The sequence below is a fragment of the Lissotriton helveticus genome, chromosome 5_1, assembly GCF_964261635.1.
Source record: "Lissotriton helveticus chromosome 5_1, aLisHel1.1, whole genome shotgun sequence".
NCBI lineage: Eukaryota > Metazoa > Chordata > Amphibia > Caudata > Salamandridae > Lissotriton > Lissotriton helveticus.
Window position 1 is genome coordinate 2,004,277,367 of NC_136065.1, and position 121,896 is coordinate 2,004,399,262.

General features: G+C 47.6%; 1 long non-coding RNA gene across 4 annotated transcripts; it reads left to right on the top strand.

The window, feature by feature from the left end:
• Nucleotides 1–11,005: 11,005 nt before the first annotated feature.
• LOC144753944 (uncharacterized) lies at nt 11,006–121,241 on the top strand. Of its 4 annotated transcripts, XR_013594607.1 has the most exons (5): nt 11,006–11,312; nt 16,326–16,408; nt 73,068–73,163; nt 118,967–119,077; nt 119,602–121,241. It is a non-coding gene; the product is annotated as an uncharacterized LOC144753944 (long non-coding RNA). The 4 variants fall into 4 exon arrangements; XR_013594606.1 differs by lacking the exon at nt 118,967–119,077; XR_013594609.1 differs by lacking the exon at nt 16,326–16,408.
• Nucleotides 121,242–121,896: the final 655 nt, after the last annotated feature.

Genomic DNA, 121,896 nt, shown 5'->3' on the forward strand with positions numbered 1-121,896 from the left:
GCCAGAACCCGGGAGCATCTGCCGCGCTGACTACGGACAGAGAGGCGCACAGAGAAGACCGACTGCGGTACCCGGGGCAAATGAGCGGCCACTAGTATCCTGGCAGTCGCAGCGGACTACAAGCAGCGGACCCCGGTGTTGACAAGTAAGCCTCCTCTGGTGGCGAAGGACGGCGACGAGCGCCTTGGGTCGGGCCCCTGAAGCGGCCATCTTGGGGTTGCAGCAGCCAGGGGGCGGCGGGGATACCAGAGCCCTGACTTAACCCCTCACCAAGTGGCGACGTCAGCCTACCTGCCCCCACAGCCATTGATAAATAAACCCTGGCCCTATTTGACTGAGGTTGAGGGCCCCACAGCGGAGCACTGCGTACAGTGAGCTGAGGTGACCTCGGAGGAAGGACGCAAGGGGCAGATACTGCGAGTCACGACCGGCGTGCAGGGCCCGGGCCTCCAACTGCTCTATCTAGCTCGGACCATGACCAGAGGTGGGAGTGGCGGCGGAACCTCGAAACAGGGGACTATAGACAAATTTACTGGCCCAAGTGGACACTCCGGGGCCTCAAGTGCCAGCCAAGCCCAGGGGCCGGACAAGGCAGCTCTCCTGGCGGCAATCACCCAATCCAGGGACAGGCTGGATGCCAAAATAGGGGCCGTTGGAGCCCATGTTACCCTGCTGCGCCAAGACCTGCGAAATGCGGTGGACGCATTACTGAAGCGGAAGCCCGGATCACCGGAGTGGAAGACGATATGGTGATTTTAAAGAGGAAGGTGACACTCATGGAAGGTATACAAAAGGGCCTGGCGCTCCGGGCCGAGGACGCCGAAGGAAGGGCTCGGCACAACAATCTGCGCTTTGTCGGCCTTCTGGAGGACTGCGAAAAGGGCAACATGGAAGCCTTTCTCACTGAATGGCTAGAGGGCTGGCTCCCACCAGAGTCCCTCTCCCGCTGCTTTGTTATCGAATGGGCCCACAGAGCACTAACTCAAAAGCCACCGGTTGGTGAGCGCCCGCGGCCGGTCATAGCCAGACTGCTCAATTATCACGACCGGGATACGATCCTGAAGCAAGCCCGATTGAAAGAGCCTCTCATGTGGGATAACCAGCGGATCTTGATATTCCCAGACTATACGAAACAGGTGCAGCAACAGCGGCAATCCTTCACGGCGGCTAAAGCCCGCCTGCGAACTCTCAAGATTCAATATGCCCTGCTTTATCCAGCGCGTCTACTAATGGTCTATCAGTCCCGCACTCTATTCTTCAACTCCCCTGAAGAGGTGTTCACCTGGACAGACGAGACGGTGCGAGTCCGACCACGTACTCCGCCAGCCCGAGACTCAGACTCATCCTCCTCGGCAGTGCCGCCGCGGACGCCCCGGCGCTCGCGCCGCAGGAGTAACTGGAGATCTCGCTCGTCGAAACGCTCCCCGGCTGGGAAGGGGACCACGGAAGTAACCAACCCTCCAGACTCTCTGAAAGTGGATCCGTGAAGGATGAAGGGACTCCTGAGGCGGAAGCCGGGAGAAACGCTGATTGTTTTAAACCTTGTGTGTAATATTGTGTGCTTTTAAACCTACCTGCCACTCTCCCCGTGCACTCCCGCGCAGCGAACTCTAGCGCTGACGTGGGCTACTATCTTCAATTGCCGCCATTTCCTCGGAAGACTGAGGCCACGCCCACTACCCTCAGGCCACGCCCCCGCATCAAAGTACTTAAGGCGCGCTGACTGCGAGCGCGACCAGAGGACTTTTAAATCTCCTGAGGCGGAAGCCGGGAGAAACGCTGATTGTTTTAAACCTTGTGTGTAATATTGTGTGCTTTTAAACCTACCTGCCACTCTCCCCGTGCATTCCCGCGCAGCGGACTCTAGCGATGACGTGGGCTACTATCTTCAATTGCCGCCATTTCCTCGGAAGACTGAGGCCTCGCCCACTACCCTCAGTCCACACCCCCCATACACTATAAAAATGTGTATCTCCCGGACGCGCAGCGGGCGAGCGCAGCGGGCACGCCGTTTGCGTGCCGAAGGGGCGCCCAAGGCAAGCCCGTCTGCGCCTGTCCGCGACCGACAGGGGCCAGGGGCACGCCATTATGCACAATCCCTCACATACTCTCCCGCACAACTCCTCGCCCTTAACAACCATTGGCCACTAAATCCCGTGACACTCTCCTATGCCCAACATCTTGGCATTGCCTCATCTAAGCCTGCCACACCAGCCCCTCCTCCCCCTCCCATTACCGCCCTCCTCCTGAACACGAGGTCAGCTGTTAAGCATCAGATTGAAATATTTGATCTCCTGGACTCCAAATCTCCGGATTTATTGTTTTTAACTGAAACCTGGTACAGACCCGATTCCCTACCTTGCATCCTGGCAGCCCCCCCCCCCCCTTTACTCTATGCTCCACGTAGACCGACCGGAGGAGAGAGTGGGCGGCGGGGTAGCCCTGATTGCCCGTAAGGGACTCCATTTCCAGACACTCATGTCGCCCATGATACCCGCAGCCGATTGCCTTGTAGTTCGCTCCACCTCTTAACATCCCAATTACTTGTGTATTAATTTATCGGCCGCCTCAATCATCCTCAGGCTTCCTCTCTGCCCTCCAGGATTCACTCGCCACCCTTGCAGTTAATAGCGCCTCTGTTCTCGTGCTGGGAGACTTTAATTTCTGGCCCACCGACCCCACCGAGGACATGAAATCCAAGGACTTCACGCAATTGTTACTCAGCCTCAATTTTACCCAGCATGTTCAAGGTCCCACCCATATCCGGGGCCATATTCTTGACCAGATCTGGACTTTCTTTAAACATCCCGATTTCCACTCCAACCATCTCCCCCTGTTCATGGTCCGATCACTCCATCCTCGTCTTTTCCTTTGATCGGAGTAAAAAAAATACAGCCTCTTGCCCTAAGAACACCCGGGCAAGAAATTGGAACCGAGTCGATATTCCATCCCTATGCAACTCGTTAGTCGCCACCTCCCCGGATCTATCGGGGCTGACCCCACACTCCCAAGCTGCTACCCTTGATCGCTGGCTTACCAAAGCCTGTGACCCAGTGGCTCCCCTGAAGCGGATCACCATCAACCGCACTCATAATGCCAACAAGTGGTTCAGCCCTGCTCTCAAAGCTAAGAAACTGGAACTACGGCGAGCTGAGCGAGCGTGGCGAAGAGCTTATTGCCCAACCCGGAAACAACACTATATCTCCACCCTTAGCAAATATAAACAAGCCATCCTGGCAGCTAAGACAGATTACTTTTCGGAGCGCATTCTGGCCGCAGAAAGTCAGCCGCGCGAGATCTTTGCCACCGTCCATGAACTGGCATCCTCAGACAGAACTCAGCCTAAGATCCCCCCCTCTCAGGCTTTATGCGACTCACTCAATGAATTTTTCATTGACAAAATAGCTTGTATCAAAGCTAACATTCCCCCTCCTTCGCTCACCTTTTCCTACCCCCAGCCTCCCGTCAATAATGCGTCCCTCACTTCCATCCCTGCACTCACTAGGGAATCCTTGCCCCCTTTACTTAGTCGCGTCAAGTCGGGCTCCCCAGCTGACATCTGCCCGGCACGCATTCTTCGTCAGATCTTTCTTGAATGTCTACCCCCTGCTCTCACCCTTCTCAATGACTGTTTTACGCACAGCTCTGTCCCTGTCACTTTTAAGACTGCCATAATTCTCCTCATTCTAAAAAAAACGGGGGTTGATCTCTCCTCCCCGGCAAACTATCGCCCGATCTCCCTTCTTCCCTACCTGGGTAAGGTAGCTGAGTCTCATGCCACTCAGGCACTCAGCGCCTTTATTGAGGACAGCAACTACCTTGCGCCCTGCCAGGCGGGCTTTCGCCCCCGCCACTCCACCGAGAAGGTGGTCATTTCGGTCATGGACCTACTTAGAGAGGGGCTCGATACTAATACCCCCCAGGCCCTTGTCCTCCTAGACTTGTGCGCCGCTTTCGACACGGTGGACCATTCCACCCTTTTGTCCCGTGTCAAGGCGGCCGGCATAGGAGGGCAAGCATTGACCTGGATAGGCTCCTTCCTAGCAGCCGCACCCAGGCTGTCCATCTGGCCGAATTTACTGCCCCGCCGCGCAGGGTGCAATGCGGTGTTCCCCAGGGCTCCTCTCTTTCCCCCCTTTTATTCAACCTTTATATCTTCCCTCTTATTTTCGCTCTACAGCAAATGGAGGTCACAGTCTATAATTATGCTGATGGCCTCCAACTCCTCTTTAATTTCTCCTCCCCCTCATCCGGTGTCACTGCCTTCCAGTCGGTCATGCTTTTTATCCAGGATTGGATGAATGCCAACCATCTGAAACTCAACCCGGATAAAACTGAGCTGATTTTGACTGGAGGCAGTGGCAACCCCTGGTCCCCCTCATTCTGGCCCCCCCCTTGCCCTACCTCCCACCCCATCCTACTCCGTTAAGACCCTTGGCATCACACTCAATCACCACTTGACTCTGCACTCCCACATTAGTTCTGTAGTATCTTCCTGCTTTTTTACCCTTCGCACCATTAGGAAAGTATCTCGGTTTTTCTCCCCTTCTGCACTTAAATTAATTGTTATGGCCATGGTCTTATCCAAAATCGACTACGGGAACATTATTTATAATGGCGCCCCCGCCTATGCACTCCAACGCCTCCAGCTAGTGCAGAACCAGGCTGCCCGCCTGGTACATGGCCTTTCCAAATTTCATCACTCGTCACCCCTCCTCATCTCCCTCCATTGGCTTCCCATCAAGCAACGGGCCCTTTTCAAACTTGGCTGCCTCACTTTTCAAGCCCGGATGGGCACGGCCCCCGCATTCATCAATTCTGCCATCATTAACTATTGCCCTTCTAGACATCTTCGCTCCTCTACCAAATCCCTACTAGTCATTCCCCGTTTCAAGAAATCCAGATCGGGTGGCCAGAAATTCATGGTCCTCGCGCCCACTTTCTGGAACACCCTCCCGCTCCATATTAGACTCTCTTCCTCCTACATGGAGTTTCGTAGGGCCCTCAAGACTATCTTGTTCCAGCAGGCGTTCGGCCTATAACCCTCCCCTCTCTTCATGCCCAGGTTTTTTTCTTCATCTAGCGCCATGAAACTGCATTGTCAACGTGCGCTTTATAAATTTTCAAATTTTTTCAAATTCAAAATTCTAATTCAAGGGACATGGTTTATTGGCTTGATTGCTGTACCTCAATATGAGCTGGGTGGCGGATATTGAAGACCTGGCTAGGGAAGATGCATGCTTACAGTAGCTTGGCCACTGGCAGACAAATGCAGACCTACGGAGACGGGATGTGGGTCGGGTTGGGGGGGGGGATGATCTAATAGGCGGACACGCGCCTCAGAGTTGGGGTAGTTTGCCTTTCTAAGGGGATAGTTGGGACGTTCTGGGTTTATTGGTGGGGATCCATTGGCATAGGCGGTCTCGAGTCTCCCGTTGGGGGCTGGGGATGCTTAATACCGCGACAGGTACTTCAACATTGCTGAGGTATGGGGAGGGGGGAGGATGATCTGTGGTACTGTTGGTTGACCTTGGGGTTGGGGGGGAGGGGATGGGGGCTGGAGGTGTGTTTGGGAATTGAGGGATGGGGGGGAGGGGGTTGTTTTGCACATGGTTGTCTCGAAAGATGCTGTTGCGGTGCCCAAATTCAATGTGCCCACTGCTTGGTGTACAATTGCGTCTACGCTTAGATGGGGCTGAAAACACTGAGCAGACACCTGTTAGAGCCTTGATGAAAGTGATGAGTTGGAATGTGCGGGGTATGCTTGATAAAATTAAGAGAAGTGCTGTGCTGCGACAGGGGAAGAGAGAGAAAGTGGATGTCTTAATGCTACAAGAAACACACCTACTAGGTAATAAAGCACTGAGCCTACAGAGATATGGCTACGACCAGGTCTATCACGCCGGCTTTGGGAGAGGATCTCGGGGGGGTGGCGATACTGCTACATCGCAGACTGTCTTACACTCATGTGAAACAATGGACAGACCCCCAGGGCCGATATGTCTTTGTACAGGGGATGGTGGGTACAGAGCCAATAATCTTCGGAAGTGTATACGCCCCGCCCCCACTACAATGGGCACTGATTGAAAAACTGTTCACAATATGGGCTGAAATCCCCGAGGGCCTGGCTGTGATCGGGGGGGACTGGAATGATGTCAAGCACTGTCGGCTCGACCGCCTGAGACTTAGGGGCGACCCCATAGCAGATACCCCCACTAAATTGAACGACATGGTGCGAGGCATGGATTGGGTGGACACATGGCGATACCTCCACACACATGAACGAGAATACTCCTACGTCTCGGCGGTCCACAACTCGTTTTCGAGACTGGACTATGTTTTTGTCCCTACCACGGTTGTGAACAGGGTAGTTTCGGCATCCATCCTGCCGCGTGGATTGTCGGATCACTCCCCGGTGGTGGTTGAAGTTACCCTAGATAAGGGGAGACAGCCATTCCGGTAGCGCCTATCCACCTGGAACCTGCAACAGGAATCATATCAGCAACATTTGGAAGTAGCCATCGCCCGATACTGGGAGGAGAACCTGGGCACTGTGTCCGACATTCGGACGGCCTGGGAAGCTCTGAAACCCACGCTTCGTGGGGTAGATATAGCCTGGTGTGCAGCAGCGCGCCGCCAACGATAGGAAGAGCGGGTGCGGGCCGCAGCGACAGTGGAACTGCCGGAGACTCAGTGTGGGGTAGCGAGTCACCAGGAAGATGTAGGGCAGCTGCTACTCGCACAACAAACATATGCATCTCGTCTGTTAGACGAGGCTCAGCAGGTCTGGCTGGCGACGAGAAGTAGAATATATCAATGGGGCGTCAAATCCAGCACGATGCTCCGTAGGCTCTGTCAAAAGGTGTTTCAGGCACAGGAACTACCGGGCCTCAGGGACGATACCGGAACCTCCATTTCAGCCCCGAGGGAGCTGGCGGACAGCTTCGCCCGCTACCTTGCGGCCCAGTATGCCCCACGGGACTCCCTCTCGGCACTTGACATTGACAAATTTATAGCTGAATTTCCGCCCCGTGCGCTCCCGGACGACGTGCGTGAACGCCTTGAGGCTCCGCTGTCGGCCGAGGAACTGGGTACAGCTTTGGGGGAGCTCAACACTGGTAAGGCCCCAGGACCCAACGGTTTTCCGAGTGAGTTTTTCAAGCGCTATCATCTCCAACTGGGGCCGCATTATAAAGCTGCCCTGGAGGCAGCGAGAAAGGAGGGTCTCTTGCCGGCAGACTGGAGGCATGCAGAAATAGTAGTGTTTTGTAAACCCGGTCGGCCCCCGGACCGCCATGAGTCCTATCGGCCAATTTCCCTTTTAAACATCGAGGCCAAAATACTAGCCAAAGCGCTTGCGAACTGCCTACTCCCATATATACCAGACCTAGTCCACCCGGACCAGGCCGGATTTATGCCCCACAGAGCGACACGGCACAATATTAGACGCGCACATGTGGCGGTGGAGGCAATGAGCAAAACTTGAGATCAAGCGGCGCTATTATTGGCGGACATCGACAGGGCCTTTGACTCCCTGAGCTGGACCTATTTATTTGCCCTCCTCCCACGCCTCAATCTAGGGCCGCACTTTATGTCCTATATTCGGCTCTTGTATAATGATTTGACGGCCTCGGTGAGGGTGGCGGGGGAAGCGTCAGCAGCCTTCCCGATTGGGCGAGGCACTAGGCAGGGGTGCCCCCTCTCGCCTTACCTATTTGCCCTAGCTATAGAACCGTTAGCTGCATGGGTCCGGATTGATGCGCAGCTGAGGGGTTTTGAATGGGAGGCAGGACCCTCGGACAGAATCGCACTATATGCAGATGACGTCCTGTTCTTTCTTACGAACGTGAACCGGTCCGGGCCGCGGGTCCTAGAAATAATGAGAATCTTTGGAGAAGTTTTGGGACTTTACCTTAAACCGCAGAAATCCACACTTTGGACACTTGGTAACCACTTTGAGATCGGGCCGTGGGCATCGACACTACAAAGGGTGGCTGGGGGTCTTAAATACCTGGGAGTGTTTTTGACGACCTTGCCGGCAATTGCCTGGGAGCGCAATGTGGTCCCTGTGTGGGATAAAGTGCAGCAGGAGATGAAATGCTGGTCCCATATGCCCCTCAATATATATGGCAGGTCCGCTATATTTAAGATGGTTGCCCTCCCCCGCATGCTATACCAATTACAGAATCACCCGTACCCAATCCCACCGCAATGGTTCCGACAGGTCAACTCGGCTCTGGGCCAATTCCTATGGGCCGGTGGTGGGTCGCGAGAAGCCCTACGAACCTGCTTTCTATCCACATACTGTGGGGGACTGGCGACATCAGATGTTCTGTCATATTACCAGGCATCACACCTTGTAGTCCTGAATGATTGGTGGTACAGTGACAGGGGGGATCCGGCGTATGCTCTTGAAAGGTACCTAATGGAACCGGACACCCTGCACACGGTCTTATACTCGGCGCGGCTACGAAAGAGACTACCTAAAGCAACACAAGTAGTCTTTCAAATTTGGCGACAATCGCTGCGTCGTATGAGATGGTGGGGAAAACTGACGAGGGAGACCCCACTCTGGCATAAAGGGCAACTACCGGCACTGATGTCACTCCGGGGTTTCGGAGGCTGGGACTCGATCGGAATTTTGGCACTGGGCCACGTCCTAAAGGGCACCACGCTTAAATCTTTTCAGGAACTTAGCACAGAATTTGATATGCCCCGCACACAGTTCTTTCGATACCTGCAGCTAAGACACGCCTTTACACCCGCACTCGCGGGCTTAGAAACCTTGCCCGAATTTAGCCCAATAGAGGCGAAAGTGTTTATGGGGGACCTGGAAGAAAAGAAGATATCCCGGATATATCAGACACTAGTTACACATTGTTCTTCGGATCTGCAGCCCCTTAGAGATCGCTGGGTGAGAGATGTGGGTGAGCTGGAGGACGAGGATTGGCGGGAGGCTCTCGAGTCCCCCAGGGGAGCGGCTATAGCCGTCCGCCTACGCCTAATCCAATTTAAATACATACACCGTGCTTATTATACAAGAGCGAGATTGTGGAGGGCTGGTCTGATTGAGTCCCCGGTGTGCTTACGGTGTGGCCATGAAATGGGCACCCTCCTACACACAGTGTGGGACTGTAGTGTCCTGGTGAGATTTTGGACTGGTGTGTGGGATTGTCTTTCTGAAGTGCTGGGATGGGACCTCCCCCGTACAGCAAAATTGGGCTTACTCCACGTGTTGGAAGGGGTGGACGGCAACGTCTACAAACGGCACCTGCTCCTACTAGGCCTTACACTGGCCAAAAGAGTTGTGGCGCAGGCCTGGAAAGATCCCAGGGCTCCCAAGGTGATTGGGTGGAAGAAAGGACTGGACTTTTGCATGGGACTGGAACGACCGGTGTTTGAGGCCAGAGGCTGTCCCCAAAAAAAAAAATATATGGAAAAGGTGGGCAGACTACAGGGGTCTATGGCTGGAGCCTCCAACACCAACGGGAGGCGATGAGGGGCAGTTGTGATGGGCACGTAGAGACAAAGATACATATACTGATTCATGTATGATTACCCTATACAGTATCGGAGAGACGTTGTGCAAAAGGAGGGAGGGGGAGGAGGTTGGGAAGTTGGGGTGTGGGGTAGAGGGTGGTGGGAACAATATTCTTACAGTCAAATGAATCGCTTACTATGATGTACTGTTATTGTTACAGCTCCTCCGGGGTTCGGAGTGCTGTGATTTTATGCGATCTCTCAATAAAAAATAGTTTTGAAAAAAAAAGACATTATAGTATTTACAGTCCATTAAAAAAAGCGATTCAAAAAGGGGGGTGGTGATGGACAGAGTATCTGAATTAAGCAGAACACTCCTACCCAGTCAAAAGATCAGGGCTTGATCCATCACCGTTTTTTAGCTCATTGCACCATCCCAGTTCAGAACCTGGCTACATGCAAATTAGTCTGTCCCTGGCCCAGTGCATCATGGGAACAGGGCAGATCAAACTACCAAGCCAATTCTTTACTGGAAAGGAAACAAGCTTCTGGGGACCGGTTTCTGGCATTACAGCCGTCTTCGGCCCGGCTTGCTTGAATCCTGATGGTGCAGTGAGCAAGGGACTCACATCTGAGCATACCCTTCCACACTTGTGGTGGCCAAAACGATTCAAAAAGGGGGGTGGTGATGGACAGAGTATCTGAATTAAGCAGAACACTCCTACCCAGTCAAAAGATCAGGGCTTGATCCATCACCGTTTTTTAGCTCACTGCACCATCCCAGTTCAGAACCTTGCTACATGCAAATTAGTCTGTCCCTGGCCCAGTGCATCATGGGAACAGGGCAGATCAAACTACCAAGCCAATTCTTTACTGGAAAGGAAACAAGCTTCCGGGGACCGGTTTCTGCCATTACAGCCGTCTTCGGCCCGGCTTGCTTGAATCCTGATGGTGCAGTGAGCAAGGGACTCACATCTGAGCATACTCTTCCACACTTGTGGTGGCCAAAACGATTCAAAAAGGGGGGTGGTGATGGACAGAGCAGGGGCGTAACACAGCCCCCCGCAGCCCCCGCGTTGCGGGGGGGGGGGGGGGGGGGGGGCCCGCTCTCCAGGGGGCCCCGGGCCAGCCCCCTCACTTGACTTACACATTGTTCGATTATGATTTTAATGGTTGGTGCCGTGCTGCGCACTACACGCCCGGCCTCTGAATTTAATAAATTGAATGGTGAGGCTCGTCTTCGGAAATGCTGCACGGGCGGGGGGGGGGCCCTGGGGCTCTTATAAATGCTGTGCGGCAGGCTCTTGTAAATGGTGTGCGGGCCCCGGCCGGGGCCCCTGCTGAGGCTCTTAAATGGTGTGCGGGCCCCGGCCGGGGCTCCCTGAGGCACTCTTTATATTAAATCAAATGACAGGACAGCCTGGTACGCGCAGGCGTGGCGCCACGCGCACTTGTTTACTTGCCGCCGTCTTGAAGGAGGTGTCGCGTATGCGCATTGTATAGGGTGAGGGGCGGGGGCAGGGCATTGAGCGCACACGTAATTAAAAATGCGCCTACGCCGGTTAGACTAGGTGTGGCTGTGGCATCCAAGAAGTGAAGACCAGCCACGCTCCTACGCAGCAGATCAGGACTGTCCGAGGAAGTCCGTCTCCAGCCGGCCGCCGGGCCTTGTTTCATCCATATTTAATAATAATTTAAATTGCCCCCTGCCCCTACCTGGCTAGCCTTGCGCTGCCCTAGCTCAGCCCCTGCCTTCTGCCTTTCCCGCGGCGCTGGCGCCGGCCTAACTCTGAGCTCAGCTGCAGGCCAGGCCCAGCCCTCGGCCAGGTCAGGTGAGTGAGTCTGCAACTCTGCATCCTTCGGTCCGAGCCAAGTAGGCAGGAGGAGTGGTTCGTGGGTGGGGGCGAGGACCGTCGGAGTCTGGGTGGCGGTGGCGGGTTGGTGATTTATTTTGGACTGGTATCAGGAAGGGAGGGCATCATGGTGGGGCCCGACCGGACCGGCAATAAACCTTAAGTAAACATAGTGTGTCACATCTCCCTGCCTGCTCCTTGGTAGTTCTTAGCCTCCCCCTACTGCTCGATAACCTTATCATGATTGGATGGATTGCTAGTGCTACCAGAAGGCTCCGCCGGTGCCGAACAGATGAAAGGGAACATAAATAATCGGGCCTTCTTGAACCGAGGCTTGATGAATTGCTGTCATATTCAGAAAACCTTTATGCGTATTTATTGGCTATTTTCTGGAATAGTGTGATGGCATTTCTGAATATGATTGGCTCTCTCGCCAAAAAATACACCCTGTCAATGACTTTGACACACTCACTTTCACACAAACATATGCTTGCATATACACGCACTCGCAAACACAAACTCTCTCTCACACAAACACAATCTCATCCAGAATCACGTACACAACATAAATTTACAAATATTGTTTTTACTTATTTTAGCTGCCAGTGAAGGTCTTGTCCTAAAGTTACTTTTAAAATGAGGGTCAGGTCAGCTGTTTTTTTCCTTCTGAGATGCAGGAATAGTAGCTGGCGCAAAAGAGTGATTACAAAGCGCTGAAACAATATGAAGCGAGCTATGAAGGATGTGCGCAATGGTGGGTCATTCACAGAGCCCGATTTGATGCTTTTGGCCAGATCAGCAACAGCTACAACAGAGTACAGAGATAGAAGAAATCTTGGTGAAAAATTACACCCTCAACAGCTGGTCATCATGCTGAGGCAGGTAAACTGCTTTGACATCAACAGTAAAATAAACCTGAAAAAATAAAGGCTACGGCATCATTAATACTCAAAGAGAGGACAACCAGGCAGGGGGTAGATTTGAGGGCAGACGATTTTTAACAATATCAAAAACATCTGGAATAGAATGTTTTGCTTCCACAATTTTCGAAGCATAGAAGGATGTCCAAATGATTCTTTACCAGTTTTTTTAAGATCATTTAACGACTTCCTAGACAGGTATTTAGCTGAATTGCAATCATTTTGCCACACCTTACGTTCCAATGTCCTACAATGACACCTGGTAACTGGAAGCTCCTCACTACACCTAAAGAAAGAGGGGGGCGCATCTAGAGAGTTCACCATCACGCCATGGTTACCCTCAAATGACCAGAATGACCTCCACGGTTAAGCATACGTAGGAATTATGCCAGGGGTCGCCACCATTTATCTATGCGTGCCATGCTGGTATGGGCTCTTCATTTCATGCATGCTCACAATTAGCCAAGATGCTAGGGATCAAGCCACAGTAGCCACTCAGAAGGATAAGGCCAGACTGAGGTACACATACACAATCACATGTTCTTCCTTACACTCACACGTAGAAAACATTACAAAAGACATGCACATATACACAAATGCGCACTCGCGCAAAGACTCACAAATGTACAAATTTACACCGCAGCCAGTGCCCTCTTTCCTTTCACCCTTCTCTTCATCCAATCAATACACGCATGCCTTTACCTACCTATCACTTCTGATTGCTCATGGTTGCACATCTGGCACGTCCTGCAGCCCACTGACTCCCCTCCATCCTCCGAGCAGCATGGCATGCCCTGCACAATGTCACACACTCACTGTGGTTGGCAGTGCCAGCTCAGCAGCAAGGACAGCTACAGTGTGACTTGTGTTGCAAACCCTGCCAATGTTGTTAACCACTTCGACGCTAATGACAAAGCCAGCTCGTCATGGGCGTTACCTGCGCTGCGCTCATGACGAGCTGGCTTTGTCACAAACAGGCCAATTTTTATTTATCAGCGCACAGCGGGAAAACGCGGTAACGCTCATTAGGTTAATAATACTCAGTCTGTGAGCACGGAGGTGAGCCCAGATGCAGTGAACCTGCTGGAACTTATAAGAAAACATCTGCCAAGACAAACCTTTGGCATACCCATTCAAAAACCTAGCCTAATCCCACACTCTATGGTCACTGCTAACAACTAGGTCCCGCCCACTCCTAATGATAGCAATCATACCCGTGATCTAGTTTCCACGCTCACTTGTCTATTCCCTCTGTGGGACCCATCTCTATACTTTTGAGGGTACCAGAGACAAGCCTTACGCAGCAAATTACCCTGTTTTCAGGTGCCCATTCATCCTGTGTGTTTACTTAATCTCCATTACTGTGCTGCGTTCTGTGTGGATTTATATGCCAAGTAGATTGTTTCTGCTGGGCTTGGTTGCCCGTAAAATGGGGTGTGTTTAGGGGAGTTTGTGTCAAAATATAGTTGTTTCATGAACGTGACATTTTATTTGTGTTAACAAACCAAACATGCACAATCACACACAGCATAGCCCTTTTCAAACACACCCGGGGAGAAAGACGCGCAGACCCAAGCAGAAAAATGTATGAAAAAAGTCTGGTGGGCAAGTGGACTAACATTAACATATCTAGACAATATAGAGGCATTTCATTTAAATGTTGGAGGTTTCAAATCAAAGTATGCTAGATTTCTGGGTGGTAGGGGTGGTACATGGTGGGCCCCTGGGTTGGCCGCGCAGCCGGGGGAGGGGGCCCTCTCCATGTGCTTTGCAGGGGGGCCCCCTCAAGTTTCGTTACGCCACTGGGATAGAGTATCTGAATTAAGCAGAACACTCCTACCCAGTCAAAAGATCAGGGCTTGATCCATCGTTTTGGCCACTATAGGAGTGGAAGGGTATGCTCAGACATGAGTCCCTTGCTCACTGCACCATCAGGATTCAAGCAAGCCGGGCCGAAGATGGCTGCAATGCCAGAAACCGGTCCCCGGAAGCTTGTTTCCTTTCCAGTAAATAATTGGCTTGGTAGTTTGGTCTGCCCTGTTCCCATGATGCACTGGGCCAGGGACAGACTAATTTGCATGTAGCCAGGTTCTGAACTGGGATGGTGCAGTGAGCTAAAAAACGGTGATGGATCAAGCCCTGATCTTTTGACTGGGTATGAGTGTTCTGTTTAATTCAGAGGCTTTGTCCATCACCACCCCCTTTTCTGAATCGTTTTGGCCACTATAGGAGTGGAAGGGTATGCTCAGACATGAGTCCCTTGCTCACTGCACCATCAGGATTCAAGCAAGCTGGGACGAAGACGGCTGCAATGCCAGAAACCGGTCCCCGGAAGCTTGTTTCCTTTCCAGTAAAGAATTGGCTTGGTAGTTTGGTCTGCCCTGTTCCCATATGCACTGGGCCAGGGACAGACTAATTTGCATGTAGCCAGGTTCTGAACTGGGATGGTGCAGTGAGCTAAAAAACGGTGATGGATCAATCCCTGATCTTTTGACTGGGTATGAGTGTTCTGTTTAATTCAGATGCTCTGTCCATCACCACCCCCTTTTCTGAATCGTTTTGGCCACTATAGGAGTGGAAGGGTATGCTCAGACATGAGCCCCTTGCTCACTGCACCATCAGGATTCAAGCAAGCCGGGCCGATGACGGCTGCAATGCCAGAAACCGGTCCCTGGAAGCTTGTTTCCTTTCCAGTAAAGAATTGGCTTGGTAGTTTGGTCTGCCCTGTTCCCATGATGCACTGGGCCAGGGACAGACTAATTTGCATGTAGCCAGGTTCTGAACTGGGATGGTGCAGTGAGCTAAAAAACGGTGATGGATCAAGCCCTGATCTTTTGACTGGGTATGAGTGTTCTGTTTAATTCAGATGCTCTGTCCATCACCACCCCCTTTTCTGAATCATTTTGGCCACTAGAGGAGTGGAAGGGTATGCTCAGACATGAGTCCCTTGCTCACTGCACCATCAGGATTCAAGCAAGCCGGGCCGAAGACGGCTGCAATGCCAGAAACTGGTCCCCGGAAGCTTGTTTCCTTTCCAGTAAAGAATTGGCTTGGTAGTTTGGTCTGCCCTGTTCCCATGATGCACTGGGCCAGGGACAGACTAATTTGCATGTAGCCAGGTTCTGAACTGGGATGGTGCAGTGAGCTAAAAAACGGTGATGGATCAAGCCCTGATCTTTTGACTGGGTATGAGTGTTCTGTTTAATTCAGATGCTCTGTCCATCACCACCCCCTTTTCTGAATCATTAAAAAAAGCGAGCAATTATTCTAGCAGCGTCAGTCTCTTTCCTTGTCAGCTGCAATGCTGATCTGATTTAGCATTTTCTTCTCCACTTTTCCTAGAAATTTCACAAACCTGCAGTTAAGCTGCATGTCCCCAGGTGCAAAGCACGCTAACACGGCCTGTCTGCATGTATAGATGCCTCTGTGATTGAAAAGTGGTTTTAAAAGCTGTCTCCTTTCCTCTGTTAGATATTTGCACGTACAGAGGAGATGCAGCATATCTTCTTGTGCTGTCCCACACAGACGGCAGTTAGAATCAGATTGTTTTTTCAGCCAATGTGGAAAGTGCTTTGTGCATGGCAACAAGCCTAGTCTGTATTTTAAAATTTTGTTTTTTATATGTTTGGCGAAGCCAAAAGCTAAATACTTTTGTGAAGCCTGAGAAGAATAGGTGCCCAGCATCATCCAGCCATACGACCTCTTTGTTAGGGCTGCCTTATCTTCAGTCCTAGATTCCTGTTTTACAATTTTCTTTGTAGCTTTTTTGAGAAGACAGTGACTTGTCGGAGTATCAAGACTCATATAAACAAAGGTTTGATGAAAAAAAGTCTACCAAAATTGTAAAATGGGAAATTGGAGAATGGGTTTGGGTCAAGAGACCACGCTGGCACAAGAAAGGTGTCTCTGATTACATGGGACATTTTGTTATTGTTGCAGTTTACAAAAATGTTGTCACTGTACATAACGGTGGTACGTGGAGTATGTCTCGATTGGTGAAGTTTCAAGGTGATAAATCTATGTTTCCATCATGTCCAGATGTTTCACCTACTTCTGTTGCACTTCCCATTAGAGACTCTTCATCCCACCCTCCTAGAACACATCGTCTTCCAAAAAGTATGAGGACTATGAAATGTCCTCATTCTTTCATCAAAGGTATTATTTCTTCAGTGCATAATTATATTTAAATTGACGTTTTATAACAAATGTACTAGTTGTTTATTAATTTTCCACATTGTTTCTTTTGTTATCTTTGTTTCAATTTACCTTCTTTTTGTTTCCTCTGTAAGGGGGATGTGTTGTGATGATTCAAAATAAGCTGCATGCGCTGTTTTAATTCTATCTCCATGGATGCATTCGATTGTACAGTTTGTCCTAGTGTGACAGCAGGCCGACAGCAGGAGCTGGTGGCTATCGTCTTAAACTGAATAAAGACTCTTTAATCTGACCTGGCTGAGTCTTTTCAACACACTAGTAACAAGAAAATCCAGGGTGGAATGGCTGCATATAAGTAGGAGGGTCCAGGAGAGACTTTTTCTAGAAAAGGGTGTTGATAGAAGGCAGGCACACGTAGAAATGGGTTCTCAGGGTGCTGGCGTCATCCCACCCTCGCTGCCAATTCATGTTGCATCTTGAATAAAGGTGATCTGCACAGGAGTAGAGGTAGAAGAGTAGGTTTATTCTTCAAATAAGAAAGACAGCACCAAGGACCCTCACAGAGCAGCTCCCATCATCAGCCCACAGCAGCAACTGATCAAACTGGAGCTTCAAAGAAACAAACATTCTAATAACCTAGGTAACCAAAGATGGCTGTGATGCAACATGCACCAAGACCATAACAAAAGAGAATATAATACAGAATAAATGAGAACATTGGACTATAACACTTTTTTTCAGTTTGATATATTACGAGCTCGACCTAAAGGTACTGAAGGGCTTTACGTGAGCACCAGTTACATTACAAAATGTTGCATTCATGTTTTTTTAGGCATGTGAAGATTGTGATTTGTCCAGAATCACAGGATGTTGAGAAAAATGATTAACTCATGCTCCCACCTCTGTGGTCCAAATCCAGACACAAATGGAATTTAGTGTCTGAGCCTTTGTGGATCACACCAGGGTGTCAGTATTCACAGAAACATGTCTTATAATGGTTCAGACGCCTACGCCTTCCTTTCTTTCATGATTCCTAATCTTACAGTGCCAACCAAACCAGTTGCACATCTCTATAATAATGATCCCAAGTCCCACTGACCAGTAACTCTTCCTGGAATAAAAAAAACTGTTGTGCACAAAGGATGTTCTGCTTTCCTTCCTACAGTGTGTGTGTTTCCACCTCAACCCTCAGGAATGTCAGCAATTCACATCTACTGTCTTAGGGTTGCGGTACTCAACTCCACTAGTTTCCCTGGGCTTCCAAAATGAAACAGTGTTATGAACCACGTACTGCATACATCAATCAATTAATCAATAAATCAGGGATTTGTGAAGCGTGTTACTCACCCATATGGTTCTCAAGGCGATGGGGGAGGGAGGAGGGTTATCGTGCAGCTCCGTCTCATCCAAAGAGCCAAGAGGTCTGGAGGCTCTTCCTGAATGCTTGCAGGGTGGAAGATCCTCTGATGCTGAGCGGAGTTCGTTCCAGGTCTTTGCCCTGATGTAGGAGTATGCTCTTCCTCCCGTTCTGACTCTGCGGATGTGAGGGGTTTTGGCCAGGGCTAGGTCGGGGGTGCCGAGGGTTCTCTTAGGTGCAAAGAAGGAGACTCATTCATGGAGGTATTGGGGTCAGGTGTTGTGGAGGGATTTGTAGGCGTGAGTGAGCAGCTTGAAGGTCACTCTCTTCTCCACGGGGAGCCAATAGAGGTCTCGCAGGTGCTGTGTGATGTGGGCTTGTCGTGGCATTCTGAGGGCGAGTCTGACAGTGGTGTTCTGTATGGTCTGGAGTTTGTGGAGTAGGGATTTGTTGATTCTGGCCTAGAGGGCGTTTCCATAGTCCAGTCTACTGGTTATGAGTGCGTGGGTGATGGCCTTTCTAGGTTCGGGGGGAGCCATTTGAAGGTCTTGCTGAAGATGCGTAGTGTGTTGAAGCACCTGGAGGAAACGGCATTGATCTGTCGTGTCGTGGTGAGGAAAGAGTCGAGTATTATGCCTAGATTGTGGGAGTGGTCCATGGGTGTCGGGGGTGGGGGGGTTGCCGAGGGTGGTGGGCCACCAGGTGGTGTCCAACCGTGGGCAGAGAACTCCGCTCACGGATTATGCGGAGATTTGCCTACTCCGCGTTCCGCTGGGAGAATGCGGAATAGGCAAATCTCTGCACACTCTGCGGCAGAGCATAGTTGGCCAGCCCCCGCCTCCCACCCGCCCTATTAACAATTGATTAACACTTTAAAAAAACGAGTTAAAAGTAAATAAAAATGTCTTACCTTAGCTGCGGCGTCCCAGGGCTGCCTTCTTCCTCTTCATCGCGTTCTTGGTGTAAATCTGCGCATGCGCAGGCGCCCGCACATGTGCAGTTTTCACCAAGAATGCAATGAAGAGGGCAGCTGAGGACCGCCATGATGCCCTTGCCCAGGAGAGTGCAGATGTGTCTGTGGTGGCTAGGAGGGCAGTCTTGGTGCTGTGGTTGCTGCGGAATACGGATTGGGAGGAATCGAGAATTCCGTAGGCTTCTATGAAGTTCGTGAGCTGAATTTTGATGATCTTCTCGGTGACCTTAGCTGCGAAAGGGAGGAGAGAGATGGGTGTGTAGTTTTTGAGGTCTGTTGGGTCTACAGAGGCCTTCTTTTTTTTTTTTTTGTATATAGCTCAAACTAGACCCACAGATATTGGGTATCAGAGCGCTTTACATGAGCACCAGTTTTGTGACACAAAGACACATTCATTGTTAGGCACGGAGAGATTAAATTATTTGCCCAGAATCACAGGATGTTGAACGTCGTTGCCGAGACTCGAACCCGGTTCTCCAACTTCGAGGTAGACCGCTCTAGCCGTAAGGCTATATCCTTGACTTCTGCGTGTTTCCAGTCGTTGGGAAACGTGCTGGTTTTGAAGGTGGAGTTGATGGTGTGTCATAGTTGGTGTGCAATGGCGACGGCGGCTCTATGAAAGATGTGCAGCAGGCAGGGGTCCGTGGGGGCTCCAGATTGTATGCTTTTCATGGTTGTGGCAGTGTCTTCAGTAGTGACAGGCATCCAGGCAGAGATGGTGGGCTGGATGGCGTTGCTGGAGATGGGTGTGGTGTTGGTGCCTTGTTTATGTTAATTGAAGTTGTCATAGAGGGACTTGATCTTGAGATGGAAGTAGGAGCTGAGTTTGTTGCAGAGGTCCTACTGGGGAGGGGGCATCTGAGGCTTCACTGGGGAGTTTGGAGAATTCTTGTATGATGCTGAAAAGTTCCTTTGAGTTGCGGGAGTTGGCGAGGATTCTGTCCTGGACGAAGTTCCATTTTGTGGATCTGATGCGTTCGTGGTGTTCAGTCATGGCGGTTTTGCAGCCAGAGCGAGCTTCCAGGGTTTTGCTGTATCTCCATACTTTTTCGAGACATCTGCAAGTGCGTCTGGATTCTAGGAGGTCGGTAGTGAACCAGGTGGATTTTGTTGGGCGTTGTCTGTTGGAGTTCCGGAGGGGGGCGAGTTTGTCTGCGAAGTCAGTGATCCATCTGCGGAGTTGGTTGGCTGCAGAGTTGGTGTCGGTTGTGGCGGGAGGAGGAGCGTGGTTGAAGGCGGAGTTGAGGTGCTCTTTGGTGACCTTGCTCCAGTTCCTGCGTGGGGAGCATGGTGTTGGTTTGTGTGTGGTAGGTTTTGAGAAGGAGAAATGTACGCAGTGGTGGTCCATCCGTAGGGGTTGCGTGGTGTGGCTGAAGTGGATGTTGTTTCCTCCTGTGAAGTTGGGGGTCGAGGGTGTGTCCTGCCTTGTGGGTGGTGATGAGCTGTTTCAGTCCGATATTGGCGAGGTTGTCCAGGAGCGCGGTGGAGTTGGGGTCGCTGAGGTTGGGCGTGGTTGACAATAAAGTGCGAACGCGGCATGGGATTCTTTCACAAAAAAAATATTGGTTTGTCACCTGCCGCACTTTAACTTTAATGCCACTCCAATTACTTTACCTGAGGCTCGTCTAAGGAAAGGGGCGCATGGGCGCTTTGACAAACAAGAATTTGCAAATCAATAGGTCTCGCATTTATGAGAGTTTTGTAAATGCGAGGCCTATTGAATGAATGGGAAATGAGTGAATGAATGAATGAGAAAACATTTGTACAGCGCGTAGCTACCCTGAGGCATCCCAGTGCTATCAGCGGCAGCGGACCGAGGAGACAATATTACTAGGCGGTGACTTTGAAAAGCCACGTTTTAAGGAGTTTGCGGAATGGCAAATGGTTGGACTCCCGACGTATGTGGGGAGGGAGGGCGTGCCAGAGCCTAACAGCATTGTAGGAAAAGGAATGGCCGCCGCTTCTTGCTCTCTTTATTTTTGGAACTACAGTGAGCAAGAGGTTAGCAGAACGGAGGCTTCTGTTAGGGCTGTAAGGGGGAGCATTAGATCAATTAATCGGCGGTCCTTTCCCCCAGACTGACTTGTGGGTGATGCAAAGAACCTTGAATTTAATTCTCTCCAATATAGGCAGCCAATGAAGAGTCTTCAGTGCAGGCTTGGCAGATTGACGATAAGGGATCTTAAGGAGCAGGTGAGCTGACCACTGACTCATTGTCAGTTAAATTGCTCTCCCACCCTCGCAGCTCCACCATTAAGTGAGGTCTGCCCCCTGCCCCTGCACTCTTGAGTGTTGGTGATCAAGGCCCTCCTCCACCTGCAGGTTTCCCTGTGCCTCATCCCTGGTGGTCCAGTGAACCTCTGTCTTCTTCCTCTTGCTCTGCTCTTTCACTTGTTTTTCTACCCTCTTTTATTTTTCACCTTTTGCACTTTTCTGCATCTCTGCTCTTATGAGCCTTATTTCTGCTTATTTTCCCCTTTTTCCTTTAATTCCTTTATCCCTTATTTCCCTGCCGCTGCTGCCCCCGCGGCCCCTACCCCCCCAGCGCGACCAGCCCAACCAATCTAGCTCCCCTCACCGCTCTCGCCTCCCAGCTGTCTAGCCCTCCCCGACCCGTACTTAATGGCAGCCGCTGCGGAGACAGGCGAGCAAGACCACTAACTCATTGTCAGTGAAATTGCTCTCCCACCCTCGCAGCTCCACCATTAGGTGAGGCCTGCCCCTGCACTCTCTAGCGTTGGTGATCGAGGCCCTCCTCCAACCGCAGGTTTCCCTCCTCAACAGCACCACCCCGGGGGTAGCGATCTTCACCGAAACCTGGACCAACACCACCTCGGGACCGGACATTGCCACCCCCAATGATACCAGATCTCCAGGATTGGACCGCCCCACCCGCCCGGGAGGAGGAATCGCCATTGTCCATAAATCCAGCCTCCACCTGAGCACACTCCCCGACGAGCCCACAGAACTGATGGAAACCCGCCAAACCCCAAGGACCACGCACGCAACCTGGGAATCATCCTTGACTCCGAGCTCAAAATGGACCGCCAAATCAACTCTGTCTCGTCTTCCTGCTTCCACACCCTCTGCCTCATTCATAAGACCTTCAAAGGATGCCCCTCAAACACCGAAAGACCATCACTCACGCCCTGGTCACCAGCAGACTCAACTATGGCAATGCACTCTACGCTGGAATAAACAAAAACCTCACCCGCAGACTACAGAACATCCAGAACGCTGCCTCAAGACTAGTCCTAAACCTGCCAAAACACTGCCACATCTCCCAGGACCTGCGCATACTCCACTGGCTGCCTCTCGAGGCGAGAATCACTTTCAAGATACTCACCCACGCACACAAGGCCCTCCACGGCACTGGACCAACATACCTGAACAGCCGACTCAAATTCCACGCACCCCAAAGAACCCTACGATCAGCCCAGCTCTCCTACGCTGTGGTCCCCCGCACCAGAAAGACCAGATCGAAAGGCAGCTCCTTCTCCTTCCTCGCGGCCAGTGCATGGAACGCCCTACCACTCCCCCCTCAGACAGACAACATTGCTCCCCATCTATGCAAGAAACCTCAAAAAATGGCTCTTCGACAGAACCCCTCCTTGATTGAATGAAACATGCACCCACCCCTAGCGCCTTGACACCCTTATGGGTGAGTAGTCACGCTTTAACAGCGGCATAGGTGGAGTTTACAAGAACACAGCTGATCCAAGTCATTCTTAAGGTGTATAATGAAATGTTCCCAAGAGCAATAGCGACACTGCCTATTACTGAGGGCACAATATCTTTCACTCAAACAAGAATTTGGCTTAAGAGTTAATGATACAGACTAATATTCTTGTTGAATGTAGACCCAACAGTGTTGGCCACAATTTTGGTGACTAGACCACAAACCACACATTACCTTTTTTAGTCCACCCAAAATAGGTGGGCTTTAGTTGTGTCAGACAGGCAGAAGACAATGCTAAGAACAGCACTACAGCTGATTGACATGAGTTGGTTGGGAGGGCGTGGGTGTGTGTTGATATGGCATCTGACCGCAAGGATTGTACATTGTAGAATGATATGTTAGAGGTGATGGATTTCCCTAGGTACTTTCTACACTGGACTTTGACGGGCTACTAGATGTGAGAGGGGTGATGCTCGTAAATGGAGACACCTCTGGCTGAATTCTAATGTGAAGGAGAACTAAACAGAATGGTAGTTGTTGTTCATGAACATGCTGAGGCCACCAAACAGGCAAACGGGTACATTTGAGGCATCAGTCTGGGTCGTTTTCAGACAAATTAAATTTCATTCACAGTCACAGACGCATTGATATGAATACCAGCGACACTGCACAGTCAAGGGACGTACAACCATGTCTCACACATCAAAATTAACCTGAACAAATCTAGCTAAGAGGTGATGTGCTCACTCCCTAGATCATCTCCATTAGGCAGTCCACCAGTATGATAAAACACTTGGGACATATTTAACCTCCCTGTGAGACACCAGATACATTAATGGTTCAGAACTATTAAAATGTCCGCAATTGCCAAAAAGCACCTTCCTCTTTCTTGGCTGGGTAGGATAGCACCACTGAATATCTCAATACTGCCAAAATTTGCACACATCTTCCAAGTGATCATCTAGTTTTGCACATTGATTTCTTGGAAAGACTACTGGGCACCTGTTACAATCAAGTGGTGCTCCTACCTCATCCACGTGGGATGATTAGGTTCTGAAAAGACGGAGGGTTGCTGAGCTAATGGTCTACAGGCTCCTCCACCTAGACGGACCATGGGGCATATTACTGCTAATACCTAAGGTCTACAGGCCCCTCCACCCAGACGGACCATGGGGCATATTACTGCTAATACCTAAATACTACGGATTCATCATTAACCGTATGTATACGTGATAGATACACACATTAGGTATGTCTTTCCATTTATTTGTCAACCTCATTCTCGGTTCAAAACCGGAGTGGCATACATGGGGCTGGCCCCCATGTGGTCCTGAAGAAAAGGTGTAGGGGACACCTTGAAACATGTCGACAAGATAACTAGGTTTTTGACCACATTAATGATTTAATTCCTATCTAACCCCTTTTTATTATACCACTAGAGGCAAGAATAAATGTGTAGGCTCACTAGCTAGGTATTTTTAACTCACTTCAATCACCACTCCATGATACACCGCACCACACATAGTTGAACCCAAAAGTACTCCTACGTATCCTTCGCAAGTCGCAGCACGCCCCAAGCAGTAGATGCTTGGGAATCCCCAATGATGAAGCATGTCACCTATGGGCAACCTCTGGTGAGTGAGGGGACTAAAGAAAAGAATTTTCTTTTCCCAACAGGCAGACCCAATTGGGAAGATCTGCTACTACCTTTCTGACAGGCAAGCTTCTCACAATCCATTGACTATGGGTTATAGTGTTATACTTTAGAATCAAGAGGCGGAGCCTAGCCTTAGCCTCTTTCTCCCTCCTTTGTGATTATTAGCTCCTACCCCATCTCCATGACTGGACGTGATGAGACACAAAAGCTGGTGCCGACTGGCTTCTTAAGATCCAGAAGGGCACAGGGTCACGCAACTCCCCAAAAACATGGGGTTTCGTACGGCTTCCACTTTCTCAATGGGAACTGTGCGTTTGTTGGACAACATAAATGTTTGACCAAATAGGGACCCTTGCTTCTAAGTCAGGGAAAGGGGTTTACACTACTGGATAATCCATGCTTGGTAGCTTGGCACGAGCAGACAGGCTTATCTCAGAGGCAGTGTGTTAAGCATTTGTGAGCACATACAGTAATACAGTGAAAACACTACAGATGGACACCACGCAGGTTTTATAAAAAATAAGTATTCTTTATAGAGACTTATCACAGGACCATAAACGACAAAATCCACAATACTGTACTCAATAATAATTCTTCAAGATGGTAGAAATGGTTCAAAAATAGGTTATTCACTTAAAAGCAGTCTTTAGCAATAGATAACCCCAACGGGAGCTATCACGACGTCAAGGTCAAAGAAATCCCGAATTAAGGCGCCGACTGCGAGGTGTGCAGGGTCGGGCCCGGAGTCAAAACAGGCCCACAAAGAACAGTACCTTGGAAAAGCGAAAACAAAGACAGCTCACCGCGTCGGTGTCAGTTCCTTGCTTCGGTTGAGATGATGCGTCGTGACCTGGATGCTTGCGCAGGCAGGGGAGGCGTTGGTTCCTGACCGGAGAGGAGGTGACGTCAGAGTGGCGCTGAACCCATGGTTCCATACAATGTCACGATTTCGATGGATTCTTGACCACCCACTTCACCGATCGGCTCCGCGATGATGTTGGCTTCGGAGTCAGTGCGGCACAGCAACAGGCGTTGGGCCGGCATTGCAAGTCGGAGCAGCGCTCACAGATATGGCAGGCTTACGATGTCGTTCGCTGGAGTAGAAGTGGCACGGCGGCCGGTCCACGTTGCAAGTCGGAGCAGCGCTCACGACTTCATTGCAGATTACGGTGTCGCTCGCCTGCGTCGGTATTGCAGATTCCTTCTGTAGCACTAGAACAGCAAGTTCCAGATGCAGACAAACAGAAGGGGGTGAAGTCTAGTATCCCTGAGACTTCGGTCAGGAGGAAAGCTCAAATCAAGCCCGTGGAGTAATATTCTGCAAGATGATGAAAGTTCTTTAAAAGTTCCTTCTCCTTTCCTTGGCAATGAAGAGACCACTGCAGGCCAACCCAGCAAACAGCACACTGGCAGAGGGGCAGTCCAAACTCCTGCAGCTTCCTTTGTTCTTCTCCTTGGCAAAAGGTTTGTCTTGTTCCCAGAAGTGATTTAAAGACCCATATTTATACTCATCTTCTCTTTGTTCTCTGAAGGCAGAGAGGCCTCTGCCTAGTCCAAACCACTTCTGGTCAGTCCTGGAGCACTTTGTTGACAAGACTCCTTCTTTCGTTTCACAGTGTAGGCCAGAAACATCAGACACACCACAGGAGGTGGAACCAGCATTGTGGAGGGAAGGCACAGCCCTATTCAGGTTCCAGGTTCAATTCCTCCCACCCATCTACATGCAGATCTCTCTATTCAGCCCGGTGCTGACTCACCCTGTCTTCTGGAATCCCCCAGCCCCTGTCACTCAAACTCCAGACAAGGAATACACAACCTAGCAGAGGCAGGCTTGGATAGTTAGGCAAGAAAATACCTACTTTCTAAAAGTGGTATTTTCAAACACAGAATGTTAAAACCAACTTCACTAAAAGATGCATTTTAGCATTCTGAGTTCAGGCATACTAAACTCGAATTTCTACCTAGTTCCCTGAGTCAGTTAGGATTATAAGCTGTAATAATCAAACTGCCCATTCAGGTCTATGGGGAACAGGTAGCCTTGCAATAGTGAAAAACGAAAATGGCTGTAATTCACTATTAGGACATGCCACACACACCAGGGCATGTCCTACCTTATCCTTACAATGCACACTGCCCTTGGGCTTACCTTAGGGGTGTCTGATATGAAGAAAAGGGAAGGTTTAGGGACTGGCAAGTGGGTGCACTTGCTACGTCGACATGGCAGTCACAGACTGCACACAGGCCCTGCAATGGCAGTCCTGAGACTCTCTTGACAAGCTGCTTCTGTGGGTGGCACAACCAGTGTTGCAAGCCCATCAGCAGCATTTGATTTACAAACCCAGGGCACACATGGTGCATTGTATTAGGGCCTGACAAGTAAATCAAATAACCCAATCATGGAGTCACCAATTAGTACATCAATTTAACATAGGGAGCACTTGCACTGTGGCACTGAATAGCAGTGGCACAGTGCCCAAAGCATCTAAAACCAGCAAACAGATCAAAAACAGAGAAGGCAATCAGAAAAAATGGAAGGGAGACTCACGCCACTGATACCAGGACTAACAGCGCTGTGATGATTAATTGACAGAAGCAAACAAAAGGAATTAGCATTTTCCAAAACAGTGAAAAGAATATACAATTTCACCCTTGCGCTAAAGCAGTGTGATTATACTGGCATATATGTACTGTGTATATCGTCCGCCTATCAGGTGCTACCTAACCTAGGGGCCCGATGTAGGTAACAAATTTTTAAAGATTCTTAAATACCGATTTTTACCGATCGGTATTTAAGAAAAGGGAAACGCGCTGGGATGCCTTTGGGTAGCCATGCGCGATACAAATACGTAATCATTCATTCATTCATATGTAGGTAAAAAAATCGGTAAAAAATACCAAATCTGTAAAATTCGGAAACCCCGACCCGTTATTTACCGATTCGGTATTTACTGATTCGGCAAATACCGATTCGGAAATACACATTCAAACCTATGGGCCCAGATGCCCATAGGAATGAATTGAAGTTACCGAATCGGTATTTACCGAATCGGTAAATACCGAGTCGGGATACAAAATATCAGGCAGTTGATGTATCAACCAATCAGGTGCCTCCACCACGCCCCTCAGCCAACCAACAGAGCAATCTACCAATCCTGTGTATCCACCCCACCCCACAACCAGGAAGTGGCCACACCCATGCAGGTGCAGAGTACCTGATCACACAGGAGAGCAGTTACACAGAGACAGGCTGTTGTGAAGCTGAGCTCTGCAGGACAAACAAATGGATCCCCAAGACTCCCAGAGGAAGGTGGAGATAGGAAGAGGAAGATGAAGTTCAGCACAGGTGAACTTCAGGTGCTGGTGGAGGAGGTTGTCAAGCACTACACCAAAATCTTTGGAAAGCAGTCCCTGCAGGTACCAGAGGCTGTGAAGAGGAACACCTGGCTGGGGATCCAAACCAAAGTCAATGCAATAGGAGTGACAACCAGGGAAGTGGACGATCTCAAGAAGAGATGGTATGATCTAAGGATCATAACCAAGAAGAAATTGGCAGCAAGGAGTAAAGAGGCCAATGCTACAGGTGGAGGGAAGAACAGGGCACCTGCTCTCACGGATCTGGAAGAGCTGGTGGAGTCCACACTGGAGCCAGAGTGCGTTGTGGGGATTGGTGATGCAGACAGCTCAGCCCGAGCTGCATCAAAGAAAGGTAAGGGACATGTCCATCATTCCTCACCCCTTGCCTGTGTCCCTCCCCCAATGTGGCTGTATGTTGAGGAAATCCAGTACAGACTTCAGTATTCACCTGCAATGCATTATGGGAGTGGTAGTCATAAGAATACACATCAGAGCAGTCAACATGAAATAATGTCAGGTCTGCCACACAATACAAATAGAGACATGGGAGGAGCAGGAAATAGTGATATTACCATGTGATTTAATAGTGATTTACACGGTGAAAGCACCACTAAGACACTGTCCATATCTGTTCATAGGAGAGACATCACGCAAGTCAATGCAGGAGAGGGAGAAGACACATCCCCACAGGGATAGGAGTGAGCAAGAAGGCAGGGATGCAGGGTCCAGCACTGCAACACCTACAGCACGCTGCACACAAGCAGCTGCCACACCAGAGGCAGACACCATGCTACTTGAAGCATCTCCTGTGCTCCCAGACTCTCCACAAAATGAGTCACAACTACTTGACACACCAGCAGACACAGAGGTGTCAGACATCTGCAGGCCCAGGAGGCATGACGTTCCCCCGCTAAGGATCCTTCAAACATCCTCCGATGAGGAAAGGGAGGGTGAGGAGTCAATTGAGGCAATTGCAGGAAATGCACCAGGTCTTACATCCACTCCTGTCAGTCTATCTGGGGGCACAAGACGTCGTAGGGTCCGGGAGGCAAGCGTGAGTGGCCGTGATGAGAGTGTATTCCGTGGTCTTGAGACCACAATGGTCAAGGTGCAGCGCCTGCAAGCAAAAGGTATTAGTGCAGTGCACAGACAAATGCGCCATGTGAACACAAATCTGGACAACATGAACAAGGGAATAACAGCAATGGCGGACAGCATGAGGGACATGGCCGAAGGAGTCAGGGACATGTCACAGTGTGTGATGTCGCTCTGTGAGGAACTACGTGAGGACAGCGTCGAAAGGCGCAGGGCGAGGCATTGCATGCAACAGCAGACAAGGGGCATGCATCGTCTTGCAACTACGACTTCACTGCTGTGTCGCCGTTCAGTTGCGATGCAGGAGGGGCTGGTGCACTGCTGTACTGATCTCACGAGGGGGATGGGGAGAGTCACTACAGCAATGGAGGTGCTGCTGACAAACCAGGCAGCCACCACAGGAGCAGAAGGTCTGGCGGAGACAGATATTTCCAGTAGCAGGAGCAGCACCCCTATCCCAGAAATACGGAGGAGCAGCAGACGCCAGACTACCGGCACTGCTACAGCAGACTTGGAACTAAGCCAACCTCACGGATCACGCAGTGCTGGTCATGGGCGCAAGCAGTGAGTCAGCCACATTCAGTTGGACATGTGAGGGTGAGGTAACCCCCGTCCACCCAGTAGTGCTAGGCACACTAGTATGTTACAATTGTGTCTTCAGACATTTAACATAGTGCCAAATAAACTACGTGCATTGCAGTACAACACGTGCTTTGTCTCTATACTTACTCAAAAGTAGTTGTGTGTGATCTCTGCCCGTCTCTGTCTTCCGTCTGTGGGTGTAGGTACTCCTACTGTGTTGGCTGCTGGTATTGCCTGCTCATCGTCATGGTCTTCATAGTCCTCCCATTCCACCTCTGTGCCCTTCTTAGTTGCGAGGTTGTGCAATATTGCACAGGTTGCAATGATCTTACAGCATGTTACTGGTGAGTACTGCCGTGCCCCACCACTTTTGTGGAGGCAGCGAAACCGGCTCTTCAGGAGCCCAAAGGTGCGCTCCACGATGTTCCGGGTGGATTTATGTGCCACATTGTATCGTCTCTGGCTTGGGGTTGTGGTGTTGAGGTAGGGTGTCAGGACAAAGGAACAGAGTGCATATGCCCTATCCCCTAATGTGAGAGAGAAAAATACATTACTCACAGGCACACATTGACATACGTCTGCATCATCTATCAAGGGAGTGTCACACAGTAATTTACCTAGCAGGTATCCTTCTCCGAATTCACCCGCTGTCAGGTGTAGATCCCACTGTTTTTCCATTTCTTATTTTCCGATTCGGTAATTTTACCGATTCGGTACATATACCGACTCTGTATAATTTCCGAATCGGTAATTTTACAGATTCGGTAATTTTACCGATTCGGAACATTTACTGACTCTGTATATTTTCCGAATCGGTAACTTTTCCGAATCGGTAATATTACCGATTCGGAAATATTACCGAGCCGGTAATCGACCGATTCGGTATTTTTACAGAATCTGTAAATTTTGGCCGACCTACATCTCAATGTCCAAATACCGGTCGGTAACGGACGAAATTACCGATTTTCGACCGTTACTGACTGGTATTAGGCTACCTACATCTGGCCCCTAGTATCTTAGGGGGAATGATCTGCCAATCCCTTACTGGATGATCCAACTCCCCATTACCTGTGGCAAAAATGCACAGGTCCTCGTCTTGGTCACGAGTGGGACATACTTCCTCGCAGAGGGAAAGCAGTGACTGAGATTCCGACGTGTAGGAACCTCGCAATGACAGCAGAGTGCTCCTCTAATCTAAACACAGGAATCCTCTAGTATATATAATAACAGAATCCATGCTTCCGTGCGAGATATTGGTTACCCTCTTATAATAGCTGTGTCGCCTCATGGACGATCAACAAACAACAACATTTGCACAATGTACAGTTGAACCTTGTACTGGATGTTCAAGGTGTCATGATAGTGTGTCCATCAAGTTGAGATGTAAGCAATGGTGTTTTAGAGAACCTCATCCTACACCGTCACGCAAGAAAATGTGTGTCAAAAGTCATTGTGTATGAAAAGAAGGCAACTTAAGAGACATGTGAATGCAAAGAGGATTGCACTTCCACCTGGGCCTAGGCCACCCACGTGACAGGAGAACTGTAGGAAGGTAGGATCTTTCTAGCATTGTTACCCCAACATTTTTCCTGGTGTCAGTTTGTTTTTGACCTACCCTGCTAAAATGGTTCTGGTAAGTACTTTGGTACATCCCTAATTGGCTACTGGTGTACCCTAGTATATGGTACTGAGGTACCCAGGGCTTAGGTACACCAGGAGTCTCCCATGGGCTGCAGCATATCTTATGCAACCCATGGGAGTCCTTGTATCCGAGGTCACTGCACTTAAAATCTACCAGTAACCACTCTGGTAGGCCCTTCAGTCCTGCAGGCAGGGCACTTGGTTATATGTGTGAGGGTGCCCCTGCATGAGCAGGACACCCCTACAAACCCCATAGTTGATTCCCCAGGCTTTGTAAGTGCGGTCAGCCATTTTAAGGTATATAGTGGACCTCAGTCATTACGAGATATCTAACTATATAAAGGCTGCATCGAACTTGATCATGTTTTGTAAAAACATGATAAATGCTACAGGTATTAACGCGTGGGTCTAGCCTTTCTAAAGTTCATTGATGACGATGACAGGAGGGACCTTATAAATGTGTAGCAAAGAAAATTAATCTGGAGTAGATAAAGGTGATATGTAGGGTGTCGCAAACGGAGATGTTATCACACATGCTTACAGGTAAATCAGACTTTCTGTACCAAACACCAATTGAAACCATCAGCTGATGGAATATACCTAGTCTAAAGTAAGTCCTCAGCCGGCGATGGTGGTTAGGCATCTCCATATAAAGGTACTGTTCAATACCACTCACCCTAAAGTGCTGGTGCATTGACGGCTTAGTTACAGCAGAGGCCTCATTCTCTGCTGCCATCCTGAGAGAGAAAGCCTGCTTCAACCAAGCAAGATCTTCTTTGACAATGCAACCCGGAGAAAAGAAATGCTCTGGTCTCCCCTGATCTTTAAGATTGGACATGATATAATGCACCCATGCAATATGTAGGATGGTATCCAGGCCCAAGCAGTCACAAATAATTCGCTTATTTAGCTTTAACTCCTCCTTCGGCCACACTGAGAACCCAAGTAAAAGTAGGCGGAGGCATATAATGTCTGATATGTATCCAATTACCAGGTCTTCATGTACAGTCTTTGAGTCGAAGCCCTGCGCTACACTTAAAAGGCCCTCATAAACTTATTTTCCTCTCCCTGAATCAGAGCAATAGAAGCATAACCCCAGATTTCACATCCAAAGCTAGCTATAGGAATGCACTTAGTTTTAAAAAAAACATCTAATAATAGCTTAATTGGCTTTTGTCCCAATGGATGCAAGAAGTCTTTTAAGCTAAATATATAGCCCTCTTAAAGCTCACCGTATTATTTTTTTTATCAGGAATGCCAATTAAGACCTGAATCAAGTAAAGTGCCCAAGTAGGGAAATGTTTCCACCTTGCTTATGGTCTACCCACATATCTCTGTGATTTAGTATTCTTGGGGCCCACTATCATGAAATGGGATTTTTTTAAATTAGTCGCCAAGTCAAGGCTATCCATAAAATCAACAGAACAGTCTAGAAGGTGCTGTAGAACCCTTGCTGTGCGTGCAATCAGAACAGCATCGCCTGCATATAAGAGGGTGGGGAACGATCTACATCCCACCCTTTGGACATCAAGCCCATATTCAGATAATACCCACTCAAGGAGATTGATGTACAAAATAAAAAGAAAAGGAGCATCCCTGTTGAATTCCTCTCATCAAATTAAAGGGCAGCATGCATTCCCCATTGGGACCATACCATAGTGATTCTGTGAGGCCATTATGAAGATCTCTCAAAAAGGCAATGAGAGCAGGATCAACCACCATGGGCCCCGGCCTAGCCCAGAGCTTGGGTCTGTTAATCCTATCAAAAGCTGAGCTTAGATCCATTAAATGCAAATGCACCGAGCCCCCTTTCACTCTTACATATTAGGAAATTGACAAATGTAAATTAAGATTCGGCTCCACCATGCAGAGGCCCAGTCTAAGCCCATACTGGACATCGGATAAGATATCATGCCCAACAGCCCAGAGGGTAAGTCTCTCCAAAATCACCCGGTCTATGATTTTAATCTCCGTATCGACTAACAAAATTGGTCTAAAACAAGCATGGTCACATTTATCCCCCTTCTTATCACAGAATTAAAGCGACCTAAGGCTAATGGGCCACGAATGCCTGCATTTATGTGTTGGATAAATAAGTGCGCCCAGAGATCAACTATGGACTTAAACAGATCAGCGGGAACCCCATCGGGACCAGGAGCCTTAGCTGTTGTTAAGGAGAGGATAGCATTCCTACCTTTTTTTGGTATACCGTTAACTGATGCTCAGGATAGGAGGCTCCGTATATTCATAATCTTATATGGCTAAGAATTGATCGACCCATGCCTGAGCAGGGACTGTTAGGGCCTGATCTAAAACCTGTTCAAAACTAAAAATCGGGTGATTTACCACCCTCCAGAAGCATCACTGCCGCACAATATGGTAGTTGTCTTCAAGTTCTCCCACATATCTTTCTTTTAATTTCTCTTTCCATCCCTCAATGCTAAACGGTTTGATGCCCTGCACTTTTTCACCTCATTTCTATCTCGGGATTTCTTTTTTAAGACATCCAACAGCTCTTTTTGTGCCCTTGTGCAAATCATATCAAACCACCTAAAAAGAGCTGATAGCATGGCTACCCCTGTCTTAGTAAGAGAAGATTTCATGTACCCTCACAATGAGTCAAAAGCCTTCAAAATAAAATCATCTGAGGCATCCTCGTCCAAACAAATCAGGAGTTGAGAATGACAAATAGACAGCAGCTCAGAATTGAAGACCTCAAGTATGATCTTTGCCCATTTAAATCTATGCTCCTGATCTTTGAGAATGGCAGGTTCCTTGAATGAGCAGCATGTGTCCACCGACTTCAAGCCCACTAAAAAGTGGCCAAGAGGGGTTTATGGCCGATGCGAATATTCCATTCCACAATATAATTTGACAATAAGGAAAATAGACAGTCTGAAACAAAGATACAATCTGTAACGGACCTCGCCCCTTTAAAAGCGGGTTCTTCATCTACAGAATTATCTTCTCTCTTATTGAGTAGGCTGACTAAGTAATAATCTAAAACCAAATTGTTTAGCAAATCCCCCTGCTTAGTCTGCTTGAGGTGTACTTGGACTCTAATTACGCTCTCATTATCCGACAGGTCATACAAATAACACTCCAGGCAAGGTTGCAAACTAAAATCACCCAACAATATCAGTGCTGTGTATGTAGAAGGGCAAGTAATGAAAAATAATTTTAAAATGTACTAAGATCCTTAAGCACATCGTGCATCTCCATCCAAAATATTGCATTATAAACATTGATTTACAGAATCCTGAGCTTGTTTTCAGAGGACAACAGATTACCAGGTATAAAGGGTGAATTGGATGTGATCAACTCCATTTTACAATTCAGATCCAGTTTTATTAACATTGCTAATCCCCCCTCTTGCTCTTCCATGGATAGAGGTAATGGCTTCTGAAATATAGGTAGCATACCCATCTAGGTAAATGATCCCCTCCATGTCCCACGTCTCCTGGAGACTAATAATATCATAGGAGTTGAGCATCTTAACCCATCCTTCATCACAGATTTTACCCTGAACCCCAGTATGGTTCCAACTTAACACTTTCAGATCTCTTAATGAGCTGATGACTCTTGTAGGACCTGGGTAAGCAGTCTCAAGGCCCAGCCACTCTTGGGTCATTTAGCCCACTCAGCGGTTCAAAGCGGTTACTCAAAGCTATATTAGATATCTACCCCTGGGAGATCTGACGACCAGGTCCCCCTCTCAGGCCTGAATTCGACCCCTCTGCCACTGCTCCCCCAAGTTCATCGTGTTTGTAAAAGAACCGCAGAGGTGATGGCTGTGTTGGTCGTGAGGTCATTCAAACTAAATCTCGCATTGCCAGCATTACAAAAATTCACAACAAGGCAGTCCCCTTGACCAATTTTTTTTAATAATCCCCTATCCATCCCACTCTCCGAGTCATTATAATCTCCTTCAAAATTAGACTGTCTGATGTTGAAATTAACTCGCCAGTTTACAACTTTATTTTTAGTTGCTGGTGATTTTTCGATTCATTCTGTTTTAAGGTGGGGCATTAGCCAAGACTATGACATACAGAGTGGGTGCAGGAGGGAGTTGAATAACCACATCGCATGGAGCAACACCCGGGGGGACTTGCCTTAGATATGCAGGGCCCTCCCTGAACTACCTTCTTCTGAGTGTGATCCTTCCACAAAGCACCCCGATAGCGACCCCTTTAACTGCGCATCCTGTATTGTTATTGCATTACTAATAGAAATGATTCCAAAATTACCAGGGTTCCTCACACCCATTACATGCCGTAATAACTGGGAAGGAGAATAACTTCTAGGACCGCCCACCTAGTGTAAATTATTATTGTCAGGGGGGGTGAATGATCACAAAAGGACTCCACTGTTCCTCCAATTTTGCCCACGACTTCCTCCAACTTGACAATTCGTTCATTAAAGGCTTCAAAGGCAGTTTAAATTTGTATTTCCAATTTTAAGAAGAGATCCCGATTGAAGCAATGCCCTGAGGAAGCTGCTGGGTCCTCCTTTTACTCCCTCTACAAGATGTATTACCTGATTGGGGTTTACAGGGCGGCACCCCATTTTACATTGGGACCTGGCACCTCCACAGGCCAGTTTTGGGTATTCAGTCTGTCCTTGAGGCTGATTCTGTATGCCATTGCCCTGCGTGGCCTGTGTTACAGAGCGGCGCATAGCGCTACATTTGTCTTTTGCGTTTTCAAACAGGGTGTCCCTAGGAGAATTATCCGATAGCCCGCTGGACAAGCCTGACTCCAGGCGATTTTGCGACAGCTGATCTTTCACAGTGGAAATCTCTTCTCTGAGCGCCCCCATAGCATTGTTTAAAATAGATACAATTGTTTTTCTAGTTCTTGGCCCTTTGTCGACCACATTTAACAGGTCCACTTGTCTCTTTCCCATGGAGCTAGTAAGGAGAATGAACAAACTAAAACAACAGTCTCAGGCGCCCCATCGCAACCAGGACAAATCGAAGCTGGTCAAAGTCTAAGATCAACTCACAGCAGCTGTGGGATGCAAGGCCTCAGAAGGGTGGCTCAGCATAGCCTCATCTTGGCTCTGACGGGTGCAGACAGACCTGCTCTAGAGTCTTGCCGCGAGCACGTGCCCGGGTGCGTACTGTGCATGTCCCACACCACGGGGAGGAAGCAGGCTTTTAAAGCCCCCGCCCGGCATTGATTCAGTCCCCGCCACCTCACAAAGGGGCTCCTAGGGCTTGAAGCATTGCCTCGCTATTGTGTCTCCTTCCTGCGTGTCCACATTTAGCAGTTATAAGCAGCACCTGATGTTAACTTGCTGCGTATCTTAAGCTATCCATGGTTTAGAAGCCATCTTTTATGTCACATGCTTTGTAGGGCTGGAAAGCCTGCATCCATCACACTGCATGTTTTGCCCATTCATGTATTTTTCCACTCCAGACGCAGTTTCAAGATACCTTAGTTAGTGACTCGGTTAATGTTGTATATTAGACCATTGACAGTGAGGGTCCCACAGAGATGAGAAGATATTCCAGGCTGAAAGGCGACTCGTGGGAAGAGGTGTATCTACCCGCCAGACTGTCCATAGTAAAATTCCAAGTAAATTGCGGTGTGTAAGACTTTGGCTTTGGACTCACTCCCAGGATCAGGATGAGCCCCGAGTGGCCAACAGGTGTGGGAATAGAACCAAGTCGTTGGGAAAGTTATTGAAAGGTTAAGTGTGCTTCTTAGTTTTAGGAGATGCTTGCCTGACTTCCAGCTGAGAAGACCCTTCTTGCCTCTGCTGATATCCACTGCCTACATGCAAAGGCTTTATGGCTGAGCATTCCTATTCTCTCACCAGCAACCTTTTTTTGGTTCCCTGGAGCAGACACCTTGTGCTAGTCCTTCAGCCCATCACTCTATCATGAATTACAACTGTTTTATTTACAAAAGGGAAGTTCTTTCATGGAACACTTCTTCTGGGGATCCTGGATTCTAGTTAATGTCTTAGTTTTCCTTATGCTGAAATAGGAATTTCTTGGTAACATAATTTAGCAATGATGGTGCTCACGATCTAAATACTCATTGACTAATAATTCTAACTTGACTACAATTTGTTAATAAACCTTTGAACTTTATGCAAACTCTCCATGTCATTTCCAGTGGTCCCCAATTGGTTTCAGTGTGATTGAGAAATGTACTTAGATGTTCACCCGTATTATACTCTCCACTTCGACTAAAAGCGGTCCACAGACCACCAGGGGCGTAAGGCACACCCCGTGTCCCCTGCACTATAGGGGGGGCTCGAGCCTCCTAGATTTTAGGGGGTCCGCCCGGGCACTTTGATCGTTCAGATCACTGATTACGAGCTGCTATGTACTCCAGCACCCTAACTTTCTCGTGCTGCTCTGAAATAAAAGGAAAAGCAACATAACTAACAAGTTGCATTTGGGAGGCCCCATATTGCATGAATTCGACCCGAAGGTATCATCAATATTTATTTATTTATTACTTTACATGAGCTGCGGTTAAATTATACAAGGTTACATTCATTTGTTTTTCCTTTGAGCACAGGGAGATGAAGTGATTTGTTCAGGATCACAGGATCCTGAGCCAACGCTGAGACTCAAACCTGTTCCCCCAGTTCTAAAGTCAGCAGTTCAGGCCAAAGACATCCTCTCTTATTGTTTAATAGCAGAATCACATGGAGGTATAGTGGTTGGAGCTCCGAGGGAGAACAGTTCGCTTTTCTAATGAACATTTCCATTCATATATTCACTGAATTTCACAACAAGGGTCATCAAAATTCAGGTTTTAGGAAAACATGTTGTCTTACTTTCATTGCTGGCCCATTGTAACGATTGAAACAGAACACGGTAAACTCACCAATTTACAAAGCCCTTTGGACAGAAGTGGATGAGGATAAAAAAAATCACCATACAACCAATATCTTTATAAATCCTTGTTAACAACCTGCACGACCGAGCTGTGGAATAAAAACTTGTCATATCAGTCCTTCAAACAAGTAATAAACAAATTAGCAAAATTCCACTCACTACTGTTGGATAAATACATCTTCAGCTCAAGGTCGCATGCCTGGATGGTGATTAATAACTATAAGACCCTTGCACCGGCACCTTACTTGAGCATTACATTCTCAATCTACTTAAAAAGACAATTAATGGCTATACGTTTTGGGAAACTACCGTCAATTGCGGATCAGCCAACCTGGTTGCACAAAGGGACTAAATCGTGTCGACTTTGCGGTAGCAATAAAGAGGACTTTCTTCATTTAATCTGCACATGCTCTAAACTTCACAATGCACAAGTCATTTTACTTAGAAAAGCTTTAACATCAGAGGTATCAGGGCCTGCAGAGCTGCAATAATTTCAAGGCTAGACCCATCGGGTCCACAATTGAATTGCAATTTGATTAAATTCCTTAACTTCTTCAAAAAGGCCATGAAAATTGACTCAAAAATATCCAGCTAGAAGGTGGCAATTTTGTCTCCTTAGAAGTTAAGCAAGAGACTCAAACATTTAAACAACAGATCAAGTCTGCTGAAATGGTTGGGTTTTTGCCAATGTAAATAGACTGGGATTTGGAGTAAAAATTAGAGAATGTGTAATCAACAGGGTTTAATATTTTATCAGCAACACACTGATATTATGTTTTAAAAACTGGCAAATTGTACTGATTGTTTTATATGTCCTTTTATATTATTATAGTTTTAACTAACAAAACAATAAAACTTACTTTGACATGTTGTCTTACTTTAATTGTTGGCCCATGAGAATAACTGCTTCATGCTAGTGTAGCTTAGATTTTGGGGCAGAAGTGATCATCCAATACAATGGGCGGGCGTTGGTTGTTTTAGCGGGATCACAGCAGTTCTCCCTTCCCTTGTACCACAGGACTGGGGGGGATTCTGACTTCATGTGCTGAGTGCAGGACCACACTGAGGACACAAACCAGCCCTGGCAATAAAGTCTGACCGGGCGTGGAGAGGGGTGGAGGGTTTCACTGCTGCTGCTTTTGGTACATGGGGCCGATATTGCAGCACTGCTGCAAAATCGGCCCCCAGTAAAAAAAAACAACCCCTGCCGGTCCAAAACTGGCCCCCACACTTGCGGCCCACCAGGAAAACGCCTGGTGCCCACTATGGCCAGTCAGCCCTGGCTGTGTGGGCGTGGCCTGCTAATTGCCTAAGGCACATTCATAACAAAATCACACCAGGAAAACAAGGAAGGGCCAAGTCAACACTCACCAAGAGGCAGAGTGAGTGCCTCAGCCGTGCTGTGCAACTTAATAACCCGGACTCAGTCTGTCCATCTGGACGGCTTCTCGGCTGATCCCTGCCTGATCTCATGTGGGGTCCCTCAGGGCTCCGCTCTCTCCCCCCTTCTTTTCAACCTATACATTCACCCCCTTATCCTGGCCTTACATAAAATGGAGGTAACAGTCTACAATTACGCAGACGACCTCCAGCTTATCTTTAATCTTTCTTCTTCCCCCGCCTCCAGCTCTAACCTCTGCTCTGTCCTTACCTTCATATTTGACTGGATGAATTCCAACCAGCTCAAATTGAACCCGGACAAAACGAAGCTATTACTTACCGGAAATCTCCCCAGTCCTTGGTCCTCTGCGTTCTGGCTACCCCTGTCCTTGGTTCCCCACCCTCCCCTTCCGCCAAAGTAAAAACCCTAGGGATTCTAGTCAGTCAAGATCTGACTCTGCGCCCACAGATAAGCGAGGTTGTCTCATCTTGTTTCTTAGCTTTACGTATCATCCGGAACATTTCCCGCTTCTTCTTGACCGAGGCCCTCAAGCTCATCGTCATGGCCATGATTACCTCCTGCCTTGACTATGGCAATGGGCTGTATGCAGGAATTCCGGCATACGAGCTTCGGCGCCTACAGCTTATTCAGAACAAGGCTGCACGCCTGATTTTCCAGCTTCCTAAGTACCATCATGTCACTCCCCTCCTTAAATCCCTTCACTAGCTTCCTATCTCCCATCGCTCTCTCTTTAAGTTAGGCTGCATCACTTTTTTGGCCCTTGCAGGCACTGCCCCCAGCTTTGTCAGATCCAAAGTCCAGCCCTATCTCCTCAAAAGAAACCTTCGCTCTTCCTCCCTTATCCTCCTGGTAGTCCCCCGCTTCAAGAGGAAAAAACACGGTGGTCTTCGTTTCTCCACTCTTGCCCCCACTTTTTGGAACAGTCTTCCCTTTCCTATCCGATCCGTAACGAACTATATGGACTTCCGGAAAACTCTTAAAACTTATCTTTTTTCTTCAGCCTTCTCTCTACTGTAACCCTTTCTTTTTTCACCCTCTCTGTCTCTTTCTTATGTCTGAACTCTGGGTAAAGCGCCATGAAACCGCTGGGTGTTAGTGCGCTCAATAAATGACTTTCAATTTCAATTTCAAAGTATAGCACAAAAAACTTCTTCTGCAATGGTAGTGTGATCTCCAGAGTTAATGTTTTCACATACTTGGGTGTAGTATTTGATGACAGAGGTGCTTGGGTCCCCCAAATTAAGGCCAAAGTCAACTCCGTTAGAAGATCATCTGCGGCAATTTTAGGTTTTGCTAAGCGGCTTGGAGGGAAACCCTGCGAAGCTATTCTAACCATCTATAGAGCTAAAACAATTGCCGTAGCGAGATATGGGGCTGCAATATGGGGATATAAAAATTCAGAGCTAATTCAACAGGAGGAAAATAAATTCTTTCGTGCCCTCCTTGGCTTACCACAATCATCAGCCACCTTTTCAATCCAGCAGGAATTAGGTATGGGTTATATTGCCGATATGATTAACATGGCACCCATTTTGCTATGGGTAAAAACCTGGCTGAACCCCAACCTGACATTGAATCACCGTATATTGCGGGACTGCATGAGCCTGGAAAAACTTAAGGATATTCAATGGCTATCTTACATTAAAAAAATGACCAATGCCTTGGGCCGTCCAGAAATTTTTATAAACCCCGAGGCCCTGGTAAAAGCTGACTTAAAATGGACCAAAGTAAACTTTATCAAGATCAGAGAGCAGGAGCGAGAGATGGGACAAGTCAGAAAACCCATGGTCAGGGAGCACTATCTATTGATCTCGACTTTGTCTATCCAACCGTACCTTACGTTAGTAACAATCCCTTTCCATCGTTGGGTATTGACAAGGTTTAGATTTAATCAGTTGCATACATTATTAACTGACCACAAAACATGGTGTAAGCCAGAGGATGCTCCTCCCTGTAGATGTGATGGCCATTCATTCCAGGACACTACCCATTTTATGTTTTTTTGTTCTTTGTATAGAACAGCCAGAAGAAAGTTTATTGTACCTTTGTTAAAGGAAAAGGGATTCTTGCAAGTTAAACCAGCACTATTGTATCTTCAGCTAATGGAATCCCCAGTAATCATGTTTGGAGTAGCAAGTTTCATAGTGGCTTCCATTCGTTGTAAGAATCGGAATGCAATAGATTAAATGACACTGCTGCTGTACTTTTCATTTTTATTACTTCAAATGAAATGCCTTTTTAAAAAAGAATTAGGGAAAAAAAAATTTGCACATGTGTATATATACAACTATTTTAACTGTTTTTATGTATATTACTGTAATCCCTCTTGTATTGTGACTTTTATGATTTTTTATGAATCGAATAAAGTGGTATTGAATTGAATTGACATGCTCATAATGCACCGTCTCGTTTTGATCTCAGCTGGTGGTGACCGAGTCAGAGATCAAACCTCTAAATGGTTCTTCCTTAGGCCAGTATTCCATAGATGTTGGGGGTTAGAGTCTTTGGAGTCTGTTATCAGTGAATATACTTCCCTTCCCCAGTTGTTTGATTTTCTAATGATGATAACCAGAGATAACCTGTTTGTCCCATAGCCACACCACAACTGGGAATAGGCCTTTGATTTCCCCCATGATGTCCCCATCACTAGTTCCTACCACTGGCCCTTTACTGAAGCCTTCCTGTGCTGGTTTTGTGACACATTTTCATTATTTCTTCCATTGTGCCTTGCTTGATGTCATAGGCAACTATTTCATTGAGCAGAAAGGGTGGTTGACCACAATAAACATGTTTTCCTATGAGTGCCATACGGTTATGGCCTAACATTCAACTCCCTGAACTTTTAACCGCCTTAATATTCAGCTCAAGTGTCAATACTGTGATTTGCAGGCCCTGAGGTGCCACTCCGTCTTTTAGGTGTGAGCGTAGTTTCTGAGGACTTCTTCATACAAGATTCATTTGTCTCAAGCTCAACGGGGTCTTCTCCATTACCATGCACTCTGACTGACCATCCCCAAAATGGTGTGTCTTGCTGGCATCTTGCGCCTCATTCAGAACTGCACATTCTTGCTCCTCAATTCCAAACGCTTTCACTCCCAGCTCCAGTAGCCACCTACAATTTCCATTTGATATTTTGCTGTCAAAGTATGCACAAGTGACCATCTGTCCAATATTTTGGTTTCATGATCATCCTTAAGACACTGGTTTTTACCTCCACTCTGTTAATCTTTTTGCATGGTCCCACCCCTGAGTATGGCTCATGGGCCTACAAGAGCATCACAGACTACACTCCTAGAAATTCTTGAATGGCAGATCTGGTTCCCAATGTCTGAACTGTCACTTCGTTAAAGAGCAATATCCCTGTCTTATATATGCCCTCACATCTTCAGCAATGGTGCTACTCTTCCCACAGGAGTTTGTGCCTACTACACACGCTGGTCTTTGCGGCAGAAAGAGCACAGACTTTGTGGAATCAAGAAGTCTGTTTTTCGGAGTAACAAATGCCTGGACTAGTGTTGTGGGAGCTATGGATTGCAGATGTCTGCATTTGATCCCCAGAATATCTGGGTACACCCTCTGGAAAATTAGCACCCTGGGAATGTTGTTCATTCTTCTCACCAAATATTAGGATTCTCCCTCAAGAGTCACCTGCTTGGCTTCTGCAGAGGTTTTCAAAGTATTATTCCTCTAAATGGAGACCTGTAGGCCTCTAGTAAATGTAAAAATGTCCCCCCTTTATAAATTCAAACAGGTTTCCGACTTTACATGTCATTTTACTTATATTGCATCCATGATTGCCAAATGCTATTTCTATTAAAGAAAGTTTGTCGCAATAAGCAGAAGGCTTCATGTTTGATGACCGGGGATTTAGCAGTCATACCAACAAATGTATTCCATTTCAATAGGTTGCACATCTGATCCTGCATGTGATGCCTGATTACCACAAGGACATGAGGCAACTCAACATGAAGCCATGTCAGACCATTAAAAAATAAATCACTATCAAGACGTTCACTATCTACAGTCTTTCATATTTAGATGTATTAATGAAAGCATTTTAGCCAATAATGTGTTGTGCTACTAGATAAAGTACTGAAGCCGATTTAAAAAGTTTGAAAACTTGAGTTAAAAACATGGCTGATGTAGGCAATCTATCTGAGGCCCAACTTTACTTTGTTTAGCTTGCTCACCTAGATGTATTTACAGAGTTTTATATTCTCATCTTCCACACTGCTTCACAAACCATAGGCACGCTTGTAGGGTGACCCGATCCACCTATAAGATAATGTGCTGATTACCAACCAGTATCATTTTTACTCATCGAATGAGGTGATGCACCATCTCCACAGACGTCACATGTCAGAGCACCAAAACTCCTCGGTTGTGTTCTCACTTCTGTGGCATCTCCTCTCCCTCCAGACTCCAGCTTCTCACCTGGGGAAAGGGAGAAGACAACTGCAGCATCCTGTCATCCCAGAGCACATGGGCTCATGGTCCTTGGACATGGAAGAAGGCTGGGCTGGAAACTGTGGGCTGAGGAAGGATTTTCAGAATAATAATGGTATTATAATGATCTTAATCTTACCTCGCCCTTGTCGTTGGTGACTGAGGATATACCAAAGCAAAACATTACTACCTGATAACCAACCACAATAAACCATAGAACTCCTAAGTAATGTAACACATCTATTTTAATTTAAAATGTAGTATTACCGAGACATTTATTAAAAAAATAGCCTCCAGAACTGTATACCGAAGTTCAATGATTTGTGATTAATCAAATCCTATTGATAGTCTTTTACTGACATTAAAGTGACTGCCCTGATTGCTACTCAACTGAGTAGAGGATCTCCCTGCTGCTGCCCATAGGTCCGCCATGAGTGGAGCTCCCCAGGACTGATCGCAGTAGTCAGTCAAATATATTTATTCACTACATTTCTGTAGCATAAAAGCACATTGAATAAACAGAAGCACAGTACAAATAGGAAGTTAAAACCGCCAGAACAACATATAAAACCATCTCACCCATCTTGTGTACAAAGAGGAAAAAGCCGTGAAAAAATCCTCAAAACGAATGCGGCTGCAGAGCATGCCTTAAGCACAGCGGCCTAAATCTTCCAAATAAAAGAGGCCACTGAGCAACATATCAAGGAGCTGTGTAGCTGTTGTAAGAACAGGTGGGCAGGTCTACACTGTCAAAACTTTAACACTTTAAGCCATGGTAATACAAATTTCCTTCTAGGTGTCTGATAAAAAGTGCAAAAGAACATAATATGTATGGATGTCTTACATGGGAAGGGGTCAGCTCCGATACAGTGCGGCAGTTACCTGGGTATTCCACCACAAGGTGTAGTAAATTAAAAAGGAATCTTGTAAGAACAAAACGGTGTTGTCTATTCTAGATAAGCGATAAGTAATAATGAAGGCCATCATGAATATGGACCAGATTAAACGTGATCACCGTTTATTTATGTTTATCCACCTCCCATCTTTTTGACCTTGCCTCATCAAGAAGTATTTGTTTTAATCTAGCCTTTTTGATACGAAGGCAGGAGTCTGGTGAATCAAATAGATCTGGAAACCCCATCTCCTCGGAAACAGACTTCAGACAGGCAGACCATGGGACATCAAGAGCAGCATGCAGTCTAAGGCAGTCTTTTAAAACCAGTTTGTTAAGGACTGCTTCGTTCCTTATCCAGATAGAGTGCCAGAGTAGCGAAGTTGCAAGTTAAATTTTATCCATTTTATAAGGCATTCCCAATTCAACATGTCATATAGCATTGGCGCAACTGCGAGGGACTGCCAGTAAATGTTTCGTTAAAGTATTTTCAACCTGTTGAACCCCATGCACGTCCACCAAGCCATAAATATCAGCCCCATGTGTGGTGATCGCAAAACCTTTGCTGGCATAGATAGTAGCTCTTTCACAGTTTGGAAACCCTGTTGTTTTCAGAATTCATGGAGACCGATGATGGATTTCTCAAATACGGCTATCCTATTTAACAAATAAGGATTCAAATTTGTTTGCTGTCAAAGAGGATACCTAAATAGAAGAAAGAAGCAACCTCTGACACCTTAAAACTATTGATAAAATGGGAGGGTCTTTTCACCGGTCTGGCCCCGCAAATCATGGAATAAGTTGCACATAAAAGCAATATGACCATCAATTAGACCCTAGAGCCCTCTCCCCGTTCTGGCCACTAAGACCGCATCTATAATTAACAAATGGGGGGAGAGAGAGAGCAAGGGGGTGGATTCCTTCTCCCATGTCATGTTATGTGTGTGTTTGTGATGTATTTGTCCCCCCTTTTTTTACAGGGTTACTTGCACTAGTAGCATGACATGATTCCATGTCTAGTGACCTCTCACCACCCATATTTGTTACAGGTCACTGCACCATGTACAAAACAAGAAGTGGTTTACTACATTGTGGTATTTTTCGTTTTTTCCTTTTTCCATTACAGGTTTACTGCATATTAGCAAAGAACTATATAAACTGTGTAGGCATATTACAGCACTACACTTTCACTTTGATGTAAAAATCATTTTTACTTAGAAAAACGTGAGTAAGGTGGGGTGTGGTGCACCCTGTGAAGAAGGGGTCTCACCCCGAAACATGTCGACGCACCCAAGAGGTGATGTGCTTAATATCACATAATCACCTCAACCTGCACCTTTTTAACAGTACCAGCCCGGGGGCTCAATAAAGTAGTTCTAATTCACCCCACGAGCCAGGTACCTTTTTAATTAAATCACTCACTTACACTAATTACCTCACCATATACTCACACCGAACCCTCACACACACTACGCATAGTCTAACGAGATAGTGCTCCCGCGTAGTGGTAGGTCGTAGCACGCCACATCCCGTAGAGGGGTGCGAAGACCCCAATGATGAAGCATGACACCAAGGGTCCTTTTGGTGTGTGAGGGGAATTTTACAAGCACTTTGTGCTCCCCACATTTTGTGCTCCCTTCCACTGTAGGGAACACCGTGCCCAGTTTGGTGGATTCTTGTTGTTTATTTACATCACTAAGACCGCATCATCAGCGTATAAAAGAATGGGGAGAGGGCAAGTCTCTACATCCGGTATATCCTTTGCTCTGGTCCTTAAAACGTTTTCCACTCTATTATTTTTTTTTTTTTTTTTTTTTTTAAACTTTATTTGTCATTTTCAGAAGCATCATACACAAACCATCAGCAATGGAAACAATACACCCCATCTTGCAGTACAAAAACACCCTGAATGACAGCTTACGGCGTAGGAACAAGTGCAAAGTCCAAAGGGATTGGGGATATCCACAACAGTTTATCACAGCCAGTAAATAGCCCCGGATGCAATAACAAGCCCGACCGGCCCCCACAGATAGTGTTCAGCAGCAGCGCATAAGTTGTACCAACAGCACAGGCTAACCCACTCCCTCCGGGTACAGTTGGTTGTCTAGCTGCGCCTGGTGGTCAGCTGCGAGTTTAGCAATGTATGCGCGGTACGGCCCCCATATGTCTAAGGGTCTAGACGATGTAGGGATGGTGGAGGAGTACTCTACGCAGTTGACATTGCAGGAGGCCAAGCTCTTCAACCAATATTTCACCGTCGGGCTTCTTGCGGAGCACCAAAGTAAGGCCACCTCGCGCTTAGCTAGCAAGAAGCCCAGCGTTGCAAGCCTGCGAACCGCTGGTGGGAAGTTCGTCATGAAGCCTAACAAAGCAATTTCAGGGGTCGGAGTTAGGGGGACGCCTAGTATTTTACCAAATGTGCTGTGTACCTGTAGCCAGTAGTCTTGCAGTCGGGGGCAGGTCCATGATAGGTGAGCAAAATCAGCCTCTGTAGTTTTACATTTCGGGCACATAGGGGATCGGGAGGGGTCTATTCTGTGGGCCAGAGCAGGGGTGTGGTACATACGCCTCAGGAATTTGAAATGAATGAGCTTGTGCCGGGTGTTCAACGACACTGTTTTTGTTACAGCACAGCACTGAGCCCATTCCTCATCCGTGATTTGTTTCCCCAAATCTCTTTCCCAAGCCAGGCGGACCTTCTCGTCTGCTGCAGGAGCAGCCGCTAAGCTAAGTCTGTATATCTTAGTAACCATGTGTGTCCCCGATGGATGTTGAATAACTGCGGTCAGGGGTTGCGCCTCCTCTGGAGCCAGTGGGAAGGTGGGAAATGTGGCTCGCAGTAAGGAACGCAGTCGGGACAGTACAAAGGAGTCCATAAAAGTACGGTCCTGGAACCGGGGGTCCTCCGTCAAACTAAAGGCATGTCCGTCTGGGAATAGGTCCCCCACCGTGTGTAGGCCGAACTTAGAGAGTGTAGTACGCACCACCGCCTCACCAGTGATCGGAAGCCAGTGTGCATTAGGGAGGGGGAGGAGTGGGGAGTATAGTATATCAAGTTTAAGTAACCTCCGGATTTTCTCCCAGGCCCAGCATGTGGACGATACCGTTTGGATATCCTGGGGGTCGCGGGGGAACCCTCTCGGGAGCAGTGTAGCCAAGGAGTGGGGCAACACCAGGTCCGTTTCCGGCTTCAAGAACAGTATGCGCGCATCTGGGTGGAACCAAGGGTATGCGAAGGAACCCTGTGCTGCCAAAAAATATCGATAAAAATCGGGCACTCCCAGGCCACCTCTTTCGTAGGGCAGGGTCAAAACGTGCCACGCAACTCGAGGGGTTTTGTTGCCCCATATCAACCGCAGCAGCAATGTTCGCAGCTGCGTGAAAAAATTTTTTGTCAGAGGTATTGGGATATTATTAAATAAGTACAAAAACCGAGGTAGCACCACCATTTTTACTATGGCAATGCGTCCCACCATTGAGAGCGGCAGCCTGAGCCACTTGGTAATGTTGTCCTCCAAAAAATCCAGCGCTCTGCCATAGTTGAGCCGGATAATGTCCACCGTGTTAAGATGGACGTGTATACCCAAGTATTTCACCGATTCGTCGCACCACTCCAAGGGGTACTCGCATTCCCAGGGCATAGTGGCGGCGGTCAGTGGGAAAATGAGGGATTTGCGCCAATTCATGCGCAGGCCGGAGTATGTGCCAAACCGCGTGATTTCCGCTAATAATGGTGCCAAGTTTTCGGCCGGAGCCCGGACATAGAGTATTAGATCGTCCGCATACAATGATGCGAGCAGAGGACCCGTGCGAAACTGTAGGCCCCGGAAGCTGTGGTTGTCCTGGAATTGACGGACCAAGGGGTCCATCGCTAAAATGAACAACAAGGGGGACAGGGGGCACCCTTGCCTCGTGCCTCTGGACAGGGAGAACGCCTCTGTAAGGGTGCCATTTAGGCGTATACGAGCCGTTGGCTTAGTATACAGCAACGCCACTGTGGAGACAAAAACCTCCGGCATGCCCATCCGTCTCATAATGGAGAGGAAAAAGGGCCACTCCAGGGAGTCAAACGCCTTCTCAGCGTCTAAAAGCACTGCGGCTGCCGGAGTGTCGGGGTCTACCCGGTGAAGCACTGCGAATAAGGTGCGCAGATTCAGCGAGGTGGATCGATGCGGCACGAACCCCGATTGAGCTGGGGATATGATGAATTCCATTAAAAGGGCCAGCCGCGTGGCCACTACTTTCGCCAAGATTTTATAGTCAGTATTCAATAGCGAAAGGGGCCTATAGGAGCCACAGAGGGCAGGGTCCTTTCCGGGTTTCGGGAGCAAGATGATAACCGCCTCCCTAAACGTGGGGGGCAAGACACCCGTCTCCAGAGCCTCAGCATAGACCTCTAATAACTCCGGCACCAGTTCCTCCTTGTAGGCCTTGTAAAAATCTGCCGAGAAGCCATCGAGACCTGGAGCCGCCGAGCCTCGTTAAGCGTCCATGGCTTCCACTACCGAGTCGGATGTTATCAGGTGTGCAAGGAACTCTTGCATGTGTCTTTCCAGAAAGACCAATGCAATTTCGTCAAGGTAGGAGCCTTGAGCGCGCAGGTCGTTGGCAATGGATGAGGAGTAGAGGGTAGTGTAGTAGGAGAAGAAGGTGTGGGATATTTCGGGGGTGGTATGCCGCCGCGTACCATCCGGGGCCGTTATTTCCGTGATATACTGCGCCTGTCGTGGCGGGCGTAGTAGGTGTGCTAGCAGCCTCCCGGGTCTGTCTCCCTCCCCATACTGCCGTGCCGAGTGCTGTGTGGTCAGAAAATGTAGCTCTCTATCGGCCGTTTCCCGAAACTCCAGCAGCAGGGAAAGGCGGCGCGTTTCAAGTGTCTCAGAAGGGGCTCGGAGCTGGTCCTCCTCCACTTGTCGGATGTCTTTCTCCAGGCGTGTAAGCGTGGTTCTAATAGAGCGCAGAACTCCCACATGAGTGGCAATGCATACCCCCCTTATAGTGGCCTTAAACCCCTCCCACAAGGTAGCGTGTGTGTCCACTGACCCCGTGTTCAGCTCAAAATAGTCCATGATAGCAGTTCGGAGTGTTTCGGTGAACACCGTGTCAGCAAGGGCCTTACCAGGGAACCGCCATTGCCGTTCAAAGCCGCCAGGTCGTGGTATATCTAGCTGTAACGCCACTGGGGAGTGGTCCGAAAGTGTACGCGGCAGTGTGGTGTGTGATGTCACCCATTCAGCCACCCCGGGGGAGAGCAGCCAGTAATCTAGTCTAGTCCAAGTGTTATGGAAGCTGGAATGGTGTGTATACTCCGTGGAATTCCCGTGTAGTCTAGCTCCGATGTCTACGAGGGAGTAGTCCTCACATATTTCAACCATGACCGGTCTGGCGTGTTTCTTAGTGTCTGCAGCGGTGGAAGTCCCGTCCCGTGTGGGGTTAAGGAGTAAATTAAAGTCCCCCCCGACAAGTAAGTGGCCAGTGGCTGTCGTGGTCAGTTTCGTCTGTAAGTTGTGAAAGAAGGCAGGGGTGTCAACATTGGGGCCATACACGTTTACCAGGGTAACCGTCTGATGAAACAGTGAGCCTGTCACCAACAAGTATCTGCCCTCCGGGTCTTCCACCGTGGAGTGTAGCATGAAGGGTATTCGCTTATGCACCAAGATGGCCACCCCCCTGGAGTATCTGCTAAAGTCAGAGAAAAAGCGGTGTGATCCCCAGCTCCTCGCCAGCAGCCGGGACCCCGTAGGACTCAGGTGCGTCTCCTGAAGAAACGCAATATCGATTGTATGTCTGCCGAGGTAGTTGAAGACCTGCCTGCACTTCCTTGTGTCGTTTAGGCCCCTGACATTCCAGGACATCAGGGTAATCCGGGGTAAGTCATCCCGCCTAGGCTGTCTGGTCATAAGAGATCGTGTCTATATGTGCAATCCAGGGTGAGCCAGGGGCTACTGAGACGTGCGATGGAATGTGGTGTGTGTCTGCCATCTGTGCGCAGAATGCTTTCAAACTAACTAACAAACTTACCCTACCCCCTCCCCCCACCCAGCCTCTAAACAACCCAGGGAGGCATATCCCTATGAACCAAGCAGCGAGCCAAACAAAACACAGGGTTGCAAAATACAATGAAAGAGTATAGCTCAGCTGCATTAAGAAAAAGAGTAATGAGACAACAGTGGCATCCGCCATGGGGAGTGGCAACGCCACGCCGGTCGGGGAGTAAACGATATCGGATGATCTGCGCACGAGCGACCAAACCAGTCCGTGCGCCAGGTAACAAGAGCAAAAAATGTTTCAGCCCAAAATGTCTAGATAAAATGTTCAGCCATTGCCCGTCTCGGCAAATAAATCAACGCTGGTTTGGGAGGCATGTCCGAGCGGGGAAGCAGGCGGGTGGGACCCAGACCGAGAGGGGCCCTCGTCACGTCGCTTGTAATGGTGGCAAAATTCCTGGGCCTCCGTGGGTGTTTCAAAGATGCGGGGCCTGCCATCAATGTCCACTTTGAGTTTAGCTGGGTAGAGCATTCCGTAGTGCAGACCAAGATTCCGAAGTGTGGCCTTAACCCCGTTGAACTTTTTTCGCGCTTCCTGGACTGTGAAGGTGAAATCAGGAAAGTAGGAAAGCGTGTTGCCCTGCCATGTCACCTCACCACGGTCCCTTGCCGCCCGGAGGACTGTGTCGCGGTCACTGAAGTTCATGAGGCGGGCTACGATGGGGCGTGGTGGGAGACCTGTTTTGGGCCGGGGCCCCAGCGATCTGTGGGCACGTTCCACCACAAAGCCCTGAGTGAAGGATTCTCGGCCAAAGAGATCAATGAGCAACTGTTCAACAAACGTGTCCATCCGGCCAGTTTGCGTCGTCTCCGCCAGGCCAGTAATGCGCACGTTGTTTCTTCGTCCCCGGGCTTCAAGATCCTCATTTTTGATGGCCACCTCTTTGAGGATCCTCTCCACTCTCTCCAGCCTCTTCAGGGATTTCGCTGCGCCATCTTCTACATCGGAAATCCTGGATTTTGCTAGGTCCAGCCGTCGGTCGTGTGCCTGGAGTTTGGAGCCCATGTCGTCCATGCGGCGCTCCAGACTGTCAAAGCGCCCGTCCAGCGCCTTGAAACCTGCCCTCATCTCTGTCATCATGGCTGTCATGAGGGAGGTGGTATCTTCCCGGTCCTCACCCCCAGTCGCCTCCATTCGGGCCTCCAGTGGGGGGTCAGTGACGGGTAGGGAGGCCCCAGCAAAGTTCAGTTTGCGCTGATTGAGGTCGCGCTTTCCCATTGTGGTCGCGCTGCAGGGCCACCCGGCCCAGGTCTTCGTGTGTCTTCTCGTCCCCTCGCACCGGCGCTGTCAGAAATGGCTCTGTGGCCGTGCCGGGCAATGGGTCTTGTACCCTCTGTAGTGGCTGAGTAGGGCTCTGTCTGGTTCGGGTCACCCGCAGCAGTGGATGGCGTCCTGTGAGGTGCGGGTCAGGCGACCACGGAGCAATTCCTCCAGGCGCCCTCGTGGTCCGGTAGGACAGGCTGTGAGTCCTTGTAGTCCCCTCCCTAACGTACCGGGGGGGGGTAGAGGGGGCAAGCCGCGCCGCAGACGCGAGGACGGGCAATGCTGGCGCCAGCGGCACCCAGAGCGGCCCCACAGGCCAACCGCCAAGCAATCCGCCCCCGCGCCGGGCCCACGTCTCCGCCACAGGCCCAATGGAGCACCCGGCTTTAGCCCGCCCCCAAGGCCGCAAAGGCCCGAGAGCGGATCCGGCGCACAGCGCCGCCCTACGGTAGCCGGGCAGCAGCGGGCCCGCCGCGGAGCCGAGCCCCCAGCCCTCGGAGCACAGAAATCGCAGCGGCCGGTCCCTGCAGGCCACCCAGGCGCCCCCCGCGCTGCTCGCCCTACCTCCGCACTGAGCTGCCGCCTCTCCTCGCGCTCCGCCCGGCCGCAGGTCGGGTCACCGTATCTCCGGATCCGCTGCCGCCACCGATCTGGAAGTTTCACCCGTCGTGCTGTAGAGGATGTAGCGCAGGATCGAGGGTGTGGGTGCACTGTAGGATCTGGGGTTACCGCATATTGCGAGCGCTAACTCCCCGGACCGGCGGAGCTTCAACAAGAGGCGGCCATCTTGGTCTCCTCCTTGGCCACGCCCCCCCTTTCCACTCTATTATTATACAAGGAAAAAGAAAAAAGGCGAGAACACAACCCTGTCTTATGCCCCTTCATATCTTAAATTATTCTGCATATTCGCCCTCCATGCCAAAAAAGACAGGCGCATTGGCGTCAAGGTAGAGTTGTCTAATAAAGGTGGTAATACCCTCTTCCTCCCCTAAATCATTCATAATGAACCACAGCTTAGAATGTGACACACAGCAGTCAAATGCTGCTGTAATGTCGATAAAAGCAAGAAAAATAATGCCCTTCTTAGCAGCTGGATATTAACTCAAATTGAGGCATTGATCCACCGTGCCCAGACCTTTTTCGAAACCATATTTGATATCTGTTAAAATGTTGTTTCTAGCTGCCCAATACTCCAGTCTGGCAACACGATCCACCCCGTGACCTTAACTGTGGAATCTAAAAGAGAGAAAGGCCAATCAATCAATCAATCAATCAAGTGGCTTGTAAAGTGCGACTACTCAGCTGTAAAGGTCTCAAGGCGCGGGGACGGGATGGATGGCTCCAGATCTGTCGCAAGGCACTGCGGTTTAGTCGAAGCTCCAGGTCTTGAGATCCTTCCTAAATTGGGGTAGTGACAGTGATTGCCTTGGGGGGAGAGGCAGGGTGTCCCTGGTCTTTGCTGTGAGGTAGGAGAAGGATCTGCCCCCTGGCGTGGTCTTGCGGATACGTGGGATGGGCAGCTAGGGCCAGTTGAGCAGAGCGGAGGTCTCTGGTGGGTACGTGGAATGAGAGGCAGTGGTTGAGGTATGCAGGTCCGGGTCGTGTACTGCTCTGTAGGTGTGTGTGAGGAGCTTGAAGGTGATCCTTTTGTTGACTGGGAGCCAGTGGAGGTCTGTCAGGTGGCTGGTGATGTGGTTGCAGCGGGGATATTGAGTATGAGTCTGGCGGAGGCGTTCTGGATGCTTTGCAGTTTCTTGAGGAGTTTCTGGATGATGCCAGCATAGATTGCGCAGCCGTAGTCGAGTCTGCTATTGATGGGTGTGTGGGTGACCGTCTTTCTGGACTCAGTGGAGATCCATTTGAAGATCTTTCGGAGCAGGCATAGCATGATGAAGCAAGATGATGGGGGGGCGTGGCTAGCAGCCGATGAGGACGGTCGCAGCCTAACGAGGCTCCCGACCCTCTGCCCGAAATCCGCCGAAAATCCTGACATTATCCCGGGATCCCCGCGCACCTCGGGTAGATCCCGGGTACTACCTCTGACCCTGCTCCGGAGCGAGTTACACGCCTGGGTGCTGCTTGCAAGCCCGGCAAAACGCTGTGCAGGGACGGAGCTCCTGGCTCCCAAGATGGCGACACCCGGGCACCCTGACTGAGGCGAGCCGCGCATCCCGGAGGGCCCCTCGTCGGCGCCCGCCCGTGCAGAGGAGGCCGTCGGGCTGCGGATCCGTGCCCTGGGACGCCCCGGCGGGCGATCGTCTCCAGCCTCTGCCGAATCCTGACCGGAGCTTCGCCGCCGGGGCCCTGCCTCTCCGGGACGTGCCAAACTTTACTCCCCGGCTTTGAGGCCTACACCTCTGGTGAGCACCTGCCCCTGTCCGGGACTCCTGGAGCCTGCCTTGTGGTGCGCGGCTCCCCCACCGCCTGGGAGTGGCGAGCGCTGACTGACCCCCTGGAGCCTGGCTGCCTGGTTGTCCGCGGCCGTCCACTGAGGGGGGACTGCCCTGCTGTCCACGAGCCGGGGGCTCCCGAACGGAGGTGCGCCTCACCGGCGCTGCGGAGACCAGCACTGAGCGCCGCGCCCTGGGCCGACTTGGCGGGCGCTCCTCCCCGACCCTCGGGGTCTCACCACCGGAGCGCCGGCGGAGCCCCGCCTCCTGGGGACGGACTGCAACTTTACTCCCCGGCGCAGAGGCCTTCACGCACGACGGGGATCCTCTCTCTCCCCCGAGCTCCTGGATCCTGCCTGTTTCTACGGGGATCCCCCCGCGGAGTTCCTGGTGGCGCGGGCTGGCTGCCCCCAGTGCCCAGCTGACCGGTAAGCGGCGTGAGATTGCGGGTGGGCGGCGCTCCACCACTGCAGGGCCGGCCCGGACTTGCCTGCGACCCCGCTCCATTGCCCTTGGGCCTACGACTTGCGGGCCACCGCTGACCCCCTCCTCACAGGTAGCTGGAAGTGGAGTGCCCCCCCACGACACGGCGCGTCGCCTGGCACTGCGACCCATCCCAGGACTGACCCCCGCTACCCACGAGTGACCCCTGCCACCGGGGCCACTGGCACGGTGACCTCCTGCGGAGCCCTCTGGGGGAACAGCTGGGAGGCCCTACCCCTTCTGCCGGATCCCGGCGGCGCTCTCGGCTGGCCCGCCGCCTGCCTGACTGGGGACGCCCGGAGGGTGAGCTTGCCGAAAAGGCGCCTGGTGTGCTGCTCATTGCTGCTGTGGCTTGCGGGGGGGGGGACTCTGCTGGCCCCATCACAGAACCCGCGGAGCGCAGGAGGTGTGGACGGCGGGACTAGCGGGAGCCCGGGCCCCTCGAACGTTGGGACGACGAACGGAGGAGCGTAATGGGCAAGACAACGAGAGGCGCAAGGACGGAGGGGACTCCCCTTTCGGAAGAGGCCGAGGATCCCGTGCACCCGGCGATGGAACTCCAGCAGATGCAGGACAAAATACTTGAAGCTATTGCGGCCACGAAAGAGTCGCTGCACAGCGACATCGCTCAGGTGTCAGTAGGCCTGGGACTCCTGAGGGCCGACCATGCCAAGTTGGCGGACAGGGTCAAGGTCGCGGAGGCCACCCTGCAGGAACTCACACCAGCGCAGAAGTCAATGGAGGGGAGGCTCACGGAGGCGATGGACCGGATCAGCACCCTAGAAAGGCGGGCCGAAGATGCCGAAAACCGCAGCCGCCGGAACAACGTGCGCCTCGTGGGCCTGCCGGAAAAAACAGAAGGGACGGACATGGTGGGATACCTCGATGGCTGGTTGCGTTCGGTGGTGGCCCCGGAGGGACTCTCCCCATTCTTCACTCTGGAAAGAGCGCACAGGGTTCCGGCGAGACCTCCGAAACCGGGCCTCCCGCCTCGCCCGGTGGTCATAAAGCTCCTGCATTACAAAGACCGGGACTGGTTGTTACAGCGCGCCAGGGACGCTGGCCCGTTTCAGGTGGACAACAGTAGGGTGACCCTGTTTCCGGACTATACATTTGAGACCCAGAAGCAGCGAGTCTCCTTCCTCTCCATCAAGCGGGAACTCCGGGCGGAAGGAATCCAGCACTCGCTTCTGTTCCCGGCTAGACTCCGAGTTGTGGTGGATGAGAGCACGTTGTTCTTCCAAACATCTGATGCGGCCTGGGCCTGGTGGGACACCTACAAGGCTGGCACGGACGGTGCCCGGCGCAGGGAGGATGAGGAACGCCAGGAACAATCCCTCAGACGATCGCGGCGTCACCGGGGTCGAGGCCGAGGCCCTAGGAGACCAACCAGCACCCAAACAGCGGACGAGCGGAAAGCGGCATTGCAGGCGGTTAAGGAGGTTTCGGGGCCTTCACTGACCCACTCAGAGGGGGGCTCGGGCTCGGAGGGCCAGGGTTCGGGCTCAGATTCTGACCTGCCGGGCCTGGGTGGAGCCAAAGGCCCGAAGGTCACTCCACAGACGTCAGGTGAAATCATCGAGAGCTGATCCCTTGACAAGGTACCAGGTGGGGAGGCGGGGAACTGCCGCGTCTGCTGTGAACTCTGGAGCAGGCGGCTGTGAGACTGTACTATTGCAAACTGTGATGAGTCTTGTAGGGCAGGGGCCTGAGGGCAGTACTCACGGGCTTTAGTGGCTAGTGCACACTCCCCGAGGCCCATAAGGCCACCGTAGCTCGCCTACGGAATAGAGGTTCTATGAGCCGTTGCTCACTTGTTTGGATGGGAGTATCTCTGTTGCAGAGGGGTCCTATTCTGGGGGAGGGGGGGCCTGGAGCGGTTGGGGGTTCTCTGGGCGTAGCATTGGGGGGAGATTTGGGGTGTGGGATTGGGGGGGGGAATGTGTGTGTCAGGGCCTGCGGTCTGGACGCTGCTTACTAGACCTTCATCATTCACTGTATGGGATAATGGCTAATATGTGCCCGTTGAAATGTGTGACCTGGAATGTGCGGGGCCTAAACACAATGGCGAGGAGACACAAAATTCACTCCTATCTGGTGCGCCGCGGAGTGCACATTGCATTCCTGCAGGAAACACACTTAACTAAGCAGGAGGGTATTGCACTTCAGCGGAGATGGAGGGACCACTTGTTCTACACTACCTACTCTGCATTCGCTAGGGGAGTGCTGATTTGGATAAGGGCGGGCACTCCACTACAGGTCACTAGACACACTGAGGACCCGGAGGGGAGGTATGTAGCTGTAGAGGGTCTGCTCAGGGGCCGACGCATTGCGCTTTGCAACATTTATGCGCCGAACGTAGATCAGGCTACCTATTTCACCACACTCTCCAGGGTACTTGCCAGTTATATTTCAGGTCCTACGTTACTGGGTGGGGATTTCAACTCCATAGCGGATGTTGGGCTAGATAGATCACACCCCCCGCTGCGCACCTCCCCTGTGTATCGATTAGCGAAAAGTAGAACCGAATGGCAGGATGCCTGGGCCCTATCTGACTGCTGGCGCGCGCAGCATCCCACCGTGCGAGATTACTCATTCTACTCCAGCCTACACGACCTGCACGTGCGCCTCGACTCCTTTCTTTGTTCCCCTGCAGTGCTCACCGCGGTACTCCGCACGGAGTATCTGGCGCGCACATTGTCGGATCATAACCCGCTCCTCCTGGCCCTAGACTGGATGACCGTGCCCCCAAAAATACCGACGTGGCGGCTGCGTCCCGACACTCTGGACGACCCGCCCTTCCGTGCGGAACTGGAGGAGCGTATCGGGCAATACTTTGGGGAAAACGAGGGCACCGCCTCCTCCCGTGCCACGGAGTGGGATGCCTTTAAGGTAGTTGTGCGGGGCCACTGTATAGGGAAATATGCGGGGGCGCGTAGGTCACTGATAGAAGACCTGGAGAGATCTGAGAATGCGCTGCGGGAAGCGGAGCTCACCCGCCCCAATCGCCCGGAACTGCAGGAGACGGTGTGTAAGGCGCGTGAGGCGGTGGCTGTGGAGGTGGAGCGCCTCCGCAGCTTTGATTACAGGACGTACCTCACGAAAACTCTTGCAGAGGGTGACAAAACGGGCTCCCTCCTGGCCTGGCTAGCGAATCCCGGTAGAAACAGCCAATCGATTCTGGCCTTGCGGGGACCTGAAGGTCACGTCTCTGCCACGCAACCCGCAATAGCGGACTGCTTCAGATCGTACTACGAGAGGTTGTACAAGTCTGGGTCGGGCGACCGCTCTGACATGCTGGACGCCTTCCTGGCCGACCTACCGCTGCCACACCTAGAACAGGAGCAGGCTGAAGCACTGGGGGGTCCCATTACACTGGCCGATATACGCAGTGCTGTGAAACGTATGGCGCGTAACAAGACACCGGGGATGGATGGACTGCCCGTCGAGTTTTATGGGAAATACCTGGATCTCTTGGCCCCGAGACTACTACTGGTCTATAATGAGGCGAAGGAAGCAGGCCGACTCCCCCAGTCGATGAGCGAGGCCATATTGGTCCCTCTTCTGAAACCACGGAGAGAAAGCACTGATCCTGCTTCTTACAGGCCGCTAGCTATGCTAACGACTGATTACAAAATCCTAAGCACGGTGCTGGCCACTAGACTGTTGTCCCATATGCAAGAACTGATCCACAGGGACCAGTCGGGTTTCATTCCCACGAGGAACACCTCGCATAACATTCGTCGACTACTGCGGTTGGTAGATGCCCCACCACTGGAGGCGGGTTCCCCCCTCGTACTGGCTGTAGACATAGAAAAGGCCTTTGATAGCCTGGAGTGGAACTATTTACACGAAGTGATGCGCCGATTTGGCCTGGGTGAGGGTTACATACAATGGACTAGAGTGCTCTATTCCACTGCGAGAGCCAGGGTGAGGATTGGTCCGCTGGTGTCGGACCAATTCGAGGTGATGCGGAGGACCCGACAGGGGTGCGCGTTGTCCCCGCTCCTGTTTGCGATAGCGATGGAACCACTCGCGGCTGCGGCCAGGAGCGGGGATTACTTTACGGGCCTGACCTTCAGAGGAGACCTCCATCATATCTCCTTATATGCAGATGACCTACTCCTCTTCCTGGACAACCCAGATGGGGCGTTAACGGGCGCTGAGAAACTCTTGGAATGCTTTGGCGATATATCGGGACTGAGGGTTAATTGGACGAAGACATGTCTTTTCCCACTCCGGAGGGGGGCGGAATGCCCCGCACTCCGTTCATGCCTGCGGTGGGAACCCCGCTGTCTGAGCTACCTGGGGGTCCACATTTATCACGACCCGGTTGACCTCCTAGACGGTAATATTGGCCGAAGTATCCGTGCCCTGAAGGGTTGTATGTCCTTCTGGGCCACCTTGCCCCTCTCGATGGCCGGCCGAGTGGCACTCCTGAAAATGATTGTCCTGCCGAGACTGCTCTACTACTTCCGAACCCTCCCCGTGTGGATACCAGGGTCGACCTTCAAACACCTGAAGACTATATTAGTGTCCTTCCTGTGGGGCACGGGTAGACGTAGGATCGCGCTGGCGACGCTGACCCGCCCTAGGGACGAGGGGGGACTGGCAGTCCCGGACTTTGAGTTGTACTACTTGGCGGGACAGCTGCAGTGCTTTACGCAGGAGGTGGCGAGAGTCTATCGGGGACCAGAGCAGGACAGGGAAAGGGGCACCCCTCGCCATATACTGGCGTACATCACTCTACAACAGAAGTTGTTCTTGAGGGGACTTTCTCAGGAGGAACGAACATTCCAACAATGCTGGAATCGTGCCCAGAGGCGGATCGGGCCTGGTCACCCGTATGCCCCTGAAATCCCATTGGGCATGGTGACGGCACTACCGCATGGCGGTGACTGGTCAGGGTTACGCCTTTGGGAAGAAGCAGGGCTCCAGATGCTGGGCGATTTATACGAGGACGGAGTGCTTTCCCCATACCAGACTCTACAAGAGCGGTACGACCTGCCCAGGGGTGACTATTTATTACACACCGCAGTAGTAAGAGCCATGCAGAGGCACTGGGGAGGAGGTCTGTCGGAACCCACGACGTCACTAGCATGCCAGTACACGATGATGGCGGCGGGTACGTTTAAAGCCGTTACATGCCTTTACCGCAGAATGCTTTCTGAGACACTGCTGCCTCTTAGGTCACTTAAGACTAAATGGGAGGAGGACCTGCAGTTAGACATCCCGGACACGACATGGGCGCAGCTAGTGGGTAGAGCTCGGAAGAGCACTAGGAATGCGCGTTTTCAGCTCATACACCTATACATCATTCACAGGGCCTACCTCACCCCGCAAAAAATCACTGCATACTTTCACGTAGCTGACGCGGCTTGCCCCAGATGCAATCACATAGGTGCTGACTTAGTCCACATGCTGAGGGGATGCCCCGCGCTCCAAGACTACTGGACCACCATTGGGGAGACCCTGAACGCGATTACAGATAGGGAGCTACTCTATGACAATGCTGTCACTATACTACACTGGTTCCCCCACACAAAAAAAAACAAGTTGTCCAGCAAGTTCATAGACATGGGTCTACTCCTCGCCAAAAGGGAATTGACAAAAGGCTGGAAATCAAGGGTGGGACCGACTCACAGGAGATGGCTACATGAATTCTTGAAGTGGGCCACTGCGGAGAGCACAATCCGTTACCAATTGGCCCGCCGTCACTCAGACGATAAGGCGCGGGATGCGGCGATGGCCTGGGAAACACTAGTACAAGCCCTCAGGGATAGCACTGTGGAGGAGGAGGAGGTGGTGGGGGAGAGCATGGATCGGCCCCAACCACAATAAAAGAGCCTACGTCACTACCAGGGATTTCACACACGCAGTTAACCACGACTGATCCGGATTCCCAGATCGAGAGTGCTTATAGTTGCACCACACGCAGGCGCTGGCACCGCAGAGGGTGGGGGGATTTGGGAGTTGTAGATTAGAGGGGGGTTGCTATTACATGTCACTACCTATCGCTACACTAGTTCAGCAGGGCTACTTTATTCGCAGAGGACGACAACATAATAAAAGCAGATAACAGACAAACACTGATCGTTATTGGAGATGTTCACGGTACTGTACGTGGTAAATTACTCTGAACAATCACGCCGCCCTGCCTCCGGGATGAGGGCTGAATGGCTGTGTTTTCCTACATTTTTACTACTGCTCGGAACCCAGTACTTCTGTACCTTCTCACACTGTTAGTGGCCTTGATACGTGTGTATGTTACCCTGCAATAAAAATTGTTTGACAAAAAAAAAAAAATGATGAAGCAAGATGATGAGACAGCGTTGATCTGGCAGTTCATGGAAGTCCAAGGTGATGCTGAGAATTCTTGCGTGGTCTGTGGGTTTGGGCGGAGGTCCAAGATCTGCAGGCCACCAGGAGTCATCCCAAGCGGACGGGGCAGAGCCCAAGATAAGGTCTTCGGTCTTCTCTGAGTTTAGCTTGAGGCAGCTGTCCTTCATCCGGGTGGCGATAGCCTTCATCCCGTCGTGGAAGTTTCTCTTGCCGACTGTAGGTTCATTGGTGAGGGAGAGGATCAGCTGGGTGTTGTTGGCTTTGGAGACAATGTTGAGTCTGTGCTTCCTGCGGGCAGGGCCATGTAGATGCTGAAGAGAGTGGGGCTCCAGGAGGAGTCCTGAGGCACTCTGTAGCTGATTTCTGTCGGTTCGGAGAGGAACGGTGGCAGCCTGACACTCTGTGTTCGGCTGGTGAGAAAGGGATGGGTCCATTCCAGGGCATTTTCATGGATGCCGGCGTTGTGGAGTCTTGTGCATAGGGTGCAGTGGGAGATGGTGTTGATGGCAGCCGAGTGGTCCAGGCGGATGAGGGCTGCAGTTTCACCTCAGTCAAGGAGGGTGCGGACGTTGTCTGTGGTGGCAAGGAGGGCTGTCTCCGTACTGTGATTGCTTCAGAAGCCGGTTTGCGAGTGGTCCAGGAAGTAGAACCCCTCAATGAACTCAAAAAGTTGGGCGTTGACTGCCTTCTCGATGACTGTGGCTGGAAAAGGGAGCAGAGAGTTGGGTCTAAAGTTCTTGAGGTCCTTCAGGTGGACAAGGTGTTTCTTCAGCAAGGGGTTGATCTCTGCCTGTTTCCAGTGTTCTGGGAATGTGGCAGAGTTGATGGAGCAGTTGATGGTGTGGCAGAGTCCGTTGGCCATGGAGGTACCGGCTCTGTTGAAGATGTGGTGCTGGCAGGGGTCAGAGGGTGCGCCTGAGTGGATGCTCTTCATGATCTTGGGGGTGTTGTTAGTGGTCAGGGGAGTTCAACTGATCATGTTCTGCTGGGGTATGGTGTTGTGGGTACTATAGTTCTTGGACTGGGCTTTGTCTCCCTTTTTGTTGATTGGTTGATCAAGTTGGTGGTAATTTGCGATTCCATTTAAAAAAAAAAAGCCCTTTTTTGCTCTTTTAAAAGTGCCATGTGGCACATATTCATGCCCTTAGGGCATATATGTGCGCCACATGTGCACACATGCAAATTCCAGGGGTGCAACAGGATGTCCCTTTGGAGCCCTTGCACTCTTGAAATTGCGCACGCAATTTGCGAGTACCTATTGGGTACTCACAAATTGCGTGTGCATTTCCCATTCATTCCTATGGGCATCTGAATAAGAAGGTATTTCTTGATTGCGAATCGCAATTTGCAATTTGCAATTAAGGAATATTAAGGAATCCTAAAAAATATTGCGATTCCTACCTACATGGCATTTTGCGAGTCCTTACTTGGGTTTCCAGACATCTGGATACCCAATAACTCACACACCCACTTATTTATCCATACAGCCACTCACACCCACTTCTGCTATCTAGTGTTGGGCCCAGACTTTACAACTTGCTTTTGTTGAAAAAGTCTTTGTTGGTGGCGTGACGTCGAGACTCCTCTTCAAGTGAATGTGCATTCTCAACAGCTCCATTGTTAGACTGATTTTTTTATGCCATCGGGTTCGGAATGCTAGCTCCGAAGCTCTGGCGGAGAAGATAAAGATGGCACAGAAGGGGCATCATCCTGTACAGGTCACATTATGTTGTGTCCAAGAACCTGAGGAGGAAGGACAGGATGAACCCTCACCGCCACCTCCGGAACTCCTAGACAAGCTCACAACTACGAGATTCGTGCCTAGGGTAAATACTTTTCTAAGGGCCTTGTTTACCCTGGGTCACCAGACCCACCCATACACCACACAATTGCCCCCAACACCCGCGAATCACCGCCTTCGTGCGACAAGCCTCCTGGTTCTGGTTGACACAAAGAGTGTCATAGGAGCTAAGACAGGAAAACTGTGTCATTTCTAATCGGGCCCAAGGACTATTGAACAGAAAAACACTTTTGGATGCGGAACATTTATTAGAAAAAACAAGTCATAAAAGGGCAATGCAGCACATTTCTCAACCATGGCTGTCTCCAAAGAAAAACTCTACAGAACACAAAGCAACCAGCCTTATGCCACTGATTTCACAACAATCCATGTCACCAGTTTCCATTCACTCAAGTGACATAGACACAGGGAGCCCTACACACCGCAGTCATGGTAATGACTTTTAAGGAGTAGCTCCAGATAGTCCAGATCCTTGGGTCACACGTATGATGTTGTTCCACCAGACCTTGACATTGATGTGCCGACCTAGTCAATGCATCACCACTGGATTCCCCGACTTCTTATCATAGTGTTCCATAGCACATAGCTGACTATCACAAAGTTCAGATGGACACTACAGAAGAGAAAGGTGACTTTTTAGTGGAGACCCCCTCCAAACCTGAATACTCAGTTCAATATCTACCCATGATAGGGTCAATGTTTAGTCTCTACAGATATATTTAAAGACCTGGTTAAGTCAAAGGTACTAACACCTTGTATTGAGTTCAAATATAAATCTTCTCTTAATGATCCGCTTTACATTAGGAGACGTCCCACTAGTGGTTACAACAGCAAGGAACAGTGCAGGTTCCCAAAGTACTGGTGACACTCCCTCTCTGATAAGAGAGTAAGCGTATAGCTGAAGCAAGCAAACGTGACAGTAGGACATGCCAACCATTGGAGCATAACCAATTCACTGAGCCTTCTCGTGGTGTAACAAGGCTACCTGGGAGAACATGGAGGAGCTCTTAAAACATCTCACAGATCAAATTAAACAAAGGGTAGAGAAACTTGTTTCGGAGGGCACACAAATCTCCAACGCAACTATTGTGTGTGCCCTTGACAGCGTGGATACTGCTGCAAAGGAATTAATTCCTCAATTATACTACACCGACATGCTTGGCTGCGCATATTAGGATTTAAACCTAAGGTTCAGCAGCACCTCTTGAGTGGCTCTTTTAATGGGGAACTCCTCTGGCCCAGAGGTCGATACTTGATTAGAAATAATTCAAAGAAGACACTGAAACTGCGAAATCCATGGGGGTGTTGGAGACCACATCACCTAGGCAGCAGTCCTTTCCTAGGTTTTATGGTAGGGGAGCAGCCAAGACCACCACCACTGACACCCAAATCTACCAGAACCAACAACAGGTATACCACCAGCAAAGCACTAGGAGCCACTACAGAGGAGTATACAAGGAGCGGGGGCAATCAAAGAGGTAAAGGTAATCCCAGAAAGGGAGCATCTACCTCTAAACAGTGACTCTCCACAACTTCTCCCCGATCACACAACACCTGTCGGGGAAAGACTGCAGCAGTTCGACCACCTTTGGCCATAAATAACATCTGGCCGAGGGGTGCTGACCAACATTCAGCACAGATACTGCCTACTACTCACATCACAGCCCCCAAACAGGCCACCACACACACACACCCTCAACACCTTCACCTCCTCAAGGGGGAGGTGAAAGCTCTGCTGTCGAAAGATTCCATAAAGCTAGTTCCAAAAGAACACATCGGAAGAGGCGTGGATTCACTATACCTTTTGATTGGTTTTTGAGACCAATACTGGATATCCGCACTCTCAATCGATGCATATTATCATAACACTTCCAAATGGTAACACTACAGGGTGTGATCTTCTGCTTCAAGAATGCGACTTCATGGTGGCACTTGACTTGAAGGGCACTTACTTTCACATCCCCATTCATCCAGCTCATTGCCGTTACCTCAAGTTTGTGGTAAGTGGACATCTCTACCAGTTCAAGGTGTTAGCGTTTTGGGGTGACGACCGCACCAAAAGTCTTTGCCAAATGCTTGGCAGTTGTAGCAGCCAATTTGATGGGACATATCACTCATGGCTTCCCGTACCTGAACGATTTGCTGGTAAAGAGTGCAAGCAGACCGTAATGCCTGTAGGATACACAGATGACCATCAACTTGTTACGCAATCAGTGTAGCAAATTCCCTCTTGCAGTCTCTTGAGATACAAACATATCTGGGAGCGACTCTAAATTCAATTACACCCAAAGCATATCTCACAGACCAGCAGGTTATCAATGTCTAAGACCAACTAGCTCTTTTTCAACTGCATCATCCCCTGCTAGTATGGGTATTGTTGCTCATCTTGGGGTCCATTGTGCCCCCTACAAGAGTGTCTGGCAAATCAGTGGTCCCAAACCGAGGATAGTTTAAAGGACCTAGTGTTGACTTCAACCACGGCCCAGCGGTCCTTGCAATGACGGAGCACAGACAATCTTCTCAAGGGCTGCCGACAAAAGTCCGTAAGTGACCGTTCCCATTGATGCATCACTCCTAGGGTGGTGTGTGTACTTAAAAGCCCTGACGATGTAGGGTGCATAGACTGCTCCACAGCAAACGTTGCACAGCAATGTATCAGAACAGACAGCATGACAGAAATGTATGACATACAGAAAGAAGCATGAGGGGCGCCTGTTCGATACAGTTCGTCTCACTTAGCGCAGGAGATTTGGCATTGAACTCTGCCATCACATCCTCCTTTTGGCAGAATATCTTATGGGAGTGGACAAGTATATGGCAGATGTGCTCAGTAGGACACAACAACACGTCAACAAGTGGGAACTCCAACAGCTTTGGCCGGAGAATGCGTGCGCCGGGGGTGGGGATCGGGGGGGGGGAGGACGGGGGGGGGTGGTAGGATGAGGGTTGAAATGTGACTGTGGTTTCGCCGCTGTTGTTACAGTTTTCTCTTGTTGTTATATAAATATTTCATCTGTATGTAGGTCCAAGCTGGGGGCCTACCCAGCAGAATCTTGCTGGTGGAAAAGGGCCCAGCGTGTGGACCTTCATGGGCAGTCCTGGAGTCTTTGTCTGGTCAGGAACTCCACGATCCAGCCAACTTTGGCAAATTCCCCATGACTCGGTAGCTGCACAACCTAGACATTGCGAACCTAACATGTAATGTTACGATGTTTGTGAATATTTAATTGACGTGCTCAGTTAGTTGTGCTTAAGTGGATGATGCTCCTGTTGTATTATGAAACTCTAAAATGCCAATAAAACAGATTTGACACAAAAAAAACAAGTGGGAACTCCACCCCCAAGTCCTCCATCGCTACTTCCACCGTTAGGGGGGTATGCCAGGCATGGACCTCTTCGTTACCGCTGAAAGCACAAAATTCCAAAGCTTCGCCTCGTGCCAGTATCACCCACATGCCATAGACTATGCACTGTGGGTAAATTGATCAGGGATATTTGCTGATGCTTTTCCGCCTCTCCCACTCATTCTTTTCTTTAAGGAAACTCAGACATCTGTGGATGAATTGATCAGGGATATTTGCCGACGCTTTTCCGCCTCTCCCTCTCATTCTTTTCTTGTAAGGAAACTCGGACAGGTATCTCTCAAGATGATCCTAGTGGCTCCCACCTTGGAGCGACAACACTGATACACAACACTTCTAAAACTGTTCCTAGTACCTCATGAGAGGCTTCCCAACTCTCCAAATCTTCCAAATCACTGCAAGGGCAAAGTCGGGCATCCCAAACCCAAACAACTAAACCTCACAATTTGGCTCCTGAAGTTATAGAATTTGGATAGTTACAGCTGACTCCAGAGTGTATGGAAATACTTATTATAGACAAACCATCCAACAACTAGAGCCTGCTATGCAGCTAAATTGAAAAGGTTTGTCCATTACTGTATGGCTCAATACATAAACCCTTGTGCTCCCATAGTACAACAGATAGTATGTTATCTGCTGCACCTATAAAAATCAAGGCTAGTATACACTTCCATACGTCTGCACCTTGCTGCATTTGCAGCATACCTTCAAAATCAGATGCACCAGTCCCTATTCAGCATACTGTTCAATGGTGGCCGCGCACATTAGCTAACGACCCATATCTATATGCCGGCGCTTGTGGTCTCTGCCGCTGGGGGTGAGAGGCCGCTGTCACGCGGATCGGAGGACCCGACTGGAAGCGCTGGAGCAGGCGCTCCTGGCCCGACGGAGGGCGCACAGAAAAACGTCATTAAGCTTCAGCCGACAATCCAGTGAAGAACCCGCGCCCGCTGCAGCCGATCCCAGCGATCACCTCCTCAGCCCGACATCACTATTTAAGACCGCTGCAGATGGAGCGGCACGCATGAGGTGAGTGGGGGCCGCTCACCGACATTGTGCTGCAGGAGGAGGCGACCGCGCTTGCCTCCCCCTTCACCCCTACTACCTGAAGCCAGCTTGCGCGACCTTTAGCTGGGAGAACCAAATCCTTTGACTATTGCCGGTGTTGCGGGGGCCTCGCCCTCTCGCTACAGTCTTCTGTGTGCAGCCTAACGTTCCTAGTTGCAGAGCGGGAGACACTAACGAGAATCCTGAGGGGCCCCACCAGCTGTTGAGCTTGCTGCTACGTGGACCTTGTACCCGCGGTGCTCGCCCTACAAGTCAAAACCGTGCCAAAGAGCCATCCTACACCCTAGACAGCTTGGATCGCTCCCGATCACTGGAGCGGACAACCAAATTACCACCGCCACTTATTCTGCGGCTCTCTTCTTCTGCGACGATCCCATGTGGGCTGTGTTACGTATGCTGTTTGTACGAGGGAGAGCCTGGAGGTCTGGCTCACGCTTGTTGCTTAGAGCCTGAGACTGCTCTCATATTGCTGTGACCGCCACCCCCTGCTGTGAGGGCACTATGTGAAGGAGCGGCGGTCCAGGGCTTGCTGCCCAGATGAGGTTTTGGGACTTACTACTTTAATCATCAGCGTGATGCTCTGGAGCTGATGATATGGATCTACAGCCTGACTGTGGCATGAAGGACACAGAGCAGTTAAGCCGGCCTGAGAAACAAGGGAAGCAGTTTTGATCTTGGATGCTGCAATAGCAAACCCTTGCCTGACCCTAAGATGGCTGCCACTGTTTTCCCTACCACCGGACTACGACCAGACCTTGATCACATCCCCCATCAGCCAAATTGGCAGCCCCAGCTCCTTCTCTGGTTCGTTTGTACTCCCACACCTCCACCTCCTTCTTTACCTCTATCCTCTAGTGGGGACATGGTCTTCCACTACATGACTCTGTTACTGTAGCCTATGTATCTCTTCAAAATGGTTTTTCCCTAACGTTGAGACCTGAGCAACATGGCTGATGCCCGGTGGAGCTGCTAGATAGCTAATGAAGAGATTGGCCCTGGTTTCCCCCTCGACCGTCACCTACCAAGCCGGACATTGGACACAGTTCTTCCTTGTCTCCCTGCTATGGCTCCTTCCTCCCCTCCTTTCCTACAAATTTTCTCAACCTTGTTGTTTGTTTACTATACCTAACTACGCTATTGTAACTGATGCAACTTGTAACGCAATGTTCCTCTGGTATAGCGCTCTGATACCTCCGGGTCTAGCCAGCGCTATATAAACCTTTTTAGATGTACCTTGTAATGCAATGATCCTCTGGTTAAGCGCTCTGATACCTCCGGGTCTAGCCAGCGCTGTATAAACTTCTCAAATCAAATATACTTAAGAGTTGTTTTCTTGAACGCTGAGGCCTGAGCAACATGGCTGATGCCCGGTGGAGCTGCTAGACAGCTAATGAGGAGATTGGCCCTGGTTTCCCCCTTGACCGTTACCTACCCAGCCGGACATTGGGCACAGTTCCCCCTATTCTCCCTGCTATTACTCCTTCCTCCACTCCCTCCTACAAATTGTTGCTACATTGTTTATGTGTACTGTACCTTACTATACTCTTTTAACTGATGTAACTTTAAACGCAACGATCCTAAATGTAAAGCGCTCTGATACCCTATTGGTTCAAGTTCACACTATATAAAATTTTATAAATAAATGCACAGACCCTCAGTGTCAGCTGAAGTGCTTCCTCTACTAATCTTTTCGGATGCTCATTATTCATATTAGAAAGTTACCTTGCGATGTGCAGATAGATTAGTGATGTTTTGGATATGTAGATAGCCCTGTTGCTGCGTGGATGAAGATAGAAGCAACTTTTGTACATAGTTTGTAAAGAGGCCTTGTACATGGTGTTAGAGACATTGTGATGATGTGATACGAAGCTAGATGTGTAAGCAAGTTAGTTTCAGAGAAACAAATCCAACATTGTCATGCATGCAAATATGTGCAAAAGGTCACAGCCGAAATGTTATTGTGAAAAATAGGACAGTATAAGAAACCAACTGCTTCGCTACATGGGCCTAACCCGGGAACATAATAGCACCAGACAAGAATTCACCCTGTGACCGGTATAGTATTCTTTCTTTACCCATTATCGCCAATAGGTCCCATCTCAACCTTTAAATGGAATTGCTAGGACACAAATCAATACTTCCATGATAACGTATGCTCCCCACCCCAGGCACTTACGCGGTCATGTACTCACAGTACTCGATGGGCAATGGATTCTAGGCACTCCAATGGACGATAGCAGGTAAATCCTAATGAGCCAGTTATTTGCAAAGTTACAAGACCAAGAGCGGTGGCCCTGTCCTGTCTCTTTCCCTGGCACTGACGGGCACAGGACAGGCCCACTCTTGGCCCGAGCTTCACCAGGGAAACTCCAAGAGCTTTATAGTTAGACCTGCGGCAACAGTGAAGGAGATTTTCAACCCCTCCTCTTTGGGACAGTGCAGGTTTGGACTTGGCGTCCTCTGTACAGTACTTGCAGCACCAGACTGTAGCATGCCCAGTAAAGCGCAGTAAAGAATCCCCTTGGGATTTGTAAAGGTTTAATCTATCGGCTCAACGGAAAAGTAGAAGGATCGCAAGGCCTCTGTGGTAAGCAGAACCAAAGTGCTAGCTCTTGACTGCTCGATGCTCTCTAGGAGGTGTCATACGTCTTCCTCAGGTGAGGAGATTCAGAAAAACAAAAGGTAACATAGAGTTTCTGGTCCTGATGGAATGAAGAGCATATTGTAGGACAGAAATCTGGAAATAAACATAATAGGTAAGAAGCTGCTGTCAGCAGGAATGTAGTGAGCAACAGTTTTAGTGGGACTGAAACTGCAGATGTCTCCCTCTGTGAGCACTGAAGCCCATCAAGAAGGGAAGAATGTCACAACAAGTTGTCTCTGCTCTGAACTGCGGTATAGTTCTCTGGCGGCATACACCATGGGCTCCCTGAGGCTTTAAAGACTGCAGAGGCACCTAGAGGATGCAAGTGAGTTATGAGTGGAACAAGTCATGCTATACACCAGCATTGGGATAGGCCTTAACATGTGTTGCTGCCACACACTGGCTGCAGGTGGGGTGTCGGCAGATCTGTGAGGGCAGTGATGGGGCCATGGGCAGTGTGTGTGCAGACCAGGTGGTGCCGATAGCAAAGAGAGGAGAATGCCTCTTGGTTAGTATGAACTGTGCACGGAGGTGTTGTTGGTTGCAGGACAGACAGGCAGAATCTCTTCTTCTGCGATGAAAAAGAACATTCTTTTGCACCTTCTTCAAAAAACAGTTCTCTTATTTCCCTCCCTGGCAAGTATAAGGGTGGTCATTGAATATCTCGTCTTCTATCTCTGTCTCTCACAACCTTGCTCAGTGAAGGTAGCATGAGCCATCCATCACACCCCTTGCATTTTTCCCACCTTTTTCCCCAAAGGCGGAGGGGAATGAACCTTCAATGTGATGTACCACACCTCTCTAGCTCCCCATTCTTATCCAGGGTGGAAAGAATCATCCTGTGGCTCTCTAGCTCCCCCTTCTTATCCAGGGTGGTAAGACTTGTCCCGTGATTCTCTAGCTCTCCATTCTTATACAGGGTGGTAAGACTCATCCTGTGGCTCTCTAGCTCCCCATTCTTATCTAGGGTGGTAAGACTCGTCCTGTGACCTGAGGTCCCACAAGCCCCTTGCTAACTAATGTACATTAGTCAAGGGCCGGAGAACATTATTTCTGTACCTTCTCCACTTTAGAGCCTATCGCATCAATTGTGAGTGGTCAACCCTGACTGACTGCTACATCAGCTACACCCCTGTGCAGGCTGAGTGGATGGGAAAATCCCAGCTGTTCTTCTACGGCAACACCACAGTGATGCTTGGACAAGATTTTCTTCATCAAAAAACATGTGCCAGAGATTGTGTCCATCGTAATTCGATCGATTGTTCACTATCCAACTTCAGAATGTCAAAAAATGCTGTGCCCAGTTAATGCTTCCATGAGCATACATTGCATGTGTGAGAGCATGCCTATTGCCTAGCCTCACAACACCTGTGCTAGAAAACATGATAGCATCGTAGAATCTGTGTCATCTAAACTGTCATTATAAAACCTTGGTAACGCATCCTTCATCATAACCTGTGCAGAGAACATGGCAGTTGTCAGAGAGCCTGTTCCAATGATTATACGTGTCATTATAAAAAAAATTAAGCTTGCACCCCCATTATCAGCATTCCTGTGCCACAATATACCAGCAGTATTACTTACATCTTAGAACATGCCTGTGAATACCACCATAATTCCTGTAAATGATTATGACTATATTCAGAAATATTGTGCTACAGAATTAGTGACCAGTAAATGTACCATCGGAGTGACGTGCTCGTCAATTCACATATGCCGTAAGTGGTGCTTACCTGAGAATAAGGCCTACAGAATCGCTGTGCAGATTACATTCCATGTTACCTGGTGCCCCGGTTACATGCCATCAGATCTCCTGCCACTATAACATGCCATCAGAGTCATTAACCAGGTAGTATCCGATCGGAATTGGTACCACGGTAGCATGCCCACAGCTATGTTACCCCTATAACTTGCTGGGGGAATCTTCATGTATTTTGGGAGTTTTTCGTAGTCGGTACCAGACTGCAATAATGTTATTCAAACATGACAAAGGGTGGTGGCTGGGAGAATCGGCGCAAAAATCACAATACTGGTACAAAGTAGTTTCCTGTCAAAGGTGAGTAAGTTATTGTCCATATGTCTTATTTGTCTCGTGCTCAGGAGGAGGGAGAGACACCCAATCTTCCTCGGTTCGAAAAGAAAACCTTTCCTTAATGTTAAAATAGGGATCTCTGAGCATTCAATGAGTCAAATGATGAGTAATAGTTACAGTTAATTAATAAAGGTGAACAATGCGGCTCACCATGGTTAGGCACCTCAATTTCAAAGTAAATTAATAAGTCCTTAGTTTGTGCAGACATGTCTGGAGCTAGCCATACTTTCGCTCCTCTGAAGAACAAATAACAAGGTTTATAAAGTGAAGGACGGTGCACCAAAATGATCAAGTCCGAAAAACTTCCAATTTATCCAAATGAGTCCTTTATTCTTTTCAATCTTTTAAAATCACAGCCAACGCGTTTCGTTCCAATGGAACTTCATCATGGCTGAAAAGGGCACAAATATAAAAATATAAAAACACACTAAATATAAAAAACAGAACATGTAAATGATACATACGACATACATATAAATACACAATTGGCGAACATGTAACAAGACTTCAGGCAAGTAAGGATAAAATTAAAAGGGCACATATCGGAAATATGTAAACAACAATACTCATACTAATATACACGTATTGTACATAAATAGATACAAACAAAGGTAAATCCATTACACCGGCTACGGAGCGGCCAAACAAAGTACTCCTAAATAAGTTGTGGCTTTCCCAATTGTATTACACAAAAGATAAACAAACTGAATAGAATATAGATAATCAATAGGAATGTTGTCAACAGAATATCAGTATAAGCGTTATACCAGCAACGTGTACATCTATATTCCACCTAAAGAGCAATGAAATATATCACAGTATATTATATATACAAAATATATACATAGGGATGCTTATGGCACAACTTGGGTGATGAACCCTGGTGATGGGACTGGATATATTACAATATCCCTCCTTACTCTGATTTACCTGATCTCTCCCCATTCCCTACGATGCCGTTATCTTTGTGTTTCAGCCCTCATGAAGTCTGAATTGTAGAATAACAGACGAAGCACGTTTTGCCAAGGAACTCAACAGACTAGGGCAATGTTAAGTGTTTGGATGTTCAGATAAAGGACAGTGAATACTGTTACTATTACTCATCATTTGACTCATTGAGTGCCCGGGAGATCCCTATGTTATTCAAACACATACATATTTGCATATTTTGCTTTGTTATTGTAATTCAGTATCTGTATTACTTTGAAGATACAACATTTTTTTTCTAGGAGAATTTTCAGAGTTATTTAGAAGCATTAGAGAAAATGCTGACTGATATACTTGAACTGCAGCACAGAGAAGAAATTAAAGTTAAACAGCTGGAGGTAAGAGAACAGTGTCAGTACTATGGAGTAAAAAACTTCAAAAATTACCTTGTATTAACCAGTTGTCAGCGGCCTTCTATACCTGGGTCAGTGTTTTCCTTATATTGCTTTAAAAGTTTCACCTGCACCTCATTTATATATATTAAGTCATAAAGGACCTCAAATAGAGTTTGGAGTATAGGTTACTCTGTCAAAAATATGACAAGGGTCTAAGTAGCGCTGTATAAAACTAAAAAATAAAATAAGCAAATTACTATCACATCCGCCTTATTACAAGTGCATCACTGTTGTTAATGGTGCAACCTGTTCGTTAAACTCTAGGGGCCAGATGTAGGTAATCCGATTTTACCGATTCTAAAATACCGAATTTTACCGATTCGGTATTTTAGAATCGGTAAATGGTATGTAGATAAAAAAAAAATCGGTAAAAAATACAGGATTCGGTAAAATTAGGAATCGGACAATCGGAAATTACCGAATCGGTATTTACCGATTCTGTATTGACCGATTCGGTATTCCCCATTCATTCCTATGGGCCTTTTGGCCCATAGGAATGAATAGGAAATACCGATTCGGTAAATACCGAATCGGTAAAATCCGATTCGGAAAGCAAACATAAGTGAAACTTAAGTAGGCAGCCAATCAGGTGCTACCACCCTCCCCCTCCCTACCAGGAAGTGGCTACACAAGCAGCTGCAACTAATTAGAACTTAGGGGAAGGCAGTTGGAGCTGCGCTGAGTCCCTGAGCAGCAGAAAGGGTTTTGAACACTTTTAAAACTGCAAAATGTCAAGAAGCAAAGAAAAAGAGCAGCCAGAGAGGAGGAGGAAACTCACATTTAGCAGCATGGAGCTGCAGGTCCTTGTTGAGGAGGTGGTGAAGGTGCACCAAAAACTGTTTGGCAGGCAGTCCCTCACTGTGGCAGAATCTGCCAAAAGGAAACTCTGGCTGGACATACTAGACAAAGTTAATGCCATTGGGGTGACGTCTGAGGTTCCGTGATTTCCGAACCGGACTCCATTTCGTTTGAGTTGTTCGTTACGCCATTTTCTGTTGCCCTCACGTAGGCCGTGGAGGTAACCGAACGAACAAAGTTGCATGGGCTTAGTTGTTCATGTACGCATTAACTAGGCCTTCTCTAACTTGTGAGTGAACTGCAGGACGCTGACCCTGTCACCTGAAAATGACCATTTTGCGAGGCCAATTTCCCTTGCTGATCACTGTCTGAGATTGCCAATCAATGTTCAGGATATCGTTAACTTTAGTTTCCTTGCACATATCTTATCCTATTCAGCAAATGAATTGTTTCTTTTCTTACGACTTTTCATTACATGGGTTGTGCTTTCAATTATGGGTTTGTCCGGCTTGTGGAAATCTAATTTAGGACATTCCTAATAATTAACTTGTGGGTTGGTACAATGTAAATTTAGCTTTTTGCAATGTGATAATGTGTGGGAAAATGTATTTCATTTGTCAGTATTTGTGGCAGTGGGTGTGCATTTATAATGAGTAAAATGTGGATAAAAAGTGATGTCTTGCTCTACGAAAATTGAGCAGTCTCCTGAGTTGTACACCGTGTGGTATTGCTGGGATTACTGTTACTAGCTGCAGCTAATAAATTTGATCTCTGACGCCACCCAGAAGTATTCCGTGTCTCTGTATACCAAGACAGGTGAATCCGAAGACTTTGGGCGTGCCCCTGGCGCCGCTGGGTTCTAAAAACCCGGTTCTTCAGTTGGCGCCCAACGTTGGGCGACTTCAGCGGTACCGGTCCAGCCCGAGGATCGTGAGGAGCCACGTGAGGAAATTCTGGAGGAAGGCTGCCACTTCATTGACCCCTGCATGTCGACGTGGACCGAAGGTTTTTTCTGCGAGGCTTCCCGCTGGCTACGAAGGACTGCTGCCCTGACTGTCGCCCTGTCTTGGACCCTCGATTGATGCTTTGTAGAGCGAGACGATAGACGGTCTTCTGGTGGCGTGACAGATATTTTGGTTAAGTATAAGTGGGTCGCTCCCACGACTTTGTTTTGTTTCTTGGTTTTGATTCGGTTGTTGCAATAATCGAAGCTGAGGGGCTCGTATATTTACGAGTGTATCGATAGTTGATAACCCCTTGAAGTTTGAAGCTAGATTAGTGAGCTATAAGATGCCTGGTCTTAGCAAAATTAGGAAATGGTTTAGTTGTGGTTGCAGCAGGGATTCCCGATTGGAGGATTCGTGTCCGATACCGCCGGTTGGAACTCCGACTTATGAGCTCTATTCAAAACACGGAGTGGGTCCTATCACTTATAACGAAGTGTGGGTTCGCTATACAAAGAAAGATGGTGTTTTACGAAGGCCCCAACATGGTAGTTTCAAATTAAATATTTTAGATAATCTGGAAGTTGCGCTATTTAGAAAGAAAGCCCGGCCGGCGATGTTTGACTCCTTCCGCCTTTGGCGTAAGGAAGCCAAGCAGAGAAAAATTAAGCAAGCAAAGAGAGATAGGAAAGATAAGAATATGTCAGTACTACAAGCTGCTAGGCAGTTTAAGGAAGATGGAGAAGAGCGTGCGAGTGAAGTCTCAGATAGACAACGTTGCACGGCCATCGATAAATGTTATCCGGCCTTGTCGCCTTCTCCTCCAAAAGTGACTGAAGACCCTGAAAAAGATCCTTTGATGTCTCATTTACTGAGATTGCCATCCCCTTATGTGCAGGGTGCTACTGCACCTCCATTACCCCCGGTTGTTGCACCCTTTGTTGTTCAGCTCCCTGCTGTTGTTCAGCCACCCGTTGCTTCACAGATGGTTCTCCCTCCTATGGTGCAGCCCCCTCCAGGGCCGCCAGCTTTGTTACCAGCCTTGCCTCAAACTCCTTTGCCTTCCATTCCTGTATCTCCGACTCCTGCTACTTTTGTCCCTACACCTCTTTTGCCTCAAAATATTCATTCTCCTGTCTTTATGTCTACTTCTTCTCCTTCTGCTCGAAAACGAATGACTGAGACTGTTGCTAATCTTTTGTCTCCTCTTTGGGTCACTGAATATGACGCCTGTTTCGGAACGTATGCAGAGTCGTAGTCAGTTTCCTGGTCCCGAAGAGCGGACAGTGTTGGATCTTTTGGCTCGTAGATGGGTTTTAAATCCTTCTAGGTATGATTTGCAAGCGGTTATGGATGTTTTCTTTCAGTGGGATCCGCCTAAGCAAAGGTATGTTTTTGACATACTGTGTACTTTTCTTCGTCAGGAATGGGAAGATAATGAGTTGGGTCCGATTCTGCAGGAAGTGCTTGATGTCCAGTCAGAATTTGCTAAAGAGACGATAGTGGAGTCTGATGTTGCAGACGCCGTAGAGATGATACTCGCTTTTAGGTCTAGGCTTCTGCCTCAGACATTGCATGAACCTGATTCCTCTGTTAGAAGGAAAGTGAAGCAGTATCCTATGAGAGAGGTTCCCCCTGTATGGAGAGAGGCAGTTGTTGCTAATGTTAATTTGGGTATTCAAGCAGCACCTGCTCATTTTCAGCGAGTGTGGGTACATGTTCCTTGGAAGAGAGCAGAGGTCTTGGCTCTTAAGCAGACCTTACCTGACCCCCGTAAAAATCCTGCTGGTTATTACAAGGAGTTGTCTCAGACAGTTGATGCGTGTATTATGAATTTAGCTTACATAGATATGTTGATGAGTAAAGTAGTTCCTCAACCTTTGTGGGCGAAGATCCGTCATCAGGATCATGCGCCAGAGTTAGGAGATACGTGGGTTAATATTGCTGCTGCAGATGGTCGGCAGGTAGGAGGTGCCAAACCTGAACCCTTAGTTGCAGAATTACCTGGTAAGATTATTAATCTATTGAAAACTATGATGCCTCCTTTACGAGTGAATTGGGATAAGTTAGCAGCATGCAAACAAAAGAAAGACGAGAGTGTGTCTGATTTCTTTACTAGGTTTGAGGAGACGTTTATCGATCATAGTGGTCAGGACATGAGCACTGAAGGTGGTCAAAGGTTGTTTGTGAACAAATTTGTCTTTAATTTGCTTCCCGAACTTTCAAATAAGTTAAAGGACTCATGAGAGTTCATGGGCTGTTTCTTCGTCGGCCCAGATATTGGCTACTGCACAATATTATGAGAATAGGGATAAAGATGAGAAGGATAAAGTAGAGAAGAAAACTAGAGACTTAAAGACGAAAGTTCTTTTACAGCAAGCTTATCCGCCTCGTCCGAATCAGCCTCAGTTTCAGCAACCCCCACAGTTTCAGAGATTGTTACAGAAGCCCGAGTTTTTCGCTCCGCGATTTCTGTCAGGGCCTAATAAGTGTGCTTACTGCAGAGAAGAAGGTCATTTCAAGGATAGTTGGCCGATTTTGCTACAGGGTGCGAATGGTGTATCTGGTCAAAGAGGTCATGGTGGTTTCCAACAAGCTCCTAGGGGTAGGGAACGTGGTGTGTTTCCCCAGAATGAGCGTTCATTTCCCCCTCAGAATTCTACGAATTATTTTGACAGACAGAATGTTCCGACTGTTCAGTCTGCACAGTACTACGGCGATGACTATTGTGTCGAGAGTGAGAGTGCCGGTTATAATGACAGTTAGGACAGCCATGGACAAAGTGAGGGAGTAGTGTCAGTTCCAGTAGACCAGAGTGGACCTTATGTTGAAGTGATTACATCAGGTGTGGCAGAACCTTTTCTTTTGGATACTGGTGCGACGAAGAGTTCTATTATGCACTCTAAACTTCCTGGCGCACCTTGGTCTGGCTTGACCAATGTTTCAGTAGAATTTTCTGGCGCCCCAGTTCGTAATCCGGTTTCAAGCGCTTTGCCCCTTTCTATTGGTCCTTGTGAATTGGAAACTCCACTTATTCTAACGACTGGTTGTGGTGAGAATCTGTTGGGTTTGGACTTGCTGAAAAGATTGCATGCGACATTACATTGTTCTCCTTCGGGAGTACATCTTACAGTGGGTAAGAAAGTGATTTCCCCGATGTATTTGTCTAAAGATTGTCTTCCACTGGAATTGCGTTCTCTTCCTGATACGCTTTGGGCTACAGGTCCCAATGATGTTGGTCTTTTGCAGATTTCACCTTATGTTGTTACCCTTAAGTCAAATGCTAGGCTACCTCGTATTCCGCAATATAAAATATCTAGTGATGGCGAGAGAGCTCTTTTGGCGATTATTTATGATCTCGTTGAGAAGGGTGTAGTTGAAGAAACGAGAGGTAATGTGTGTAACAGTCCTGTTCTGCCTGTCCTTAAGCGTACTGATGCTTCTCAGCCACCTGTGTACCCGTTTGTGATCGATCTTCGAGAGGTTAATAAAATTGTTGTGCCACAGTTTCCTGTTGTTCCAGACATCACTGCTTTGTTGACTTTGATCCCTGCTTCAGCTGCTTGGTTTTCAGTTATCGATTTGAAGAACGCTTTCTTTAGTATTCCGATTGCTGAGGAAAGTAGAGATATTTTTGGCTTCTCTTTAGGAGGTCGAAGCTTCTGGTTTAAACGTGCTCCTCAAGGTTATTGTGAAAGTCCCTCCATCTATAGTCAGGCGTTGAAAACTCAGGTTGATGATTTTGTATTGCCTTCTGGTGCTACTCTTATCCAGTATGTTGATGATCTGTTGGTTGCTGCTGATGACGAAGAGATTTGTAAAGAGGCTACTCTTTCTTTGTTATGACATTTGTCTGACCTTCATCATAAAGTGTCACCTTCAAAGTTACAGTATTGCCGCCAAGAAGTAACCTACTTAGGTCATCTCTTGTCGAAGGAGGGAAGACAATTGACCCCAGAACGAATTCAAGCGATTGCCCAAATGACTGTGCCATCCACACAGAGAGAAGTGCGTGCCTTTTTAGGTATCGCATCGTATTGTAGACAGTGGATCCCGAATTTTTCTTTGTTAGCTGACTCTTAAAGATACTCCGCATCCTCTCCCTTGGTCTGACGAATGTCAGAAAAGTTTTTCTGAATTACGTGATGCATTGTGTTCTGCTTCGGTGTTGGGTACCCCGGACTACAGTAAACCTTTTACACTGTATGTACACGAGAGAGACGGTTGTGCATTGTCAGTGTTGACGCATCAATTTGGAGACAAGCAGCGTCCATGCGCGTATGTTTCAGCTACGTTAGATCCGATAGCTAGGGTGTTGCCGAGTTGTTTGATAGCTACAGCGGCAGCGGCTGTTTCTATCCGACAGTCTGCTGGTTTGGTATTGGATAATACGTTGATTGTGATGGTCCCACATGCAGTGGATACCTTATTGAATAGGACAAAGACACAGCACCTTACTAGTGCGCGTTTGTCAGGTTATGAGTTGACGCTTTTGGCTAGCCATGTGCACATCAAAAGGTGCAATGTGTTGAATCCAGCTACGTTGTTGCCGATTTCTGTAGAGACAGATGTTCAGGAACAGCATGATTGTTTTCTCCGGACAGAGGAGGAAACGAAGGCTAGAGTTGATTTAAAAGATACTCCTCTTTCGAATGCTGATGGTACCCTATGGGTAAATGGTTCGTGTTTTAAGCTTCCGAATGGAGAGACGACTGCAGCATATGCTGTCACAACTTTACATACAGTTGTTGAAACAGCACGTATAGCACAGAATTCAGCACAAGCAGCAGAGTTAATAGCATTGACTAGAGCGTGGGTGTTGTCAGAAGGAAAGCGAGTGAATGTTTATACTGATAGCCAGTATGCGTTTGGTGTAGCGCATAGTTTTGGCCGCTTGTGGAGAGAGAGAGGATTTCTTACTTCCCATGGTACGAAAATTCAGCATGGGCAATTAGTGAATGAACTTCTTGAATCACTTACTTTGCCAAAACAGATTGCAATTGTGAATTGTAGTGCGCATAAGAAGGTTGTGGATGATGTGAGCCGAGGAAATGCGTTTGCGGATGAAGTTGCGAAAGAAACGGCGAAAGATATGATGAGTCAAATGTATGTTGCGGGCCCTGCTAACTAAGTTATGGCAGGTGGAATGTGTGAAGACACAATAGAAAGTGTGAAGTTGATTCAGGCTGAAGCTACGGAAAAAGAAGTGGGTGTGTGGAGAGAAACTACGGGTATGTTGGATTTGACAGGTTGTTGGGTTGAGTTGTCGGAGCACCAGCGATGGTTGTTGCCTAATGCGTATGTGCTCCCAGTGGTTACTATGGCTCATGGAATGGCTCACATTAGTTCGAAAGGGATATGCAAGTTGTTGGCTCAAGTATGGCAGAATGCTGGAATTCCTAAATGTGTTGAGAATGTGGTGAAGCATTGTATGATTTGTCTGATGTATAATCCTGGAAAGGGATTCCAACTCCAGCTGGTCATTTTGCTTCTCCAACGTATCCGTTTGAAGTGATACAGCTCGATTACATTCACATGGAAAGATGTAACAACCTGAAGTATGTCCTTGTGGTTATTTGTGCCTTTTCCAGATGGATAGAGGCTTACCCCCTAAAGGATAATACTGCCTTGTCTACAGCCAAGGTTTTGCTCAAAGGGTACTTCCCTAGGTATGGTTTGCCGAGAATTGTATGGAGTGACAATGGAAGTGAATTCGTGGGTCAGATCATGAAGAAAGTGTGTGAGGTTTGGGTATCAATCAGAAATTCCATGCTGCGAATCACCCCCAGTCCGCTGGACTTGTCGAGTGCTATGATGGCACTCTGAAATTGAAGTTGGCTAAAATACAAGCAAGCTCTGGTCTTACATGGCCAGATGCCTTGCCATTGGCCCTTTTGTCAACAAGGACGACAGTACATTCTCGTGTGGGACTTAGCCCATATGAAATTGTTTTTGGTCGTCCGGCCAATGTTTTTCGGGTGTGCCAAGGCCTAAAAAGTACAGCGATATTGAGTACCCTATGTTGGTGGATTACTTACATGACTTTACTGCTAAATTACGTGTTCTCCACCAACAGGTATATGACAGTTTACCGACAGCGACTGCGGATCCAGGCCACACGATTCAACCTGGTGACTACGTTCTCACCAAGAATTATCAACGAACTAAGAATTTGGAGCCGAGGTGGACTGGACCGCGCTTAGTCTTGTAGCAACTCGGACTGCAGTTAGGGTAGCTGGTAAAAAGAATTGGGTACATGGTACCCATTGTAAAAATGTTCCGTTGCCCTTACCGTATGACAAGTGGGTGAGGGAAGGTATAGCTGATTCTGAATGTGAGAGAATTCCTAGATTTGTACCTTTTAGTGACGCACATTTGTTATGGACTCAGTCAGAACGTGCAGATGATGACATTTTGCAAGCTGCTGTGCCACCGCATCTAAGATTCGACACAACAGATCCGGAAACACTTTTTCAAGAGCAAACTGTGCCTGGCAAAGAGCGTTACAACCTAAGACCGAGAAAGGACAAATAAATGGACAAATAAAACTTGAATTTTGTATGTTGTAAGTTACACCTTTTCAAATGAAGAGACTATTTTTCTTTTTCGAGTCACCATCCGGACTCTGCTGCAGGGTCGCGGTACAGTCTTAAGGGGTGAGCCGCGAATTGACAAAAGGTCTGTGGTTCCTGATCGTTAGTATGATCTTGACGCACACTTAAGTGAAGAAGGTAATAGCCGTGAGCAGCACGTTAGAGGATGGAGTCTTTTGAATCTGAGAAAGGTGTTAAGAGAACTGATTCTAAAGTGAAAATGTGTACATTGGTCCGTAGTAAATGTTTTTTGAAACTGTGTTTTTTGATGCTTTTGAATATTATATTGGTTTGTGTGGGTTGGATTGTCTATGTTACACAACAGACCCTTGCATCTATGTCCCAACATTCTCTTTCTTTTTCTACTGTTTCTCCGCATGAATTTCACACGTTGCCTAAACATGAGCAGACACGAAGATCGGAATTTGTTAACAATTCATTTATACAAATGTTGCATCAGCATCAGCTAGTAGTAAATACCATGAATTGCTGGGTATGTGGTCTTATGCCGCATACGACAGATAAGGGAATGCCATATTTAGTTTAGCCTTTTTCGCCTAATGGGTCAGTATGGGCACTCCAAGCAATGTTTATCTATGCGAATGAAGCATCTCCTGTACGTTCCGTCAAAGATAATGCGAGTAATAATGCCTTGATAGAGGGAATCGTAGATATGATCAGAGATATTGATGCGTATAATGCTATCCCTAAGGATGAGGTACGAGCATATATTGGTTGGAACAAGACTGGATATAGCATTAGCTTGACAGAAAAGGAGAGACGAAAAAGGTCTCCCCCGATTTGGATTGTACCCCACCAAGGTCATTTTTGTCTGCAAGGTAATGGTCAGAATCCGAGAGCTCAGCTTAGTAAGAGTGTGTGTGTTCACACCTATGTCTATACATCCCAGAAACATCCACCGTTCGTGCCAGCCAAAGGCACGTAATTTGTTTATCACGACAGAGCTTATACATGGTTGCCTCCTGATTTTTCAGGTACATGTTATGTGGCATTTTTGCTTCCCCCTACATACACTGCTAAAATTCAATTACCATAAGACAAGATATGGTAGAGGTGTCATTGATGTGAAAGATACTGTCGCACAAGAAGCTGGAGACTTCTTTAAGGGTTTCGTGCCCTTTTGGGGTCCTATGGCCAATAGCAGGAATATTCGTCAGCTTACGAGAGTGGTTGAGGCCACTATAAATGAAACCGCTGGTGCCCTTAGCAATATTACAGCTGAGCTTCAAGCGGATCGTCTTATGACGTTACAAAACCGTATAGTTTTAGATATTATACTTGCAGATAGAGGTGGGGTATGTAAATTGATCGGGTCTAGTTGCTGTGTTTTCATACCCGATAATGCCCCAACAGTGTACCAAGCCATCTTGAAGTTACATAAGTCCGCTGAGTCTATACATGTAGACAAAGGGAACTGGTCATTGATGGGATGGTTTTGGGGACTGTTATCTAGATGGGGATGGAAGATTCTGATGTTTCTTGGTATGGCTTTAGCTATCCTTTTCTCGTGTTGTCTGTGCATCCAGTGTGGTCCCGCTATTTGTAGTCTATGTGCTACGATGTTTGTGAGAAGACCCGTCCCGAGAGAAGCGAGGATAATAGGATGATGTTACAGCAACACCTTGATGACCTGATGAGAATAGACATAGACCTGAATTCAGATTGAAATGAGTTTAGGTTATTGCCTACGTAATGGCAAAAGGAGGGTCCGAGGTTCTGTGATTTACGAACTGGACTCCATTTTGTTTGAGTTGTTCGTGACGCCATTTTGTGTTGCCCTCACGTAGGCCGTGGAGGTAACCGAACGAACAAAGTTGCATGGGCTTCGTTGTTCATGTACGCATTAACTAGGCCTTCTCCGACTTGTGAGTGAACTGCAGGACTCTGACCCTGTCACCTGAAACTGACCCTTTTGCGAGGCCAATTTCCCTGGCTGATCGTTGTCGGAGATTGCCAATCAATGTTCAGGATATCGTTAACTTTAGTTTCCTTGCATATATCTTATCCTATTCAGCATCTGAATTGTTTCTTTTCTTACGACTTTTCATTACATGGGTAGTGCTTTCAATTATGGGTTTGTCCGGCTTGTGGAAATCGAATTTGGGACATTCCTAATAATTAACTTGTGGGTTGGTACAATGTAAATTGAGCGTTTTGCAATGTGATAATGTGTGGGAAAATGTATGTCATTCGTCAGTATTTGTCGCAGTGGGTGTGCATTTATAATGAGTAAAATGTGGATAAAAAGTGATGTCTTGCTCTACGAAAATTGAGCAGTCTCCTGAGTTGTACACCGTGTTGTATTGCTGGGATTACTGTTACTAGCTGCAGCTAATAAATTTGATCTCTGACGCCACCCAGAAGTATTCCGTGTCTCTGTATACCAAGACAGGTGAATCTGAAGACTTTGGGCGTGCCCCTGGCGCCGCTGGGTTCTAAAAACCCAGTTATTCACTACCAGAGACACAGAGGACCTGAAAAAGCGATTCTACGACCTCAGGAGCGAAACCAAAAAATAATTGGCTGAACACCACAAGCAGGCAACAAAAACTGGCGGAGGGAAGAACCCAGAACCCCCCCTTACTGACCTGGAGGAGATGGTGGCCTCAACCATTGAACCAGACAACGTCTGCGGACTGGGAGAAGTAGACAGCTCACCCAGAGCTGCAAGCAAAAAAGGTAAGACAAATGCACAGCATTCCCCCCCATACCATCATCCTTACCTGTACCCTTTGTAGCCAAGTGAACCCCAGTCCAGTAGTGCTAGCACATACAGGAGCAATGCATCATGGTATATGTAGTCTGGAAATGTAAGAACATGTCATACAGCACAGCAACCACCAAGTTAGGGAAATGATTGCAGAGAGAATAAAGCTAAAGTGAGAAATATTTAATTGTAGTGACTGTGAGACTGTAGCGCTTAGCTAATGTACACTCATATGTCCACAGGTGAAACGTCTCACAGGCGTTCGCAGGAGACTGAAGGCACACCACCAGAGAGGGAGGAGAGTCAGGAGCCAGGTCCAACTACCCAGAATGTACTACAGGACACAGGTGCACCAAGTAGCCATCCTGCTGCACAAGACTCAGAAATGGCTCCAGAGTTACAGACGTCCCCTCGCAGATCTCAAGCCCCTCTGTTGCTGTCATCCCCAGAAATGCCAGCATCACAGCATGACACAACACCTGCATCACAACCAAGCAGGAGGCATGTTGTGGCCCCACTTCTAGAAATGGAGTCATCAGCAGCTGAAATGGAGGGGGACGAAACACACAACTTGCCTGTGGATGTTACCTCTGGCACAACGCACTCCAGTGCAGGGGTGGGCCATACTGGTGCAAGACGCCGCAGAGTGCTAGAAAGGCCAGCAGATGCACCTGTGGAGGGTCCAAGTGTGTTCCGTGGCCTGGAGGGGAGCATGGTGAGAATCCAGAGGATGCAGGGAAGAGCCATCCAGTCATGCCAACGCCAAATGAGGTCCCTGAACAATAACATAGGAGACATACGAAAGGGCATCAGGGAGCTTGTAGAAGTGAACAAAGAGATGGCAGCAGGGATGCGCGAAATAAGCCAATCGGTGCAGCTGCTATGCACCAAACTAGACACTTATTTTGAGTCAAGGCACAAGGAAAGGCAGCATGCTCATGGCCAAAATAAAGCGATCAACCGCCTGGCCACTGCCACATCCCTGCTGTGCAGGAGAAGCAGTAACATGCAGGAGGCTATGACCCAAAACAGCAATGAGGTCACTAGGGGCATGGGCAGGATGACCAGTGCTTTTGAGGCGCTGTTAAATGCCCAAACTGCACAGACAGCTGCTCTGGATGTGCCTGTGAGTGAGGAGAGCACAAGCAGGAGCAGCATTGCAAGCTCCCTTGTCCCAGAGACGAGGAGGAGCAGCAGGCGCCACGCTGAGGCCACAGGCCAGCAAGACAGTGAGCACAGTGAGCAACATACAAGTGGCACTGGGAAGCGAGGACGAAAATGACTATTACAGTTCATGGTGAAGTGAACCAGGACTGACATCATTGAAGTTAAATGCTGTTTGTTGCACATTTGTGCTTTAGAAACCTACGTCATTACACAATTAAACTACATTGGGTGCATACTCCACCTGTCTGTGTCTCTTTACTTACTTAAAAGAAGTTGCGTGTGATCTCTTCCCGTCTGTGTCTGCCATCAGTTGATGTTCCAACTCCAGATGTGTGTGGTTCAGGCACTGCTTCCTTATCATCATGGTCCTCATAATCAGAGATAACCACTTCGGTGCCCTTCTTGACTGCAAGGTTGTGCAGCATTGCACAAGCTGCAATCATCTTGCAGCAGGTGATTGGTGTGTACTGGCGGGCCCTTCCACTCTTATGGAGGCAGCGAAACCTGCTCTTCCACATACCAAAGGTGCGCTCCACAATGTTTCGGGTTGTTTTGTGTGCCCTGTTGTATCTCCTCTGGCTTGGTGTTGTAGGGTTGAGGTAGGGTGTGAGGATGAAGGACCGGAGGGCATATGCACTGTCCCCTAATTGTAAGAAGAAAAAACATTACTCACATGCACACACACACATCCACCTGCAATACGTATCAAGGGAGTTTCACACAGTGTGTTAACTAGCAAGTATCCTTCGCCGAATTCCCCCGCTGTCAGGCGTGCGTAGATCCCACTGTTTTGGAAGATGTAGGAGTCGTGGGTACTCCCGGGGAATTTGGCTACTATGTCAGTGATCATGTACTTGGAATCACAGATCACCTGTACATTTATGGTGTGTGTGGACTTCCGGTTCCGATAAATGTACTCTGTGGCAGCAGGTGGGCATATTGGTATGTGGGTACCATCAATACAGCCAATGATGTTTGAGAAATGTGCCATCTGATAAAAGTCTGTCTTTGTCCTGAGCAGTTCTGCATGCGTTGCAGGGAAGCTGATGTAGTGATGCATTTTCTGCAACATGGCATCAAGGAATTTTTTAAAGAAACGGGACAGACAGCTCTGGGACACCCCACCTACCGCAGCAACCACACTCTGGTAATTCCCAGATGCAAGCAGGTGTAGGCTGCACAGCACCTGCATATGGGGTGGGATGGTGTGCGCCCTTGTGGTTGGATGGTCCAACAGTGGGTGGAGGTCCCTGATAAGGTCCAGGATAGTTTGGGGAGCCAGCCTGTACCTTTGTAGGATCTCTGGCTCAGTTAGCTGGAATAGAGTGACCCTCTGCCTGTACACCTGCTCCACCCTCCTCCAGACCCTCTCTCCTTCTGCCTGTAGCAGTAGCCGCCTCGCAATGACATAGAATGCCGACTTTCTGGTGAAACTGTTGCATTTTGGGGCCTTTTTTATAGCCTGCACCTGGTTACCACCTGATTTCAATCCATGGTAAATACCGACTCTTAAATACCGAATTTCATGCAAATTCGGTATTTAAGAGGTTACCTACATCTCAAAATTCATTTTTACCATTTCTTATTTTCCGAATCAGTAAATTTACCGAATCGGTAAAGTTTCCGAATCTGTAAATTTACCGATTCAGTAATTTTTCCGATTCAGTAAAGTTTCCGAATCGGAAACTTTACCGATTCGGAAAATTTACCGATTCGGTATATTTTCCGATTCAGTAAGGTTTCCGAACGGTAACTTTACTGATTCTGTAAATTTACCGATTCGGATGTTTTTGGGTCCCCTACATCCCAAATGCCCAATACCGGTTGGTAACGGCCGAAAATCGATAAATTCGGCTGTTACCGACCGGTATTGGGCTACCTACATCAGGCCCTAGGTTTGGCGCTAACCTAAGGGCCCAATTAAAGTTTGGCTGATGGAGTAGAAGCAGTCAGGGAAGTGCAGGAGTTTACATCTGCTACTCGCCCTTCACTGCGCCCGGCAAGTTTAGAATTCACAGCTGGTCCTGAGGTAAACTCAATGGGTTTGTATGAACCGCTGTCACGGCACTTCATTCCAAGCTATTTGAAAGTTTGGAGCTTGTCCCTCATTGTTGACAGAAACTTCCTTACACTAAACTCTCAAAAGCTCTCCCTTTCTTAAAACAAATAACCAATGTGAGAGTTTGTTTTTAGAAAAATAAAATTAAATGGACCCCAATACTATGGGAGTTTATCCCAATGGTGTGTGGGTAATTTTCTTATTTTTACCATCCCTCATCACTAGGATATTCCTGGCCTAAAACCACTGGACTGCCTTCTCTAAATATTGCATATGGTTGGATAGCTTATCTCTGATGGCCCGTACTCCCTTGGGCCATCAGAGGAAGGTTTGTGCCAACTGAGTAAAGTTTACCTGACTGAAATTGGGCGGGCAGACCACGAGTTTGTCAGACAGGGTACTCCGTCGCCATTGCAAACTTTAAATCAGGCCCTGAGTTCCATTGTGGGCCCAGCAGTTCTCCAGCAACTTCTAGGATCTAATTTATGTTTATGTAACTCTTGGGTGAGATGACCACAGTCCAAGGGGTGACGGCAACAAGAATATTATTGTAATGCTTTATTACTTATTTACTGATCCTAATGGAGTTCGCTGGACAGGCTCCAGGTTCCCTGCTTGCATAATGTGACAGTGGTCACTGTGATGGTATCCATTATTTCAGCTTCTCCTCAACCTCCCTACACTACCTTTCCTAACCACCAGGACAGTCAATTTATTTATTTATTTATTTATTTAGTATTTTGCAGAGCGCGCAGCTACTTCCAACGGAGGTGTCCCGGCGCTGAAGACATTATCTCAGGAGGGTCGAGGGAGTGTAAAAGGAAGATATGGAATTAGATCAGGGAAAAAAAACAGGTCTTAAGTTTTTTCCGGAATAGGGGTTCTGACGTCAGAAATCTTAACCCTGTGGGCAACTGATTCCAGAGTTTGGAAGTGGCAACTGAAAGGGCCCTTCCTCCTGTGCGTACAAGATGAAAACGGGGGCATGTCATGAGACGGAGATGGTTAGATCTGAGGTTTCGTGGTGCTTGAGAGAACCTCATTCTGTGACGTAGATATATAGGGCCTTGGTCATTGAGAGCTCTAAAAGCCAGAGTTAAGGCTTTAAATTGGATGCGCAGTCTTATTGGGAGCCAGTGAAGTTTGATCAGATGGGGTGAAATGGAGTGACGGTAAGGGACATTGCAAATCAGCCTGGCCGCTGCGTTCTGGACTCTCTGTAGTTGGTTAATGAGGTAGATAGGAGCACCTACATACAAGCTGTTAGCGTAGTCCAGATGGGAGGTGATGAGGGCATGGACTACTGTTTTTCGAGAGTCTAGCGGTAGGTAGGGGATGATTTTTTTTTAACATTCTTAGCTTCCTGAAACAGGCTGAGGTGACTTTGTTGATTTGGGTTTTACAAGAGAGGGAGGTGTCAAATTGAAAGCCTAGGTTTCGGGCAGCTTGGACTGGTTCCGGGGGAGGGTTGAGTTCAGCCGGCCACCAGAGATTGGAAGGTAAGGGTGATTTCTGATTAAAAAATAAGACTTCAGTCTTATCTGTATTGAGCTTTAGATTGTTCGTAGACATACAGGAGGCGATATTCAGCATGCATTGGCGAAAGTTGTCGAATGATTTTTCAGAGTGGTTTTTGAAAGAGAACACCAGTTGGGTGTCATCGGCGTAAAAGGTTACTTTAACGCCACAGGATTCGACCACTTTTGCCAGTGGTTTGAGGTACACATTAAGAAGGAGCGGGCTAAGGGAGGAACCTTGCGGAACTCCCCAAATCAGTGGTTTTTTGGAGGAGAAAAAGGATCCCAACATCACTTGTTGGGTTCTGTTCGTAAGAAAAGATTTTACCCATGAAAGGGGAGGCCCGCAGATACCTATCTCTTGCAGGCGAGCCAGTAGTTTGTCATGAGAGATGGTGTCAAATGCAGCGGATAGGTCGAGGAGGACCAACATGGCCTCCTCTCCCCTATCCGTGCATTCTCGGATCGACTCGGATACCTCAAGTAGCGCCGACTCGGTACTATAGTCCGGTCTGAGGTCTGATTGGGTATCGTGGAACAAAGAGTTAGATTCTAAGTAGCACAATAGTTGTTTTTGAACAGCTTTCTCAAGTACTTTTGCAGGCTTGGGCAAAAGTGAGATCGGTCGATAGTTACTTAGACAGTAAGGATCTATGCCTGCTTTTTTTTGGATAGGGATTAGCAATGCGTGTTTCCAGGCGGAGGGGACAACACCAGTGGTTAAGGAGGAGTTCCAGATTTCGAGTAGGGGATTAATGATTAAGGGGCAATTTCGTTCATGAGTAAGGCCGGGGCTGGGTGCAGGGGGAGCCTGATTTACATTCCAAGAATAATTTCATGGCATATTCCTTAGTAAGTGGTTGGAATGCTGTGAGAGTATGTTTGCAGTTAGTGGCAAGGTCTTCGGAAATGTTGGGGCCGTTCTGAAGGATGGTGGCCGCAATATTGGCTATTTTTTCTTCAAAGAAGTTTGATAGATTTTCACTCAGTGCTTGGGACATAGGTACTGGGGTGGACAATGCACTGGGATGAGTGAAATCTTTCACTATATTAAAAAGGGCCTTAGTCGAGTTTTTTGCTTTGGTAATAGAGTCTGAAAAATAGGTGCTCATGGAGTGGCGTTTGAGTTTGCGAAACTCTTTAAGGCTTTGTCGGTAAAGTGCCTTGGCTCCCGGGTCATAGTTCTGCCTCCAAAGTCGTTCCAACTTTTTGCATATGCTTCTGTGTGCCATGAGTTCTTGGGTGAACCATGGAGCAGAAGTTTTTTGTCAATGCCGGTCTTTGATATCCAGCAGAGCTTGAAATTCAGGAGATGATGCTACCTTCCTTTCGGTGTACAGCCACCCACTTCAGCTTCAGAAGAACCACAACCCACCACCACCCGCAACAGGTTCCTCGCAGGAGCTGGAGCAAGATCACCACCGACCAGCTCACCACCTCCCTCAGCCAGAACCCACCCGCCAGCACAACGGACCCCAACGAAGCAGCCCGCAACTTCACGAAGTGGCTGACCACCTGCGCCGATGACCTCGCATTGAAGAACCTTCCAAGCAGATCCAGAAGCAAGAAGGCCTCCTGGTTCACCGACGAACTCAAGGACTCCAAGAAGACCTGCCGCACCCTCGAGAAAGCCTGGCTCCTCGACCGGACCACTGACAACATGACCGCCCTCAAACACGCCACCCGCAAGCACCACCAGCTCATCCGCACCACCAAGAAGAAATCACTGAAGGAACGACTGGACAACAACGCCCACGACAGCAAGGAACTCTTCAGCATCGTCAAGGAGTTCTCCAACCCCAGCACCGGCAACAACGACATCACTCCCTCACAAGATCTATGCGACTCTCTCGCCTTGTTCTTCCACTGCCAGATCGCCGACATCCACAACAGCTTCGGCGCACCATCCACACACCCAACCGTCGTACCAACGCCCCCCACCACCACCCTCCGCACCTGGACCACGGTGACCACCGAAGACACAGCCCGCACGATGAACACCATCCACTCCGGATCTCCAACCGACCCCTGCCCCCACCACGTCTTCAACAAGGCCGACTCCACCATCGCACCCCAACTCCGGAACATCATCAACACCTCCTTCAACACCGCCACCTTCCCGGAGAGCTGGAAGCATGCCGAGCTCAGCGCCCCACTGACCTCAAGAACATCCGCCCCATCTCGCTCCTCCCTTTTCCTGCCAAAGTCATCGAGAAGATCGTCAACAGACAGCTTGCCGCCTTCCTCGAGACGAACGGATCCCTCGCAGTCCGGTTTCAGAGCCAACCACAGCACCGAGACCGCCCTCATCGCAGCCACCGACGACATCCGATCCCTGCTCGACAACGGGGAAACAGAGGCACTCATCCTCCTGGACCTCTCTGCAGCGTTCGACACTGTCTGCCACCGCACCCTAGTTCAACGCCTCAGCAACATCGGCATCCAAGAGAAGGCACTGGAGTGGATCATCTCGTTCCTCGCCGGAAGAACGCAGAGAGTCCGCCTCCCCCCGTTTCAATCCGAGGCCACCGAAGTCATCTGCGGCGTACCGCAAGGATCATCACTCAGCCCCACCCTCTTCAACGTCTACATGAGACCTCTTGCAGCCATCGCACGCCAACACAACCTCAACATCATCTCCTACGCCGACGACACCCAGCTGATCCTCTCCCTCACCAGAGACCCCAACACCGCCAGAACCAGCCTACACGAAGGGATGAAAGACGTCGCCGAGTGGATGAAGAACAGCCGCCTTAAACTGAACTCAGACAAGACGGAAGTCCTCATCCTGGGACCATCGCCCTCGGCCTGGGATGACTCCTGGTGGCCCCCAGCCCTGGGCACCACTCCCAAGCCAACAGACCACGCACGCAACCTGGGCTTCATCCTGGACTCCTCCCTCTCGATGACCAGACAAGGCAACGCCGTCTCCTCATCATGCTTTCACACCCTACACATGCTTCGCAAGATCTTCAGATGGATCCCGACCGAAACCAGGAAGACGGTCATCCAGGCCCTCGTCACCAGCCGACTGGACTACGGAAACACCCTCTACGCCAGAACCACAGCCAAGCTACAGAAAAGACTCCAACGAATCCAGAACGCCTCCGCCCGACTCATCCTGGACATCCCCCGACGCAGCCACATCTCCGGTCACCTGAGGGACCTGCACTGGCTCCCCGTCAACAAGAGGATCACGTTCAGGCTCCTCACCCACGCACACAAGTCTCTCCGCGACCTGGGCCCCAAGTACCTCAACGACCGCCTGACTTTCTACACGCCCACCCGCTAGCTACGGTCTACCAGCCTCGCCTTCGCCGCCGTACCACGCATCCGAAGAGCCACCGCCGGAGCCAAATCCTTCTCCTACCTGGCGGCCAAGACATGGAACTCCCTCCCCATCCACCTTCGGCTGACCCAGGACCATCTCGCCTTCAGGAGACAACTCAAGACCTGGCTGTTCGAGCAGTAGCAGACCCCTTCCCCCAAGCGCCTTGAGACCCTTCCGGGTGAGTAGCGCACTATACAAGTGTTATGATTGATTGATTGATTGATAGGTGCTAGGTGAGAGGAGGATGCCCACCATAAAACACGTGCATTGTTTGCTGCTTTCATCTTATTCAAAACGTTGGGCATGAGAACTTATGTCGACACTTCCTATTGTTTCAGTGAAGAGTGTTTCTAAACCAGTTGTGCACTACTGCACAGATTCATTGACTGAATACTTATTTCAGCATGATATCAGCAATTCCTGAAACAAAGAATGTACACATGGTTTCATAATTTCAGTTTTAAAGAATTAAACATTCTGTGCGGGACCTTTCAACAGTGTTTAGCACTCAAAGTAAATATAGTGAAGCAGTGACATATAGGAGTTTGTGATTGTTTGGTTGGAACAAGTGTAGAACTATACAGAACAGAAGTTAAATATCCAATTACAGTCACCTGGGTTTCTGATTTGGGTTGGCACATGGACTAAGTCCTTGGTGGCCATGGGTCAGAAAGTCAAACCCTGCAACCCTGGGGTTATAGAGACTGTATTACTGGATCTGAAGATAACAAAACCCTTGTTCTAGGACTGTGCAGACAAGTAGGTGATGTCTGATCTTATTTCTTGGATGCTCTTTTGTCGGATTAACAACTGCTTGGTGATCTCTCTAAAGCCAGGGACAAAGGGCTGCTAATTGTTGCAGAATTTACAACACACCCTTAATGTACATTCCGCAGTGCACACCTTCTCCCTTAAGGCCTCCTGTTCACCAGCTTGAATATTATCTAATTGCATATCTGCCTGTGAACCTGACATTTTTTACTTTTAATGTGACTTCGGCATCACTCTGTTCTAACATGTAGGCAGAAGCCCAGTCCTGTTCATATAATGCGAGGTGCAGAACCTGTTGTGCCATCTGGAGAGGCACACCAATCATGCCTGCATAGTGCTCAGTGCACTACTCTTCATGCCCTGGGTGTATTATATATTCCTGTTTTCAATGATTAATGTGAGTGAACTACAGTGGGTATTTTCCAGTGTTTTTGCAAATTCTGATCATCGTGGTTATCAGTGTTTATAGATTTCAGCACCACAATAATGACCTGGAGACTGTGTTGTCCAGCATTTACAAAATACATTCAAAGGTGTCGTTCTTGCTGTAGTGTGGAATCAAGTGATTAAGGCTTTGAGTGTCTCTGAGAACACTAGCTCATCAAATTATTGTGCACCAGAGGCCATATTAGGCATAGGGTGTGCTTCTGCTGGTCTGTGCTGAGCATCGAGTAAGACTGGAACAGTATATATTAATGAAGTCAATGTGCTGTTCAGAGAGCAGTCAAGTCCTCACACCTGCATTCTGACCAGCACAGCCACCCACTGACAGCCTCTTTGCTTCTGTGCCCAAGTCTCTAAAATGTCACACTGGTCACACTGGCACAGAGGCAATAAATGGACTCTTTTGCCGGGAGCCACACCCCCATGCAAAAGAGGGCCCACCGCCTTGGGGCATGCCCTCCTGTAACACCCAATATTACAGCATTAATAGCATATAGTCCCCGAGATGGAAATGGTCTCAGGAGTTCAACTTACAAAGAAAAGCAGTACACATGGACAGGTAGCTGCAGAGTGACCATGGGGTGGTGGTGTATCACAGCAATAAATAAATCATTATGGGATGGAAAGTGCTGATGCAAGAGCAGCTGTTTACATTTTGTCTGTGGTACTCTGGCACTTTTACTTAATTTGCTCACTAGGAATGGACTGTAAAACACTCTTGTTTATGAAACTTTATTATGAGATATTGTGCAAGGTATATTACGGTTGAAGGCATAAGCCAAGGCCACAGTTAGTGACTGAGGAGGTTTTATTGCATGGTTCTGAGTTGAGATTGTATGCAGATTAAAACCTGAGGGCATTAAGGAAAACCAAGAGAGGTAGTAATGAACGGCAAGGGGAGGGATACATTAAGAGATTGATGGAAGTAAGAAAAACCTAAGAATGTATGTGGAGGTAAAGAAAGCAGCAGCTTTTCCTGCACTTTAGGACTATGGCAGAGAGGTTTTACTCATTCCTGCCTGCCTACGATTATCATAAAATGTTTTCTGGAGAAGACATTTTACTTGATTTGGAAAAGAAGCCAAACGTAAAATGACAACAGGTTCAAATTCGAATAGCTTAAAATATGAACAACAGACGAATGGCTTGGCAAGTAGGCCTGGGCAAAGTGTTAATTTGCCTGTGTAACTGGCAAACGATTCGTAATTTTGTATATGAAAATTACAAAGATTATGCCATTATGATCACATTGTGTTATTTGGGGAGAGATTTTGATTCGAGCTGCATTACTGGTATTCTTCACCGGCGCTGACCATTAGGGTAATGTTTGAGTACAAAACTACAAATCCAAATGCGATTGGCAGTGTTTTGAATTCGAGTGACTGGAAATCAGCCTGAAATTACATTTTTGAGTTGAATTTTTACACGAACAGACCATTTGGGCAATTGTTTAAATGCAAACTGCATTTTGTGTAATTCTGCAGAAGTTTGGTAAATTCTGCAGTAATTGTGCGAAATTGCACTACAGCTAATCAAGTTTGTTACTTAAACACCTATCTACTGCCTTAATGGGTTCACTGCAGACAATGCCCCAAAAAATATCATGCAGGGAAACAGAGAGGTTTGGGTCCTATCTCTGGCTAGCCTGGACCACTCGAATATATGATACAGAAAAAGTGGCTAGACAGGAAATTTTTATTTTTTATTTTTGTCACACCTAGTCAAAAGATCCTAGGTGGTTAGACTGTTTTATTTTAGTCTTTTTTTCTTTTTTTGAAAAAACTTTATACACTTTTATATATCAAAAAAAGGAAGAACAATTGTCAATCAATATTGAACATATAAAGACAGTGAAACATAAATATATACACAATCCTACTAGTGTGCTATACAGTATACACCAAATACACATTTATACAATGCCTCTAGTTATTTTCATTGTTAAGGCACCAGTCCATCTAATTGCAAACAAAATAGACAGGCGGACCAAAGAGTTCGTAAGCAAAGCCTGCCTGTCTAACTAAGCCAGGGACTAGATTGTTACCATGGGTCACACTACTAGGGGTACAGATGTAAACATTATTTCGTGACCCTAGAGGCGCCCTTCTTGTCTTTCCCGAGCTAGGGGTCAACGCGTTTCGAACCGCCGTTCAGTTTAGGGGTTCTCCTCAGGACACGGACTGGAGGTGGCCATAACTGGATATTGTAATCACAGACCACTGTCGTACGAAGTTGCCAGCGGAGTTTTTTTAAATTTCTTCAGGGCTTTTGGAAGTGCAGCGAAGCGTGAGCAGGGGACGGGGGCGTTGGCCGATCTCCGGCACCAGTGCCGCTCTTGTAATCCTTTGTAGACTTAATCGTCTGTCCAGACGCCGAGTGAGAACAGAGAGAGCAGCCGAATCGAACAAAAGATTAAGTCTACAGAGGATTACAAGAGCGGCACTGGTGCCGGAGATCGGCCAACGCCCCCGTCCCCTGCTCACGCTTCGCTGCACTTCCAATAGCCCTGAAGAAATTTTAAAAAACTCTGCTGGCAACTTCGTATGACAGTGGTCTGTGATTACAATATCCAGTTATGGCCACCTCCAGTCCGTGTCCTGAGGAGAACCCCTAAACTGAACGGCGGTTCGAAACGCGTTGACCCCTAGCTGGGGAAAGACAAGAAGGGCGCCTCTAGGGTCATGAAATAATGTTTACATCTGTACCCCTAGTAGTGTGACCCATGGTAACAATCTAGTCCCTGGCTAAGTTAGACAGGCAGGCTTTGCTTACGAACTCTTTGGTCCGCCTGTCTATTTTGTTTGCAATTAGTTGGACTGGTGCCTTAACAATGAAAATAACTAGAGGCATTGTATAAATGTGTATTTGGTGTATACTGTATAGCACACTAGTAGGATTGTGTATATATTTATGTTTCACTGTCTTTATATGTTCAATATTGTTTGACAATTGTTCTTCCTTTTTTTGATATATAAAAGTGTATAAAGTTTTTTCAAAAAAAGAAAAAAAGACTAAAATAAAACAGTCTAACCACCTAGGATCTTTTGACTAGGTGTGACAAAAATAAAAAATAAAAATGTCCTGTCTAGCCACTTTTTCTGTTCCAAAAATTATCATGACACAAGAGGGGAAGGAGAATGGAGACTGGGCAAAGGCCACCAAAGATGATCTGACACCCACTCCCAGGCACTGTGAGGAGGAGAGTCAGGGATTTCTCTTAAAGTCTGCAGGATTATCTTAGCATTCGAGCCAGTGTGCCGAGCATTCGAGCCAGCCCCGGCTTTTCCTCCTTCTCATACCTTCTGGCCACAGCGTAGTTCCCCAGATAATGTGTTTCATGCTCAGCCGCTTCACAAAAGTTTGCTAGTAGGAAGGCACTGCGTTGCAGTTATGTCGACAGCCCCTGCAATACTTGGGCCTGATCAACCTCTGACAGCTGTTTTTCTAGTTGAAAAAGAGTATGTTGCAGATCTTTAAGGAACCCTGCATGCTTGGAAATACAGACCCCTCTTATGTAGGCTTAAAGGCCTCCCATAATGTAACCCATGACTTCACTTTCCCCTTGTTCATTTCGTAATATTCCATTATAGCCACGCGGAGTTCCGATCAGAATAAATCATTGCGAAGCGCCAACCCGGGGAATCTCCACTGTCTCTTTACCCCGCCTGCTCTTGGGATTTGGAACTTTAGGTGAACAGTTAATGATCAGACAGGGCATGTGGAAGGTGTTTTATGGAGTCAATCCACTGAGTCATGGTGGGTGTAAGGAGCCAGTAGTCTAAGCGGGTCCAGGTGTTGTGTTTTGCAGAGTAGTAGGTATATGCTGACTGCGATAGGTCAATTAAATTATGTGCCCTACTTAATTCTTCCAGAGCACGTCGGGATCGTGGCTTGGCGTCAGGGGTCTGCTGTACTATTGCATTGGCAAGTTAAGCTCTCCTCCTATGCAGATATTGTCTATCTTCATTCAGTCAATCTGAGCCTGTAGGTCCAGGTAAAACTCCAGGCTGTCTGTGTTTGAGGCATATACTTTAACTAGGAGTATATTGTAACTCAGTAAACAGCCCACCACCAGTAGATAACGGCCCTCGGCATCTGCAGGCCTGGCTGACGCATGGCTGACAGCTCGAAAGGTACTCGTTTGTGAATTATTATTGATACTCCCCTGGCGTACATCACATATGCTGCAAAGTACCAATGGGATCCCCATGCCATGGCAAAGCTATGAGGAGATGTAGGGGATACATGCATTTCTTGTAAGCAGGCAATGCCAACCTGGTGCCATACCTACTTGCCCTTGCACGTGTTGTTCAGCCCTCATATGTTCCAAGTTACGAATTTAACATCCGCAAAGGGGTGGACTCTGTCATGTACAATCATTGTTGGGCTGAGAGATAGGGAATAGTTGTTTCTAAGAGCAAAAGTGCGGTACCAACAGCAATATGGATTACAAATGGCTGCAAAATAATCCAAAACTCAACACAACGTCCGTCCCTACTCCCATACCCATTCCCATTACTACGGGTAAAACCCAACCCCAACAACATTGCTACAATTCAGCACATTTGCAGCATATTTATAACACCCTAACAAAAAAGTGTGAACATACTTGGGGTGGCAACGCTACACTGGTTCCCCACTCCCTGTAAAGGAAAAAAGGCTGATAAGCAATGTAGTGTGCCATTCACTAGAACCGTCAACATTAGCTGGTACAGGGTGAAGCCATGCAGCAGCATGATCTGATACATCTCAATAACATGGCATAGCTATAGATCAGGTTAGAGACAAGAATTTAGGTTGCAGAGAAAAGGTCAGGACTCGTTCCAGAGTTGGAATCAAATGCCGATTGTTCAGGAGAGTTATTGTGGCATGTCGCTTGTGCCTCAGAGTACGTGTAACAGAACCTCTGCACTGCAGTTGGGGTTACAAACATGTGTGACCTGCCATTGATCTCGACTTCCAGGCAGGATATAACATCCCATAAGCAAGGCCCAGGTTGCAAAGTGTGGCCTTGACACCAGTAAACTTGCGGCGGGCATCCTGGACCATCACCGTGAAGTCGGGGTAAAGAGAGACAAATGAGCCCTGCCAATTGAGTTGCTCCTTTTCTCTCGCCAGACGCATAGCAATGTCACTGTCCTGGAAATTTGGCAGCGGGGTGATGAGTGGGCGCAGCGGGCAGCCTGGATTTGGGCGTTGCCCCAAGTTGCGGTGGGCTCTCTCGACTACAACCATGGATGTGAAGGTGTCCCTGTCGAACAGGTTGACCATAAGCTGCTCCATAAACCCATTGAGGCAGCCCGCGTTCGTGAATTTCAAAATACCCAGGATGTGAATATTGTTGTGTCTACTTCTGGCCACCAGATCTTCATTCTTCATCACAACAGTGTTTAGGTGATTTTCCGTGCCCTCCAGTCTCTGGCCATCAGGGCCAGAGATCTGAAACCCTTCCTTCCACTGTGTCGAGTCGCCCCTCATGATGGTCCAGAAGGGCAACCATCATGTCCAGGCTCTTATCCAGTGCGTCAAAGGGAGTATCCAGGGCCTTAAAGCCAGTGCTCTAAGCTCCACCATAAGGGCATCAGCCCCGGCCGGCACTGTAGTATTGTATTCCAGCAGACTCCCTCCTTCCGCCATCTCTGAACCGGGACTCTTCCCAACGCACTTGGTCTTGTCAAAGTCAGCCAGCACTATTTTGGGTCCCACTGGACCATATCCCACCAATGAATGGGGTCGCAGCTGCAAGCGGAGCAGGGTAGGATTTATACCTCAGCTTGGGCCCGTTGCACGTCTAGGGGTGAGTCAGCCCTCCCAAAAACAGCAAGCCCAACAGTAGGGCACACCCATCACATCCTAAGCGAGGAGAACTGTACAGGTGCCTGATACGGGGTGAGCCGCGTATCCATGGTCAAACAGAAGGGGGGGTACCAAACAGCCAGCAGTAGGCCCAAACGGCCGTCCCCACATGGCAAGGCCAAGGTGCAGTCAATGGGGGTATGCTGTAAAACAGCATTACCCCTTATAACAGCAGGCTCAGCAACAAAGACAGTCCGGCAGCGGTTGCCAGCTCCCTAACCAATGCGGGTCCAGCAGAGTCAGCCTCCTCGGCCACCTGAAGCTCTGGTGTCACAGCTGCCACAGGAGACGAGGCCTCATGCAGGAATGGGCTCATATAGCCACCTGTGCAATTTCTCTTCCAGGGACCCTAGGGCTTTATCACTCCTGGTCCACACTTGTCCAGGGATGTTGGCCATCGTCGGTAAGCCTGGCGTGCAGAAATGGGGTAAAAGGAGGGGGGCAATGGGGGAGATGCAACAAGTCCAGGGCCAGCCCAACCCGGCCCGATGGCCACCCCCCAGGCTTTCCTGTGGACGTGGTGAACCCTTCAAATAAGTTGGCACGCATACCCTAGTACCCTCTTTGTTCCAAAGTGAACGCTGGAATTTGCCCTGTAACTGCTGAACTCATTAAACAGGGAATTCTTTTGTCTTCTGTTATCCGCTGTAATACTTCTATAAGCCCAAAAAGAATTTTACAGATACAAGAGATCACAGACCACAAAGATGGAATGCTGAGGAGAGTTGAAGTAGTTAGTACAAACCAGATCTAAGAAGTTGGGATTACTTTAGGGACTAAAAATGGAAGTCAACATAAACACATTTAACTAAAAAGTGAAAAAGTATATGAAAAGTAACATATATATGTGAATGCAAATTGTAGTAACTAATCATACTGAGACAATATAAGTAGATATATGTATAAGAAATAGTAATGTGCTGATTTAAGTTAGCTTAGCTGTTGATGCCATATTGAACATAAAATAATACACTAGCATTGAAAGACCTGATTTTCATGTTGAGCTGTTGTTTCGCATGAGATGCCTATTTCTTTTGCTTTTTTGCTGCAGATGTTGCAACTTTCCAGAAGACTCCTGTTACTTAGTAAATAGGCATTTGTTATGTATTAGTCAACTGATAGTGAGGTTGTCTCTGGGAGGAGAGGGGACAACAGAAAGGATGATTAATGGGAAGAACTGTCTGAACCACAAAATATGGATGAAGTATCTTTTCAAGAACCTGTGTTGTAGGTCATTGTGCAGTTGTGGGAAACTGGCGAGGTTACCTATTCCCATGGGTTTACTGAAATCCTATTGTTTGTTGTGCCTGTTCCTAGAGTAGAGGGGGTCTTCTCTCACTCACATTTGCTGGAGATTCTTCTCTGAGCTTTTTTAGACCATAGCTCTCTTTTTGGGAGATTGCTTAGCCTATTCTGTGTATTAGATGTCTGCTGATCTAAAGCTGAGAACACTTTCCAGTTTGATCATTCCTTTTTATTGATGAGCAAAGGCATTATGATTATGCATTTATTCTCTCTTCAGAATTTGGTATTGTGTTTCTGAACTGACACCTAATTCTATTCCATTCTAATTTAATTTTAGGGAAATTCCTTTATGTTACACACTTGGTGTATTATTACAGTATTAACTGTCATACTTACAAATATAGTATTATTTGTTATATTTAAATATCAATTACTGGATTAAATAAAATGTTGATGCTGATGCTTAAAAGATTAATAATTATTCTTATTATGCCTTGTCTGCTGGGGGGACTTCCAGATCCATACTACACTGAGCCAGAGTGTTGCCAATGGGAGGCTACGAAGGAGAATAGGAGGAGCCAGACCCCTCTGTGCGCTATACAGCACTACCTTGACTCCAGCTGTGCAGGACGCCTTTTCTGCAAGGGGGGATTTCCAGACCTATACTGCACTGCGGCTGAGTGGCATCAACGAGAGGCCAGCAGAGAAGGAGCTAGACCCATTTGCACTATAAAAGGGCTATCTTGAGTCCCACTGCCCGGGAGGCATTTCCTGCTGGGGAGACTTCCAGCCCCATACTGCACTGTGCCTGAGTGGCACCAACGAGAGGCCACAAGAGGAGTGGAAGAGGAGCCAGACCCCCCTCTGCGCTATATAGTGCTACCTCGACACCCACTGCACGGGACACTCCCCGACCAAGGGCGTGCCCTTCGGCACCCATCAGCAATGGGAGGAGGCAGGGCAGGGCCACCCCCCTTGGCTCTGCACTCCGGAAAATATTAGAATACTGCCAGCAAGGCTAGTATTTTAACTGCTCATGTGGAGATACAGAGGGTCCACCTGTCCATTTAAAGTTTTAATGTGCTAACTTTGCTGTGACTCATGTCTTATAGCCCATCTCGATACCCAATCATACAATCTGTATCAAAGGGGGCCATAACACTAGAGATTCATTTAGTATGTACCATTTACTCATTGAACCAAGGGGGAATTTAATTATGGACAAAAGAAAGGCGGTCGATCACTTGCTTTGTGTCGGAAAGGAGCTGAAGTCCACCAGTAGTCACAGGGCAGACAATTGCACCTTACAGGATTTTGACAATTCAATTGTGGAAATGTAGGACATCCTCAATAAAATGAGAAAACCGCCTGAAGTGCAGGCCCCTAAGACTAAAATAACTTAATTTTACATTTGAAGGTAAATGTTGATTGTCCCAGTATGACAATTCCTTCTCATGCTGACCCACAAAACCTTGTAAGAAAAAGGGCCCCAAGTTCTGTTACATCATATAGTGCACAGACAGTTCCCACTAATGGTCAGCTTCATGTGGAAGCTACTATGAATGATCAGCAGACTAGTTTGTTCCCCTACTTACTCAAATCACTATACATCACTTGCAAGCTTGGATGGGGACAGGAAACGTTATCCTACTTCTGAGCCTATGTCTGTGATCTCATGGTTAGATAATATAAGAAGTCTTTTTAGCAGCCTGAGACATGAGCTCAATGAAGTGAGAGAAGTAGTGTCTATATAGAGCTGAAGGCTAACAGACATTTTGAAGTTAACAATAGATTAACCAAAAATTCTTAACTTACCAGGACAGTGATTACCCTGTTCGCCAAGTGGAACCTCTTGACCATGATATGAGAACAGACGTTTATGGTGGTTTCTTTTTGGGTAGTTGTGTTATTGGGAATAGAAGCATGATCCACCCCCTGCATTCCCTTTACTCAGGGATAACACTGATTGTATTTGAACCGGGTTAGGGGCTGCTGGTGTTAAGAATAATGTAATGTATGCTAAACAACAAAAAGGTAACAAAGCTAATGCAGCCACTCCTTGCCCCGCCATAACCATTTCAAACCCCTCATCTCACAACAGCAGTAGGATTGAGCAAAATAAGCAGTCCACCATGAGAGCCTGCCTGATTGATTGGGGTAACTTTTCTTTGGTGCGCTTTAACAATTCTGCTGTTCTTACCCAAGCCACCAGGGATTCATTAATATACATGATTAACCTCCCAAAATTAAGGAAGGGGCAAAGAGAAGCTACTGCATCACCAATAAATAAGACAAATCATAGTATATGCTTCCAGCGTCATTGCTGTTGCCTAATTCATTCAGACATTATCCATGCGCAGCGCCTAACTAATCGTACCATTGACTTTGATGCCACTAAGCTGACCCTTATAGACCATAGCCTAATAGATGGGTTACTGGCTTTTAATACACATACTATCCCACACCCAGGGTTCCAATATGCCATTTAAATGTAGTTTAAGACTCTTAACTTCGGCAGAACCACCCTCTTTGAAATCATGTACACGCAGCAATATTGATTCAACTACTATCTTCATTTCCTCTAGAGCTCTGGGCCTAGCTGGAAAGACCTCCTCACTGAAGCCATTGGATTTCATGAGGCTAGATCACACTTCTCTAGCAGAGGTTGACTGACTGCATTTTAATAACATAGGAAACACATTCAGTGGTGCTCCCAGTCACTCCACCTTGCCCATCACCAGGTACCAAGGGCCTCAGGTATTAAAGGGGGTCCCTAAGGGCAGCAACAGAATTGTGCCACCCTAAGGGACCCCTCACCAAGCACATCCAAGGCTGCCATTACAGACTGCGTATCTTGTTGCAGAGAAAAGTGAAAACACATGTCACACATCCATGTGTACCATGTCCTCTAACTACTGCATATGATATTTGAAAAGTCACCCCTATAGTAGGCCTGATAGCCCTAAGGCAGGGTACTGAATATTACATGTGAGGGCATACCTGCATGAGTAGATATGCCCCTGTTCTGGTCAGTCCTATTACTTCCAGTGCAAGTGAACAGGGAAGCCATTTTAAAACATGTACTGGAGTCTGGTGAAAACACGTTCTCCAGCTACATGATGGCTTCACTGAAAATAGGGATGTTTGGTACCAACATCTTGTATTTGTAAGCCTGCACTGGTTCCATTGATGAATTTACCACAACATGCACCCAGGGGGCAGCCTCTGGTGTGCTCCCTGACTGGTTTCTACCAGCCTGCCACCCAAGACACTGTTCTGACCTTCAAGAGTAGAAGCCTCTGCTCTCAGGTGGCCTAGAATAAAAGCCTGTCCGTAAAGGGGGTGTAACATCCCCTCCAACAGGATGACCTGCTGATTAGCCTCCCCAGACCGGAAAGCTTCAAAGAGCGGCTGCCGTTGAAATGTGAATCTGCCCCCCCTTGCAGGAGATGAAGCCACCCCACCTTTGGCCAGGACCTCCTGAGCAGGCAAGAAAAATAAGCTGGTCAGGTAGGCGTAACACCTCCAGGCTAGAACCACCCCTAGGGTGGGCTACACTGAAGTGGACATGGTTTTTCAGAAGTAGCCATCTTTGTGATTTCATACTTGCGTATTCTGAGACAGGTTTATGCCCACTACCCAGAAAAAATGGTCATATAGACACAACTTACCTGGTACCAGCCCTGCCAGCCTGTCTGCATCCCTTGTAGAAAACTACACCAAAGTTGACTCGTCCTATAGGAGTTGAATCCAGAAACTTGTGAGAACTCTCTGCCTTCAATAAAGAACCAAGACCTCCCTTGGAACAGCGTACCCATTCCCTGCATTTTGCAGCAACACCAAAAGAAAGGATTTTGAGGCCTCTAGAACCGCCAAAACCGGACACCTGAGCTACTGCCGCACCTGTGAGCCCGAGCCCGAGTCAAAGTGGGCCAATGGTGCCAACAAGGTCCTGATTCAATACAAAGGAGTATCTAGGAGTCTAAAAGTGAACTCAAATCACAGACACCTGTTGACGTGACAAACAAAGGAAGGGTGGCAGCTACATTAACCAATTGCACCACGTGATATAATGACACCACATTCACGTGAGGCACATACTCTAGGTGAGAATTTTCCCATCAGTTGTCTACCTGTTCCGCCACTATTACATCATTTGGGTTCTCCTTACCCAGGAGTCAGTGCAATCGCAGTTACACAATGTGGTATGGAGGTAAGAAGACCCACCGTTCTTATCTGGTGGTCGGAAACAGTATGATAGGACAACTGAAAAAAGCAGTGCAAAATAAGTGATTAGTGAAAATATAAAATTAGGTGAGACTAAGTAGAAGAAAGACCTTTAATGTTTTCTCTCAGCTCCCTAACTCTAAAAGCAAAAGTGTGAAAGCAGATTTAACAAAATATCTGCTCAGCGAGTGGTCAACATGTTTCTGCATATGAGGCATTAACTATGCATTCTTCAGGACTTGGATGGTGCTACTGCTGTAAAAATAGTGACTAAAATACACAATAAAAAGGAATATATCACCTGATCTTCAGGCTCAGATGCTCCACCACAATCTACAATATGAAATCACAAAAAACAGGAGGGGGAGTGAAAAGAGACACATAGTATTACGAGTTTTATTAAACAATACACTCATTAGTAGTGTTATTGAAGTGACTTGCCAACACATATTTTATGACAAATTAACACTCACCCAATTAGTGTGGGGATCGCGCCTCACCTCACCTGGCTGCAGCTCAGGTAAACGAGGAGCACCGCTCTGTTTAGAAAAACATATATATACACATAAGTATTCACTATAAATCCCGTAGGGTACCAAAAGATTACCACACTGCTTAGAGTTGCTATTAACGATCTCATATTATGCCACGCAATAGCATGAACAACTCTGGGCACAATGTGCAATGGCCTATCTTTCAAATATCTGATGATCTATGTCTTTGATGTACAACAAGCTATTCATGGTAATCAACTATTGTGAATAGCGCTTGTTTCAATAGATTAAAAAAGGTTCTGTCCTTGACTGGAAATTGCACGCATTCTCTACAATGCGTGCCCTTGAAATGAGCCAGCGATGTTAAAAGTCTCTCAAGCCAGAATAGCCAAATAAATCGTGCACACAAACTAAGGCGTCTCCCTCGCACGATAATAAATACAAGTAGGGGTCGCCTCAGGCAATGGCGTCAACAAGTCCTGTGCGTGATAAACAAACACAATAAAATGAGGCACTACGTCTTTGCTCAGATGTTACCGATCTTAATGTGCCATACGTATCGCTACATAAGCTGATAAAATGTCTTCGACATTCTCTTCAGTCTGGCCGAAGTTCACAAACCCTGTTTTCACTGCACAATGATCTAGCAAACTTAAAGAGCGAGCGGTGCAGGAAGCGCTTACCTCTCCGTCGGTGTCTCCGGGCGTCCCTCTGCGCTGGAATTGGGGAGGCACCGAACGGGAGGAGCGCCATGTACTTAATGACTCGCATTTCCAACGCGCTCACGTGGTGGCGCAAAGCATGCTGGTCACTGTAGTTCGTAAAGCGTCTTTTTTGTTAAGTGCTCGCTTAGAGACCCAAGCATTGATGGAATATGCTTATGCATGTTATAAAATGCGTCTATTCAATGTGCAATACATGGTGCCCATGTTAGAAGTCATTTGGCAATACCATATGGGTAACAGAATTTCAATATACACATTATTGTTGTCTACATTGCAAAGATGTGGTCTATTGTTTAGGGCAACAGCATGATCGATATCTATGTTGGTAACTAGGATGACACCCTACAATTCTTTTGTCAAATCATAGCGCCACCCCATAGGTCATATCGATAACCACATTCGTGATGTCAACATTACAACGATGTGGTATATTATTGGGGCAACAACAATGAGTAATATCTGTGATGGCGACTATGATAAGTTCGTTTAGGTCTATTCTCAGATCATAGCGACATCCAGGGGATGGATTCGTTTAGCCCCTCCTTGTCGCTATTCAGCTTATATACCCATTTCTGTTCTTTTCTGAAGAGAAATTTGCTTACATCTGGACAGTGGTCAGGAATGGTTGGCTGTTCTAAAATGGTCCACATGAAATCATTGGGGCCATGTCCCACTTCAAGAAAATGGGCTGTTAGGCGCGTCGCTTGTTTGCGGCAGCGGACAGTGCTTTTATGTTCACAAAAGCGAGTTCTTATTTTTCTTGTGGTCATGCCCACGTATCTTTTGGGGCATGGGCAAGTGATGAGATAAATTGTGTTCTCACTATTGCAATTTGTGAATTTCGTCTGTAGCCACGGACGGCCTGTGCCAATCTCCACTGTAGTAGATTTTGTTGTCTGCGGACAGACAGAACAGTTCCCGCAGGGGTGATGTCCTTGTACAGGTGGAAGATCCCATAGGGTCCCCACCTGTCGGTCATCCTGTTTTTTGGCCGGGTATGTACCAGCTGGTCTTTTATGTTTTGACCTCTCTTAAAAGCAAAGAGTGGTACAGGCAGTGTGTCCCCGCTGGTATTCAGAATTGACCAGTGTTTTCTTATGATCTTTTGGACCTGATTAGATCTGGTGTGAAAATTGTTTACAAAAGTCATCCTATCCGACTTTTCTTTTGGGACCGCCAACTCCAGAAGTGCTTCCCGGTTATTATTCGACGCCCTTTTCTTAGATTGGCGGATAATCGTGGATGGATAATTTTTCTCACGTAGCTGTTCTGACAATTTGGCTGAATAGGTCTCAAAAGCCTCTTTGGTTGAACAGTTTCTTTTAAGCCTTAGGAACTGTCCAAAGGGCAGGTTATTTCTGAGTGCTCTGGGGTGGCAACTCTCATAATTGAGGAGTGCATTTCTGGCCATGGGTTTCCTGTACAATTCTGAAATTAGACCATCAGGAGTGGCCAATATCAGAAGATCTAAGAACGGTAACTGGGTTCTACTGAATTCAATAGTGAAGTTCAAATAGATGTTACAGGAATTTAACCAGCGATGAAAGTCCATCAGATCTGATTCCGAACCTCTCCAGACTACGAAGATGTCGTCTATGTATCGCTTCCAAACTCGGAGCGATACATAGTAAGGGTTGTCATGATTGAGCACCTTCGACTGTTCAAATACATGAACATAAAGATTAGCTAAACTAGGAGCAAAGACACTACCCATGCTCGTGCCCGATGTTTGGAGATAGGTAGTGTCTTCAAATTTGAAATAATTCTCTTTCATTGCTAGTTCAGCCAAGTTCATGATGAAAGGGACTGGTGTTCGATACTGTAGGTCCCTCCCTTGTAAGATGGTATCAATGACCTCTAAGGTCTCTGTCTGGGGAATAGATGTATAGAGCACCTCGACATCAAAGGAGACGAGAAGGTCTCTCGAGATGTCGAAATCGATGTCAGGTAAGAGCCGCAGGACACCTTTAGTGTCCTTCAAGTACATGGGCATTTCTCTTACAATAGGGTTCAAAAAATGATCCACAAAAGTGGACAGTGGTTCCAGAATAGAACCAACTCCAGAAATTATTGGTCTCCCTGGAGGTGGTCTCTGTGGTTTATGGACCTTGGGGAGACAGTAGAAGTATGGAATGGATGGATGGGAAGTACACAAGTATTGACCTTCCTGGGGAGTGATCCATCCTTCCGAGGTTGCCTCTTCTACTACTTGACTAATCTTGGTTTTTAATTTCTCAGTTGGATCCTCCTTCAGTGAAATGTAAGAATTCCGATCTTGAAGTTGCCTAAGGCATTCTGTTCTGTAGGTTTCTGTGTCTAACAGCACAATGTATCCGCCTTTGTCTGCGGGCTTGATTATGATTGCTTCGTTGGATGTTAAAGAACGTAAGGCTCATTTTTAGGTCGCCCCTGCTGTCGCAAACCGATCTATTGCAATCATTTCAGTCATTTTCCCTGTCAAGGACTAGGCAGAGACAACAGACTGTCACGAGCACGCAGCCGGCCGGAATCGGATCAGGTCACGCGCTCCGATCCCGGCCGGCTGTTCACAACACATGCACACGCAGGCACAGGCAGGCACACACGCAGGCACACACGCAGGCACAGACAGGCACACACGCAGGCACACACGCAGGCACAGGCAGGCACACACGCAGGCACACACGGAGGCACACACAACACACACACACACACACAGACAGACGCACGCACCCCCCTCCCCCCCAAACTCACCGGGCTCTTTTAGCGTGTTCCGTGTCTCTGTCGTCAGCCAGGGGGTCAGTCCCGAACCTCAATCTCCCTCCGCAGCGCTGGTCTTCACCCGGGCCCCCTCCTGGGACCCGGGACTTCAGATGCCGCACTCCTCTTTGGTGCCGGGGCTTGGAGCGCGCATGCACGGGCAGCTCCCGCCCTCTCGCGCTCAGCCCGGGCTGCTTTCGGATTGTGGCTTTTCTGACAATTTGATCCCCATGGAACACCAATGACTATTTTCAAACGTTGACCCAAGGCAGTGTTCTAGGCTGGCATTCCATTTGACCTTCTTCTAGACAATGAGGTAAACGCAAGTACGTGGATTTATCAGTTTCCACCAATTATTGAATTCCATTATTGTTGAAGGCAATTAGGTGATTTAAATTACACACTCGGTGCATTTCGGAGAGGATGCCTTCTTCAGTAGGCAATGGTTAAATTGATAAATGCATAAATTAAACATGCTCAAAGAAAAATCCGAAGTTTGAATGCAAGACTTGAGATCGGCTGGGAGCCGGGAACCTCGAACACTGTGATCAAAGTTTGAAATATATCGCTGTGCACTGGGAATCATGCAGGATAGTGCACGAAAGCGGTTTGACGCCCCCTGGCTGTTGCGCCATTTCTAGCAGCAGGCACGTGAAGTGACAAGTCAGGGTGTCTGTGACTTAATGTGGGCACGCTCGATGTTTGTAAATCAGTGCTTTAATTGGGCCGGTACGGAGTACTGGAACTTTTTAATTTTGTGAGGGAGAAACCGGTACTTCAAGAGAAATGTAATACTTTTAATTGGAGAGCACCGGCACCTCTCGGAAACAAGCAGGCACTCTGGTACAGAATACATGCACTTCTATTTTTCTATTTCAAGCACTGTTTGTAATTGAGGGGCCTCTTGACAGGCAAGGGTTGTCTGCGAGTGGGCATTTCTGGTAGTTCGGTGGACTCCTGAACCCATCGGAGGCGTCTCTGTTTAACCATGTAATAAAAGGTTTAAATCCTTGGGGGGCTCGGCCAGTCATTCATCCTTCAAGGATCGATGCAAAGTGCACCATTGACAAGGTACTGATAAACACCAGATAACGGCACCAACAATCTCTTTCGTGGTGAATGCGTGCTTCACAAATTGAGTGCTCGATTATGCTGTGTGTGCGGGTCCACTCAGCCGCTCATCCTTCTGAGGTCGATAAAATGAGTACCACTGAAATGGGTAACAATACATATCTGTTATTCGGCACCAAGATGCCTTTTTGGGGGTGAATGAGCGCTTTACAATGCATGTTATGTTTTAGGTAATGCCTGAAGATGTACAGTTGGAAAAACACCTCTTTTGATGCCAAACATGCGGCGCACGGGCGCAGCCGGGCCCTTTCCTTGAAGGGAAGCCAATGCAAACGGGAGCAGCACGGTCAGCTCTCCTCGTGCTCTAACCTTCGCTAATAAGGGGGCTACGCCCTCCGAGCAGGGGGGCATCGTGGCCGAGGGTCCTATGGGTCAGCACGGAGTGTGCTGATCTCACCTGTGCCAGAGGACAAGAGCAGAGTAGGTCAGGTCTCTGCTGAGGAACAGAGTGTCTGAGACAAGGTTCTGGCCCTCCCACTGCCGCGGGTTTCTAGGAACGGACTGTGAGATCAGCAGGTGTTCTCAACATGACGCCCTACCCCACAGGCTTGGCCACCCAAGCCTCTGGAGGAAGGGGGCCTCGCTTCTCGAGGGATGTTGGTTATTTCAAGGTGCCGGACCCGGATCACAAAGGTTCTGTGGAATTCACTAATCTTTGCTAATTCGCAATACATTTTCTTGAGCTGTGTGCCTAAATTGGTTTTAAATGCTGATGGAAATGTATATGTTTCACAGAAACAAAAAGCTACACCGCAAGTCCGCAACAAGGAATTTGCACATTCCTAGGAAAACCAACATAATTTTTTTTATTTGTTTCTTTCTCGGGACACACTTTTTCCACCCATTGAAAAAGTTCACTTTTGCAATAGTAGGGACAGTATTACCTTTTCCCCCTTGTGAAGGACAAACTTAACAAGCATTGAAAATGCAATAGCTCTCACCTTTAATTAAGTTAAACCCATTTGCTTTGCGAACGGTATTGTATAGCACAGCAAATGGCTTTAACTTAATAAAAGGAGAGACCTATTGCATTTTTAATGCTTGTTCTCTTTTGGGTAGATTCATGTAAGGCCTGGGCTTTTCACTCTTATAGAGTGTGTTGATATCATTTTCCACAGCCTCTTCGAAGGGCTGGACTCTAGCTGGTAAACCATGCACCGTAGGGTTGAAAGTCGATGGTTTCTTTAAACCAGTATTAGTGTCTGATTGTGATAGGTTGGTCGAATCGTGTCTGGCAAAGAAGTAATGAAGCCTGACCTTTCTGAACAGCTTGGCTAGTTCGACTTGTGCTGTGAAATGGTCACCTTCATTCGTGTGCACAAAACCTAACCCTCTGTTGAGGAGACTCTCTTCATCATCCGATAAAGGGTGGGAGCTGAGATTGATCACGAGGCTGGCTGGTTTGTCGCACTGCTCGTTCCTGCATTCTCCCTGGGTATGCTCTTGCCATTCCTCAGGTCCATTGTCGGTTGTTGTGTCTGGACTGGTGTTGCCCAGCGGACCTGAGGTCCTTGCCCTTGTCTTCTCCTGCCTCTGTGTGTCCTGGGGCCAAACCCTAAAAAAGGCGGGACTCCTGGGGCTTGTTGCATCTGATTTGGGAAGAAAGGAGGACACATTTGTGGAGCAAAATTTGGGCCATACATCCACGGACCTGGCTGCCAAAATGGTTGGAACTGGTTTTGGTTAGGGTTCGAATAGTTGCCTCTCCGTCCCCTTCTGTTTCCACGGCCCCTGGGTGGGGTCTGGCCATTATAGTTTTGTGATGTATCAGAATCACTGGAATTCCCATCAGAGCTCGAAGTGGCCAACAAGGTCCCCCAGCCCTCCAGAGCCCGAGTCCATCATGGTTTCACCACTCAGGGATCCTTTGCCGTCGCCTGCAGCCTATGCTCGCAGGCCTCCCTACCTCGAATGCTCTGGTAAGGAAAAATCTGATGCCTAAGGACACCTCTGCACCCCTCACCCCTGATGAAGAGGACCAAAGGTGTCCCTACGTCACGAGCATCGTGAGGCCTGAGCCCCCCTGTTGGTTCAGCCCGACTGGCCTCCTTACCAGAGCCTGCAGCCTCTTTTGACAGAGACTGATCTCCATAGAATAACATTGGGAACCCAATGCAGTTTTGCACCCTGCACTCGGCTGCCCTCGTGCTGCTGGTGATATTCTGTTGGTGCTGCCTTGGACCTTGCTCACCCGTTTGGCGCTGGTCCTGTATGTCGCTGTACTGTACCTTTTTGCAGAACTGGTCTTCATTTCATTGGATAACATTGCAGAAATCAAAAACTGCACTGTGTCCACTTTTTGAACTGAAAAGAATTTATATTTAAAAATGCCCTTACCTGAACAATTCCTCTCTGATGCCTAAACATACATAAAGATACTTGCTATTTTTATAAATTGGTGTGGATCACCTTCTTGAGTAGTGTGTCATTTATTGATCAGTGTGTGTATTTGCAGATGTCTTGCACTCCTCTTGGTTAAGCCTAAGGCTGCTCGACAACACAACCCCTAATAGAGCACCTTGAGAATGCTAGAAGAAGCCCCTGTCCACTTATAAGGGAACCCCCTGAACTCTTTACAAGGTATATCAGATAACTGATACATCACATAAAGAGCCAGCTTCCTACACAGCCCGCCCCTCTGGACAATACTCCCTAATAACAAAGTGCGTTATCAGGGTATTATAAAGTGCATAGCGTGTAGGTTAAATCATCAGCCAAGACCTTCCATATCTCTGAGCAGTTCTTCCTGATAAACGAATGTATGCCGCACCAAAAAAGTGCAGCAAGTTAAAAAAATGGAAGCAGTGTACAAGAGATTGTAAAAATGCTTACGTGCGTGAATCCTTAGATACATTGAACATTTGACTACTTGATACCTGCCTCTGTTCTTAACTGCCATGAAGGATCCTTCCATCTCCTTAAACTGTGATCTCTCCTTTTTAGGTCTTGCGTAGGCAGCGCGCATGCGCTGTCTCTACGAGACATCTAGTAATTCGTATAGTGAGGGTAATCCCGCCTGTTGCTTGCAATTGGCTTATTTATGATTTCCAGCTTCCCTATTGGTTGTTGGTCCGATGCATCACTTCCGTTTTTATCGGAAGCAGCACCAACCAACTACAATTTCATTGCACTGCAGCTGTTGGTATGTCATGTTTAGGGGCTCCTTGTATGTTTATTTAATCATCACGTCGCCGGAGCATAACTTTCATCTACATGGGCGCAGCGCTTCATGTTTCAACACGGCGCCATGTTACTATATATTTTTTGTTTATGTACTGCACCCCACTCGAAAGAAATCCCCCCCATGTCCCCCGCACTCCACTTCCCCTTCCGGATAATTTTTATTTTGCTTTCCCTCCGCTTCTGTATTAGCCTGGGCATCGGCTTCACGGATGCCGTGTTTCATGTTTTGGACGCATTTATATTTCGGCCGCCGTTTCTTTCCTTTACGTCGCTGCCTCTATGTCTGGTTTTCTCCCTCCATTCTCGTGATAGGAGCCCTCACATTGAGCACAAACGCATCTGTGGATTTGTTAGTACACGTTCGAGTGCTGACACACAGATTTTGGATTGGAAATATGCCATCAGAACAAAATTACAAATGCTGTTCATACTAGGAAAAAAATCCCAGTATGATCAGTATTTGTAATTTTGTTTCCATTGCTTTTTGATGGCATATTTTTTGTAGGCACGTAATAGAGCTGGCACTGAGACTTGAACCGGTTCCCCGCTCATGAAGTCAGCAGCTCTGTAGCTGTAGCTCTCTAACGTTTAGGTGCCACCGAAGCCCCACCAATCCGGCTGCACCAAAATGCTGCTACGTGCAACTAAGTGAAGAAAACAGCAGCGGAAGATGAAGGCATAGTCCGGGCCATTGGTATCTGCCAATAGCCCATGCCAGCAAGTAGATGTGTCTGTGAAGGAGAAAGCAGTGAGAGGGGGGCTGAACATGTACAGCCCAGGAGAGGTGAGTGCAGCCGGCTCCTGCTTCCCTTTCACTAATTGCAGCAGTGTCTATTCAGTGCCATGAATACCTATGCTTCTCTCCCCCAATATAGTGTTGCTCTCTGTAAAGCATGTGCTTTTCCCCACTCCCTGTTACGTTCCTCTCCACCGTGCACTCCTCTTCAATGCCTGTTGTTGCTTCCCCTACTTGCACCCTTTGTGTAGATTGCCCCTTCCCTCATGTTGCTTTCGTCATCTTCCACCATCCCCTGTGTTGCTTCCACGTACCCCCACCCTGTGTGTTTCTTCAGTGTCCCCCTGCCACCTCCCATGGAGCTTCTGTGCGATATGTTGCATGCACCCCCGTTGTTCTGCCCTGAGTAGCTTCTTCTACAGCCGTCCTCCTGCTTTTAATAAAACAACACTTGTTTTTAAATGCCACTGCTTCTTCCTTACTGTTGTCAGTCTGTTGCCCATGTTTACTTGTAGATCTTCCCTTTCATCACTGATTTTGATGCATGAAGTCCTCTGACCCCGGCAAACTTGTATCTGATATGTGGGTAATGGTCAGACTTCTTATTTAATTGCAAAGGCTGCTGTGTGCATGTTTTTTTTTATGAAATTTGTACCCCAGCTGTTTCTATTCTGAAAGTGGGCCTACAAATCCCATAATGCATCATAAAAAAAGAACGATGATGCTTCTGCTGGGCTGTGTTATTTTATATGCCCTGCCTTTTGATGGTTGGGCTGGCTCACACTGCCACTCATGCCCCCCTTTGTTTGTTAGCATGCTGGCTGAGGTGATCAGATTGATCTACGCACATGAGGGCTCCCCTCCTCCTGCCCCCAATGAAGCAAGGAAACCCCCCGACCAGAGCTTTCACTACCAAGTTATTATGTGGGTGGGAAAGGGTGAATCACGCCTTACTTTCAGAGTGCTAATCATAAGTGCTCTTTCGTGGAGCAAGTTATCAGATGTGGACAAAAAGGCCTGATGACCCCATCCTAAACCATGGAAAATGCTGTGTAGCTCAGCTGCAGGACTTTACCATGTCACAGACTTTCAAGGGCACATGAACACACTTCTGCTTTCACCCAGCGTGCGCCACGTTATCTGATATGTTCAAATTCCGAACACTGATATTCAGTATAGGTAAAAGTCACCGCTAAGGAGAATAACACAGCAAAATATCAAGACGTGACTTATTCAATGACGGTGCTGAAAGGTGAGAAGAACCACCAACCTTCCCAAAATCAGGCCTGGGACAACAGAATACAAAAGCACTCCCCAGCACACATTGAGTTCAAGTGAAACTTTTCAAATAACAGTGCAACCTATTAGCACAATTCATGTGAAATAATCAAGATTCTTTTTTTCTCTTCCTAGTTCTTTAATTTCGTAGATCTTCAACCAGTCTCCATCAGCCGACACGTGTTTCGTCGCATACAGGGAGGTTATCCCGCGACTTTTTCAAGGCTGTATGAGTACAAACACATAAAACAAAACCACTGTACTTCCTTAAATTCTGTAGTACACAGACTACAAACATCTCTATTCAAAATTACAAGAAAAATCAATTTTCATGCACAGGATGGAATTGCCTCGCAAGACCAAATGAATATCCCAAGATCGGGAAAATTAGGGTAAACTGAATTAATCTGTAACCCAAGAGGAAAATGGAGAAAAGAAAATCTAAAAGATACCTACTTAATTTGTGGTGATATTTCCAACCCACAAAGGGTTTCAGTCTTGGTAGCGTCCTCACATTTATTTTCTCTATAGATATCCAAGGATCCTGATATGTCCCGTTATCAAACTCTGTAAGAAAATCATGACCCGAGATAACTAAATAAATAACTGTCTTCGTGACAAAACCCTAATATATCCAATCATGCCAAAACTATCTCTAGCACCTATCGTGCTCATCGTTGCCCATTTCTCATTTATATTCCACATATTTCAGACCTATCTTCAAGGGTCACACATGATGTTCAAATGATCAAACCATGTGTTAAGTGAACTCTCATGTAAACGGTACCACAAATTATTTGAAAAGTGGATTCTTCTATAGCGTCAAGGGTTAAATATGTAACTCGCTCAAGCATCCTCATTCCCTTTCTCTAAATTTAATCAAAACCCCTATGTCAAAATAGCTACAGAGTGGAAATGTCGCATGTCTCACTGTGGTTTTGCCCATGAGACGAGATAGCACCACGCTCACAAATCACATACCTGTGGAAGGAAACTGCCCGTCCGCCTTTATCTGACATGAACAGCCATTAGTCATTGCCCTCTTATGAATAAACCCGGGCACACCCACTTAAGTATAGAACGTTCCTCCTCACCTGATGTCACTGGAATCAACAAATCACCAACTGTGCTTCTACACCAAATAGTAAACACAGTCGAGGGACTCAAAGTGTACTTCATGCACTATAAAGGTTAGCACATGCTGAGTAGTCAGCAAAGGCCATGCTAACAATAACATGGGTTCGTGGAACTCGTAAGGATAATAAATTAACATGTGGTTACACATTATCGAGGTAATACTCTCAGTACTGATACATTACATGATTCTATAAGTGCACTATATGTGGGGGCATAATTGCTGATAAGAAATCTCTCTCCAACCTCTTAGGTCAGTAAAAAACAAATATTTTTTTAAAATACGATTGCTAGACGACATATCATGAGTGACATACAAATGTATAAAAATTACATGTTGAAATGTTTTCAAATACGGTAACTAGACGACATATTATGACATACAAACGTATCAAAATTACAAGTTGAAATATTACATCCCAAAACCAGGAAGGACATACACACATATAGAAATTGCATGTTGAAGTGTAGAATCAAATCCAGGAAGGATACCTAGCATCTGAAGTACACATAGATTATGACATTCTCATCATTGCCCCTATGTGAAACAACATTAGATATTCAATGAATGATGTGGCAAACCTCAGTATTTCATCTCCCCAGGAAATAGTGACGTTCCTGGTCAATATTTAATGCAGTCTCGGCACTCTGCAATCTCCCTTCTACGTAGAGTTAATTCCCTGTTACCACCTCTAGGATGTCGGGGTACATGTTCAATCCTATAAAACTCAAAGCGTCTATTCATGGTCTAGGCGGAACACTGTGACATGTGTGCGGCAAGAGGGTATCTCATGTCACCCTGCTTCACTGTTCGCATGTGTTCGCCAATTCTTTCGCGCAGCATCCTTCTGTGTTGCCAATATATCTCTTGTTGTACCTGCACTCAATGCCGTAAACAACGAATTTAGTTTGGCAATTAATGTTGGACAGAATCTTGTACGTCCTATCTCCTGGTCCCAAAATTTCAGCCTTCTTGCTACATGCCCATTTGCATGCACTACAATGCCCACAACCAATAGAGCCGCTTGTGTGTCTACTCATCGAACTGTCTCAAATCTCTACTTTAGGGTAGCTAGGGCGAAGTATGTTCCTGAGAGTCACCCCCAGTATATATGTGATGTTGGGTCTGTCTGTGATGAAATCACTGAGGGATTTGTCAGCCCTCAGCAGGTGCCAATGTCTGTTCAGGCTTCGCATCAACACCCCAGACCAGTTATTAAATCCTGTGATCATCCTTATTTTGTCGTCAGTCCTAGTCGGTTCTGTCCGTTCCCTCAATGTTTCTTTCCATTTGATTTTGTCAATTTGTTGTTCCGCTTTTATCAGTGTCTCCTTGTTATAACCCCTGCACGTAAACCAAGTCAACACACCCTTCTTGCATTCTTTTAAACTCTGGGTCAAAGCTGCAATTTTGTCTCACTCTGACAGGTTTGCCACAGGGAATAGAACGGAAATGGGGAGAAGAATGCGCACTTGACGCGTGTAATAAAGAGTTGCACGCTGTCTCTTTACGAAAGATTCTACTCTAAATATGGTTCTCTCTTATATAGAAATTGACATCCAGGAAGGAAATTCTATTCTTGCTATGTTCGAACGTGAAATGAATATTATGTTCATTACTATTCAGGTATTAGAAAAATTCTGTCAGCTTGGTCTGAGAGCCCGTCCATATCATAAGACAGTCATCAATATATCTGCTCCAATATAGTATGGAATCATTCCATTTAGATCCCATGGGGCCCCAGATTCTCATCTCCTCGAACCAACCCATGAAAAGGTTGGCGTACGAGGGAGAAAATCTGGAGCCCATGGCAACACCTTGCTTCTGTCTATACCATTTTTCCTTGAACAAGAACACGTTATTGTCCAAGATTAGCTCAATCATCTCAATTAGCATCTCAGTATGACTCCATGCACTTGCTGACCTGCTATTAAGCATCTTTCTGATTGCCACCAGACCAATGTCTCTCCTGATACTGGTGTACAATGCGGTCACATCTAAAGGCACCATCATCATATTGTCGTCCCAGTTAAGATCAGCCATAATCCCTACGATATGTTTTGTATCTCGGATATGTGACGGTAAGTTGATCGCCATAGGTTTTAAGAAAGTGTCAACATATTTCGAAATCCTCTCTGTAGGCCCCTCATTCCCAGAAATAATGGGTCTACCAGGGGGAAATGGAAGCGCTTTATGTACCTTAGGTAGGGTGTACCTAGGCCTGTCAACCCTCAAGTATGTTAGTTAGTTATCATATAGTAACCCCTGTCCATGCCACTGTTTCAAATGCTTGTTAATGTGGACCGTTAATGTCCAAATCGGATTAATGAGGAGTAGCTCATAGCACTCTGGATCGTTAAGTTGAGCAAATATCTCATCGTCATAGTCTGAGCTAAGCATAATCACCATATTGCCCCCTTTGTCTGGACCGTTTACATGAGAGTTTACTTAACACATGGTTTGATAATTTGAAGAGCATGTGTGACCTTTAAAGATAGGTCTGAAATATGTGGAATATAAATGAGGAATGGGCAACAATGAGCACGATAGGTGCTAGAGATAGTTTTGGCATGATTGGATATATCAGGGTTTTGTCACAAAGACAGTTATTTATTTAGTTATCTCGGGTCATGATTTTCTTACAGAGTTTGATAACGGGACATATCAGGATCCTTTGATATTTATAGAGAAAATAAGTTGGAGGACGCCACCAAGATTGAAACCCTTTGTGGGTTGGAAATATCACCACAAATTGAGTAGGTATCTTTTAGATTTGTACTAAGAATGGTTTGAGTGCAATGGTTTGCTTAATTGATAGCTGATTTGCAATTTGTTTTTACTTACAGAGGCTTTTTACTGAGAAGACATATGTATTTATGGCGCTTTCAATTACCCCAGATATTTAGGGATTATTAAATAATCTTTTCACCGACACGTCAGTTGTTGCACATACTTCAGTCATATGCTTGGATTTACTTTCACCATGTCCATTGACTCACACAACCTTTCGATTATCACTTATTTGGTGAGTTGTGACGCGCACCTGAATATCATGGTGTCAATATGTTTGCTTTTCTCCATTTTCCACTTGGGTTACAGAATAATTCAGTTTACCCTCATTTACCCAATCTTAGGATATTTATTTGGTCTTGCAAGGCAATTCCGTCTTATGCATGAAAATTGATTTTTCTTGTAATTTTGGATAGAGATGTTTGTAGTCCGTGTACTACTGAATTTAAGGAAGTAAAGTGTTTTGTTTTATTTGTTTGTACTCATACAGCCTTGAAAAAGTTGCGGGATAACCTCCCTGTATGCGACGATACACCTGTCGGCTGATGGAGGCTAGTTGAAGATCTACGAAATTAAAGAACTAAAGAGAAAAAAAGAATCTTGATTATTTCACATGAATTGTGCTAATACGTTGCACTGTTATATGATATGTTCTGCCACATGCACTCTTGTTTGCATTGCATTGATCTGTGTTTATATTTGTTAACTGTAGGGGGATCTCTGCTTTACCACATCACATTCAAGACTTTATAACATTGCTTGATTTAGTACGTGTTTAATTTTATCACTATAAATGTATTTTGACACATTTCCATTAATAACTTTTTTTGACATAAATTAACGACATGACAGCCAAAGAGTGTTTCGGTTTTAATCCCCTGCTTGTAGCTAAGTTGGATAGGTCCCATTCACACCTTAGGTTTAATACAGTTATCCACAACTGTTAACTTGCCCTTACCAAGGTATCCTGCTGCATCACAACTGGACGCTCCTGAGATCACTTCGTGGAAGAGTGGATGTGAGATGTGAGTTTGTGGCTACAAAGGTTCAATACTGTGCTACCTACAGTGATGGGGGTTGTGTATATTTGATAGTCCCATGCATCGCAAGCTTTCCCTCTCACTACACTTTAAGAATGCAAGTAGATGCTACTCTAGACAGTTCTATTAAATATCACCCACACCTATTTATTTTCTTGTTCACCCTTACCCAACCATCACTCCTTCTCAATAGGCTGTGTGTGGTCTGCAATCTTGCATTCATTTATTTTCAAACATGCTTAACATACTGGACATGCAGGTTACACACATTGTGATTATTGTTTGCTTCGCGATAGGCCTTATTTCATAATAATTTGTGTTTATTTCATTTTTTTACCTTGTTTCTCAAAGACCGATTGTACTTTCTAACCCACGTCTGTAATCCATGCTACAATCGATTGTCTCACGCAGAGTGCCCTGCAAGTAGTGGGACCTCACAGCTAAGTGTCACTAGGCTGAAAGGAGGTTTGGAGAATAGTTTCCACCTTTCTGCTTGTGCTGTCAATGTCAAAGCTCATCCTGAGCCTTATCCGGCATTTCATGAGCTGAAGTCTTTAACACCACTAAATATAACAATATGCGCTGCTTTCCTAGTTCACTTAGTCAAGAAAGAACTTCAGCAGTACGTTCTGTTCGTTCTGGAGATTTAGAATGCCAGCAGCATTGCATGTTTTTCCCCAAATATATGCAGATTACGACATGTAGATGTTCTCTGGAAGGTCTCAGTTTGACTAATTGTAGATTCTGCTTGAATGTGGCCATTTCTTACAGGGTTAGTACAGAGTCAGGAAATATTTGGCATACTTAAATGTGTATTATTACTTAAAGGACTATCTCAAATGTTGTCTTCAAAAGTAATCAGTTAAAGGTTTGACTGATTTTCAACATGTTTACGTATCATAACAGGCTAGGATATAAGTGGTTCCACCCTCAAGTCTCTCAGCAGAGTTAATTACTGATTATTATCCACTTGGCATGCTCTCCTTTTTTGTGATGTCCATTAAACAGATTTTGCTTTTGAGAATACCTAAAAAAGCCAATAATCATAATTGAAACTAAGCACTATAGAGCGGGTTTGACAAGCACATGTAACACCAATCTTATGTTTATATCTTACTGTGAAGTAAAGATATACTTCAGTTATAAAAAAAATTGGATTACTTTAAGTTTACAGTACATTTTTGCACTTTGTGGTATGAAGATATGTTGTCCATTGCATTTTATAAGTATATTCTTTCTTTTCTGCATTCGGAACACCTACGACTGTTGCATGTACCTGCCAAATCCCTTCTAAAACCTCTTGACTAAGTTAATACATCTTCAGTGATAATATCATGTCATTTTGCCTGTTTGAGGCACTTGCTTAGACTTGCCAGTTTGGGGACACTGCCACAAAGTTTTTCAGAGATAAGGTGGGAAATAGCAATACCAGTGATTACTAGTCCCTCTTAACCCTTGTGGGGCACTAGATCACATTGGCAATATGGTTGTCATTTTTACGATCCTTCACATGGAGTCCAGTGATGCAGGTATTGCCCTTCGTGAACATCTACATAACCAATAAATTCATGTTTTCCTTTTGCTTAGTAACCCTTCCCCTAACTCCCTTCCTTTTTTGCCTTCTGATCTCTCCATTGATGTTACTCTTGTTGTTCCTTTGTGTCTCTTATGTTTGGTTGCCTTTCGATCTCCAAAACATGTTTTTCTATTTCTGATCTTGTTTTTATATTGCATACTTACGTATG